This window comes from Spea bombifrons, chromosome 2, assembly GCF_027358695.1.
Source record: "Spea bombifrons isolate aSpeBom1 chromosome 2, aSpeBom1.2.pri, whole genome shotgun sequence".
NCBI lineage: Eukaryota > Metazoa > Chordata > Amphibia > Anura > Pelobatidae > Spea > Spea bombifrons.
Genome location: NC_071088.1, coordinates 128,932,487 through 129,076,665, shown reverse-complemented (window position 1 = coordinate 129,076,665; position 144,179 = coordinate 128,932,487). Strand labels below are relative to the sequence as shown.

The following is a 144,179-nucleotide window of genomic DNA, read 5'->3' as shown; positions in this document are numbered from 1 at the left end:
CATCTGTTTTTTTTTTCTTCAAATATAAGATATCAGATAATATAAACAAAAAACCTACACAACATATAAAAATATGTAATTTAAAAAGACTTTGCTTCTGTTGTTGTACAAAGCACTGTTCAGATTAAATTCCATGCACATAAACCATATAAAAACTCCTAGAAAACGGTAGGTTTCAAAGAAATTACTTTATAGACTTGATTGAACAGCAGCAAACACCAGCTCTTCATAAGTGACAGGTGACCCTTCTGTCATGTATAAAAAAAAAGATAAATAGCATTATTAAAACTGCCCTCATAAATAGTTGGAAAATGTCAAATCTTAAGATTGGGAGTGCCAAATTGCAACTGACGTATAATTTAGGTGACCCACATAGACAGTTAATCATCTCTGACTTGTTTTTTTTTCTTTTTTCAAGTACTTGTTGATCCATTGTTTTTCTGAAAATTGTTTCCAAAATTATTTTTACATCAAAAATGTGAGACTTGTTCCTGTTCCATCAGAGCGTTAAAAACTATACAGTACTTTTTAAGACTTTTGTAATATGATTTCAACATAACTGCTGTGGAGTTTATTATAGGTATAAAAATAAAGTATAAAAACAGCTAAGACACCAAACTTTCCGGAAACGTATGTAAAAAAAAAAACAAAACAAAAAAAAACAATAGAACAAAGAGAAGCCTGGAGCATTTTGTAAAATGTTAAATAAAAAAAATCACCTATACCCTAAAACCCAGTGCTATATAATACAGTAATATAGGTTGGCATTGACAAAAAACCTGCTTTTTATAACATTTTTCTCCAATAAAGTCCCCTTTATCTGCAGACCCGGAGGCTGACATTGTTGTCAGTCATGTGATATTTTGGGTGTCCTTCCATGCTCAAACCACACTGAGCTGATTCTTTATGCCAGTGGTATTGGATTCAGTTCCTCTATAGACTTTTACTTGGCTGAGTGATCAAGACTGAGCAGTTTGATAAGGAGTCAGGGTGTTGGTCTAGTAGAACACATACAAATGACTACATTATATGGTTGTATTTATTTTATTAACCCCTTAACGACCTTTGCCGGTTCAGGACCGCCATGGAAAAACGGTCACGTAATGACCTTTGACGGTGCTGAACCGTCAAAAAATTAAATAAGCTTAGAAAGTGATCAACGATCACTTTCTTCGCTTAAACGGCGTTACTGTAATGCCTCGATGTCGAGGCATTCAGCAAGGCCGAGATCAGTATCGGGGGACATGTCTGGCCCCTCCCCAGGGCGTCAACAGCCGCCATACATTGTATGGCGGCGGACGCCCGTTTTAAAAGCATTTAGGATGCGATCAACGATCGCCTCCTAAACTTAAATGGTGTCGCTGGAATGCCTCGATCAGGAGGCATCCGGCGACACCAAACACTTACCTTTGGATGGGCTGTGATCGCTCCGGAGAGCGGTCACAGCCGCAGCTGCCGGGGATCTTCGCCATCAGCAAGATGGCGGCGGCCCGGGAAAAAAACAATAAAGATGAAAGAGTTCGCTAGATTGTCTTCAGACCCTCTAGAGAACTCTGGCTCCACTTTCAGGTTGAATACAGGTACTGTAAGCAGGGCCGGCCGAAGACTTAACGCCGCCTGGGGCGAAGTTTAAAATGCCGCCCCCCCCGCCGACGCCGTGGGGGGGGGTGTCATTTTAAACTTCGCCGATGCCATAATCTCCCCCCCCCGGTACTTACCTTTAAACAGTCCTGCGGCGAGTCTCCCTGCTCTGCCACGGTGCCGGCTTGTAATGCTGAGCGCCGGAAATTGACGTCACTTCCGGCGCTCTGCATTACAAGCTGGCACCGAGACCGAACAGGGAGACTCGCCGCAGAGGAGAGAGAGAGAGGGGCGCCGAGCGGGTAAGCGAAAACCACTCGGCGCCCCTCTCTGTCTCTCTCTCTCCTCCGCTTCAAAAAACAAAAACAAAAAAAAAGCGCTTGGGGCGGCAAAATGCCGCCCCTTCTAAAGTGCCGCCTGGGGCAATTGCCCCAGTCGGCTCCATTGTAGGGCCGGCCCTGACTGTAAGTTTATTATTTTAAGCAAGTGCTAAATTTTCTCAAAAATCTCAACAAAGAGTTAAAATAAAAGCACTTCAAATACCCAAGGGGTGTCTAATATAAAAAAAATGGCTGATGGAGTAAATTGGAGTGGCCAAGCTCAAAGATAGGGCATAGGTACAGACTGACCAAAATGGAGAAAAAAGCGCATTTCCCAAATCTGGCATTTTAAATCTCAAACAACACGACAAACCCATGCATGTCGGGTATCACTGCACTCAGGAGATGTTCCTGAACACACATTGGGGTGTTGTTTGACAGTGACATATACCAGAACCTATATATCTATAACTAAAGTACAATTTGTGTGAAAAAAAATAAACAAAATTACTATTACAAAGTTTGACAAAGTGTGGTTGTATAACTGTTGCAAGGAAAGGGTTAAAATAACAGCATTTGAAATACCTTGGGGTGTCTAGTTTTCAAAAATATAAGGTTTGAATGGGTTAAATTGAGTTAACCGGCTTCAAAGATATTCCAAAAAGGAGATGGAGGCAGACTGACCAGATTTGTTAAAAAAGGTTTGGAAATCATAAAACGCTGCTTGTACTTATTGCCCTATAACTTACAAAAAACAGCAAAAAAAACATAAAAACATTGGGTATTTCTAAACTCAGGACAAGTAGTAGAATCTATTTAGCTAGTTTTTTTACTTGCTTTTTTAGGTGAGTAAAAGATTTTTCAAATAAAAGTCATAAAATGTTTTTTTTTCAATTTTTCACCATGTTTTTTTTATTTTTTTTATAGTACCGTATTTGCTCGATTATAAGACGACCCTGATTATAAGACGACCCCCCAAAATCTGAATATTAACTTAGGAAAAAAAGAAAAAGCCTGAATATAAGACGACCCTAAAGGAAAAAAGTTTTACCAGTAAATGTTAATTCATGTAAACTATTTTTTTAATAAAAGCTATGATTGAGAAAAATATTTTTTTTTTGTTTTTATTTCTTGTATTTTCCAACCAGTCCCCCAGTTACACACATCTGCCCCCAGGCTTGCCACACCAATATGGCACTGTGGCCCACGATATGCCTTTTAACCCTCTATATGCCACTGTGCCCCATGGTATGCCTTTTGACCTCCTATGTGCCACTCTGCCTCCAGAAATGCCTTATACCCCTATATCTGGCATTTAGGGGGTTAAAATGCATATTATGGGGCAGAGTGGCATATAGGGAGGTATAAGGCATTCCAGGAGGCAGAGTGGCATTAAGGGAGTTAAAAGGCATTATATAGAGCACTCTGCCTCCAGAAATGCCTTATACCCCTATATGCCACTCTGGCATTTAGGGGGTTAAAAGGCATATTATGGGGCAGAGTGGCATATAGGGAGGTATAAGGCATTTCAGGAGGCAGAGTGCACTATTAAATGCCCCCTTAACGCCACTCTGCCTCCTGAAATGCCTTATACCTCCCTATATGCCACTCTGCCCCATAATATGCCTTTTAACCCCCTAAGTGCCAGAGTGGCATATAGGGGTGTAAGGCATTCCAGAAATGCCCTACACACACACACACACACACACACACACACACTTACTTACCGGTGCTTCCAATTTCCTGCTGTATTGCCGGGGCAGCGGGTTGACGTCTCATTCCGCGGCAGCCGGAAGGAGGTGGAGTTGGCAGCGGGGGTTTGTATGCGTCCGTCGCAAATACCTTCCCCGGCTGTCAGAGATCAGGAACTCTGGAACTCTGATCTCTGACAGTCGGGGAAGGTATTTGCGACGGACGCATACAAACCCCCGCTGCCAACTTCACCTCCGGAAGCACCGGTAAGTGTGTGGGGAGGGGGGGGGCGACGACAGGAGGATCCAGGTCCCCTGCAGCGGTGCGGGGGATCTGGATCTTAGTCTCCTAATCAGACCTCTATTTGAGGTCTGATTAGAAGACGACCCCGATTATAAGACGAGGGGTATTTTTCAGAGCATTTGCTCTGAAAAAAACCTCGTCTTATAATCGAGCAAATACGGTAAATAAGATGATACAATCAAAATACTGGTATCTGAAGAAAGCCCATCTTGTCCTGAAAAAAACAATAGATAACATGTGTGGGTACACTAAATGGGTGAGGAGAAAATTACAGCTGAACACAAGCACCACAAAAGTATTAAAACAGCCTCGGTCCCACAGGGAACAAAAAGAAAAAACTAGCCCGGTCCTTAAGGGGTTAAACAGTTGGCATTTTTTGCATAATACATTTTTTCTTATTCCTGTTTTAATTGCCTTTTTATATCTTTATTGATGACCTTTTTGCACATGGTGAGCATCCTTAGAGCACTGTCTTCAGTGACTGGTAATGAATGGAGGCTCTTGGCTTAAACCGGATTCTTTAGACAGTTGTTTAGTATAACTTTTTAGATGTGCTATAAACATTGATTTTTTGTTAGATACATAAATAAAAAATGAAGATGAGACTTGCAACGTAATGCTTTTGTCAGGTACTTCTTAACCACCCCATGCCTCACATATACAACATTGCAGAATGTGCTTAATAGATAAATGAATTAGTAATAATAATTATTATGCAAATATTAAAAAAAATAATGAAACATTTAAAAAATACTAACACCAACTTTCTTATCAGATTTAAACACACGGTACATGAATCCAAAGGAAAGGATGCTTTTATGACAACCAAATATGGGAACCCCCTCCACTGTCCCATGGTTAATCAAGTTCCTATTTCATGACAATAAGGGCACAATTGGTCACTTTTATGTTTCTTCTTAGAGACAGGACTAGTTGATTTGATTATGTCTTTCCACTACCTGGAACATCATCGATCAACCACTCACAAATCAGTTATTTGTTCATTTAATGTCAATATTCATGGCCAACGGGTTAGTGTGCTAAAACAAAGCGCAAACAAGAACAGAAAGTGTATCACATTTTAGTTGGCAGTAATATTCCAATGCAGTCTTCATTGAGGGATTATGAGGAATGCAGTACGATTCGCATAGAATGCATTGGATATGCCTTTGATGGCACTGGATAGGATGCAAGCTGGGAAAATAAAAAAATAAAAAATACATAATAGAATTTTAAATGCTGGCTTCACTTATGGTTTTGTATTAGTTGTGACAGCTCCACTTTAATGTTCCGTGAAATATTTTATAATAGCTCCCACCGAAGAATATTAAGTATTCCCTTTTGACTGTAATAGTAGAGGTGCCATATACTCCTAAATAAAGACTTGAGCATGCATCCCATGTTTGCCCCATTGAGTAAATTATCTGCTTAGCTTGAAACTTGATGTTACATTTTAAATGGTCCAATGAAGCACATGATTGTGCCGATGTCACTTTGCACAGGAAACTGACATATATTTAATTCTTGCCTTTAGAAAATGTCCTAGGACACTGGAAACCTTTTAAAAATGAATAATATTTCTGAAACCATCTAAAGAATAATTGAAATCATGTAGGTTTACGTTATGCTCTGAGAAGTTCAAACCTTTTTCTTACTCCACCCTCGGTATGTCAATCCCTTTGTACATTGAGAAAAAGAACTTTGTCTTTTTGACTCCAAGTCAAATCTAAATAAAACTGATATGTGATAATAATATAAGCATTTTAGGGCATTATGATTCCCAAAAGGAACAGAATTTCCCATCATGTATGGAATTCAGGATTTGCATACCATTTTCCACCAAGAGTGTTTGTTTCATCAACGTTGAATAAACTTCCATTGAAACCCGCCACACTTTCTGCTACGTGAATTCTGTTGTGACTTGATAATTCTTGATGGTGGACTTGGTTCCCATGAAATGTATCGTCCTTGGATTGCTGAGTAAGACCCTAACTTTTGTTGCATGTGCCCTCTAACATGTCAGGTTCTCCATTGTATGGCTTTGATCTGGCTTCTTTTCTAAAACTACATTTCAGTTTGATCCATGTTACACTTAATGGGAGATATAGATTCAAAGCTTACTCACCATGCATACCTTGGGGCACTTCATCTGGCTTAGTGTTGGTGAAGTGCTTCAATTTGGCATAATTAGGGGTAGGTATTGAGCGTTGCTCATGAGTGCAGGAGGAAAAAGTAAAGTCGGTGGACAGTATATTTTTTAGTTTGCATTTATGTAAATATGTAAATATTAGGTTGAAGGAATAGGTTTGTAACAACAAAAGACAGTTAGTCACTTGTGCTCAGTTTGTCAATGCTTATTCATTTACTGTTTATTCCTCCAGTGGTTCCTGCTCCCGGTGCTTCACACTAAAATACATTGTACATAAAGGGAGGGAACCGCACTCTGCCTTCACATCATCATTAACATGTTTTAACAAAAATAATAATAATAATTAGCGTCCAAGAAAACACACCAAAGGTATAATATCTCCAGGCGTGTTTCAATCACCCACGTGTTTAATCTGTAATGCCATGCACCAATCCTGAATTTGGCACATCGTTTCGCAGGTTTGCACTCCAGTATTAAATAGGTCAAATGCAGGGCCGGCGCCTGCCCGGGACTTAAATTAAAACATCGGGTTTTTTTTTTGTTTTTTTTTTACTTTATTTAACATCGTCCATGTTAAATAAAGTTTTTTTTAACTTTATTTAACACGGAGGATGTTAAATAAAGTTAAAACAAAAAAAACGGTGTTTTAATTTAAGTCCCGGGCAGCTCGTGAAGTTTTCAGCAACCGCTGAATTATTCTGGTGCTCAGCTGTGAAGCGCGCACCACGGCAGAGCGGGAAGATGGACGCCTCCCGCTCCCACCGCAGGACTCCGGCAACAAGGTAGATAAGGATAGGGAGAGGGGGTAGATAGTGAGAAGGGGCAGGGGGGGTAGATAGTGAGAATGGGCAGGGGGGGGAGGCAGTGAGAAGGGGCAGAGGGGGGAGATTTTTTTCCTTTCTTTTTTGGGGGGATGGGGGGCGCCTGCGGAGTAGTCCGCACAGGGCACCAGAACACTTAAGGCCGGCTCTGGTAAAATGCATACACATATGTTTTGCATTTAAAAAGTTGACTACATACACAGTTAACCTAGTGAAGAGGGGAACATTACACATAAACCTTTTGCACTCCAGTGCTGAAGAGACTGAATACACACCTATGAACGCTGTACTTCAGAACTAAACAAGGCGAACGTCAAAAAAATGTAATTCTTCCAATCTAAATAAACTACATCAATTACACAAACAGGGAATGAAATACTCAGTCTAGTTTATCATTCCGGTTGGTTTAAAAAGCCCTGAGTATTTAGAAGCACAGAATGCTTGCTGCATTTCCAACTTAAGCAGTATTTGAACAACACCACCATCAATATAAGCACCAGTAAAGATGACATCTTAAGAGGACAGCACAAAGAGCTATTGAGCATATAGATAACATTAAATGCTGTTAAGTGAGTATGATAGGGGTTGAGGGATTATGTAATTGTACCCTGGTGAGATGTTATCCTTCTATTTTGTGGCACAGAATGCATAATTGGGTACTGCAACCACAAAGAATTCTAATTAGTACATTGTTTTCTCTATTAAATTGACCACTCTGGATAACCACACAGGTAATGTTGGCGTAAAAATGAATCCATGGATAAGTACGCTGTAATCAGTGCAATAGGTTTATATATTCTTATCCTACAATACTTGTAGTTCTTTGTTATTTCATTATTTCGTTATTTTATCGCGAAACCAGAACACAGTGGCGGAACTACCGGGGTCGCAGGGGTCGCAACTGCGACCGGGCCCTGGAGTTCTGCCAGTCAGGGGGGCCCAAGGGGTGCCGAGCGGTTGCTGAACTCTTGCTCGGCAACTCTTGGGCCCCCCTGACTGACAGAAATCCAGGACTCCTCTGCTCCTTGCCGCTGCCGCCGCCACCGCCACCTGCCTCAGCGCTGCCGAGAGTGCAGTGTTGGGAGCGTGAGGTGTTTGTCTCAGCAGTGAAGCGCCAGCACCCGAGACAAATGCCTCACGTTCCCAACACAGGAGTTGATGGTAAGTGACCTACAAAGGGGGGTAGGGAGGGAGTGGGTAGATCGTGAGAAGGGGGGGTAGGGAGGGAGTGGGTAGATCGTGAGAAGGGGGGGTAGGGAGGGAGTGGGTAGATCGTGAGAAGGGGGGGAGATCGTGAGAAAGGGGGGTAGGGAGGGATAGTGAGAAAGGGATAGATGGGTTGGGGGGGCCCTTAACAGATTCTCGCACCGGGCCCCTGAGATTTCTAGTTACGCCCCTACCAGAACATATAGTTAAAACATTATTATTGTTATCTTTTATTTATATTCCACCAACGGCACGTCTTACAGTACATGAACATTTATAGTTTTTTATCTGCAGCTATGGAAACAAAGTATATTGGCCTATGGAATTCTCTTTTGTCTTATGACAAGCCAGGATGAATCAGTTCCTGGGAAAATTTGACTGATGCACGATCAACTCATTATTTGTACATTTAAATCTAGAAATATATATGATATACAATAATGCAAATATAATATTTCTAAAGCTCTTTTACATTTACAAGGTGTTTGCTTGGCGTATTAAATTGAGCAGTAAAGTGTCAAAGCTCTGAAAGCAATAGATCTGTTTTAAACTGCGGGATCTAATTATATTATATTATTATATGCCAATAGTTGAGTCAGATTGGCAGGGCCAAAAGAAACCACTTGTTTGTTTTTACTAGTTTACTAAAGTTGACCGCCAACTCGATTACAGTTAAAGTCAACTTGCAGCATATTTGTATGGAAAGCATGGCTGCTCCTCTGGGTCAACTTGGCACCAAGTTTGACTGAAAAAAGGCTTTAACGTGACCAAATCAACTTAAGCCATGAATGTGAACCAGAAAAACTTTAATAAATGAGCTAGGGCCCCCCAACTTGACTACCAACCCTACAGTCGATATGACAGCTTCGTCTCACATAAACAAACCCATAGATCAACTTGACAGCTTTCCAGTTCAACACAGTAGAACTAAAAATTAACTTTCAATCATTCATTACTGTACATTAGGGTCTTCTTGCATATGCTGGTTATGTCATTCGCATGGGAAATGACATTTACCATCTGACATTTACCGGTGTATTTTTTTTTTAACTTGGTTGATGAAGTGTGGCTTTCACTTTAAGGCTTTTTACTGAGAAACAATATATTAGCACTTTTGTGCGTCTGTAGCATGTCAAACTTCCACTTCAACTTAAAAACAATCACAAACTCTTTGCAGTTGGCATCCATAAATAATATTGTCTACTCGTAGTTGTGGTGAGAACACTAGCAGGTGGCCTTCCTGTCACTTCTTGCTGAAGCCATTAAGATTCGAGCTCCTCTAGGGTGCCAGGTTTCTTCTGAAAGTAGGCAGTGGGTGTCCCCAATTATGCAGCAGCTGTTTTACATAGCTCAAAGATAACACTGTCAGAACTCGTCACATTTTTTTGTCGGCTAGTGGCCTTAAAGCTGATCTGTCACTTTTCTCAACGCCTGCATTTTACAATTCAGTGCACCGAATAAAACTATTTAATATTGTTGTCAGATTTCAATGACAAACATACGATGATAACTGAAAAAAAAGTAATTTGCCTAAATATGCTAGTTTTGGCACCTTTTGTCACAGATCCCAACAGGTAAGGGCTGGTACATTCTGGCCTGGGGGTATTTAAAGCCAAGTGGCCCTCTGCTCTAATTAACACACACAAACACTAGCACACATGCATACTTACCGGCGAACACTCATTCTAACGCACACTCATTCAAATGTTTTTACCATGAGGAGGAGTGGTCTTATTCATGGTGCATAAGCCATTGGGTAATATTCTGTTATGTTTAGCAATCTACCATGGAATGATGCGAGTGGACCCAATAGCTATTCGGTTCAACATCTGAAGAGGTCGCTCTATTCTCCACTTCCAGTTTCAGGATCTTCCATTCAGACTTTCTTCTGCTCCAACAGTCTTCACAAGAGTCATTGTGGTTTTGGCAGTTTTGCTTCACTCCCTATGCATTTATATTGTTCCATACGTAGATGATTGACTTGTGAAAGCTTCTTCCACAACAGTTTTCAATTTCCATAAATTCAGTCATTTCGACATTAACACTATTGAGAAGTACCCAATTTTTGGGTATGTGGATAGACTCCAAGAGAATTATATTTTTTCTTTTAAGGGCATACAGTGGGCATAAAAGTCAAAAGCCTCATTCATTGTTCCAGATGCTCCATCAGGAAAGCCATGAGGCTTATAGGTTTGGTGGTTGCTACTAATTGAGGGATCCCTTGGGCAAAACCACATATGAGAGCACTATAAAAGTGGATCCTAAAATCTTGGAACAAAAAGCTTCATTCACTGGAGAGACTTATTCAGATTTCCAGATTCAGATTTCACCTGAACTGGTGGATGGTATGGGATCATTTGAGAAAAGGTATACAGTTCTGCTTGACCTTAGGTGCCCTATTACAACAGATGCTTTAAAAACAGGTTGGGGTACCCACATTTCAGGTCACGGTACAAGAGGGATATTGGGTCTAGAAGGAAAATCAAATGCCTGCAGCTGACAGCATGGGTGCTGAACTGGACATACTAAGAACCAGATGGAAACATCCACCAAAATGATGGCGTTTGTGGTGACGTCCTCTCACAAATCCTCCAATCTGGAGTCACAGAAAGCGATGTCATTTTGCCCTCACTTTTGGCCTATTTGAACATGTCTAGTAATTAGTACAAGGTTCTTAACAAACTAAAATATGCCTATTTGTAGATGGGGCAGTTTTCAGTTAGAAACATTTAATTTGTTATGATATAACATAAATATGTATTATAATTTAAAGTACCATGCCTTACATTCAGATTTTGATTTCTTCATTCAGATTTCTGCCACAGGCATAGAAAGTAAAATATGCACTGTTTTATGGGTTATAATATTTTTGTAATTTTTGTATTTCACGGGTAGTTAAAATATAATCAATTGATCTTATGAAAAAATAAAAATAAAATATTAATGAAAAAATTCATCAAGTGAATATAAAATGGCATTTGGCAGTTGCAGAATCAGAATCAGAGGTTTATTAAGATCATTACAAGCAACATCCTGTGAAAAAACACTGCTTTGATTTCAACAATTTGCCATTCTATTTTGGGCATTTTTGTTTTCATGAATTTATTTATTATTTAATTGCCAGGATTCGGCCCCAGCCCTGCAAACTGCCAGGCGTGGCCGCCGCTTTAAGAGGTCTGCCTGGAGTTGAACTCCTCTCCGTAGCTTGCTGTTTTGTTTGTGTGTCTGTATTTTATGTACCTTTGCCGTCTTTCCCTTATACATCTGAGGATCTCGGTTCCTCTCTCCTCTCCCCATATCCCAGTTGAGATATCCTATCCTTGCTTAAAGGAGAAGCGTCTGGGGATCTCGGCTCCGCACTCCATCCCCTGTGTTCCTTGCATTGTTCTCTGTCCTTTGTGGCGTCCTGTACCACGTATGTCTGGTCTGGTTATGTTTGGAATCCATGTTCAGTGTATTTATGTTCAGCTGTGTTGGTTATGCTATATCCATGCCTTCCTCACCTGAAGCCTATGTCATTCCCACACCTGACCTTATCTACAGGCTTTATATCCCTGCCTCTCGGTAAGAGAGGTGAGTTCATTAAGATACTTTGTAGCTATAGTTCATGCCAGACTCTGGATTTGTTGTCTCTTGGATTTACCATGTTGCCTGTCTGTTACCATTTTGACCTGGACTGCCTGTTGGATTTACCCCTTTTGCTTGCTACCCATCCCAGACCCTTTTGGATTCTTACCTGGACTAGTCTAACTTTGTACTCCCCAGAAGTCTGTATACTTGATATGCCTCCTACTCTGCTACTTATGGTGAGATGTATCTGCTTTGTTTAATATACATATATTCAAACATTCAGCTTTTGTGTCATTTGTGAAGTGTGTGTCTATCACTGTGTGCTTCTTACACTCCTGCGCCCTGGACTCCAACATCCGGTAAGGGCTGAGATATGATGAGTCTGACATTAATTATCTATGGCATCCCTATTAATAAGGAAAACGGCATACAATATTTTGGGTAGCAACAGGTACTAGTCTTCAATTGTGTTGTTATATTCTACTTGTACATGCATTCTGACTTTTGTGAATAAGCGTTACTTACAAATGAGACACCTGTAATTTCTCCCTCGGATCTGAAACTCTCTGGAATTTTCACAGCACACTCAGTAATTATTGAAATTTGCTATGCATCTTCATATGAAATTAGTTGTCTCTGAACTAGAAATCTTAAGGTTCTCTTTGAATCTCATATCTGAATTTGCATAAATCAGATTATACATACAGCTGAACATGTTTTGAATTTGAATCATCTCTAGTCTATGTTAAACAGGATCTCAACCACAGTATTGTCTTGATGTGTGGGAAGAACTGACCTCTCTAGCAATACATAAAACAGATTGATGTTAAAGATGATATAATTACTGGAAAGTCCAAAATTTTAACTTTACTTTGTATATTATTGTGTATCTATAAAATAACTTCTTGCCTCAAATACATTAAACTAACCCAGGGAAGACATGTAATGATATGGTTTTGTTTTTCTTCTTGGAGTATGTGTAGGCTTTAAAAGAATTACTAAATATGCTGTTCCATTCAGTCAAAACAATAATCACACTCTGAAGTATGAAACTTTAACATTAGCCCAGCAGCACTAAGGCATCTTCTGGCGCTTTATCAATAAATGTAATATAGGTAGATATTTAGTTAATGCTAATAACTAGACTTGGGTGCCAGCCAACTCTTGTCTTAAAGAACGACTTTATTGGTCGCCGGCGGGGGCCTCTTCTAGCATCAACCAATTGGTTGATGCCAGAGGAGGCCCCTGCCGGCGACCAATAGAGTCGCTCGCACAGCCATTTAACCCCTGGCGGCGAACCTACGGATTTCCGCTCCAGTTTACCCCTGTGGTGCTGCGTAGATAAGGTAGGCTAGATGAGGAAGGGACCAGGGAGATTAGTAGATGAAGACTAACACAAAGATTCTTCGTGTTGTGTGTCTTCGTATACATTTTGCCACCGTCATGTTCGTATGTTCGGTATTCGGGCTGAACAACGTTTCGTTTTCATGTTCACCCGAATATGAGTGCACATGTCTACTAATAAACCATACCCATAAACCTGGCATATTTCATTTGGACAAACCAAAAATGGATGGGGCGCAGGTACATATAAGAGGGAAGAAAGAAACAACACAATATAGTGTAGATGGTATGTTCAATATGGTGATAAAGTGATATGTTGCACTCACAAATAAAGAAGGTGATTCAAACCCATCAGCATGGAATATGTTCTTTAAGTTCTTTAATAGTTCTTCATATAAAATCTAAAAAACAAACTAAAAATGGTGCAATATCTCAAGGTGAAATATAGACTTACGAATTATTGATTATTTCACCGATTGATCTCCTGAAGAAGCCCAAGGGGCAAAACGCGTCGAAGGATCCAATTGGACTTCACTATATCCTACCTTGAGGTGGACTTTTATACCAAACGCCTGCATATGCACTTCTGTGCATGAAAATTTGTGAGTGCATCCTTATTGTTACATCTATATTTTTTTTACACATTTGGGCAGCTGCGGTCGCTTTTTGGGAAGTATTATTTTGTATACTGATCCATTTATTACTTTTTCTATTTTTATTTATTACACTTCACCATAGAAGCACGTATTTTTGGTTTATTCACGGTGTTATTCATATTTCATTTGGAGTCTCAAGGTGAAGCTCTGCTTTCCCAGGGCTCAGGATTAGTATTGAAAGAGAAAATCAGGGGACCTGTGTTTCCACCCACTCCCTGCCTATTCTCCATCTTCTGCCCTCCATCTTTATGCCTAACTGAGGCTAGCCCTCAGTTGAACTTGGCCCAGGGGAGCACTGTGCCTCCACAGCTTATCGGAGATAACTGGCCCATTGAGCAGCAGAACACCAGGGTGCCTGATCATTCAAGAGGCCAGAATGCATTGTTGCCTATCACTATGTATGGCTTTCTGCTTTCTGATATCCGTCACATCTCCAGGAGGTGGGAGATCTAGGTATCTAACCTTGCGAAACCTCCTACGTATGCTAATAGCAAATACATGCTACCAGCATTAGCCAGGCGTCTCTATTAAGAATCCAAATACAGTGATACTGCAAGGGTTTTTGGAGATGAAACAGTAATGGTAATCATGCTTGGTTGTTCTTTTTCAGTTATTAGATAACAAATGCTTTGGATTTTCAGCTGAAGAGGCTGTCATATATAAATCCCTGTAAAAGTGGACAGCTTGCTTACGAAACCACATTATATATTATACATAGAATGTTTCATCTTTGCGTAGTCTCCTCGTTGACACCTTGACGGTATCTTGTCAAGCACTGTATGTTTTTTTTTCTTTCGGATTCCTTTATAGTTATTTTGTTATTCCCTGCGATGTCAGAGGTATATGACAATACTGAAAAAGCCATACAAAGAGAGGAGCACAAATGGAAAGTTCATAAAGATTCACAAAATACGTTTGCTCCAGAATGCTCAATGGTCACGGATTGAAGAGTATGGTCGCTCCCGCTGAACACAAAGCACGTAAAATGATAATCCTTCATCTAGATGAAAAGACAATTCAATTATGATGTTTTTCTTGTTGCTCATTAGCAAAGAAGCGTAGCTCAGCTAATTAAACAAGTCAAGCATCACCAGTAAGAAAATCGAAAAACTCTTAGATATCACCCAGTCAAGGAAAAGAAAGCCTCACATGATAAAAACCACATCGTGTAACCGACAATTTCACCTCTCAAGCACTGGATACGCATGATCAATGTATCTTTTAACGCTGAGCCCCGGGGTTCTAGAAACATCTTCCCCCTTGAGAGTCCTGGCTACATTTAACGGATTATCTATATATTTAGGTGACAACCTTATAAACCTGCTTATACTTTATCAGGGAAAGCTGTTTTCTTTCTTCAGGACACGTAAAGCTATTTATAGATACGTAGTTATGGCAAACCGCATCCTATTAAATCAATTAAACTTCATGCTTTCACAACTTCACAACTATGAAGTGACAAAAACGAAATATTTTCCTTAAAAGCCTCCACCCAAAGAGTTTTGAACAGGGCCGGCCCTATAACGGTGCAGACTGGGGCAATTGCCCCAGGCGGCACTTTAGAAGGGGCGGCACTTTGCCGCCCCAATCGCTTTTTTTTGTTGTTTTTTTTTGAAGCGGAGGAGAGAGAGAGGGGCACCGAGTTGTTTTCGCTTACCAGCTCGACGCCCCTCTCTCTCCTCTGCGGCGAGTCTCCCTGTTCGGTCTCGGTGCCGGCTTGTAATGCAGAGCGCCGGAAGTGACGTCAATTTCCGGCGCTCACCATTACAAGCCGGCACCGTGGCAGAGCAGGGAGACTCGCCGCAGGACTGTTTAAAGGTAAGTACCGGGGGGGATCGTAGATTATGGCGTCGGCGAAGTTTAAAATGCCGTTTTAAACTTCGCCCCAGGCGGCGTTAAGTCTTCGGCCGGCCCTGGTTTTGAATATATGTGGTTGTGCATAAATGTATAGTGCACAAAAAGGTGGGTGACCGTACACAATATATCTCAAGGTAGGCACAAATCATGCTCCATAAGTATCAGACCCTCATTTGAGGGCTATCACTCCATCATTCTGCCTGGGATTAATAGGAACTGTAGTCTAGAAATACACCTAATACAAGAGAGCTAAGGGAAGCTCACCTACTCTAAAGAAATGTTCTTTTAATGATCACGATAGAGAGCTCCCTCATTGTATGTTCATTGTATGTTCATTGTATGTATTTAGCATTCAAAGCCCATTTTAACAACTACATATGATATACAATTATGCATTGCTTGACCTCTTAGGGTTAATCCTGGTTGCAAGCCCAGATTAGTGGAGCAGTCATTAAAGTATGTACTACTCAATGGTACACAATGCTCACTTAACTCAGAGATTGTACAGAATTACCTATAACAAAAATGAAATGGTTATGTGATGGACGAAGGCTGGTGGGGTTTTGTAAATTTGTAAATGTGACATATAAAAAAAGACCTTTTCTTTATTTGTAGGAGAGAAACCATTAGTGAGGTGGTGTGAAATGGAAAAGGTAGTTGAGAAGAGCCTTAGACAATCAAGTAGTTGTAACAGCAAAACAACGACACAAGAAAATCTACAGATACAACAGTAGAGTGGGTGACAGCTCCAGAGATCACACAGATAGGTGGAACGTGATCCTTCAAATGACTGTATGCGCGCAGGAGAACAACAAGATCATCGTTAAATGATACATTGGTGTTTGTCCTGTTCCCGTTCTCGAGATTTGTTGTCTGTTACTTAATGGCACCAAGCACAATAAAGCGAATAAACGTTCCATTTGCCCTTATTCCGAGAATTTAGATTTATGTTCAGTGGACTGAAATGAATTATATTTGTGTTGTCGTTCAGTGGGGAATTGGAGAGATAATGTTTGTAAAAGCCAGTAAAAAAAATGCATGATTGTTTCTTCGGTACAGATGATATTCGCTGGGCTATTTTGAATTTTCCTATCTTGTCTGGGCAGTTTCTGTACAACTTGCGCATTATGAACTGTCAGCAGTGATACGTATTCTGATGAGTTATACTCAACACCTTAATGTTTTTGTGATCGTCACGATATAGTTTGTGAAACAGTCAATGTGACATACCGTATTGGCTCGATTATAGGCCGCACTGTTAAAGTTTGGTGCTATTTTAAAGAAAAAATATATTTTTTGAGAAAAATGCACATGAGTGGAATGGTAAAGCAGTATTTTATCTGATGAAAATGTATTTTTATCATTTTTGGTATCTATTATGCAGTTAGTCAGTATAGGTTATATACAAAGAGTCATTTGGGAAGCCAATAGCCATTTTAAGGTCATCCCCCTTAATTCATAATGCACCTTACTTATGCATCCCCAAACTCCCCAATGCATCCCCGGACTCCATGGTGTGAAGCGGGGGCAGCCGGTGGACGTCTGCGCGACGCAGTCACTTGATGGGAGCCAGGCATCCAGCGCAGGCAGTGCAGGCTGCAGCCGTGAGCTGTCGGCGGCGGCTCGCAGTCACTATGGGGAGAAGTGGGGTATAAGTGGGTGTGGTGAAAGGGGAGGGGTTTGTGGGGGTGGAGCCAGGGGCGGCAAAATTATGTTTTGCCTAGGGTGGCAAAAATCCTTGCACCAGCCCTGTATGGGCTGCAGTATTAATTATTCAACTCTTGTCATATGTGATCATTGTTATCGGATATTAGCACAGCCTTCAGGGGTGACACTGCCTCCAGCTTTCCTGGTGGTGGGGCAAAATACTTTGTCTCCTAATTGTTGTGACATGAACTGTCAGAAAAGCATAGGACACATGGTTATTATTGCTTGGAAGTTGAAACAATACTCATGATTTCTTCTTTAAGGGGGAAAGGGGGAAAGGCACATACTGGCAGGAGAGGGCAGGGGGAGAGATTGATGAGACGCTAGTAGCAGCTGAATGGGGGAATTTATCAACATTCATCAACATCTCCCTACTTAAAAAGTTAAGTGATAAAACAATGGATTTATTTGATAGCTCTGATACAATAAAAGACAACCAAATAACAATAGAGAATACACTTTATTGTTCACTGCAAAATTAGATACATGTGGTCTCTTTGCCTCGCTGATTTATTCATAAAAGACGTCACTGTTTCTATGGCAACATTAACTGTTATCTTTTGTCTTAGATTATAAATTACTTCAAACATGCCTAAAGGCTTAAGCTAATGTTGTGCAGGTAATGGATCCATGAATTGCTCAGATTAACCTCTGTGGGTATGTTTTGTAGTGTCCTGCATCAGATGGCGTGGTGGAATGTTCGATTTTTGTTTTTTTTTACACAAATATCAGTTTTGCTAATTTAATATTCGGCTGGAATCATTAACCTCATGTTTCTGAAAAGCCGCACATTCGCTGCTTGCTCTATATATAGCAGCAGAAAATTGTTACTTAATTGACCACCGTCTGAAAAGAGGTATGCACAAATACTCAATCAGCCCTTTCCAATTATCTGCTAATTATTGAACAGAATGTCATGGGCTGTCAGTAGGTTCTGCTGGGAAATCACTTTAACTCTATTAATGCCAGAGAGGTGCACAAAGTATTGGCATCTTACCATAAGAATCCCTTCTACGCTTTTGGGGTCCTTGCCCCCCCCCCAATAACGATTACATTGTAGGAGATATGTTTGGCTGAATTATGTGCACAGTAGTGCTGTAGCGTTGGCACACAAGACGAGAAGTGCCCTAAGAGCATTTAATGTCACTGCTGTCTTGACACTGATTGTCTCATGGAGAGGGGACATTATGAAACAAATCTAAAGCTGCAGCATTTTCATTCGGTCTTTTCTTTTGACCAGAAAATGAATCCGTCTTTGCGTAATTGCAAAGTACACCCAGCAAGATTTGTCAATCAAATGCTCAGCATTATTATCCCATCCACTGTATCCAGGATGCTACGGACTTTATTATCTAGCGGCAAATATATGGAACGTTACTAGACCACTGTAGTTGGTTTGTTCCATCCCAAGACAACGTTAGTAACATGGTAGTAAGAGGCACAAGCTCATCAATTCCTTGTGTCTACTATAAATGGCATACACAGACTTTTTAAAATGTGACCTTCTTCCTCTTATTGCTTATTGGTTTTGTAATGAAAGCAGGACCCTCGATAAAGTGATGACCAAGCGTGGTGACTTTTACTTACAATGATTAAGGCCCATTAATGGTAAGTCTTTTCAGCGATTTTACTGGTATGCAAGGTACCATAGAGTAGTGAAGTTTGTGGTCCGTAGTAGTAGACATCTGCACTCCTGAAGTCAGGAAACATCATGGTTATCAAAGAACATTGTTGTCATACAGTCTGAGCTGAAGCGCACAGTGTTGCAAACTTGCAGGACAAATCACAGCATGGTGTCAACATTGAATTCTGCTCGTATTAGAACTCTATAAAAAACTAAGTACACCCTACCTGCTTCCGTAGGTTTTAAGATGCTAAGTAACAGACAGGTGCTGCTAATCAAAAGCCCTTGATTAATTGAACATCAGCAAGTGTGACTACCTCTACACAAGTTTTAGCATTGGGTCATGCAACAGGACAATGATCCCAGCAAATTTACAACTGCAATGGCCCAATCAAATTCCAGACCTTAGGAGAGCTGTGCAAAAACAAATACCTGCATACCACAATGAACTGAAGCAACGTTTTAAAAAAGACCAGGCCAAAATTATACCACAACGATGTAAAACACTCAAAGTCATACAGAAAATGATTGCGTTAAGTTATTTCTGCAAAAGGTGGTCCCACAAGTTATTGAATCATAAGGTGTACTTAGTTTTTCCCACATGGCTTCTCCCTTTTGGCTTTATTTTTGTTGAATAAATCATGACATGGTACAAAATGTCATGTGTTGTTGTTCATCTGAGGTTACCTAATTTTTAGAGCTGCTAATGAACAGATGATTTGTGCCATATTTGCAAATATGTCTGTGCTATCTTAGACCCTAAACAGCTTGTCTGTTCCATCTTTACTCCCAAACAGCTTATCTGTGCCATCTTTGTCCCCAAGCAACTGGTCAGTGCCCCCAAACACCTTATATGTGCCATCTGTGCCCTCAGTTTGTCTAGGCCATCTTCACCCCCAAACAGCCTACATCTCCCTTCTTTGCCACATTTTCCACCAAACTGCCTGTCTGCTATCTTTGCCACCAAACAGCCCGCCTGTGCTATCTTTGGCCCCAAACATGCTGCCTGTGCGCCTGCCCACACAACTTACCTGGGTGAGTGGTGAGTCTCTCTTCCTCCGTGCAGTGTGCAGACTGATCCAGCATGGAAGAAGTGGATGTGATGCCACTTGCTGAGCACTGGATCACTTAGACACAGGGTGCAAGGAGCAAGTTTGAGATATCCCCCAACTATTGTCCACACCTCCAGTAAGCTCCAGTGCTGGCTTGACGAACACTGCAGGCAGCGGTCTATTCAGACTCTTGTGCACATATGCAGAAAATGCTCAAATTTATTTTGTAAGGAGTACTCTCCTGCCGCTAATTAGCTGCTTTAAGTAGGGCTGCAGCTACTACCTCAGATAAGTTGTTTTGTTTTGTTTACATTTTTTAAAAGTACTGCTCTCAGGAACAGTACACTGTCCTTAATCAATGGAAACCATTGGTTAAACAAAGCAAAAATAACAAATGGAAACAATTCTTTAGTACTGAGTTTCTTTATTATTTGTGGTGGTTGCCCTGGTTTCTGTGGGCTTTGTGATGGATCTTACACTAAATGCCTCAGTTTACTATGGCTATGACCTCTTAAGACTGAAATGTTTAATAATAACTGTTTCATTGAACCAAACACAAAACTCAAACAAATGTAAAATGAAGTAATGAACCAAAAATCTTAAATTTTATTTATATTCACAAATGTTTACATTCATTCTGTATACCCCACACCTATGTATTTTACATATTGTTTAGTGCATTTTAGGACGTGTGGTCTTTACATTATAGACCAGAATAATAGTAATAAGAACTGACAGCTGTTGAATGGAAACAAATTTATAAAGCTGCGTGTGCTATTGGGTTCATATATATATAAGGGTATACCCTTATATATTCACCAGATCATGGGGGTTATTTACTGAATTGTAACTTGCTTTCAGTTGGAACATTTTATCTTGTTGATTTTCTTATACAGTAATAAGGAACAAATGCTAGTGAAGGTCTATTACACTTTCAATTCACAGATTAAAATGATTCAACAAAGTACAGGAGGGAAGTTTATTTCAAAGAAGGAGAAATGTCAGGGCAAGAGGTCGTCATCTAAAACTAGAGGGTCAGAGGTTTAGCTGTAATGTAAATGAGTTTTACTTTACCGAGAGGTTAGTAGGTAAATGGAACAGTTTCCAAGTGGTAGATGCTAATACAGTCAGTGAATTTAATCATCCATGCGACAGATATATAACTACCCTGAACGTAACAAAAGACCAAGGACTGAATAAGGTTGTTGTGGTTATGTCAAAAAAAATTGAGGACTCGATGGGCCAAATGGTTCTTATCTGCTATCAAATTCTACGATTCATAAATGTAAATGTACATTATGCAAAAGGTCTTAAATGTAAGATGTGTCTTTTGGCAGTTACCATTGTGCAAAAAAAAAACGAAGCAATAACTTAACGCTTACCGAGCGAATACAATTAAAAGAAAAACCTGTCTAAGGTATACATTTTAGGGATTTTGTCACACTATATGGCCATATATTGCTTAGCCTGCCACTAATAGTAATAATAAATATTAAAAAGAAAAGTGTGTACTACTTCAAAATATATTTAATTCCCCAACAAAATGGCAACTTAAAACTGTCCATGTCCACCGTTGGATCCTCACTGTCCACATTGAGGATCCAATAGCGCATTATGGACTCCACCAGCGCTCATACTCAAACACTTATAACTACTGTGCAAACATTACTTTTTATGCATGTAAGGTTTGTTTACTTGTTTTTCTTAAATGTGAGAATGTAATGGCTAAAGAAGGAATAAAGGTGATTTTTGTTATACAAGTTGGTCGTTTTGATAACATTCGTACATGCAATTGTTGGCATTTTTTCCCATTTGCATAACTACATATATAGAATATTATTAAACTTTAAGACAATGAAATGACCAATATAGTGCACATACAAGTTAATCTAAAAAAAAAGAACCTCATTGTTTATTACAGAAATCATAGACCATTTTATACAGGGAAACAACTCGATACTCAAAATAAAAAATAAAATATTTATCAACATTTTAAAACAGCAAAGACATCCAGATTTACTTTAAAAGAAAAAAAAAGACTCCATTATAATAACATATAAGAGGTTGCTTGGCTTATATCATGATCCTGGTCACCTAGATAATAATGATAATAGTTAATGTGCAAAGTTTGTACTGATTTTGCAGTTTTGGTGAATCTTGTGACACAAAATGGCTGACCAGCTTCTGAAGAAAATTGGTTACGAGGAAGATGTTGGTATACTAAAAAAAATATCTGTTTGCAGTGTTTCAATATTATCTTATACATGTATATATATATATGCAAGCTTGAATATACAGTCAGGCGATGTAGAAATTCCTTGAACCACTCATAATTTAGGAGCACATGGTTACCAGTAGTCCTATGTAAAATTGAAAATGTCAACCATTTTTGCTGTGGAAATTCTTTGAGAATTTCCATAGACCTACAGCACTGAAATGTGTATATGTATATATTATTTTTTACGTGCTAACAGATGTACTATGTGGTGGTTTACAGTTTACATTATAACAAAAAGAAGTACAATATGTGCAGTCATATAATAAGTACAGTAGACTACAGACATTTTGATCAAGATACAATAGGTATGAATACATTATTATTATTTATTGTTTTATATAGCGCCATCAAATTCTGTAGCGCTGTACAATGGGTAGACAGGACATAACAAGTAGTATGTAACAGAACAATTTGACTTACAGAGACAACAGGTGAGGAGGGATTTAGGGTGTATTACATAATAGGTAAAAGTGCCATTGTTAGGACCAGCCACACTAAGAGACCAGGAAAGGTGAGCTAAAGGAATATGGGAGGGCGTTAGTGTGCTATGTTGTAAGCGTCCTTAAAGAAGTGGGTCTTGAGGGATTTTTTGAAGGAATAAAGTCAGGGGGAAAGGCGGATGGGCCGGGGGAGGGCATTCCAGAGGATAGGGGCAGCCTTGGAGAAATCTTGTAAGCGGGCATGAGAGCTAGAAATCAGAAGAGAGGATAGAAGGAGATCACTGGATGAGCGGAGAGACCGGTTAGGAGTGTATTTAGAGATGAGTGAGGAGATGTAGGGAGGGGAACCGCTGTGAAGGGCTTTGAAAGTAAGAGTAAGGATTTTGAAATGAATCCTGAAACACACAGGCAGCCAGTGAAGAGACTGACAGAGGGGAGAGGTGTTGGTGACAAGAGGGCATGGAGAAGAGCTTTAGTGGCATGCTGTATTAGGAAGGGACGGATGCGGGAAATGTTTTAAAGATGGAGACGGCAGATTTTAGAGACAGACTGAATGTGGGGCTGAACGAAAAGTCAAGGGTGACACCAAGGCAGTGGGCATGAGGAGACGGGGAGATAATAGCACCACTAACACTGAGGGAAACTGATGGAGGGAGGGAAGATGAGAAGTTCGGTTTTGAAGAGATTGAGTTTCAGGAAAAGTGCAGACATCCAGTAAGAGACAGAGGCGAGACAGTTAGTTACATAATCTATGACAGAGGGAGAGAGATCAGGGGAGGACAGATAGATCTGGGTGTCATCAGCATACAGGTGGTATTGAAAGCCTAAGGATGATACTAGTTTGCCAAGTATGGAAGTGAAAAGAGAACAGAAGGGGTGCTAGGACTGAGCCTTGGGGTACCCCAACTGAGAGGGGGAGTGGAAGTGTTACTGGAGACAGGGACGCTGAAGATACGATCAGAGAGGTAGGAAGTGAACCAGGAGAGAGCAGTGTCACAGGGACCAAAAGCATGAAGAGTTTGAAGGAGAAGAGGGTGGTCCACAGTGTCAAAAGCAGCAGAAAGGTCCGGTAGGATTGGCATGGAGTAGTGGCCCTTGGATTTAGCAGTGAGTAGGTCATTTGTAACCTTAGTAAGTAAATTAGGATTATAGGTCCCTCCCCTGTATAGTTTACAGTCTGGTGGTTAAAAGAAAAAGACCCTCAGAATATTCAAGGTCATAATATCAGGATTTTAAGGGGTACGAGGACTATGCCATCAATTATCAAATATTGAAACTAAAGGATACATTTTAGCAGTTTTGCACAGTTAATTTAATCAAGAACAATATTAATGTTTTTTATTATTAAACTATGTTTATTCTGTAGGATCTCATGGTTAAAATGGCTGAGAAGATTTAACTAAATTAAAATTTCTGGCATTCAACCACTAACTGGTAGACTACGTGAGACCTTGCACGTGTATGGCTGTGTCCTACAGTGTCTGTGTGCCACAAGAGATATTAAGAAAATATGCCTCTAAAATTTGGTGTGGATAATGTGAAATCAATTACCAATAATATTAAAATTCTGCCAATTTCATTGCAGTTTTACAACTCCTGTACAAATATCTGTTGTATTAAATGTTCATTATTAAACGGTTGTGTGTGTTGATGATTGTGCGGATGCCTTGCCATGGCTTTTATTTGCTATGATTCAGAGTAACATGAAACAATGTAATGCGATCGTTATCTTAGATAGCAGGGAATTTTATTAAATCACAAACAACTTCATCAGGTATCTAAAATGTTAATACTGCTCGTTATGTACACTGATGCGATCAACAAGTGGTTATATATATATATATATTTAAATATCAATATAAATGATTTAGAAATATGCCATTGTGAATATAACAATTATTAAATATTACATTCAAATGCTATGGTGGGAGTCAGGCAGTCATCTCTTTATCGTTTATGAGGTCACGTGAATAACTCATAAGCAGACATCATTAAAATATATATTTTCTGACACATGCTAACATAAATTCTGCTTTTAACGCTTAAAAATAAACATTAAAATAAATATTTTTTTTTACGTCCATATCGAAAACAAATCCAAAGCCCCACACAGATGGATAACACATTAGAATTGACACCAAACTATGATCATCTGATCATATTTATAATATGGATTGAAGCATTTTGTACGATAATTATTGGCAATGATGCCCCTGTAGGGCACATAATGTACATCTTCACTTCACTGTGGAATTGCTTACTCAATACTTATCAGGATCCTTGAGAAGGCTTTTGACGTTCACAGTTAGATGAGTAAACCAAGGGTACATAACAGACAATGATATATATATATTTTAAGATGATCTGTTCACTAACAAATGGTAACACCTGGAAATCAATTGGATTATTGTTCTGTGACGATGTGTTAACTATGAATTACATAATTCTATTTTATGTTCTTAACATTTATCACCCACCTTTGAAAAAAAAATATTATTATTATTGCCTGGCAATATGCAGAGCTCTTACCGTTGAATATTTTTTTTTTTTACCAACACGATGGAACAGATTCTCTGCACTCTTGTCGTGACCCAGTTATGGGCTTGTGCTTTTTTGAAGAGTCTTTGATCTGCAGAAGGTTCATACGCTTGTCTCCCTAAGGTACATCGTTCCAATGTTGTAGGAAACCTTTCTCATCCTAACAGATGTTAAGGGGTGCTTTGGCTGTTTTTGACTGTTCTTGGCCTCTAAGAAATAGCAAATCCCAGTGATTTCCTTTGGAAAGTTGTCTGGAAGATCCTCATGTGAGCGGGGAATAAAATGAAAATTTTCTTCCCCCTTTAAAAGCCTGTAAAATAAAAAAAATATATATATTTGTAACAGTAACATTGTAAATTTGATATTGTGAACTTAAGATACCAAATTTTGAAAAAGGCAGGATGCTACTATCAACAAAAAAGTGAATATTATTCAAAATTGTAATCTGCGTTGAGCAGGGCCCTCCTTACCTATTGTTTCTGTAAGCTGTAATAGCTTTTTATACTTAGTCTGCTTAATAAAATGTATTTTATACCCAGGCCTGCACGCTGCCATTTGAGGATATTTAGGAACATTAAATGTTCCCTTTTAAATACTGACATCACAGAACATATCATATAATGTTGTCACTCAGTGACTCAATAAAGAGCAGGCTATAAAATATGGCCTACGATTTAGATTGTGAAACTGTGGCAGCATGGAAAATTATCTTTGTCAGTTATGGGTCCAATAACGCTGTATTAAAACAGTCCTGTATCCATGACTAACACATTTATAACTTGGAAGAATAATATATTCACACATGTTCTTTTAGGTTTTTTTGCATCTCATAAGGGGTCGCAGGGGTTGCAGCACTCGGGCAGCCTACTCTTTGGGGCCCAGGCAACCCCTGTGACCACTTGTCCACCCCCTGTGGACACATTCTATGTTTCTATGTATGGATGTATGTATGTGGTAGTCTGTGTTAGCATGAGTGTGCATGTGTGAATGTGTTGGCATAAGTTTTATGTGTAAGTGTGCATGTTAGTGTGTGTGTTAACATGTGTGTAAAAGTGTGTTTGAGGGTGCTTTAGTTTACCCATGTTTGTAAATAGATATTTACAGGAAATTATAAATAACTATAATGATTTCTTTGAATATGAAACCAGCCATGCATGTCAACTGCATTGTCTCAATGAGTTGCAGAATGGTTGAAAGATAAAGTCCTAATGACAATTTTCTACCTTGTATAATTAACATTACACTGTACACAGCCCTACATTTTAGAAAACTATATATTGTATAGTGCAGGGGCGTCCAACATGCGGCCCGAGGGCCAAATGCGGCCTGCCAGACCTTGAGGTGCGGCCCGAGTGAGATCCGCAGGCAGGGCAACCGGAATCTCAAGGGCCCTGCTGCTTTCCTGCTTGCACAGCAGTGTCTTTTGTACCGCACAGGGGAAGCGGAACCCAGCGGAGTCACGTGAATTTATGTCACATCACATGACTCCGCTCCATTCCTGCTTCCACTGTCCGGCACTCGCGAACTACACACTGGGAAGCAGCAGCACCTGCATAAGTCTGCGAGTGAGAGATCTGCAGTGCAGGTAGGAGGGTGGGGGTGGGGTTGTATGTGTGTGTCAGGACCCACGGCGGGGTCCTCGCCGGCGGCACTTACCCGCTCCGGGTAAACGGTCCCGCGCCGTGGCTGTCCCGTCTCCCTGTCAGGACCCACGGCGGGGTCCTCGCCGGCGGCACCTACCCGCTCCGGGTAAACGGTCCCGCGGCTCGGCGGTGCCGTCCTCGTCAGCCGGCCGCATGGTGGTTGCTAAGCGCGCGCCCCCACATAACTTTATGTGTTCCCTGCCGCTGCCGGCAGGGAACACGCGCGAGTGACGTCACGTCTATGGGCGTGGCGATCACTGGCGGGAAGTTTAAAAACTGAGCACTGAAACTCATTCAGTGCTCAGTTATTGTGCCTTATACCGTGTTTTCCTGTTATATCCTGAATTACCTACTCGTGTACCAGACCCCGGCTATTCCTGACGTGCCTTCTCGTGTACCAGACCCCGGCTATTCCTGACGTGCCTTCTCGTGTACCAGACCCCGGCTATTCCTGACGTGCCTTCTCGTGTACCAGACCCCGGCTATTCCTGACGTGCCTCCTCGTGTTCCAGACCCCGGCTATTCCTGACGTTCCTATTTATTTTTCGTGTGTGCTCCTGGTTGTCATCTGCATACTGGGTTCCTACCTCTATTACTTCGTTCCGGGCAGCTCACGCCCCACATAATAACTGAGCCATCATTATGGAACCCGCAGGCTTATCTGAAGCCATCACGGCTCTGACTCAACAGCTGGCGGTGATGAACCAATCTATGCAAGAGATGCAGGTTAGCCAGAATCAACTAAGGCAACAAGTTCACCATCTTCAAATGCAACAGAACGCTCCTTCTGACCAAGTGGCTGCTGCCCCTGAACCTGCTATGGAAGGGGCCTCTGCTCTGGAACCTCAAGTTCCTCTCCCTGAAAGGTTCTCTGGAGAGCGTCAGAAGTACCGTACATTCATCACCGCTTGTCAGGTTCTGTTTTATCTTAAACCACGGACTTATTCCTCAGACTATGTCAAGGTCCATACTGTAATTTCGCTGCTATCTGATGAACCTCAGCTATGGGCACATCATTTGTTACATAGTCACAGCCCTCTCTTGGATTCCTGGTCCTCGTTTCGTCAGGCTCTCGACGCCCTCTATGAGGACCCATACCGTGTTTCTTCAGCTGCCTCTACCCTCCGCACCCTGAAACAAGGCCGTAGACCTGTAGAAGAATACATTACGGAGTTCCGTCGCGTTGCTCTAGAATCTACTTGGAATGACGCTGCACTTCATGACCAGTTTCGCTGGGGACTCTCTGACGCCATCAAGGATGAACTGGCTCGTACCAATATTCCCCCCGTCCTGGAGGATTTTTTCAGATTAGTCACTCAAATTGATCGTCGTCTGAGAGAGAGGAGGCAGGAACGTCTCGTTTCCCCTTCAGTCTGGCCTCGTACGCAAACCGCAGTTCCAGTGCAGCCAGTAGAGTCAACAGAAGAACCGATGCAAATAGGCATTGTTCGTGGACCCTTGTCACCTGCAGAAAAACAACGACGCAGAACACTGGGACTCTGCATGTACTGTGGCCGTGCAGGCCATCAATTTAAGGACTGTCGTACCCGTGCCCGGTATTCTAAGGGTAAGGAGACTGTTGGTCACTTATACACTCATATTGAGAAAGCACCTTGTTCTTCATCTCATCTCTCGCTTTCTGCATCATTACAGTGGAATAAGAACTCTATACCCTTACAAGCTATGGTGGACTCCGGAGCCAGCGGCAATTTTATGGATTCTGACCTCGTCAAATCACTATTCATCACTACCCGTCTCAAGGAACATCCGGTTGCTATTCAGCTGGTAGACGGCAGTCCCCTGAAATCTGGTCCTATCCGCACAGAGACTACTTCCCTCACAATCAAAATAGGAAACAGCCATGTTGAAAGCCTACGATTTGACATAGTCCCTTCTCCTATATCCCCTATCATTCTCGGACTCCCCTGGTTGAGGATCCACAATCCCGTTATCAACTGGGAGACCGGTGTTTTTAAATTTTCTTCCACGCATTGTACTCAGACCTGTCTAAAGACTGTTTTACTTGGTCTCGCTCAAGATGTTTCCATTTCTGAGAATATTCCGATACCTTACAGGAGGTTCAAAGACGTGTTTGAAAAAAAAAGCGCAGATAGACTTCCTCCTTCTCGACCATATGACTGCCCTATCGATTTACTTCCTGGTTCTGCTATTCCTTTCGGTAGGATATACCCCCTGGCTGAACCTGAACTTGTTACACTTAAAGAATACATTGATGAAAACCTCTCTAAAGGGTTTATCCGCCCTTCTACTTCTCCAGCGGGGGCCGGTATATTTTTTGTCAACAAGAAGGATGGGGGTCTTCGTCCTTGTATTGATTATCGTGAATTAAATAAAGTGACTATTAAGAACAGATACCCCCTACCACTCATATCGGAATTATTGGATCATGTACGTTCAGCCACCATATTCACAAAAATTGATTTACGTGGTGCTTACAACTTAGTAAGAATAAGAAAAGGGGATGAATGGAAGACAGCTTTTAGGTGCCGTTACGGTCACTTTGAGTATTTAGTAATGCCTTTCGGGTTATGTAATGCTCCCGCCACCTTTCAACATTTTATCAATGACATTTTTCGTGACTTCCTGGATCGTTTTGTAATTATCTACCTAGATGACATTTTAATTTTTTCTTCCTCTGTGGAGGCTCATCGAGACCATGTGTGCCAAGTTTTATCCAGACTACGTGCCAATGGATTATATGCTAAATTGGAAAAATGTGTCTTTGAAGTTCAAACTGTCGAGTTCCTGGGATACATACTTTCGCCCACCAGTATACAGATGGACCCCCGTAAGATCTCCACTATCCTCCTATGGCCTCCACCCACTGATAGAAAGGGGGTACAAAGATTCGTGGGATTCGCCAATTACTACAGAAAATTTATTCGTGATTTTTCTAGGCACATACGTCCTATCACTGCCCTTACTTCAACTAAAAATAAATTTTTTTGGTCCACAGCTGCACAGAAAGCATTTGAATTTTTAAAGAACAAATTTATTTCGGCACCCATTCTCAAATTACCTGTTCCCCACAAACCTTACATCCTCGAGGTCGATGCTTCTGACACAGCTGTGGGTGCTATTCTTTCCCAAAGGCAAGATTCTGATGGTCACCTACATCCAGTTGCTTATTTTTCACGGACTTTATCCTCCGCAGAAAGGAATTATTGTATCGGAGAACGCGAATTACTAGCGATAAAGTTGGCCTTGGAGGAGTGGCGGCATTTACTTGAGGGGGCCTTGTACCCCATTACAGTATATACTGATCACAAAAATTTAGAATATTTACGTACCGCCAAAAGACTTCAACCAAGATTAGCAAGATGGGCTCTATTTTTTACAAGATTTCAACTCCATATCACTTACCGTCCGGGATCGCGCAATACTAAAGCGGATACCTTGTCTCGGATTTACGAAAACTCCTCTACTCCTAGGGTGGATCACGACACTGTGTTATCATCCCAACACTTCATTGCAGGGACACAGACACTATGGGACTCTATCCGGAACACCACCGGTCGGATGAACCCTCCTAATGTTCCAGGATTACAAATTCGAGAAGGGTTTTATTATTACCAAGATCGTATATTTGTTCCTCCTGAGAATCGTATCCAGGTTATGCAAGCGTGTCATGACTCACCCCTTGCTGGACACGGCGGGGTTAAACAAACACTGGAATTGATCCAACGCTCTTTTTGGTGGCCTAATATGACAGAAGGGGTCAAAAACTTCATATCCTCCTGCTCTACATGTGCACGATCCAAGGAGTCGCATCATAAACCCGCAGGCCTGTTACAACCCTTACCGGTCCCAACTAGACCATGGTCCTGCATCTCTATGGACTTTATTACAGACCTCCCACCATCTAATCGCCTTACCACTCTATTAGTCATAATAGATCGATTTACTAAAATGGCTCATTTTCTTCCTTTTGATCATCTCCCCTCAGCTACTGAGACTGCACATTCCTTTGTTAAAGATATTTTTCGTCTCCATGGGTTACCAGAAGACATTGTTTCTGACCGTGGATCCCAGTTCACTTCACATTTCTGGAAAGCTTTCTGTAAGCAGTTACGCATCCAACGTTCTCTGTCAACAGCCTTCCATCCTCAAAGTAATGGTCAGACGGAACGAACTAATCAGACACTAGAACAATATCTTCGTTGTTATACCACATACCTACAAGACGACTGGAGTCATTACCTACCTTTGGCAGAGTTCGCCTATAATAATCATTTTCACCGTTCTATTAAGATGTCACCTTTCTATGCCACCTACGGATTTCACCCATCGATGTTGCCTGGATCTCCACTTCCGAGCTCTGTCCCGTCAGTCACCGACCATGTCAAGAATCTTACCAAAACCTACCTTCTCTTACGTAATACCTTACGTAGGGCCCAACTTCATTATAAATCATTTGCCGACCGTCATCGGCGTGTTGCCCCTTCCTATAGGCCTGGGGATAAAGTGTGGCTCTCTACTCGCCATCTCAAGCTCACATGCCCTACGAAAAAATTAGGGCCTAAATTTGTCGGGCCTTTTTCTGTCGTCCGTGTCGTTTCCTCATCTGCTCTGGAATTGAGATTACCTGCTTCCATGACCATTCATCCAGTATTTCATGTCTCTTTGGTCAAACCGTGGACAGCTAACCCCTACCCTGGTCGTTGTTCTACTCCTCCTCCTCCTATCCTGGTCAACAATGACACAGAGTACGAGGTCCAGGACATTTTGGATTCCCGTCTTTTTCGGAGACGTTTGCAATATCTCATCCGTTGGAAAGGTTATGGCCCTGAGGAGGACACTTGGGAGTTGGCCTGCGAGGTCCATGCTCCTCGTCTTGTGTCCTCTTTTCATCGTCACCATCCTAATCGGCCAGGTCCTCCGGGAGTCCAGAGGCCTCTCCTTGGGGGGGGGAACTGTCAGGACCCACGGCGGGGTCCTCGCCGGCGGCACTTACCCGCTCCGGGTAAACGGTCCCGCGCCGTGGCTGTCCCGTCTCCCTGTCAGGACCCACGGCGGGGTCCTCGCCGGCGGCACCTACCCGCTCCGGGTAAACGGTCCCGCGGCTCGGCGGTGCCGTCCTCGTCAGCCGGCCGCATGGTGGTTGCTAAGCGCGCGCGCGCGCGCCCCCACATAACTTTATGTGTTCCCTGCCGCTGCCGGCAGGGAACACGCGCGAGTGACGTCACGTCTATGGGCGTGGCGATCACTGGCGGGAAGTTTAAAAACTGAGCACTGAAACTCATTCAGTGCTCAGTTATTGTGCCTTATACCGTGTTTTCCTGTTATATCCTGAATTACCTACTCGTGTACCAGACCCCGGCTATTCCTGACGTGCCTTCTCGTGTACCAGACCCCGGCTATTCCTGACGTGCCTTCTCGTGTACCAGACCCCGGCTATTCCTGACGTGCCTTCTCGTGTACCAGACCCCGGCTATTCCTGACGTGCCTCCTCGTGTTCCAGACCCCGGCTATTCCTGACGTTCCTATTTATTTTTCGTGTGTGCTCCTGGTTGTCATCTGCATACTGGGTTCCTACCTCTATTACTTCGTTCCGGGCAGCTCACGCCTCACAGTGTGATTGAGGGAATGAATCTGTGAATGAATGAGTATATGAATGAGTGTATGTGTGATAGCATGGATGTGTAAGTGGAGGAGGGGCATGGCACAGGGAGTCTGTAATTGACCCCATACTGTTGGCAGCATCAATACACAAGGGGGCAGCTAGCCAGGTTTCAGCATGTATTGGCTGACTTGGAATGATAGGAGTGTGATTGCCAACAGCAATCACAGTCCTATCATGCCCAGGTTCCTGCATTTACTGGTTGCCTGGAGATGATAGGAGTGTGATTGCTGTTAACATTCACACTCCTATCATGCCAGATCAGCCAGTACATGCTGGAACCTTGGTATGCCTGGGCATGATAGGAGGGTGATTGCCGTTAGCAATTATATATATATATTAATATTGTCATTGTATTTTATTGTCCAATTTTGGTGTGAAAACACCACACTTTTATTAAAAGTAAGTAACACACTTTTATTATTTGTGGGGTATTTTTTTTGTTTGTTTGTTTTTTTAAAGATGGGGGGGTCATTTTCTGTTTCGGTTTCGATCCAGAATTTTCATTTTGGTGCATCCCTAGAATAAATAGAACTATTTAAGTTTTATGTATCCGGAGATAAAATGCCCTCCTGAATTTGTAGTCACGTCAGAGGACAAAACTTTCTAGGCCCAGAAATCAGTGAGAGGCATTGTAAAGGATTTTGTGTAAGTTACTTTATTTCAATCTGCATGTCTTATTAAAGGCCGTTTTTTCTCTCAGTGAAAAATGAGTGCGCCCCCCCAACATATACATTTCTGATGAAGTGGCCCGGTGCAGGAAAAACTTGGACACCCCTGGTATAGTGTATATATTATACTGACTCCAATTTATTTTTCTACATTAAAATCAATACATGCATTCTCTATGTCAGTCACATTTCCTCTCCTACTTATTTGTGCTAAAGCAGGAAGAGTACTCAAATATGCTTTCTGCCTGTGCGCTATAGCTCTTCTGTTAAAATCAGTGGCAGTTTAACTTTCATACCTCTCGTTAAGTGTGATCCAGTCTCCGCGTTTTCAGTTACCATTTTTGCAGTTAGCTGCGGCTCTATCCTATTGATTTCAATGGAAGCGCGTATGTGGGAAGCATACTTAAGTAGTTGGTATGAAACCTGCATAAAAATTTCCTGCCCTGAATTTACTTCTCTCTCTTCACTATGCCTTCTAATGTTTCCATCTAATTCTTAAATAAGGAAGATTGGTATAATCATGCAAATCCTGAGAACAGGACGTTCTGATGACAAGTTCAATTCTAAAATGATAATAATTGATGCATTATATATATATATATATATATATATATATATATATATATAAAATATATATTTTGTACAGCATTCTAATGATTTAGCAGGGATAGCGCTGTACATTTTCCTCGGCCCTACCCCCATTTAAAATTAAAACTTACAAAGGTGATGTCATTTTCATATTCTAAATTCTACTTCATATATTAACATTGTAAATTATTATTGCAAGTATAAGTAAATGACCACACATAGCAAAAAAAAACCAAACTGGTTCATTGCATAATCTTAAATAAAAAAAACATGTTAGAATCTCTGAATTTCCTATGAACAGGTTTATTTTTCCACAAATCAACAGAACACAATGATTATCAACTACACATAGCCTGTGGGGAAGCCATTTTTTTAGAGACATATGAAAAACTGAAGGTAATTAGAGTGGCTCCCTGTGTTGTTTTCTCACCAAGAGAAATAGATGCACAAAAAAGAGCAATTAGCTCTGCGGAAAAAAAACTCATCAGTATTCAAGTTTTTTTTAAAGAAGTGCTATAATTATCCATAATATGAGAGATTGTTGGAGTCTCGCAGCTGAAGGGCATGACGTTGAAAGCAAAGTCTTCTGGAAGCGTTATTCCTCTTTCAATAATAACAAAGAAAATAATTCACAAGCTTGTTTTTTTAGATAAAAAGATTATGTTTGTTGATTTTTACATTTTTTAGCAGTGTGAATTTCACAGAATAGTTGGCAAAATAGGTGTTTACAATATATATATAGTGATATTTGAAAAAATGTTTGGACTTTTAAAAAAAAACATAGCATTGGTCGGAAATCAAGAAAACAAAACATTCAACATTAATCACCAAAATTAGCGTGAATACATTCTCAATTTGATTAAAATATTCCAAATACTGTATATGTTGTTTATTGATATATATATTGTGTTATAAAGCAGTTTTTTTTTTAAATTCATTTTAAAAAATACATTTTAAATTTCCAATAGTAAATTAATTATATGCTTACTGGTATGTTGTTGGACTGACGTTGATTCGACGGGGATGGCTTCCTGATTCAAACTTGCTAGCCAGAGTAACATTGTTCCCAAATAGACAATATCGAGGCATCCTTACACCCACCACACCAGTCAGGACTGAGCCAGAGTGAATCCCTATCCTCATCTACAAAACAAAGCCAATGACAAAAAAAATGACAGAGCAGTTTTTACTGAAATAAGAATAAATTGGATACCGTCTTAGTGAATGGACTTTGTATGGCCACATAAGTAATGCTGGGCTTATTACGAATGTTTAACTATTAATCGCTGACTTTGTACATTTGTTTTCATTGTATCGCTAACCCAAATAGCTGGAATTCAAAGTCATTTATATTTTACAGCCTAGGGCCATGTTTAACATCACTTCACTGAATCGAGACCATTGTATTTACTGTTCAAGAGTTGCCTGAAGGGAAACCATGTGAAAATAAATTTGAAATGTTTCCACCAAATTTTAAAGCACAGCATCCCTGCTATAACAGAGCTGAGAGAATAAATGAAGAGGGTTGGGAAATCATTAAATGACAATACATGTGAAAAATACAAAACCAGTTTCAAAAACTGTCCTACATTTTTTTTAAGTGTTTTTTTTTCAAAAATACAATGCTAAAAACGTATTATATGATAGTAAACATAATTTATGCAACTACTATGTCCCAATGCAGCACGTATGATCTATAATACAATGATATAATTCTCTTTTAGATTATTAGTACGTTTTGTTTTTTTAAGCAATAGTATTTTTGGCAGTAAAAATGAAATTTATTCTAAAACAAGAAGAAGAAAACAAATTATTATCATATCTAAAGCTATTTGTTTCTATCCAAGAAAGAACAAAAAAAAAACAATTTTACATTTAGAACAGTACTTCATTCAGTTTTAATGAATTCACAAATTTATACGCTGGGGATTTGTACATTTTTTCTTCATTTTGTGTTTTTTGTGTGAACTTTTTTGTTGGTGGGTAAAATCTTATGGTTTATATATACGGACTTGTGTGAGCTTATATATTTGTGGCCGATCTCGACGGCGCTCCAAAGTGTGCGGCTCTGTCAGCCAGTGGCTTTTGCCCGGTGTGCAAGATGGCCAGTCTGGGCCTGACAGTGGCCATTTATTATATAGATATTCAGGGTGTTCTAATGACTATTAGGCCTGCTGAGAAAAGCAAAGAGGAAGAGAATACTGTAAAAGGAAACACTATGCAGAAACATTGTGGGCTTGAACAGTTTTACTGTGTTAAAAAGTTAATCTTGTTCATTTTACATCATACACGATAAACGTGTATTCAAGCTGTACTTTTCCTCTAATGTAACGTTTAAATTGTATTTGCCTAGCACCTTTTTCAATTAAAAAAAAATCTGCTTTCTAATTAAAACCAAATTAGAATCTGGTGAAAAGCTCTTTGCTAATTCCACCTTTGTTTAATGACTGCTCAAAGCGAAAGGTGTGAATAGCAGCTTCAACTGTTCACTATGTTCCTTGATCCCGGCTTAATTGTTTTCATTTAAAATGTTAAGCTTCAATTGAACTAAAGAATGTTGTATTTAATATTTTAACTACTGCAGAGCCATGTCAGCACTATGCCATGAAAAACATACCATTAGCATACCTGGGAACGCTCAAGGTTTTTGCCCCAATCTCAGGGTGAAGGGGCAGATTATATACATGATTCCCAGGTGGTGGGTTTTCCACCAGTATGCCCTGGTTGATATCCCTGCTTGAGCGCAGGTGACTCAGTGTATCTTTAAATAATAAGTTAAGGTTTCCATGGTAACTGGTTAGAGCATACCTTCATAGAATGTTAGAGTCACTTCATAGAATATTCACAATAGGCTAATAAAGGGTTAATATTTCAAGAGTCTCGGAGTCAGCTCATTTATAAAGTTCCAAGGAATGCTCATCAGCATAATGAATACTTTCCATATAATGTATCAGTCACCTAAGTATAGTATAACTGCTTATTATTTACCTAGCGCCATCATACTCTGCAGTGCTGTACAATGGGTAAACAGTACATTACCACACACAACAATCTGGACTGAAATAAAAGGTAAGGAGGGCATAACCAAATTCATTAATTAAAACCGCCTATAGCCTGTACTTTTTGTTTGGTCATGGGGGGGTATTTAAATGATAAACGCTCACCTCATGGAAGCTGAGATTGGTGGCAGTCATTGGCAAAGCCATCTCCTAAGTACAGTGATGAATGGGCTTGTCAGGTTATTTGGGGGCTAAAAGGCCACATTTGGAGCAATTCAGTTTTTCAAAGTGGAATTTTGACATCTGGTCCTTCTGCCCCAGTGTCCTATTTGGGACATCTTTGAAGCTAGTCAATTCAATGTACCACCATCAAATCATATATTTTTAAAAACTAGACACCTAGAGGAATTTCAAATGATGGTAAATTAACTGTTTCCATGCACTACTACTAGCCTTTGTCAAAGTTTGTGGTGGTCATTTTTTGTGTGTTGTTTAAGACACATTGTACTTTAGGTATGAATTAATAGCTCCTGGTATATGTCACAGTCAAGCAACACATGTTAACCAACATCCCCTGAGTACAGTGATACCACTCATGCATGGGTTTGTTGGGTTGTCTGGGGCTAAAAGGCGATATTTTGGCGATGTAAGTGCACATTTCTCAATTTAGAATTCACATGAGTTCAGTAATTCCACCCATGCACAGGTTGTTGGGGGGGCTAAAAGACCACATTTGGGTGGCGCACATTTTTTCTTCTTTATTTTGACATCTGCTCAGTCTGTGCCTATTTGGGACACCTTTGAACCCGGCCAATTCAGTGTCAAGATTCGTGGCCATCTTGTGTGTGTGGAATAATCTTCCATTATAAGTTGACCACTAGGAATCCTCCTGCGCGGTTGTTCCGGTGGAGGTAGCGAAGAGGTGGAGGGGGTATCCCCCTTCTCTGTGGAGGCTGCTGCTGTGGCATTCATGAAGTGAAGGAGGATCTCCCTTTTCTCCGTACTGGCTGCTGCTGAAGCAATTGTGAGGTGGAGAAGGAGGGTCGTCCCTCTTCTTCGAGCAGAAGGCAGGGAACAGGAGAACCGCGTATGCAGGTATGTAACATAATGGTCCCTTTGTCTCCAGGAAGAGGTGGAGTGGTGTTTCTGCCCTCCTTTAAGATTGTAATTTCTGGAGGTCTGAGACAAGCAAAACTTTGGGATATGGCATCGTATCTTGATGCGCCACTTTACTCACATCTAGACTTCTGCACGGCGGCCAAAATTGTTTGGGATGAAATGGTTGTTTCGTTTTTGCCGTGTTCATTTTTTTTGGGCAGCGAATTAAGTTTCCTGCCCTTTCGGCTCAGATGAAATAAGGGGTTTCTTTGGATGTGGAACGACATTCAAGGGGCATTCTGACGGACACCTTCTGGACTCACCTTTCATTATAGAAATTAAAAAAAGGTTCCCCCAAAAAAGTGCAGAACACGTAGCAGGGCACTGGGCCTGGGGTGGTAGACATTGGCAGATGATAGGCACATGCAGCCCTGTGAAGCTGGACTAAATTTCCCCAATATTATATATTTTACATCAATTGTAATACCTAGTTTTGTCACTAATATTTATTTGTCATTGAAAAATGATAATTATATGATAAAAAAAAATTAAAGATAATTAAAAAATAGCTAAAAGCAAAAGATAGAAGTACAAGGTGACTCTGATAGAGAAGTCTTATCAAGAGAGAATCATTCATAATAACATGTGATGATTGTGAGATTGTGATTATGAAAGCCAAATACATCAATACAATAAAATACATTTAATCACTGCAACATGGGAATATATCATATAAAAATAAAGAGTTTTAAGATTACACAGGTTTCTCATTCTCACACATGGTGGTACATTGAGACTTAAACTAAGGAACCCAGGGAGTTAGATGAAGGCATAAGTAGACAAATACCTTGAATTAATTTATTAACCATTTAGACACCAGATGTGGGATTAAACATGCACACAAATCACTGTTTATTAATTAACATTTTATACGAATGCCAGATTATCACATTAACATATAAAAAGCCTAATTATGGTAATGAAAATTTTGATAAAGTCATAATGAGATTATAATTCATAATTTATAAAGCTTCATACTACAGCAACCCCTTCATCTGTTTTAATTATTTCCCAAAACAGCTCCTCTAATTGCCAATTCTGGACAAGAAAGCCCGCAAACAGTTTTCTGAAGACAAGCAGAACCATGTCCTGTGGTCAGATGAGACCAAGATAAACTTATTTGGTTCAGATGGAGTCAAGCATGTGTGGTGGCAACCAGGTGAGGAGTACAAAGACAAGTGTGTCTTGCCTACAGTTAAGTAAGGTGGTGGGAGTCTCATGGTCTGGGCCTGCAAGAGCGCTGTCGTCATTGGGGAGCTACAGTTCATTGGGGGAACCATGAATGCCAACATGTACTGTGATATACTGAGGCAGAGCATGATACCCTCCATTCAGAGACATGATACCGACCCTAAACACACCTCCAAGACGACCACTGCCTAAAGAAGCTGAGGGTAAAGGCGATGGACTGGCCAAGTATGTCTCCAGACCTAAACCCTATTGAGCATTTGTGGGCATCCTCAAATGGAAGGTGGGGAGCGCATTTTCTCTAACATCCACCAGCTCCCTGATGTTGTCATGGAGGAGTGGAAGAGGACTCCAGTGGCAACCTATGAAGCACTGGTGAACTCCATGCCCAAGAGCGTTAAGGCAGTGCTGGAAAATAATGGTGGCCACACAAAATATTGACACTTTAGGTCCAATTTGGACATTTCCACTAAGGGGTGTACTCACTTTTGTTGCCCAGGTTTAGACATTAATGGCTGTGTGTTGAGTTATTTTGAGGGGACAGTAAATTTACACTGTTATACAGGCTGTCCACTCACTACTTTACATTGTAGCAGAGAGTTGTTTCTTCAGTGTTGTCACACTGCGGGGTTCAAGTTAAAGCTATCGGTTAAAGTTAAAGGTTAGTGGGCTCCAGTACCTGCTGTAGGAAAAGTGTAGTTGAGGGCCAGGCTGCTGAGGGCAGCACCATGTTTGAAAATATTGCAGATTGCAAACTTCAAACTTAAATCTTAGCTTTTCAATTAAACTCTCTACCTCCTCTACTGCTAGCCTCCATCCGTCTATTTTTTTATTTTATTTTCTCTGCAACTTCTCACAAGGGGATTTACAGCACATACAGTTCTTACCATTAAATCTTTCACAAAAATGAAATAATTTGCTTAAAAGTGCTGAATTTAAGGATACATTGGAGTGTCCCAGTTACATATTAAATGCAGAGACATATTCTGGTATAGACCAACTAGCCCTAGGAGACGCAACAGGCCCTCTACTGCAAAACTGGGACGTAGATTGCACTCTTAGGTGATTAGGCTTCCTGGTGTGTTGCTGTTCGATGGGACAGTCACCAGGAAGCCTCTGACCTCCCCAACCAGTCTATTAACACCATGGAGGACTGTGCTGAGAGGACACAGCCTCTCTAGCATACAGTAAAAGGTGCAGTTCACCTTTAATGAGAAAAATATGGGAGCCTCATCTCAGACCAAGAACGGACAGCACTGAAATAGCCTGCCCTGCAGGAAGATACCAGAGCCACCATGGACCACCAGAATATGATGAGGTATCACGTCCTCAGCAATGAGGATGGAGGCTACGGAGGAGGCTCCTGGGTCTCCTTGGGTCAGGTCTAGGGAATTGTCCAAGGTTTAAAGACCACTGCCTAAATGTTTTACTATATAAGCCTCTGCCACTTTAAGAAGTCATTTAACTACAGCCTTAAGACAGCACAAAGCTTCAGACGCTCTGGAACGTTCTTTACTTTTACTTAATTAAATTGGCACAACATGAATGTGTCTCCTAGAAATCCTCTTACGGTCTCCTGGCCTGGCACCTCGCTTATTGGAATATAGCAATCTACTCGTCTGTAATAATCATTAAAAGCACATCTGTCACAAATGATTCAATCACTCAAACCCCTCTTAATTTCTTTACAGCAATACCAATACACGCATTAATGATTTCTATCTCACGTGATACAATATTTTACATTAAAATGATCTCATAGCCTATCATAAAAAAAAAAATGTTTGCACTGTTTAAAAATAAAGGGTGTTTCAAGGAGAATCTTTAAGCAGGTTGTGTACGTTCATAATAAGTACTTGTCATTTTCCACTTGACAAATTGTATTGTGACGCCTAGGATATTGCAATACTCGAATAAATAGGTGTTGGCAGTTTAATTGTTTGGCGAATGCGTTTTCAGAATATCTAGAGCGGTTTTCCTGAAATAATACATGCAGACAATGATTGGCTTTAATCTATTGATAACATGTCTAATGTGTTCAATTATTCTTCCATATTTTGCTGCAATGCATGCCATTGTGTTGAAATTAACCTATCTGTTAAGTGTGTTTATAGCGAGATGGCCTGTATTATGAGCCATTCACTAATATGCCTATCATCTGAAAGTGTCTACAACAAGCTCAGAAGGCATCTTCTGACAGCATACCTTCAAATCTGTCCTGTTTTTTGCTGGACAGTCCCGATTTTCAGGGGCTGTCCAGCTAAGCCGCCACTCTATCCCTCTTTTGTGGGGACTGGTCATCATGGACCCGCTGGAGGGATCAGATGAGACCAGGCCACTGAGTTGTACAAATAAGCTTCCGGGAGTCCATGGTCTCTTCTTATGCAGGCAAGATTATTTATCTATTTTTATGGAATATGTTTGTTATAGCTAAATCATGTTCATGTTATTAAAGACACCCCAGTTCCCCATGCAACCAATCAATGAAGAAGTCATGCTAAAATACTAAGTGGTTTCGTAATACTCTTTGGAACTTTCCAAGGAGCCAGTGCTGGAGCTGACCGACGATAAGTGTTTGGCCGACTACATCTACTGCAAACCAAGTACCAGGAGATTGGGAAAGGCATAAGAGAGGAGAAAACATTACTGTAAAGGGCACACTCAACTATCATGTTTTAAAGAGCAAATGATGGCTGGAGTGTCCCTTTAAGTATATGCAGGATTTGCAAGACGCAGGGGAAGGAGAATCTGCAGCTGTCCTACATCGCCCTACATTGTCTATCCTGGTCTAAAAAGCAGAGGACTGGTAATGACATTATATCTCAGGGCTCTGCTTTACTTACTAAATGAAGTGCCTAGAGAAAGAGCCCCACTCATCTCTGCCTAAGGTCGGCCCTTGGTTTACACATGACAATACACAAAGCACTACTTTTCTGCTTTCCTTCAAAAATATCATTGCAGTTTGTGAGTTGACCATCCCTTTGTGTGAGTTTTTTGCAGATTGCAGATATTTATATTTAGCATGAAGAATAAATTAAATACTGAGTAACAGTTTAATAATATATTATAATATGTGCATTTATATTCTATGTGTTTGGTAGCAGCTTTGATGGAATGGATGTTCATTAATCTACGGACAAACGTCAGTTCTATTATAAATCAGAATTGAGGGATTTTGGATTTTATTTCTCTAATAATCAGATTTATGTAAATTAAGCTATGTGATACTGTGGGATTGAGGAAAAGATCTTTGTATAAAATGCTCAGTGACTTCAAACAGATTAACTAATCCTCTAACATCTTGCGTGAATCTTATTTTTAAAAACTGTCATGTGACACTGAAAAAACATCTTTATTAAAGGATTTTGTGTCTAATCCTGTTAAAGACATGCAATATATATATATATATATATATATATATATATATACACACATGTACATACTGTATATAATATTTTGTAGAGTGTTTAATGTGTTCAATCAAAAATATTCTTGCCTTATTGTTCTTTCTTTCAGCAAAACATTTTTTTATATGTATTGAATTTGAATTAGCATATCTATTGATGTTGCAATAAACTCCATGTTTGTACCATGTTGAATGCTGTTACAGTTTTTGCTTCAGTAATGGTATTATCAGTGCAAATGGACGCATTACCATAGACTCATCCATTAATTATATTAATATAGATTTTTTTTATTTTTTTTTAAAGCAAAAGACAAAATGTACCTGGATAGGTCTTCCATCTGGAGTGAGAACTTCTTCTGAAAGTTCCATCATCTTCAAAGCCATAAGAGCAATAGGTTTAGCATGGCTGCTGGTTTTCCTGAGAATTCCAGAGCACACACAGTACGCATCCCCGATCGTTTCCACCTGTGCCAAAAACAAACAAAAAACACATTGGCAAATTAGAGAAGACATCCACAACATTAAGGGACCAGTCATGTATTTTAATGCACCGGACAGTAGCTGCAAGGAAAGTTTTTTTTTCGACCTCATCTGATCCATTACAAAACAATAAGGGCATTACTGACTCTTTAGTCATAGAATATGACATAGACACAAAATTGGACGGGATATGAGACCCCATTCAGCCCATCTAGTCTGTCCATTTTTAATAGTGTAGAGAATCAAACCATAATCAATCATTGGTCTTGTTTAATCTCAAGGATACGTTTATACCTGTCCCATGTATGTTTAAAATCACTGTATCTACTACCCTCTAGGTAAAGTACATTACTTAGTCTTTTGGCATTAGTCCTAAACATTTATAAAGGTAAATAAAAAAAATAGCTTTTGACATCTGCACAATTTGCAATAATTTTACAATTTCAATTTGCATTTGGAATGCTACTGGAGCAATCCAGCAAGTTACGGGTTAAGGAAAACCCAAGATGTTTTTGTAACTTGACGCAAACGGCACGTTGCTCCTAAGCATTCGGTCAGTTCTTCTAATATCTCTAAGCTGTCGGCTTGTTTGCACGGCAGAAGATACAGTATATTAACCTGGGTATCCCTTTCTCCTAATTGGCGACAGCACGGTGCACTTCATTATTTATTTTGTGCACAGTGAGTGATTTTACATTGTATCCTCATTAGGGGCAATTTGGATGCTCTGCTTATATCTGATGTTCTTTTTAAATCGAGTGCTTTATAAATAAAGCATCTGCTTCTCTTGCGAAAAAGAACAGCTGTGCGGCACCACATAAAAAACGATGTCTTGTAAAAAGCATCTCCCATGTGGTCTCGGGAGTACTTTGTAAATGTTCTTACTCCAAACCAGTTGGTCAACGATGGAAACATTTTATGGATTTTGCAGCTTTTACTTTCCCAAATTCTCATATTCTTATAACTCGTTAAATCAATGGAATTATATCCCTGACCTGAATATAAATATATATATTTCCTCTGTAATGTAATAAAATGTATAACCCCCACCAACGCGCTGGATGGAGAAGACAGCGCTGGGTAGCTGTGTTGACTGGTGTTGCAGCAAATAATGTATCAATGACACATTGTATCACGAGACCTTGAGCATCCATATGTACCCGGTGGGCCTTCTGTATTGGTTTATATGACAGCTTCGAACACTGGAACCACTTAAAACTTATGACAAAGATGAAGGATTGTATGGATAATTCGCAAGCTTTTGAGACTATCCCTGTCTCTTCTTCTCTTATGCCTACGTCTTATATGTCTGAAAAAGAGACCTAGATAGTCTCAAGAGCTTGCAATTTATTATACTTCCGCTAGCCAAGAAAGGTATCATCTTTAGTACATTTGCTCTTTCTCTCTCTACAGCTAAAAACGCTACACCTATATGGATACTTTGTTATTAAATGCTTCCATAGTTAGGTTTCTTGTTGCTTTCTGTGTAAACGATGAACCCCCAAACTCCCTACAGACGCCGTCATCATCCTTTAACAAACATTAACCCTTTTAATGCTAAAATGATTCACTTGCCTCTGAAACCTGAGCTACTGGACATCACAATACTCTTTAATGTGACCTTTATTCTCTCTCCTGTATTTAGTAAAGCATCTCTACACAGGCGTTCTTTAATGTAAGCGAAACTGAGGCAAGAACATTAATTTCGACACATCCCAAAACCGATTTCATTCCTGTTTTTGAGAATGATTACGTCATTGCTTCATCAAGTGCGATGGAAACGCTTTAACATATGATATCTGTTCCCATGGCAAAATGCACTAAAATAACTCGAGCAACTATTATGAGTCATTTTTAGTTTTTAAAAGATTTTTTTTTTAAAATGTTAATGATTTGGTGATTAAAAAAAAAACTGATTAATGTGACTTCTGGTTTACCTAGTTTTAATCCCTTAATGACAAATTGCATTGTTTTCAATGGGTTTTGGGACCGCCCATTGTCCTTAAGGGGTTAAACAATTCCATTTATCTACATTATATCACAAGACTATGTGAATAGATTCTTAAAGTCAAAATATATTTGTATGTACAGTCTTAGCAGCAAAGTGTTAATGTTGTGTCATCTCCAGTGCATTCAATAAGCTGTGACATCTTTTAATTGGTCAATTTTTTCAAAGGGCAAACACTTGGGTAGGCCTCATAAGTCTCATAATCAGTTTCTTTGGAATTGAGCATTTTATATGAGCTCCTGGTTTTATCTGCAACAGTCTTGCATTCTGGTAGTTTACTGATACCATCAAACAGTAGTCAATAAGGAAAAAAACATAATTAGGTTTCAGTTTTTATATATATAAAAAAAATCCTGCATACTCCTTAGTGTCAGTGGAGTAAAGGATAAAATAAAGGAAAACAATATTAATCAATTGTTGATGAAATGGTTACTCCACCCATGGGTGACTATAGAAGAAGGGTATGATCAGTGATGGCTGACTCACCAAGGTCCCTCAAACTCTATGTGAGACAATATATATTTGGCATTAAGGGAGCTGTGATGGAAGCCATGTCTTAATAAGTAGCTACATCCCAGATCTGCTGTGAACGATAATACATTCTTAACAGCAGATGTGCTTTAACTTTCTCCTGCCAAGTAATTAACTTGATGTAGGATTAAAGCTATAGTTTAAATGAATGACCACTTTCCATGCTTCCTGGGTTTGGGCACGAGCAAAGACATCAAATATATGCATGTTTTAAATGTACTAACTTCAACAAATAAAAAAGCAATAAGAGTTGTAACATAACAAAGTCTATGAATACATTCAGTGTGAAGGCTCTTCATGCTTATAATCGGTTTTCATAAAGGTAGCTCTTGTCATTTTTTACAATTTTTATATTGACTAGTTCTTGCTCTGATTAGGAGGAATGGGGGCCAATTTTCTTTATTTAAAAGTCAGTGTATCGGGGGATATCACAAGAAGGTTTGTAACCCCTCCTTCAATACTGGGGACTTAACTCATTATCATGGTGAATGATACATTATCATGGTTGATCTGCATGGAGCGGACGCCTTGATACTAATCTATTAACTATTTCTGAGCATCTGAATATGCTATTTTCTCACTTCATAATTGTACACCTTCCAACTTCACCACCTGATAAAGTGGGATAAACAACCCCTCAACGGCACACACTCAACGGCCTCCCGCCTCGACCCAGAATTCTGAATGGGTCCTTCCATGACGGGACCCAAAGCCATAGCAAGGGACTAAAATCAGAAGTGCCTCTTGTAAATTGGGACAGTTGAGAGAAATACAAATGAAAGCCCTGAATGAATACAGATGACCTAATGCAGAATATCTCCTGACAAGTAATGGTTCTCAAATGGAGCTTTGTCACAATCAAATTGTTTACAGGTAGAAATATAAATCCTATAGACTATCAAAGGATTAATATTTGAATCGTTTCAAGCTCAGCTCACTTATTGATTCTCCAAGTATAAGACTGGGCAGAACCAGAAGCCACAAGAGGGGATCAAAGAATGCCATAGAGGCCCAAAAATCAGTTACCATTCAAAACCTAACATTACGAAAGCAACCAAAACATTCTTTATATTAAAAAAGCACAGACTTACTAATATCATTGGTCAGCTACTTCTATTTGGGATTATTTAATCAAACATGATGGTTGTACATGGCGCTTTTAATCTGCACATGGCAGACTGGCTCCTGGCAATGTAACGGACTAGGTTGCATTGGATGCTCTATATTTATCTGTTACTTTAGTTGCCCCATCGGAATCGGAGTGGATCATTCACAAATTGTATAAACCAAATATAAAGCACAATTTGGGTGTCAAGGAATGTGGCTGTTTAGCAATACAACAGTCCTGCCCTGGGGACTTATAAAATTATAAAATAATTATATCTGATTTACTTCCACTACGAGGTCTGCTTTGAAATATATTTTTATTAATCTCCCCTTAATATGTTTCCTTGAATCGTTTTTTCCATTCTGCGATTTGAAATAGTAATGAATAGGTACATTTTTTTTTTCTTTCTTCACATAGTGTTTCAATTTTTTTTACAGCTTCCAATTCCTCCGGAGACCTATTAATGTGTTATTGTAGCACGCCTAAATGAGTGTTAATCTGCCTACTAATCTTCAAATCATTCATCTCTCCATTGTATTTCTCAGTGGAATGTATTTTGCATTCTTGATAAATGATGATGATGAATGAGGATGAAAGTTGGTAACTATAACAATATCACATAGTAATGATGAACAAGCAAACACATGAGATCATCAGATTATTTGCTTTGTATGTTGTTTGTGTGTTTTGCTGTTTTTATTTCTCCAGTAGTTAAGAGTCGTTATTACGAGGACCTATGCCCGTGTTGGTACCCTTACGAAAATCTAAAATGGCCGTCTCATTTACAACAGGTCACATTCTTTTAACCCCTTGAATGTTTTGTATAGGTGCATTTATTTTTAGATTATTTTAGTGGGCAGAATTGAGAATCTTACAATATTCAGAATGGAGAAAAATTCTAAAAAAAATAAAAAAAATATTTATATATATATAAAAAACTTTTTTATATACTAAATGACAGGTTTATAAATATACGGGAATTGGGTGGGCAGTGGATATGGTCATAAACTGTTCTCCTACCTAGAGAAAAAAAAAACTGACTCGGAGTTCCCCAGGTATATGTTAAGATGCAATGGTATTAACTGAATTTATGCTAAAAACAACCAAAAAACAGGAAGAAAATATAAATGCGTGTAAACCTCTGTACATTCCTACTTGATATTAGCAACACTCTAATGGGTTTTAACTTTTAATGCATTTATATTTTTATTGTCAAAATGACTTATGATGAATTGGGTTAAACATATTAACTATTTAGCTGACTGCTATTATGATATTTTATTTATATAGAGACAACAATGTCTGCAGAGCTTCTTACAATACACACACACAAAGGGTCTGACAAAACCAGAACTGACAGAATAAGACAAAACGACACATTAGGTAAAAAGAATCTCTCTCACAAGCTTACAATTTAGAGGGCCAACTAAATAAATAATAATTTATAATTAATAATAAATAATAATGACTGTTTAGGGGGATAAAATGTTTCATGACAAATTTATGGGTTCTAAAAATAGGTTTCATAGGTAAATCTTGTATTTTCTGCCTATGGGCATACCTGGGAACTCTTGGGCTCTGGCAACAGTCGACGTTGGAGGGATTCCCGCTGTCAGTGGGGAACCCCCCCATTTAAAGGGGAATTGGGCAGTGAGTGGGGTGTTCAGGACCCCGTTCCCAATACCCAGAGGATTCTGCACTTTTCCCGGAGAGTTCCCAAGTACGCCTATGGGCCTGAAACTTTATATTGTTGTAAACTCAAAATAAATGTTACTTTCTGTGTATACCCTTTCTTTTTATTCTTTTAATACAGCAGACATATTTATATTTGTTGTGTATGTTTAAAAAATATAATTAAAACAATAAGTAGTAAAAAATATTTTTTCAATGCAGTTCTAGCTCGCAACAATAGAAATACCCATGTCAGCCAATGTCGCCACTTTGACAACTATTTTCATGGTGCAAGTGATTATAAATTGTCTTATATCCTTATTTTTTATGTCCTCTTACACAAGATGTGCTGGGCCTGCCTATCCTTTAGATACCAAATACAATCATGTTATCTGAATAGAGAATCATTTATATCATATTAACTTATCACCGCTGTCATGTATTCCAGTGTGTATGACACTTGTAAGGCAAGTCAGAGAGCATATATGATTTTACAGAGAATGCATTTTACATTTTTTCTAGCATAATGTATGAAACATCTTGGCTGGGGATTAAACGACTTGTCAGTGACACTTGAGATGAGTTACATAGTTATATAGGCTGAAAAAAGACATGCGTCCATCAAGTTCAGGATCTATCTATCAATATCTAGGATCTATCAATATCTAGGATCTATTATGGATACATATATAATGGCAAGAAAAATTAACCCTTTGGAATTACTAGCATTTATGTATCAATTTGTCACAAAATATGTTCTGCTCTTAATCTAATTTACAATAAGGAACAAACACAGTCTGTTAACACACAAACAATGGTAATATTTCAGGTCTTTATTGAACACACCCTGCTTAAGCTTTGGATGTCTTGAGATCATTCCACAGCATCTTGGTTTAAGGCCTGGGCTCTGACTGGGCCACTCCAAAAAGCAGATTCTTTTATTCATTCTGTAATAGATTTACTTCGATGTTTGGGGTCATTGTCCTGCTGCATCACCCAACTTCTACTAAGGTTCAGCTGGTGGATAGGCAACCTGACATCATCCTTTTTGATACCCTGATAAACTTGGGAATTCATTGTCCCCTCACAGACTGATCATGCCTGTTCAATCTTTTGCATATGGTAGACTCATGAACAGAGATGTTGACCAGTTCAAATGATTCAAGTGTTAAGCTGTTACTCTAGGGTTCTTTTTTACCTCTTTGAGCAGTCTGTGTTGCGCCCTTAGAATTATCTTGGCTAGATGGCCACTTCTAGGGCCATAGTAGCCACAGTCCTAAATTGTTTCCATTTATAACCAGTTTGTCTAACTGTTGACTGATGAATATGTAAAACCCTTCCAGCTTTATTCAAATCAACAATTTGATGTGTTTGTTCATTATTGAATTTAAATGAAGATCTATATTTTTTACGTAAATGCTGGTAATTCCAAAGGGTTCACTTACTTTCTCTTGCCACTGTAAATACAGACAGTCGGGTAGAAACAATGCATACAAAGGTGCCATGTGTCAAAATAAACTGATGGTCTATTAAAAAAAAACAAACAAAATGAAAATAAACCCTGCTCAACGTGAGCACTAACTAAACTATTAGTGTTCTATCTATTCTGCTTACTGACAAAAAAAGGCCAAAGAGATGGCCAGTTACATGTAAACCCTGGACTATAATCCAGTAACAGGAATTCCCTGATAGGTGAAATGGAGCCCAGGCACACCCTACTCTCCTGTACTCCTCCCCAGGGATCTGAAACATGGGGCTGTAGAGTAAATATATGGGAAATAAAGTGTTCAGAATCCTGTGTACCTCCCTTCTACCACAAAACACATGATACTGACCAGGCCGATCAGACTGGAGATGATGAGGTTGCCCTGGCACTTTAAGGTCAGTGGCTGCCTAATGTTGAAAGCAAAGCTGTATATAAACAGGCCAATCATTGCACAAACGGTTTTTATTCCCACAGACATACTATCAACCAGAAAAAAATATGTACACCTGTTGGAGAGCATTTCTGTCAACCTGGGCACAGCATACAGAATGTGCTCTGTGCCTGATGTTTGCCCTCACCCCATTCCCTCAACATTCTAAGATTGCATTGCTACAACCAACCTATTCCTGCCAACATTTGACACCTTCATGGGTCTGGCATGTGTCAAATGTTTTTTTGGCCTCTCTAACCAGGGAGTAAACTGATCTAAGATGTTCTCACTGAACTGTATCTATCTATTAGATCTCTGTTAGTCCGGCTAATTTACTGCTAAGGAGATTCTCCAATACCTCTGTGTTTATTTTACCTTTGTGTTAACCTGTGAACTGTGCTTTTGTATTTAGAAAATTCTGTTTTAGCTTCATTAATGCCTGAGGAAGGGACGTAACAACTTGGTCTTGAAACTCTTAGATATATGTTTTTTCCTTGAATTGGTCCACTGGTGGGATTAGGTGGGAATTAGGAAAACATCAGAGGATGGTAGCCACCCCTTTCTTGCAGAAGCTTCTTCCGCATTTATTAAAGTCAGGGCAATGAAATAATTCATCACACTGCAGCTGACCTGCACACGCATGGTTTAGTGGAGAAACCCCCGAGTATTCACACTTGTACTCAGCACATTTACAGCTGTTATTGACATTTTAATGAACTTTTGCATGATTACACAGCTAGTGTGGCTGAAGAATAACACGTTTCACTTTTCCCCAGGTAAATTCTTTTCTACAAAAGTGAAGTGAAAACTGAAAACATTAAAATTGACAATATAGAAAACGGACAATAACGTTAACACATGTTAAGACCTACTGGCACAGATAGAAAAGTAGGACCTGCCCTCACAATCTTACACGCTGCATCCGCCTGAATTTGCCCAGGGAGGAGTAAGTAGATGTCTGTTTACATCAAGCAGCTTTTATTTCATTTAGTTCAATCTTTATTAATTTTAAAGGAATTTAAGACCTCAATGTGTGTGTGTGTGGGGGGGTGATAACAGTTTTTTGCATTGACCACTACACAGTCCAAGTACTAGAGGGACTGCGGTAGGTTTTGCTCTGATTTTGACTGTGGAGCCATTAGAGAATAACCAGTGCATTCTTTGTGTTTTATGATCAATTTTTTTCACTAATCATAAAAATAAGCCATTGAATGCTCTTTCTTCCAAAAAATAAATCTCCCCCTCAACCAATCATTTTCCCCCCACAGGCAATAATTCATTAAAAAAATACAATTAATAAAATGTACATTTTGTACAAGAACAGCAGTGACTTAGGAGGTACAGAGTTGATAGAGGAATGGGTTGAGGATAGAGATGTTTGGGCATGGAATATCTTAAACATCGAGTGCATGTGATTCAGGTAAGTGTGGATAGGACAAGAGGCTTGTGAGCTGGGATCATGTGAGACTTTCCTGCCTTTGGGTCCATTAAATTAATCGTCCGCAAAGAATTTGCCCCTCATTTTTTTTTTTTTTGGATTACGATGATCAGCAAGCCCTGATATGATCAGCATTGGTGCGGGGTACCCGAGGGCTGGCATCAGTGGGGAACTGGGGTGGCACTAGCACAAGAAGAAGTGCAGCACTCACAGTAGGCAGGGTCAATCTGTCCGCCATGGGATTAAGATGATCAGCATGGATTAAGATGTTACGCCGGTAGCTGTGATTAAGTCCGTACTCTCCGGGACCCCGTCCAGTCATCAAGATCCCATCACTTAGCAAGTCCAAGCTTACAGGTTTGATATTACATTCGATTAACCATAAAATAAATTAGCACAATATCTAATGAGCGCTGTGGCCTTTTATCTTGTAAGAATTAATGCTACATGATACCAATCGGAAAATATCGCCCTGCATAGTTGTCCTTGATTTGACTGGTGTGTAAAATATGTACAATAAAGAAGACTATGAAATTTAACTGGCTATAGGCTGGAATTATTTTAAGCATCCAGGAAAGGAACTAGCCGAGTTAGTTCATCTGGTAGAGCTTTCCTTTAAAGACAGATGTGTTTCCGTTACACAGATCAGCTATTTCCCTAAGAGCCTAATTAAGTAGGAATTGCTCTCACAAGACTTAAGGGCATTTTTATACAATGTAATGATTTTGAATGCTATCAAGCTCTGGAGTATTCTGGGAAGTTTTAAGCCACAGGTCTCATTCACTCATTATAGTCATTCCAGTTAAAATATTTAAATTTAGATTTTTTTTTTTAGATACACAAAAATAAGGTTTTAAATATTTATGCACAGCAATCAGTAAATTAATATTGGTTAGTATTCATTCGTTTTGTAATGAAGCTGTTGTTGTCAAAAGCCCATGACAAGGGTGACATCCATAATGCCTGTCACGGTCTGCCCAGGCTGCGGAGCTGCATATCTGTCCTGCTGTAGTTTCTTTGCTTTGATCCATTCCTGGATTTCCTTTTGCTTTGTTCTATTTTCCATTCCTTGCTTCTGCTCCGGCTCTTTGCTTTAGCTCTGCTTCCTTTATTAGGTGTGCCCCACCTGTGTGTTCTGTTTGTCTCAGTCTGCAGTCTTCAGTCTAAGGTATGTCTCAGTGCTGTGTTTGGTTTACATGTGTGGTTTGTTTTGTATCTTTGTCAGCAGGGATTAGCGTTAGGACCCACCGTCATTGGAGTACTTTGGCGTAGTGGTGGGCTAAGCATACTATGGCCATATCATGTGACTGAATCTCCAATAGTTATCTTGTAGTCCTAGGCTAGTTTCTGTATTCATGTTTGTCTGTCTCTTATGTACCTTTGCCCTTCTTCCTTGAATCATCTGAGGATTCCGGTTCCTCTCTCCTCTCCCCATGTCCCTGTTAATATGTCCTATCCTTGCTTATAGGAGAAGCGTCCGAGGGTTCCGGCTCCTCACTCCTTCCCCTGTGTTCCTTGCCTTCTTCCCTGTCCTTTGTTGTGCCCTGTAACATGTATGTCTTGTCTGGTTATGTTTATTCCTTGTCTTGTGCCTGTTTATATTTTACGCTATTCATGTCATGTTTCTAGCCACTTCTCGTGTATATCTCATATCATGTTTCTTGCCTGGTCTCCCTTTCCCTTGCTTGTTGTGTGTCTGCTACATTAACCTTTGCTTAGCTTTCATTCTCCCAACCTGCAGCATCCTGCACGTGATTCAGTGATATGCTTCATGCCTGCTCCAGGGTGCCTGCAGGATTCGTTTTGTTCTGGATCTACATCTGCTGCCATATCAGGGCGCTGGTGTTTGGCTGCACTAACCTAGGTGCTCAACGCCTGGGCGAGTGTGGTCACCCTGCAACCAGGCCCTGCCCCAGACTCCACTGCTGCATCGTGACTCCTGCACACAATCATCGGGCGCGCTGGGTCCTTCCAGTCACCAGCTTGGACCCAGTCCGTGACACATGGCCGCAGGTAAAAGGCCAGGAGTTCGCGGAGTGGAGTTTGCAGCATTTCAGCCCTTCCAGTGGGCCTCCGTACCCGTCAGCCCTTCCAGTGGGCCTCCGTACCCGTCAGCCCTTCCAGTGGGCCTCCGTACCCGTCAGCCCTTCCAGTGGGCCTCCGTACCCGTCAGCCCTTCCAGTGGGCCTCCGTACCCGTCAGCCCTTCCAGTGGGCCTCCGTACCCGTCAGCCCTTCCAGTGGGCCTCCGTACCCGCTTGCCTGAGCCTGTGCCTGTTCCTGCCTGAGCCTATGCCTGTTCCTGCCTGAGCCTGTGTCCGTTCCCGTACCCGTGCCTGAGCCGGTACGCATGCATGATTCACTACCTGAGCTTATGCCGGTACCCTTGCATGAACCAGTACCTGTGCCTGGCCCGGTGGTACTCCGTTCTCGTCCGCCCTTCCAGTGGGCCTCCGTTCCTGTACCCGTGCCTGAGCCGGTACGCATGCATGATCCACTACCTGAGCTTATGCCGGTACCCTTGCATGAACCAGTACATGTGCCTGGCCCGGTGGTACTCTGTTCTCGTGTGCCCCGCAAGAGGGCTTCTAGCCATGCCGTGTGCCCTGGAAGAGGGCTTCTAGTCGTGTGCCCCGCAAGAGGGCTTCTAGCCATGCCGTGTGCCCTGGAAGAGGGCTTCTAGTCGTGTGCCCCGCAAGAGGGCTTCTCCTTGTTCCAGAAACCTGCCGTGTTCCAGAAACCTGCCGTGTTCCAGAAACCTGCCGTGTTCCTGAGTTGCGGCCAGCGCCCCACTGTGGACTCCCAGGATGAGTGCCTGCATCCAGGCTCCCTGGTAGAGTACCCTGCAAGTGGGCAACCTGTTGTCTGAACCTGAACCTGTGCCTGAACCTGTGCCTGAACCTGTGCCTGAACCTGTGCCTGAACCTGTGCCTGAACCTGTGCCCATGCCTGAACTCGTGCCTTTCATGTCTGCCCAGCAAGTGGGCTACCTGTCATGTCTGCCCAGCAAGTGGGTTACCTGCCGTGTCTGCCTTGTCAAGTGGCTTATCTACCTTGCCTTCGTCTGGGTCTAAATGTCAGCTAGAGACTACTTCCTCAATCCTGTACAGTCATTCTGATTCCTGTTTTTGGAGGAGATTTGTCTACTAGCGGCAGTGCTGGTCATCGAAGGACTCCTACGTTTTTCGGACTCTGTATGCTGGTTCCTGGGTTGACTTGTTTCCTCCGTTCTCCCGTCAGAGGGTGGGCCCTCCTTCTATTGATGTTTCTGTTCGCGTCCGGAGGCCGCTCTTTTCGGAGGGGGATACTGTCACGGTCTGCCCAGGCTGCGGAGCTGCATATCTGTCCTGCTGTAGTTTCTTTGCTTTGATCCATTCCTGGATTTCCTTTTGCTTTGTTCTATTTTCCATTCCTTGCTTCTGCTCCGGCTCTTTGCTTCAGCTCTGCTTCCTTTATTAGGTGTGCCCCACCTGTGTGTTCTGTTTGTCTCAGTCTGCAGTCTAAGGTATGTCTCTGTGCTGTGTTTGGTTTACATGTGTGGTTTGTTTTGTATCTTGTCAGCAGGGATTAGCGTTAGGACCCACCGTCATTGGAGTACTTTGGCGTAGTGGTGGGCTAAGCATACTATGGCCATATCATGTGACTGAATCTCCAATAGTTATCTTGTAGTCCTAGGCTAGTTTCTGTATTCATGTTTGTCTGTCTCTTATGTACCTTTGCCCTTCTTCCTTGAATCATCTGAGGATTCCGGTTCCTCTCTCCTCTCCCCATGTCCCTGTTAATATGTCCTATCCTTGCTTATAGGAGAAGCGTCCGAGGGTTCCGGCTCCTCACTCCTTCCCCTGTGTTCCTTGCCTTCTTCCCTGTCCTTTGTTGTGCCCTGTAACATGTATGTCTTGTCTGGTTATGTTTATTCCTTGTCTTGTGCCTGTTTATATTTTACGCTATTCATGTCATGTTTCTAGCCACTTCTTGTGTATATCTCATATCATGTTTCTTGCCTGGTCTCCCTTTCCCTTGCTTGTTATGTGTCTGCTACATTAACCTTTGCTTAGCTTTCATTCTCCCAACCTGCAGCATCCTGCACGTGATTCAGTGATATGCTTCATGCCTGCTCCAGGGTGCCTGCAAGATTCGTTTTGTTCTGGATCTACATCTGCTGCCATATCAGGGCGCTGGTGTTTGGCTGCACTTCCTAGGTGCTCAACGCCTGGGCGAGTGTGGTCACCCTGCAACCAGGCCCTGCCCCAGACTCCACTGCTGCATCGTGACTCCTGCACACAATCATCGGGCGCGCTGGGTCCTTCCAGTCACCAGCTTGGACCCAGTCCGTGACAATGCCTTGTTTATTATATTTATAATAATACCTGGCTTAGCTTGTGGGAGAGCCATATGTAAAATGTAAAAGGACCTCTTGGCATTAAAGTTCATGTGGTAGCTGAAGTATTCCTTTAATCTGATATCTAATGTCATTCGATTACATTACATTTCATTTATAAAGTGCCAGAGATAAAGATAAGAGCACCCACCTACTCTTAAGGACTTGAGGACAAATAAAACGGAAAGTGTGAGGGTCATGAACACAATGGCATGAAGACCTCTAAGGTGAAAAAAGCAGGTTTCTCACCACATTCAGGTTGAAGTAATTAGAAGGGAAGATTGTATAGCTTTAACTGTAGAATAAGTAGGGGGGAGTCTGACTTTGGGTGGAAGGTTGTTAAGGACTAAAAGTCAGAAGTTTGAATTGTATTCTGGAGGGTGTTGAGATCCAGTGGAGGTACTGCCACAGTGGAGCAGCAGAAGAAGGGCAAACGATGATTAGTCTGTCAGTGGTGTTCATAATTTTTGTATTTTAAGTATATTCTTAAAATATTCAAACAGCTAGTTTTGTATTGTCAGCAGAGTTCTAATAGAATACCCCTACCACTTTAATTTTTTTCTTAAATATCAACATGTGAAGGCATTCCTTACTTTGCAATTACTTCTTGGAGGCTGTTGGTAGCAAATGCAGTTCCCATAGAGGCAACAAAAAGTTATTTAATAAATTGGAGGGGCCACTGTAATTCTGTTACGCACATCTTCAGTCCTATTCATAATCTGCCATTGGCTACCATTGGCGTTATTAGAAATTGAGGAGTCCCATGACAAATATTTGACTGTGTCCTATCATTCCTTAGTGTGCACATGGGCCCCGATGGTGCACTGGACCTCTTCCTTGCATCCAGATGGTTAATCATGGTAAATCTACTTAATTACAGTGTGTAGGATCAAAATGAATCTCTCTCTAATCACAGCATGGTTGATTTGCTATTGATTCAACCTACCATATAGTGGTTTAAAGTCTTATAGATGCAAGATGTCATGAATACAAAATAAAGGTACTGAACTCCTCGCAGACAATGTAGAATGGAAGGTCTATAAGGACAGTAACAGAATTGCAAAAATATACAAAATATTTAAATCACGCAATCTACTGTGAACGGGACAATATTCCGCTGTTTGATATTTATATTTAGTATATGGGGAAAATATTAATATCCCTATCAATACACATACAGAATATACTAAGTACTACACTTATCAGATCATGCTGAGCAAAACAAGACTACACATTAAAAACTGTGAATAAAAATGACAAATAAATGATTTATGTAAGTTCTCCACAGTTTAACTTTTTTGTGTGGACTTTATGGAAACATTTTGTCTCATTTCATAATGTAGTGTAGCACATTGTTATAAACCACTTACAAAAAGATAAAAATGTCGGTGGTGAATCTTCTCCAAAGAATGTGGGTCTATTCAGTAAGAAGTTGAGTTGTTAGTTTAGTTAACCCTTCACTCGACTGACAAAACTCGACTCCTCCCGTCGTATTCCCTTGGGTGCTAACATTTGCAGACTCGCTAATCTGAGAGTGGGTTGCATCTGTGACTTTAAGTTTTGTGAGCTACAGGCGAGCACATGCAAGTACAATCTGAATTTGCATATCCTCACATGTAACTTGCAAAGTAATGGCACTACATTGATTGATCCCCTTTGCTTAATAGTTTCATAGTTTAAAAGTTTAATTGTTTTAAGTGTTCAATATTTGATGAATCTGCAAGGTATTTGATTTTTTTTCAATTCATATGCACTTACATACACTCCCACCTTTTGCATGCAAGTGTATGCAACTTTTTTTTGTTATTTGTGCAGGTGCTAATGTGTGTTAGCTTTTTGCACTTTAGCAAATGATCTTGCCCATTTAGGTAATTTAAAATCCTGGTATATGAATAGATTTTAGAACAATTTTATTCTGAATTGGAGCAATATCCAATTATCCTATTGTATATTCTCCTTTTAAACGGGTGCACACGTTATACTCCTGTTTTATCTTTTGGATAAACATTTTATACAATTTAAATCAAAATCCTTTGGAAATAACACTTCAAAATGACATTACTGTTTTGGAGTAGATCATTTATTTTATTCTCTTGTCATGGTTTATTTCACCAAAGGAAGATTGAACCAAATGGAAATAAAGGATCATTATAACAAACGAATTGATCAATCTCATAGCCACGTTGCATGGGAGAAATGTTTTAGCAATTTACTAATTATGTAAACGATGAAATGGATGTATTGAGAAAATAAAGAGACGAAATCATAACTGATTCCAACAATGAAAAACCAACAATCCCTTGCATCAACACGATTATTTTTATGACTGCTTTTTTGGTAATTTATTTTATAATACGCTGGACATAGAAGTACAGAATTAAGATTAGAAGTAAGAATTAAAATCGTTGACAACGATTTTCATTATCGATTATTATCGATTTTATCGACTAGTTGTTGCAACCCTACACACATTATATATTTTTTTTTCAGGGCAAGCAGGGCTTTCTTTAGATACCATTATTTTTATCATATCATAACATTTACTATAAAAATATATATATAAAATATGGTGATTTTTTTTTAAGAAAATTCGTTTTTTTCACTTTTATAGATTCTACTATTTGTCCTGAGTTTAGAAATACCCAATGGTTTTTTCCACGTGCATTTTATTTCCGGTATAAATTTACCGCTCCTAGTATATGTTCTATCAAAGAACACCTTATTATGTGTTCAGTAACATCTCCTGAGTACAGTGATACTCCCCATGCATGAGTTTGTTGGGTTATTTGGGAGGTAAAAGGCCACTTTTGTGAGGTGCTCATTTTCTTTGGCATTCGGACATCTGGTCAGTCTGTGCCCTTGTCCCATATTTGGGACATCTTTGAAGCCGGCCAATTCAATTTACCCCATCAAATCATACATTTTTTAAAACTAGGCACCCTATGGGCATTTAAAATGTCAATATTTTAACTCTTTCCATGTGGCAATTTTTGTGAAGATATAGCGCTAATTGTAGGACTTGCTCATAAAAAACATATATATATATATATATATATATTATTATTTTTAATTATTATTTTTTTTATTTTGCTAATCACATTGTGATTAGTGAGCGGGGCTCCATTGACTTGCATGGTTGAATGCTGTATCTGTGCAGTACTGAATGCAAGCTGAATATACTCTCCTACTAAATGTTATATTTGGGAAAATATTAAAAATGTTTAGTTAGAATGATATAAAATTTGATTCTCAGCAATTCTACAAGCCAAAGTCTAGTTCTTGCCTCCTTGCAGTTACTTTGAACATTTGTGAAAATGAATTTCCTGTATTCTTTTTCTGTCCAGCGGGGTTAACCTTTACTCCTGCGTGTTTCACAATGTATACTTTCTTCAGTGGAATATTTAAACAGAAATGTGACTTAATTCCTTGCTAAGGGAGATCTAGAGGGTAATCCTCAGCTCTGTGTGAACAAAAAACATACTTCTTCTCCAGGACATAACTGGAAGAGCACAGTCAGAAAGACTAGAGGGTCATTCATCTGTACTGGCAATGTATTTTACAACTTCTCCATTTCTCCACTACAATTTTCCAAATGAGAAATTGCAATAATCATAATTAGCAAATTCAACAAGTTAAATAAATATTCTAATCCCAAAACATGCATTAATTACATGCATGGACTCCTGTGCATCTTGGGACATGTATTTTTTTTAAAGCTGTATAATTATTTTGAGCACACTTTCATGAATTATTTTTTATTTAATTATTATTTTGGCTTAGGGCAAGATAGGGAATTTGCCCCACCCCCCCCAAATTTCCTGATAATGACACCTAATTGTAGCTATGTCCTGCCCCTAGAAAAGAGTTACCCCCCGCAATAAAAGTTTATATGTATTACCATGCAAATGCATGCATTATTTATTTGTATGTAAAATAGTAATAATGGTAAATGGTACCTTGTAGATGTCCAGTATTCCACACTGATAATCAAATCTAGTGTATAATTCATTCAACATACTAATCACTTGCATTGGTGTGCACTGGGCACAGACAGCTGTAAACCCAACAATGTCCGAAAAGAGCATGGTGACATCATCAAACTTTTTGGCTGGAACAGACTTCCCTTCCCACAACTGCTGAGCTACGTCTCCTGGAAAAATCGAACAAAGAAGGTCTACTGTCTTCTTCTTCTCTTCTTCCAAAGCCTGATGTGTTTTTTCTAAGGTTGCTTTCAATTTATCCATTCGTTTTTTTAGGCCATCTTGAGCCTTGGCTTGCTCACCAACTAGAATCACATCCCGAGTGGCATCATGAATAGGTATATCTGAAAGATGCAAACCTCGACCCATCAGTTCATCCAGCTTGTCAACACAAGGAGAACCCAAAAACAGAATAGAATTAGACTCAGGAACATGGATCATTTGTCCTTTAATATCCATTACCTGTGAATAAAAACATAATATAAGGTTATCAACATATTTTGTCAAGTACCACAACAATGAGTTATGGCTAAACACTGGGCTTAATAATTGACAAGGGTATATTTATAAAAATAAACAATATTAAGCATTCACTTTGGAAACCAAAGGAATGTTTATGACTCTCCCATATTTATCACTTTGTTAACTACTCAAAAAACTCAGGTTAAGGCAGCACATAAATCACAATCCTGCCACTTATCCATCTTCATCCTTCTATGTTCAGGTGACATCAACCCACCCTGGTTCCCCTATTCCTGCCTACTTCTGTATTCACAAGCCTCCAACCTTATACCTATTCATTTGGGATCCCACCACCCCCTTATCTTATGCAGTCTGGAATGCACACACATGTTTGTAAGAAACGTGAATGCTGTTCACAAGCTCTTTATTTCTAACCAGCTTAATCTTCTCACCAAAAAAACCTGAAGACTGGCTCTTGTCTTCTGACACTATCTTCCTTGCCTCTCCTTGTTATGGCTGCCAACAGCCATGGTCAAAACTGTGACCAGGCAAGTCATTCTAGGGGGCCTGGGCGACCCCTCTGAACACTTGTCTGCCTCTTAAATGTTGCTAGATGTGGGTAATACCTGTAGCTAGTGGGATGGAAATCTCTCCCTGCATGCTGTGTCTGATCAAGTAAAAGCTTGTTTGGGGGAACTGACAAGCTATTGTGAGGTGAAGATGGTACAGGCATGCTGTTTGGGATTAAAGATAACACAGGCATTGCGGTTTGGGTCAAAGATGGCACAGACATGCTGTTTGAGTGCAATGACAAGCTGTTTGGGACACAGATTGCACAGGCAGGTTGTTTGAGACACTCACAATCTGTATGGTGGCAAAATAAGCCACAAGCAATTTGTTTGGAGACAAAGATGGTACAGGTAAGCTGTTTGGGGCAGAGATGGCACAGACATGCTGTTTTGGGGGCACTGACAAGCTTTTTGGGGCAAAGATGGAACAGACAAGCTGATTTGGGGAATTTACAAGCTGTTTGGGCACAAATATGGGACAGACAAGCTGTTTGGGGGCAAAATATTGCACAGGTAAGCTGTTTAGGGGCACAGATGGCACAGACAGGCTGTTTGGGAGGCAAAAATGGGACAGACAAGCTGTTGGGGAACAAATATGGCACAAGCAAGCTAGGGGCACTGACAAACTATTTGGGGACAAAAAATGGCACAGGCAAGCTGTTTGGGGGTACAGATCGCACCAAAAAGCTGCTTGGGGTACAGACAAGGTTTGGAAAGCGAAGGTTGTACAGACAAGCTGTGTTGGACAAACATTACACAGACAGGCTATTTGGGGACAAAGATGGCGCTAATAAGCTGTTTGAAGGCAAAGGTGGCACTGTGGGACATGTTGTTTGGAGAAGTAGAGGGACCACGGGGCAATTTTAGTACCAGGACCCTGTGGTTCCTAGTTAAGCCTGTGACTTCAGCCATACCCACAGACCTAAGACAGATGAGGAAAGGGTGTTGGTATTCTCCTCCCTCGTCTTTTGACGTTTGCCACCAATTCCTTTATTTGCGGCATAGCTCCCTCACTTTCTCAACAATCCCTCTTGCCCTGCCTGTCTAAAGTGTTACCCCTCATATATTCCTTTAATGTAGGTGATGACCACCAAATTTACCTAGTCTTCTGCCACTTCTGAGGGATAAACGTAACATTTAAGTAGAAAGTAATGACGGCTAAATCTATGCGCAACTGGACATTTTAATTTTTTGTAGAGAATTTGTCATATTCTACATGTAACAATGAGCACATTACAGTGTATGGAGCAGTGGGAAAATGTAACAAATATATATGTTAAATTGAAAGGCATTGTGTAAGAAAAAAAAAAAGTACAAATGAAAGAAACCGTACGGTCTTTTTTTCTATTTGCTATATAATAGTTTCTATGGTAATGCAAATTTACAAGTACTGATTTAGATGCATAATTTCATTATATACCTAAAAACACATTGAAATCTTGGGAACATTGTATATGGACTATTTGTATGATGTAGATATAAAACATTTAAGTGGGTTTGTGGTGCTTAAGTCTCTAAAAGTCATAGAGATGACCAAACTCTCGTGCTCTGAGGATCTTCATACAGCATTATTCATTACTTTATTAGCTGCTAGGGATACAGATTAGCTTTGCCATAGGAATTATTAATAATCCGTCTTCACAGCTGTGTGATCATATCCGGAAAAATCATTAAAAATTAATATAAATCAATTAATAATGTGAGCAATATAAGCCTTTTTTAATCTGTTTGGCGATTTAAATTACCCATTGTAATTCTGGATTATAATATGGGTATTTGTGCACCCATAATAAAATGTGCCAAAGAAAAGGTAACATTATGGAACATGAGCAACCAAAAAGCAAAAGGATGTTGGCATGGTCTTGGGAAATATTATGTTTTCACTACATACAATGGCAAGAAAAGTGAACCCTTTGGAATTACCAGCATACATTTGTCTTAAAATATGATATGAGTTAGTTACAATAGGTTGAAAAAAGGATGTGAACCCCTAGGCTATTCACTTCAACAAAAGCTAATTGGAATCAAGCATTAGCAAACATGGAGTCCAATCAATGAAACGTTATTAGAGGTGTATGATGCCTCACAAAAAAGTTTACATATTCATCAGTTCACAGTTAGACAAATGGTTTATAAATTGATACAATTTAGTACTGTGGCTACTCTCCCTAGAAGTGGGCGCCCAGCCAAGATTCCTTCAAGGGCACAATGTAGAACGTTCAACGAAGTGAAAAAAAACCCCAGGGTAACAGCTAAAGGCTTGAAGGAATAATTGGAACTGGTTAAAATCACTATTTATGTGTTTACTATATGCAACACATTGAACAGGCATGGAACCCATGCCAGGACACCACAGAGGAAGCCGCTGCTCTGCAATTTAACATCGCTGCACCTTGACATTCTACAACACTAATGGGAACATTTTTTTGTGGACTGAAGAATCTAAGGTTCAGTTGTTTGAAAGAACATGCGGAACTACATATGGTCTAAAAAGGGAACATCATACCCACATGAAAACATCGCCCCAATGGTGAAATATGGTGGAGGGAGCATGATGATTTAGGGCTGTTTTGCTGCCTCAGGGCCTGGACAGCTTGCCATAAGCAAGGGAACAGTGAATACAGGATAATGTCAAGGTTGCTGTCTGCCAGCTGAGGCTCAGTAGAAGTTGTGTAATGCAGCAGGACCATAAACATCAAAGTAAATCAACTATAGAATGATTTAAAAAAAAAAAAAAAAGAAAGAAAATCCGCCTTTTGGATTTCAGCTCTATAAGGAAGAATGGTCCAAAATTCCTCCTGAACATTGTGCAGGTCTGATCCTCGATTACTGGAAGCACTTGTTTGTGTTTTTTACTGACAAAGGAGGTTCAAGCAGTTCTTAAATCCAAGGGCTCACTTACTTTTTTCATCAGCACTGTGAACATTTAACGAATGTGTTCAATAAAGACACAGAAGATTATCATTGTTTGTGTGTTATTAGCACATTGTGTTTGTCTATATTTGTGACTTAGATGTAGATCACATCATATTTTATGAACTATTAATTCACCTACTTTTTCTTGCCACTGTATACTGTGTTGTAATTAAACTTATCATACAGGACATGTATGGATTTAAATCTTCACTTGCATTTTTGGACCATTTTAACAACTCCCAAAAATGACTTTTGCCACACACAGATAATCTCAATATGCTCTTACTATCTCAGTGCATATTGATCAATACCACTCCTTGTGGCCATCTAAGGTACTGCATGTGAAAACCTAGGGTGTAGTACCATATTTTCAACATATTTTAAGCTGAAAGGTCTATAACTCCATCACCATTTGTGTAGACTATTTTATTTCCCAGCATTTACCAAGTCTCCACTACTAGCTGCTCATTTAGAATATTTTTTTAAATCTTTTTTAACTAAGTTTTTAGTGAAAAGGCAAAGAGAATCAAGCTCCATATGAGTCATGGCAAAAATTTAATACATTTTTCTAGAAATATATGAAGTTTTCTGTCTTTTACTAAAATTACCTCAATATTTTTTTGTTTTATAGTGCGTTACATTTTATACGTCGACTCTTAAAGCTTTTATTATACTTGCACTAGATTAGCATTACAACATCCATATTTTAGGTGCTGCCCAGAAAGTCTTCCAGTTATACCTCATACATTTATTCATAACACACCTGTCTGGCAGCAAAGATGCCAACGCAATTATAGCCTTTTTTAATGTGCTTATATTGCTTTTTGTGGCATAAGCCTGGATAATAGTCTATGTAAGCCTTCTAAGTTGGTCCATAGGCTTCAACAATAGGGTTTTAGGGTATCCTCACTCTACCATTTTAGAGCCTATTCTGGTCATGTTCCAACTATGAGTTATGTATAAGCACTATGGATTGTTTATAGCAAATTGTGACAATATACAGGTTAGTCTAGAAGGAGCCACATGTATTGTACATCTTTGCCATGTTTCCCATACAATCATTACATAGTGGCCCTTTCACTGCCATACAGGTCCCTCTAAATACAAAGTGCCTCCTAGAATTAATACAATGTTAGGAAAGATGTTAAGGTCCAGGTATTAAGATACTCATCTTAGATCAAACACTTCTTAATGTTATTTAATTTGGTGAGTTTCCAGATTAGAAAAGTATCATCAGATTTAACAACAAATAATTAAATCTCCATAATTCCATGAGTACCTAATTTTGTTTTGAGCACTGACGTTCTATTGAACGTCAATAATTTATCTTAAATCTCAAACAAATCAACATACAAATGACTGGTAAAATAAATGAATTCATACTGGATTGTATTTTCAATGGGGCAAAAGGGGCAACTATAGCTGTTGATGGATTGAGACCAGCACCTAATGAGCTTGTGCAGGCTAGAGCAGTCCGATCTCCACTTGACCCAAGTGTCGTGCCATGAGTTGGCTTGCCCATCTCTGGAGTGGGACCAACAACACTCCAGGTCCAAAATAAAAATTGTGCCGATTTGTGCGACACACACAGTTGTGCCTAATCTTTTTAGAAAGTGCTCTGCCCCTCATTTTTCTCTACAATCAATCCATAGCTTCCACATCCTATATCTCTCTACTGCTTTGATTTAAAATCCATTTTAAATTGGCACGCCGACCATACAGCAAAACCCAAATGGTGAGTTTGTAAACTCAGTAAACAATACAAAAATTTATAAATTAGGTGAAAATAATGAAATCTTAAAAGCCATGTTTTTTTTTCTGAAAATTACATTTGATACCCATGAGAAATAACCAATAAATGGCTTATTGTCTTAGAACCACATAAAAAAAATGCCTCCAAATAACGTGTTTGCGTGTATAAAATCTAATCATATCACCTTGAGAAGGGACATAAAAAAAACTTTTCAAACACAATGGAATACTCAGAGGGCTGCATATGTTCAAGATAAAACCGGGCAAAGGGCCAGTATGCTGAAATCTAATCAACTGCTACATTCTCTTCAATACATGGTGTATAACATACTTTGTACTTGCCACAACAATACATCTGACTTGTATAAAGTAAAAAAAAAAAAATTAAATATGTATAATGCCAGCGGTGCGATTAATATCTATGCGTGGCAGCCTATTATTAAAGCAAGATAAACAGAGGTAATAATTAAATAGGATGGCAATAGAGACAAATGAACAATATCGGCTTAATTATTTCCTCCTCTGACTGCCGGATATATTTCAGTCAGTATGAAGATAATGAAGACATTACCGTGGGTCAAGTGAACTCGTAACTATCATGAAAGATATACGAGCATTTAAGTGGAAGTCTTTATATGCTTTGAATGTTCAATAATGTTCATCTTTCAGAATGTGTGATATATATCGTAGGGGTATATCATCTAATTTCTGTAGTTAATGTTGGGGCCAGGCACTGTTTATAGTCTTTACCTTTCATTTATGATGAGCATATAATAGAAGCTTACTTATGAGAGGTGGATGAGCTGATTCGACTTGCTCTCAACATAAAGACACATCAAGAATATACTATTTTATATAAAATGGGACTGTCGCAGGAAGACTGAAAAGAGATGTATTTAGTAGTTTAACCTCTTAAGGGCAGAATTGTTTTTTTTTGTGTGGTGTTGCTGTTTAGCTGTAATTTTCAGAAAAAACAAGGGCTTTATTTAGATACTATTATTTTCAACATATCATCTAATTTACCATAACAAAAATAATAAAATATGGTGAAAAAACAGAAAAAACACACTTTTTCTGACTTTTACTCGTTTACAAAACCTAATGAAAAAAAACTGCTATAAAGATTTTAATATTTGTCCTGGGTTCAGCACTGGATCTCACAAGATTTGCATGAGATCTAACAAGGCCCACATGCACATTTGGTGTTCCCTTTGAGTTAAATGGGGGCTTCCTGCTGGTGGGAATCCCAGAGAGTGGAGGGGCGTTAAGCGGGTCTGGAGCTGCTGTGCTTTAAGAAAGTATTTGGTTTTAGGTGCACGGCGGATAATTTTAAAGAACTTACTAAGTCCTTTAGCCTGTTTATGGTAGTCGACTGTCCCTTTAATATTACATCTATTTTCTTGAAGACATATGAGTTGATTTTATACAGTTTCTGTATCTATAGAAATAGTCAGGCACCTTTATTTATTTATCTTTCTATAATGTTCCTGTCCAGTGGCTTATTGTGATCTCGGGAAATTCTCTGGATTAGTTCATACTGATTCAATTTAAGATACCATCAGCTGCAGCGTAATTACATTTTCCAAGTTCAGGATGAGTAGACTCTATCGTATTGAAAGTGCCACAACATGTTAAGCTAATGTAGTTCATAATATTTTTAGAGGCATTGACCCAAACCGAGGGACACTAATTGATCAACAGAGACAAGGTCACAGACGTAGAGAGGCTGAGGAGAACTGAAATGTTGAATAGAACATATGAAAGGGGAAAATAAGGAAAAACACAAACAAACAACAAAAAATAAAATGTGCATTTTCTGCACATCTTTTGAAATATCGCTTATGCTATGCTTATGTTTCTTTTTATTTTGACATGAAGGGGGTATAAGGAGTTTTTTTTGTACTGATCTATCAGTATAATGACATAATAGGGTTTCTTCAAATAGTTTTTTTTTTCTTTATTGTAAATTTTTCCACCTAGTGGTGGAAATATAAAAGTACCAATAGCCGTAAAATATTCATGGAAGAAGAAAAAGGACAGTTTAAATTAACAAAATGTCATTTGGGCTTTACATTGTTTTAAATGTTTGCATTAGATTGGAATGCTGGCCAGGATCCTAGGACATGGAATAGCACGTCATGTTACTCATTGGTATGCCCACAAAACATGCGCAATATTGTGAAGCCATGGCACAACCCCTCTATGTTAGAGGATGATAGATCTATGAATAAGCCCAGTGGGCAAAATGTGTAAGTTGAGGACTCAAGAGGAACAATAAAGCTTGTTTGAAATCTTATACCCGTGTAGATAGATATCTACCATTACCTTCTGGTGTGCACTGCAACTATGTGCTCATGCAGCGTTTTTTCTGCTTAATTTCTCATTATGTTTCTCTTTTTCTTTACCTCATCTCTTCACCTTATCTCTTCTCACCTCTCATTATCTCTCCACTTATCACTATGCCACCTCCTTCTCATTATCTCTCCACTCTCTCCATATCACTCTCCTTTCTTATCTCTCATTATCTCTTATTTCCTCTTTATCTCAATCTCTCTTCTTTATCCTTATGTCCCCCTCTCTCATCATTCTCCTCTTATTCATTATTATATATTTGGCAGCCCCCCCAGCTTTCCCTTGCCTCTCCCCCAGTAACTCACATATGCCCTGGCAAACATTTTTACACACACTCTGACATTTGCACAGACTTACACACTCACGCCAACACACATCCACGCATACTTACTAACAGGCACTTACACATACACATCCATGCTCACTTATACACCCTTGCTCACAAACAACATTCAATGTGCATGGCTTCAGGTCAAAACCTGCAAGCCTGAGTCACATGAACAAACAAGGAGTATTTTGAAAGAGACAGAGAATACCTTGGTCCCACATCAGACCTTCTGATACAGGGGTTATAGGGGATGATGATCAGTCATGTTTTCTGGAACACAAGAACTGGGTTACACCTGTACTCCAGATGCTGTAAATATGCCCATGATTTGTGACAAAACAAAAAGCGGGCCATATAATGTGGAAGTCAACAGGAGCTGTGGTGTTGCCTGTAGTTTACTGAGGGGTATTTGAGACAATGCAAGGCAAAACTCGAACAGATAAAGAATAAACATTTTTTCTCTAAACATTTAATATAAATGAAGCTTTCATTTTCCCCTAAAATAACCTGTATTTTCCTAAATGTTTGGCCCATATGTTTTGTTTATTAACACAGCAAGTGGCAAAGGCAGTGAGCGAGTAGTGTAATTCCAAATTATCATTACTGATGTTTATATACATGCATAGCTAATTATGTTATGATGTTATGATTTTCCAATCAAATGCACGATTAGGAGTTTTCGGTTTTACAGGACCAGTCTGTCACTGTAATTATTGGGATAATTACTTGTTAGATAAACAGTATAATTGGAAATAGCTTGGATTGGGCTACTATATTATGTATATATGAAAGAAGGGCATTGATGCCAGGGGAAGGAATATTAAAATATTGAATTTAATTTGATTCAAAATGATATATCTAATTTTGATTTAATTATTTATCTCCGTGAGCAGCTCCTCCACCCCAGCTTTTGCAAGAGATGCTAGGAGAAAATCTCCTGGGGAATAAAATAAAACTTTTCATGTCAATGAACAGCGTGTGTGAAAGTTGCTCCTTTAGATCTCATGGTTCTCAATTGCAGACGCTTTAGCGTTTACTCTATAAATGTCAAGTTGAATCAGGTTGGCAGATAAGGTTTGGAGGCCAACTCAACTTAACTTGGATGCAAAGAAAGGCACCTTTCAAATCAACTTAACTATGATCTTGCTTCACATTTAACAATAAGTAAAGCAATTCAACTATTCATTAACAGTTGACTTGAGGACATTTGGTGAAAAAAAAGGCTCCAACTTGACCACCTTAGTGAATGTAATATCAACAGAGGCTGGTAGGGTTGACAGCCAAACTGTTCATCTAAACAGTGCTTGTCAGCAACCCAACAGCTTTTGAGTCCAACTCAACAAAACATGACAGAAGATTTAAAATCTGAAGATTCACTTGGACAGCAAATTGCCTTTTAGCGAACAGACGAGTTGCTGATCGAGTTGGGTTTTACTGAATGCTGATGAGAATAGTCGAGAGTGCGATTACTTCTATAACTAAACTGACAACTCGTATTTGAGTTTATGGGCCGGTGGATATGTGACACAGGTACTGCTTTACATCAAAATATATATTATTGCCATTGGGGTCTGAGAAAAGTTTGTAATAAACATGAACAATAGTGGAATCAGGCGGTTCTTTGTCCAGATGTATAATGACCTCTAAGAAAGATAGTATCGAATGTAGTTACGGAAATGCTAATGTTTGTAGGGTAGTTAGGAATACCAGTGTTCCAAAGTAACGCAATTGGTTGGGAACACCTTGTATTTCTATCTCTACGTTTCTCTACAAAATCATAATGTATTTAAAAAAAAAATATATAGAAATGTACATTTTGCTTCTCATTCCAATGGTCCACCCCATAATATTTTATTTCTTCCTGGCTGCAACAGAAGTCATTAGTGACAGAGGTGTCAATGTGCCTAGAATTTTTAGGTTTCTGAAAGCAACATTTTTGCTGTAAAACACTCTATTAGGGAATGTGCTATTCTTAGCACCGTGGCTTCCTTTGGTAACGGTCTCCTTGGTTACTGTATCCAGTGGTGTAATGGGACATTGCCAATGAACATGTCTATAAGAAGGATAGACACATGGTCAGGCATAAGCCATGGAGAGCTGGGATCAGAGGCTCTCGCGTATTTTAAACAGATTCAAAGCTCTCTTTTATTTAGTGTGGCAAATGTGTCACCAGCGTCTTTACTTCTCAGCGTGCAATAAATTGTTGGGGAAGAAAGGCAAATGCTGGCCCTGCGGATAATTCATGCAAAGTCATTTAAAATGCCTTTGTGTGCTAAATGTGATATCTCTTACTAATACAATGCGCCCTGCAAATTTTTATAGTGTTTTGATTTAGTATTTAGGAGCTAGAACCTTGTACAGTGGTCATGCATATATATATAGTTTTTTTACTTTAGGGAAAAACCCTACAATATTACAAACCTTAAAAACAAGCCAACTAGGTATATTTCTCACCCAGTGGAAATTCCCATAATATTATAACACCTGGGAACTGGGTTTGACCCTAGATAAAGTGTGCCTTCCCTGGATCTCCGGGTCACTTTTCTGTCTCTCATGTCCACTTGCCTGCTTTATCTTCAGACAAGAAAGGGATAGAAATTAGGGTGCAGAATGAAGGGTGCAAACCTAAATCCCACTGTCCCTATTTCCTATATTCTATGGGCTCAGGTTTTTGCTGGGTAGGTTCTATAGCAGTCACAATAATGCATCTAGAAACAGCAGAAAATGGATTTATGTATTGTATTGGGTTAATAAAATACCTTATTCGGGTTCTAAATGCATTACCGCCATGTGTAAATAGTTATCAATAGTCACAAAGGTTCCCTTAAAAAGCCCTGCCCCATACTCACACCTCTTGAAACAAAAGTATCCCACTTACGCAGTTTGGAGTGTATGATTTGGTGTTACATTATGGACCAGAAATTAAACCGATGCTAGATGTTCTTGTCCATTTCTCCTCTAAATCATAACCCCCAACACTTCTGGTGCCCAAATCGGACACCGGTGCTGGGAATGAGGCTAGAGGTGGGGGGAAGGGGTGTGATGGGTCCCAGGATGGGGCATGGCCAATGAAGGACAGCCACTGACTAAACCCAAAGAGCCACCTCGCAAACAGCCTCAGAACTTTGCAAGCTGGCCATGTAGGAGGATCTCCTCATCCAGCCCATGGACCCCACTGCCAGCCAAAGTGGAACAGTAAGGCTGCTACATGCCATAATGCCCAACATGTGTGATTATCCTGCAATAAAAAACATAATTCCTATTACTGTTGAACGCCCAAACCCTGGAAACCCTCAATCTATTATTATAGGATTTTTTGCATACCACACAGTTGGGTGCAATTAAATGTCTTGTCTAAATGGAACAGCACCTTTATATAACACAAAACAAATTTTGGCTGAAGTGAGTGTTAAAAATTCTTGGGAGCCACATGCAGGGTGAGGATAAAGCTCAATAAAGAGGGGATGTGAACATTTAAATACGTAAAGGGACTCAACAACACAGAAGTATATTTTAAAGGAGGACAAATGGAAGGGTGGGAGATCACGATCATGAACTACAGGGTCAGAGGCTTAGATGTAACATATATATGCTTTATTTTACTTCGAAGGCAGGGGTATTGGAAAAGCCTCTCATTTGAAGTGTTAGAGATAAATTCAGAGACAGGATTTAAACATGCAAGATGGGTATAAAGCTATCCTAGACCTAAGACAAGACCAAGGACTGAATAAGGTTTGAGGTTTCTACAGTAGGAAAAAATGGTCAGACTCGCTGAATGCTTGGTTGAATCTGCTGTCAAATCCTGTGTTTATCTGTTAATCTCTGAATACAGAGGGGGCTGCCAAATTTGCAACCATTAAAACATCCTTTTAACCCACGGAGCATGCATTTGGTTTGAGCAAAGACATTTTCTAAAGGTTAAACTGTTCTGTACTGGAACAATTTTCTCTCTAATTTGATACTATATTGAAGTCCATCTTCTCATTATATTCAGCTAGTGGCTTAAGTCATTAATGCACCCAAAGCTTCTATTCAGTCAAGGGAAGACTGATCTTTGTAATATAACAAAGGACCATTGAATGATAGGAAATTGTAAACCTTCCAAAGAACGATCAGTCGATAACAAGCTAACATCATTTTGGACATGATTTTTCTTCTAGTTTCAAATATACAAAATACAATAAATAAGAAACTGGCTTCTTAAAAATTACAGGAACATTAAAATATCATCATCACAACCGCAGGTGAAGGTTATTTCTGAATGTATCTTTTATCTCAAGATGTCTACCATCATACCAGAGGAAAATGAGCAATTAAGCAATCCATTAATAAGCAATTATATTTCCTCTTCTGAAATATCAATGTTGTAGATGTATTAAAAAAAAAATACTTCTTAACTCAAAAATTGAGGATCATTAGCCTTTAAAAGGAACAAAAGATGATGAAGGTACATTAAGCGAGGAAATCTAATTATACATTTTTTGTTTGAAATGTAAAATTATTAATGTTAAGAAACAGAGAAATTGTTCTTCTGCTACTATGGCAATAGAGTATATATTGGTGCTTTTAAAGAAGTGGAATGGCCAGAGCGGGCCATGGCCCCCTTACATAATCTGCCCCCCACGTTCCCCCCCAACTAAAACATCCACAACTGCCTGCCTGTGCTGATCTCCCTCTAAGCAGCCCAAAATAAAAGGAGCACGAGACCCTCTGTCCCCCTGCTCCCCCATGAAGCACGCCAGCTATTGATACTGATTTCCTGGAAATGACATCATATCCTGGCACTCAGCACTGAAGCCAGAGCACTGAGACAGAGCAGTGATACAGAGGTCTGTATGAACGGACCTCGCACCACACAACTTAAGAAAAGTAATTGAAGGGGAGAGATAGATAGTGAGAAAGAGGATAATGAGAAAGATGAGAGATTGGAAAAAGCTGGAGCTATAACAAGGAAGAGTAGAGATAGGGAGAAAAAAGAAACGCAATGAGAAGAAGCAGAGATGGGGGGCAAAGAAAAAAAGAGATATAAAAAAGAGGAGGAGGAGGAATATAGAGAAAGATGAGGAGAAAATGGGAGCGATAATTTGAAAAGGGGGAGATAATGAAAAAGGGGAGGATTTTAAAAGAAGGAGAGATAAAGAGAAATGGAAGAGAAGAGGTAAAAAGAGGAGGGAGATATAATGAGAAAGGGGTTTCAAAGACAAGGGAGATAAAAAAAAGAAAAAGAAAGGGGGAGATAAAGAGAGAGAGCATGAGAGAAAGAGGAGAAACACAAGAGACATATAGAGAAGGGTGAGAGAGATGAAGAGAAAGGGTGGAGGATTAAAAAAACAAAGAGAGGTAAAAAGAAAGAGGACACATAAAGAGAAAAGGGTGAGATTCAGAGACATAGGATAGAGAGAAAAGAAAAGGGAGGCATAAATAGAAAAGAGAGCTAGTGAGGGGAATGAGAAAGGGAAAAGGAGTTTTCCAGTATCCCTTAAAACATATTTTTTATAATTGTTGGCCCAACAAAAGGTATTAACTTAGACTTAAACTCCATTCTCTATTAGACTAGTTTCTCTCTATTTTCCTTGCTACTACTACTAACACATTTAAACCTTTATTTGGAAAAGGAATCAAAATGATCATAATATCATATTTGTATAAGCAACTCAGGTGTAAATTTATGCATGTCTATAGTAGTTACCCCAAAATCTGGGTAGACCAGGGGGCACTTTTAACACTTACTAGCCACTCTTCTCCAGGCCATGCCGAATACTCAGACAAAAATGCAAGCAAATCATTATTTTCACTTTATAATATGCATTCCATATGAAGCATTGTCATATACTTGTTAGCGTTCTCAATTAAAACCCTGCTTAGGAAAATAAGCGGGAAAAGATTTAATACATACAGACTGCCAGCGTAAAGCTCCTTTCCCAATTGCGAATTGTTCAAATAAAATGACACGTTACTGTGCTTCAAAAACGCTTACCTTGTCTTTATTTTCAAGACTGGATGTATCAATTTTATTCCGAATGACAAAAGGAGTCGACAGTCTCAAGAGAACATGTTCAAAGGTACAGCTGATTTTCGGAGACACTATTTCAAAACTGTCATGGAACTTCATAGCTTTGTGAACTTCACACTTTATCAGCTTCCTAAGTCCTTCCCCGAGCTGGAGGATTAACATACTTGGGTCAAACATCAGATGAAAAGGGAATGCTCTACAGAACGTGCTGATGCTTATCCTCAAGTCTGATGGTATCTGGGATGATCTATGCTGAGGTACTTTTGTGATGTTTGTATTATCACTTTCTTTAATTAGAAATGTTAGGGAGTTGCAGTTACCTGTGCTTACTATTTCAGAACACAGCTTTTCGTTTGCGTTGTTTATTTGCTCTACTTCGACTTTTAGCTGGTAGATCCTCTTTCCTGCTGCTTTTATCATCCCAAGCATAGCAAATCCTACTACAGGATGAAGGTGGAAGCAACTGAGCAGAAGACTCCCATCGGCAAGCTCTTTGCATAGGAAAGAGGGGGATTCGAGGGTCACCTGTCTTCCAATGGAAGTCCTAATGTGTTCCAGCAATGCATCAAAGCCATTGAAGAAGTCATGCAGGGTTCCACCCACGGCGCGAAGAACTCTTTCGTTCTCCTCGAAACAAATGCTGAAAAATTCCTCTCCAAATCGCTCTTGTAATTCTTCAAATTTCAGCCCTGAAATGATTAAACGGTCCTCAATTTATCACTATAATGTATAAACTATAAAAAAAATTATCAAATTAAATCATATTTAGCACCATGTCAATGAAAACAATAAACATAAATATTTATATGTAAAATAACGTGTAAATAAATGTAGTATTTAGTATAAGGTTATGAATTATTTCACACTGGTCACATAGGACTATTCTTCTGTGGTTTATATCAGTGTTGTCACCATAACCCTTTAGTAGATGGTAGTCAAGAAGATACAACATATTTCCACATATTGTGACAACTTTTAGCTGAGGGTCATAAATGTCACGTTAAGGGATCTTAAGCCCAGTCTTCTAGGGAAAGGCGGCTCATAAACAGCCAAACCATTCATCGTGTCACATTGTCTGATGGTACAAAAGCATAAAAGCTTAAAAAAACATATTTTTCACCATCATTTTAATACTAAACAAATAAAAACTAACCCCACTACATACAAACAACGCACTGTATATTGGAGAGGATGGTATCCAGGATTGTTCTAATCAGATACAACTAATTATTGTATTGATTCAAAAGCTCCCCCCCCCCAATTGTTATTCCTTTACCGTATACTAAAATATATCTTAGGTTATAGCAAAAGGTTTAAATGAAAAATGCATGCTACGTTAAAATAAATTAAAAGAATCAAAAAAACTATTTTGAAAAGCAAAATTATCCTTAATATAAACGCAAATACGGAATCCGTACAGAAAGGAATGAAAGGTGTCATGCTGATTTCCACCCTATGCATATTCAATAGGCCATATGATGTAATCAAAAGTCTCACTGGACCTTTTGCTTTTGAAGTGCCTTAAATTGCTATTTTAGATTCCAGCAGCTGAACAGGCAACCTGTTTCAAAGAGATTAACACTTTGTCGCTAAATTGGACAAAAACAGGCAAATCAGCCACGCTCCATCATCTGCACCGCATTCTATAGAGATAGTGCTTACATGTAGTATATGGAGCTAGTCTAAATATTATTATTATTATTATTTTTTTTTCCATTTAGTTTTTATTATTATTATTATTTTATGTTTTTTCACTCTTGGGGAAAAAAATTAAAGGTTGCAGAGAGCCGAGTTCATTCAGTATCCATGCAAGAGCTCATAACAGCTGAACAAACCGATTGTAAACCTATACGTACATGGCATATTTAGACCATTACTGAAGATACAGGTGATATAGATGTATACTAATGTATTTATAGTTATCAGACACAAACTGACCAATGTTTGTTGTAGATGAGAAAATGACCAAAACCCTCTTAGAATCATATACGGATTGCTATTATGTTGGAGTGTTTTATCATTTATTTATAGTTTTTTTTTGTGCTGTGCATTGTGTTATTTACTATAACTATGAACTGTTATGTATGTGACTTTGTTAAGGATCCAATATCATATCTATAGGCTTAGTGAACCCAGTCCACAGTCAGTTCTCCGGTGTTGAGCAACTGAGTTGGGTCATCACTGAGGTCAATCATGGAATAAACCAAAGCAACTTTATGAATAGTTAACTTACTGTTAAAAGTGATTTAATGCCATTGCTTTATTGCCATATTTCTTACTGAATTAATGCTGAAGGTGTAACACTGTACTAAATGTAACACTTTTATAATTAAACGCCCCATTAGAAACATAATGTCCACAATAATAATTTAATCGCATAAAAGACCTGCCATTTTATTATTTCCTCTGAAGAATCACATAAAATCAAAACAGAAACTTTTAAGAAGTTTTTTCAGTATATATGGCATCATCCTATCAGTGACTGCTGCCTTTGTGTCGCATGGCAATTAAATGTTTCCAGTAATAAATACGGACGAAGCAAATATTACACGATTAAAGAATGGTAAGAATAGTTAAGAATTCTAAGTAAGATTGGGGAATTGTTTTTCTAACTCTGCATTTAGTAGCAAGAAGTGTTAGATTAAGAAAAGTATATATCATGCTATGTTTTGTGTAAAACAACGTGGTTCCATTGACAGAACTATTACAACAATGGTAATGGCGACCATAAACTTAAATGAGTATGTAGAAAATTGGAGGTCCGTTTCTACTGTATTAGTTTATTTTAATATAGAAATAACATAGAAAGACAATTCTATAATAGCCACTTAGAAAGATATAAAAATACAAACCAAGGATATTAGCTGTACACTGCAAAATCCCTGAAACATCTTCGCCGTCTTCAGTATTATCACCGTACGAACATCTGAGTGACGCATTGTGCAGATTCCTTTCTGCATCCCTGCACCTTAAAGAAAGAACATATTACATGTAGGAAGGCATTAACATCCTACTATTTACAATAACATAGTGTTCACCCTAACGTCCAATAAATCTGTGAGCAAATTTGATATATTTGTGAAGTGCATCAGAGATTAAGGATCCACCACTCAAGGTTCTGCCGAATATTTTTGTAATACTTACCTTAATTTGTAGGAACCTGTAGTCACCTAGAATGCCTTTCTAGTTTTGTGAATAAGCAGAACTCCTGTATTTTGCCTCTGCTATCCTTTTTTTCCTACTAAGCATTTGTCATTTATCACGAGGACAAGGGCTGAGCTTACAATGCACAAATGGAGAGGGAGAATACAAGAGTAGACTTTAAATGTACCTCTTGGAGCAGGGAGACCAATGGTCTTCCCAGCCCAAGTTCCGCCGTCAGAAGTTAAACGTTTGTACGAGCTCGTACGTTTTGGCATCTTAAAAGTCCATACGAGTTACTCTATTGGTCGCCAGCACAGGGCTCGTCTGACATCAACCAATGAAGAGCAGCTGCACTTCATTGGTTGATGGCAGAGGAGTCACCTGCCAGCGACCAATAGCGTTGCTCGTACGGACCTTTAAAATCCTGGCGCCAAAGCTGCCGTGTACTGCGTTAACCCCATATTAACCCCTTAAAAAAAATGAACACAAAGAATGTACATGAATATTCACGCAAACCAAACACAGGAACAGGCGAATATTCGTGGAAGATTTTTTTGCCCCAGGAAGACGAACACGAAGAGTTGGCCGGTGCCCAAGTCTAATATATATAAGCACTGTGCTAGCACTTAGCCCTTATACACTTATGTAAAGCACAGGATTACATGCACAATACATTTACCTTAGGAATATGTTGCCTTATTTAGGTGCTTTTGTCTTTTTTCATGTTTTTTTTTCCCTTAAGTTTGAGTTTCATGGTTAATTGCAGTGCACACTTTCCACGTGGTTTTGGCTTTCCGTAGTTTGTTAGGGGGCGATGACCTGGTAAGAGTATTTAAAGAAACTATTTTCTAAGAGGAAGGTTATCTTGATACAAGTTCTAATCCAGGACCGAAACATTGATTTTCCGTATCTGCATCTCTTATTAAAGTAAGTCTTTTGGATTTAGCAGACCCGTGCCTGCCTACCGTGCAAAAGTTTGGGGTCAACTGTTCTTGTTTTTGAAAGAAAAGGAAATTGTGTCCATTTAAAAGAACAAACAAACAGCAAATGGATCAGAAATACAGCGCAGATGTTGCTAATGTTGTAAATGATTATTGTAGCTGGAAACAGTTGATTTTAATGGAATATATTCATAGGCGTACAGAGGCCCTTTATCATTCCTATCACTCCTGTGTGGCATGTTGTGTTAGCCAAGTTTAAGGTTAAAAGGTTATCTGGTCAATAGAAAAGCCCTTTGCAATTATATTAATTCTAGGAAAAACAGCTAATTGACACCATCATTTTGAATGGTAGTATACATTTATATTTGAACAGAGTAGCCTACAATTGTAGAATATTATTATTTATTATTATTATTATATTAATTTATTCTGTATTTTCCTTATTTTAGTATCAAGAAAAAATGGTATGGTGCGGTTGATAGAGGTACCTTAAAATGAAATGTTGTTTCCAAGAACTGTAAAATTAATTGTATACCGCATCAGTTTAACAAACACATACAACTGTATAATGATTCACAATTCAATACGCTGTTTCTAACGTAATGGCCCAATAATGATTATTTTCCATTGTCCATTCGGAAGGTATATACACGTTTCAAGTAACAATATGATGTTATTACCCAATGTCATAGTCACAGAAGAAAACTTAGTCAAGCAGTTGACAGTCTGATTAAGATCTTTGCTATCCTAGAGATTGGAAAGACATTGTCCACCGATCTTTTTCTACTCAAGTTGATTGAATGTGAAAATTAATGTTTTCACTCGTCTGTGATCTTTTATTTTCACACTCAAGTCTCTAAAATGATTTTTTTTTTCGTCTGATATGGTTTGTCAATTTACTTCTAGTAGGCTTTAACTCTCCGTGTCTCTCCCTATGTAAAAAGATTATAGCTCAATGCAGTAAGTCGACTGTACAGATATAACTCAATTTTGTAGGTCATCGAATGTACAAATCGTTATAATCTTTCCATTTGTGATGATTTAATTAAATTTGTAATAAAACACAGATGAGCCGTTCTTACCCTCCTGCTAGTGCATATTTGTGTGTAGAATTATATTATTTAACATAATATGTTTAGAGCAAGGAAACTTTTACCTACATTCTGATTCATTTTGTTAACCGCGAGGATTCATGTACAATTCCTGGCATACACAATGTGCATGAATCTCATAGGGTGAATAAAGATTATCGATTATCGAGTTTTTTTTTAAATGAAAAAATGTGGATTATACTGTACATAGACAATGTATGTTTATAGTTAAATTATATTTGCAAATATATATGCTTGACTCTGAGTCTCAGGGTTTTTCTTCCAATCTCAGGGTCTCAGGGTGAAGGGACAAAATCTCAGGTTCACACAGTCTGACTCCTTCATACTATACATTGAGCTAATAATATCCAAGACTGTTAATATCCCTGCCTGAATGCAGGTGACTCAATTAAGTTTATTTTTAAATAATGACAAGTCACATTTTCCATATGAACAGGTATCAGAGCCATTTGGATAACACATGTGACACTTCGCTACAAAGAATATGCATGATGGGTCATTAAAGGATTTATATTTAAAGTCTCGGGCCAGCTCATTTAAATATATATGAACTGAAGGGACAGCTGGGAGAGAAACTTGTTGATTATCAATGACCATTACACCTGGTATGCTTAGGCTTACCCAACCAAAGGTCCGAAAGCTGCTACCGTAGCTAAAGTGCTGCGGCAGAAGTCCACTATGGCCTTCCTAATGTACTGATGGAGTGAGTCCAGTTTTACGCTCTCCGCATGTGAAGAAATTGAGAGAAAGTATGAAGAGGGCCTATGAACTTGCGGAACTAGCCACAGCTAAACTCAACAAAAACAACAAAAGAAGATAAGAGAGCAAAGTGAGATTCAAAGAAAATTCGACAGAAAGTAATTCTCAGGAATTTAGGAGAACCTGGAAAATTCAAGTTAGCTGAACAGATGGAAAGATGTTGGAAGTGGCTTCCAAAATTCCTGGAATACCAGGCCTGAGGGTCAGAGCAAAGCTTGGCACAGAAATCATACTTGTGGGCTACAGTGATGATAACGTTCTACAAGATTCTACAAAAGATGATAGGATTCTGAATTATAGTGGAAAGGTTCCTTCAACCAATGTTCTGTATTCTGACTCTGGGGAAGGAACCCGTTTACTCCTCTTAGAGAAGATACTCTAGAGGAAGCTCCTCTTTGGGGTCAATTGGCTGTTTTCATGGAAAACAAGGACATTTGCAGCTGTAATAAAGTTATTGCAAAATGGTTTTCTAATGATCATTTGGACTTTTAAACTTGTGCCAAAGGAACACAGGGGTGATGGTTGCCAATAAAGAGCCTTTGTAGGCCTTGCACATATTCCATTAAAAGTCATCAGTTTCCGCTTACATTAGTCAATTACAACATTAACAATGTCTAAACTGTATTTCTGATCTATTTGATGTTATTTTAATGGACAACATTTTTTTTGCTTTGAATAAGCTATCTATCAGATACTTCCACTGGATTGAAAAAAGAAGTACTCCACAAATTTATGGATACAGTTTCAGCCACCCTTGTATGAGTTACCAAAGCATAGCCAAAGAAGTTCCTTTTCTGATGAAAGCTGAAAAACAGTGGCTAATACATTACACGAGTTTTTTTAACCATCTAATTTAATTATTTTATATATATATATAATTTCTTCTATCATTATTCTATTTGGTTTGATTTCTGCTTCAGTATCTGAAATGTCTGAGTCTGGTAAGCATATATTAATATACATTATTTAGATGGTGAGTGCTTTATTTTTTCTTTCAATAAAGAAATCCATATAATGAGCTTCTCAGCCTCTCATCTTAATACCGAATTGGTAGCCTTCAGTTGATTAATCTTAAGGTACTTGGTCAGCTGGGTGTTCATTTTCTGTGTTACCTGTGGAGATTGAAGCAGTGCTTCATTAGTTTCCCACCTGGAAGGAAGATAAAAAATGATCAAACATCATAATTTATGTCTGACCATGGCATAATCCAGACAGGAACATAATTGTATCCTGGCTGAATCTGCAGGATATTGAAGGCTCATAGTTACTGAAGCTGATACTTAATTTGTTTCTTCAAATGGCCAGTAATACATACAATTGAATGTTTATATGCAATATCCTTGTTTTTTTTCTCCAAGAACAGAAATAATGTATAATTAGAATGAGGAAAATGTTCGGGTCTCTATAAAGCATATGTTAAAAGTAAAAAGCAAGTGTCATATACAGTACCTGTTCTATAACAAAAATGTATACCTTCTCTGTTGATTCCTACACCCTACTCAACAGCTCTCTAGCTGATGACATTACTAAGAAACTAGAATATCAGATGTTGGAGTGCAAGCCATTACTAAATATGTCTGGTGTCATACATATATATATATATATATATATATATATATATATATATATATATAGTCTTTTCACGGAACACTGATGTGAGGAGTAAAAATGTCTTCAGAAAAATTTCAGATTATTCGCAATTATATGTTAAGGTTTTATGCTTTCACATGACATCATCATTTTTCTTTTTGTGTATACATTATCAGTATTGCCTTGTTTGTGAGAATTATGGCTCTGATACCTACCTATAAAATTTAGAAAAAAGTTGTGGTCAGTAATCTGTAATACGTAGTTCAAAGTTGCCTTTTATGACAGACGCTGTGTAAGTAGTCAACTCTTGCATATACCGATAGGCCAAAATTGTCTAAGTGGACATCCAGGTCTCATCATGAGGCTTCATGCCTGTTTTTGCAATAAACCTGACTTGAATATACAGGCTTTTACATAAAGAATGACTACAGTTGATTTTAATTGCCCTGAAGTTTGTTCTTGACTGGATTTACAGCAAACCAGCTAGGTGGTAACCCTAAGACTGGCTAAAAATGTGGTAAACTTTGTGGTCTATTGACTAAAGATTGAGTTAAATAAAATTTGTATCTGAGGCCAACTAAATTGGCTTGAAAGGAGCAACTCGAGGATTAACTAAAATCAACCTTACCAACAACTTGAGAACATTTCTATTCGGTTTATGAATATGACCGGTACCTTCACAGCTTCTAGGTGCAGGTATACATCCTTCAAATTTACAATTTCAATCCTAGCCTTTTGGTGTATAAATGAATTCCTCTACAAGCTGTAGAGTATTGTCATGTTAGGTAAAACCTTTTAGCCCTGAAACTTGACTGACAACCAAAAATATGTCATATACATCATAAAAAGTAACAGTAAGTAGACCTGCCCCATAATGGATTAGAAAAATAATATCATACTTAGTTCTGTTGGGACATTGTGTGTTGGCTCAGAAAAAAAAGTTTCTTTCAAAAATCAGGAGTTCTTTAGTTAACATTAAAATACCAGCTATTCCTTCAGCGTGGATTCTCAAAGAATGTCACTACCAGTAGTGACATAATATTCTATGCGAAATCCTGGTGTCCGTACTAGTGGTTTTTACTGTCATTCACCGGCTCAAGAACTGGAAGGTCACCAAAAGCCTTCAGGCCAAAGATTAGGCCTGAAGGACTAATACTAAAAATAGATTAGTAGAGGAAATAAATTCTACTAAATGAGACATTCACATGCTGCAAGGTAGAGCACGACCCATGTTTTGTAAATTTCCAGATAAAATAGTAAATTTAGTACATAAGCTTGGATTGTGGGTAGGACCACGGCCACCAAACATCTCAGTCTGACACCTTTTGGCTTCTGTTTATTTGAAATATACAGTATAAACATATATATAGGTCTGCGTTAAGGTAGTGTTCCTGTACAAACACATTTTGTCCATACAAAGTTGTCATTATTATTTTGTAAATGATTAATAAATGGTATTTCCATTCAGCTGCTAAGCGGTGAAGAGGAATTATGAAGAACTTTATTCTCTTCCCTCTGCCTTGATGAACAAAATTATATTTTGCAGAGAATGCATAAAATTGTTAAGTAACCTGGTGTTTACGCGATTTGTTCTTATCTCACTGTATCAGTGGGGAAGCCTTCTGCTGCATAGTGGTAGAACATCTGTTTAATATTAAACGTGTTTTGTATGTTTTGTAGCCAAAATAAAAAAGGGAAAAAAATGACTCCTCTGTAATTGCAGTGGTTATAAGGCAATGGTTCAATTAAGAACTCTTGAATGCTATAACAGAACATGTGGTAAATGCTGCAGCAGACACCCAACGCTAAAACAGATAAAATTTATTTTAGATAATATTCGTCCACATCTCCGCAGACATAACTTGGCGGCAACTTCATGTGAAAGCAAAATGGCAGCGCTTGTGGTGACGTCCTCTCCCCCAATTGGAGGATTGGGGAGATGACGTCACTGGAACTGTACTATTGAATAAAGATGTCTAGATTTTATACCCTGAGAGTTGAGTGTGTGAATGAAACTGGTGTTTGAATGTAGCGGGGTCAGACTGCTCACTTCTTACATGCAGTACAAGATGTTAACAGTTAGTTACTGACAACCACTGCTTCAAATGGAATGGCTTCCCTTTGGATTGGGTAAGGCAGGGGCGTACCTAGAGTATTTGGCACCCGGGTCAGATCCTTTATGCCACATAACCCCTGCCTGTGCTACCTCTGCCCCCCTAATCAGCCTGCCTGTCCCATCTCTGCCCCCTAAACACTAACTTACTACTAACTTAGTAACTTTCTTCATTCACCCGCTAAGTAACATTCATTCACACACTCAACCATTCACCTCGATTGCTGATTTCCCGGCCGTGCAGACATCTATGCAGCCCGACGCCCGCCTAACGCGGGCCCTCAGCTTACTGCTGTGGCGCCCAGTCCTGTATGAGGAAACTCTTTTCCCGCACAGGTTTTTCATCAGAAAAATGTTACAGTTTTGTGAATTATTTTTTAAATTGAAAGTACCGGGGAACTCTGTTTCTGTTCTTTAATAAAGTTGGTCTTTGTCCAGCTATGCTTATTTACACAAACAGCTCATGCCACGGATAGCAAGCCTTTCAACTAATAAGTCCACCGAGCAGCAGGTGGAGGTGTCCTTGTCTGATCCGGGGGGTATTTGCTATGTCTCTCCTGTGATAAGCTGTTATTTGAAGGTCTCACACTGGGTGGGTAAAACTACAAATGTATTAATTCAATACCAGCTGGGCGCCTCATTATGTATTCTGTTTAAAATTGTGGAGTTATTTTTTGTGGATACAAAGCGCTTAACAAGCGGCAACAGAAAAAAAAAACGAAATATTGCATATAAGAATTTGACATTGACAGCACAATAATCATACCAGACACGCTTGTGGGTTTCGGTTGTAATACTTCAAAGCTGCGAGATAGGATGACATTGCCACAAGGGGATTTCTCACCTTTTTCCATTTAAAACATAAAACATGATACCTTAAAAACCCGGTCCTGTTGTAAAGAGCTCGGCGTTTAGCTTTTTAAAAGCACTCTTCTTTGACGTTTAACTGTAAAGTTATTTTATTTGTAATTTTTATAGCTTGCACTTTTAACTGTTAAGAAAACAACAGTTTATTTCCATGTTTACACAGGCAAAGCTCCGGCTGATTATTTTTTAATGTAATTAATATGTTTTGGCTGATAATGTTAGTCCCCATACATCAATATCCAGTATTGAATAATGAACAGCTAATGCCTGTCTACTGCAATGATATATGAGGGTAATTACATTCAAGAGTGCGCTGCTATGTGTGTACGTTGCATATCAATTTTAGCTGACCTTCATATTTATCTCACCGTCATGCACTCTCTGTTAAAGGGGCAGTCACACCAATATTCCTCTACAGATCAGTGAAGCAAATGAAGTTTGCTTTCTGTCTATTCATCTAGCTGAAATTCTAGTGGCCTTTCGGTGATAACTGCTAACCGGGCAACTGCCGGCACTGAAAACGAAACGATGCTGAGAAAGTAGCCTGCTATTTAGTTGTAACATGCTGCTTTCTCTGGACTTCACAGTCGTCTTGCCCTTTAAATGAATGGCATTATTTTCATCTATATCAGGGCCGTCTTTTTCTTGATCTCCTTCATCATCATGAAGCCAAAACAATTGCTACTCTCTTCTTGCGCGCGGAGAAAAAGTTGATCTCTCCCCATCTTTTCTCAGTTCTCATGCTGGCAGCTGCACCATTTGCATTTTTTGTGAATATCTCACAGGTATCCTTGAAGTTAAGGACCTAGCTTGGCTTCATCGACCATACGCTTGTTTTGGCCAATGTTTGCAATTATACTAGCACATAAAAACATTGCTGTTAATCTGAAATACAGCAGAGTCTTGGCAACGGACAAACAATTACCATCATTCCAATGTCACTTTTGGACAACAGATTGTGTAAAGCCTTGTTCTTCTCTGCCTATAATATGTGGTTGATGCTATGATGTCATGCCCTGCCCAAAATAGAGTTATAACATCATATAATATCATAAACCAAATGTCGCATTGTCTGCTTTTTTTCCAGCATACACAGTACCTGAAATGGCAATAAACAGGGCATTTACCAGGACAATTGACAGCCAGGATATAAGCCAAGTTGTAAGGACTTTAATAGTAAAATTCAGGGCTATTAGCAACCAAGATGGCCAAGATGTCCCACAATGCAACAAACGAGTCTGATTGAATACACAAAGCTATTTTTTCTTTTATTCGCCTGAATCTTCCATGACATTCATGGTTTATTAACACCTTAAAAAAGCATCTGCTTTGAACATCCTGATGCCTTAAAAGAATCTGAAAAGCATAACAATAGATATAATTTATACCTTTAAAAAGGTTTAGACAGAATATAAAATATCTTCCATTGCTGTAATGTCTCACCAAAAAACTTCAGAATTATTGAAAGTATATTATTAAATCTTTCAATCATTGAATATATTTTTGCCTTGTTATTTTATTCTTTCATCGTATGAATTAAGAAAATGTAGGTCTATAAATTATAGGTCCAGCCATTTTTTGCTAGTGAAAGCTTTAAACCCGAACATTGCACAATATAACAAAATACAATTCCCTTTTAGAATGATATTAAGTGTGGGCTTACCCAATAACTTGAGGCTCATAGCGCTGCAGTGTTCTCTGTAAGGTCTGCTTTATTGTCTGAGGCTGTGAAATAGAAAAAAAAGAAATTGTCTAATACTAAAGATTTTTTTGCATAGGTGTTTCCAAATAACAAATAACTCTATCATGACAACAAAATAAAAACAGGAGATGTCTTTTATTATAAAACTTAAAGCTGCACCATAGAACCAACCATTCCACTTTAAAATAACTCGTTTTGAACAATTAGCATAGCCGTACATTTTTGGTGCCCTGGACTATGCTACCAGAACTTCCCCGGTTTCCTTCATGCTCTGAGTTGGCAGTAGTGTAGCCTCCAAGGCCACCAGCACCACCACCAGTGAGTGGAACTTCTCTTGTGAAGCGTGGCACCAGACATCCCAAGCACTTGAATGATGGGGATGCAGGGCAGTGTTGTATTCCCCCTCTGGTCTGAAGTGATGGGCAGATCTATTGGGGCCGAAATCACAATGCCATACTTTCCTTTCCTGATGTCCCTCCTAAGTGATTAGATTATTTTTAATGTAAAGACGTAATGCTATCTGAAAAAGAAGCAAATTGGGCTGGGGGTCAGCAAAGTACTTTTGCCTGGGTGCCATTCTGTATACATGCAGCTCTCTTGCTAACGGTCAGGGGCCCACCAGGTGGTCTATCCCAGCAGCTCAGCCTCGTTGCTTGTTTTCATGGTGGAGCTGGCCCTTTTATTATTTGTGCATGGTTTTTTTTTATATATATATATAGACACAAACATTTGCTATTTAATGAAAAATGTTACTAAAAATAAGCATTCTATTAATACAACATACATTCACGCAAGAGTGAAGATATAACAATATTGAAAAATTGGCCACAATCCTTTTAGAAGAATGTACTCATCTCCCCCTCTCAATTAAATGTTCTATACTGATACATGTCTCGAATGTGTATGCTTTATCTCCGTGTTATATTGTTACTAATATACTTCCAAAGCTTTCTTGTTCATGAGAGACAACCCTCTTTAGTGCCCTAATTCCTCGGGGGGGGGGGGGTCTCCCTCGATGTCCCTTTTTTTAGGAGCTCAAAATAGTTGCTTGTTATAAGTCCTTCTAAGTAATAATAAATACAAAACTGGTACTAATTTGTTTTAAGATGAATTATACATTAGAAAACATCAAAATTTGAGACAATGGCCCTGGCACCTACCTCAAGGCTGGTGTATTTAATTAAAAACGAAAGTGATTTTATAGTTCTTCTTCTATGCTAACTAGTACTATTAAATCTGTTAACTGGAAATCCAATCTGTAAATGTAGTTAATTAGCTTTCTCCAAAATGTACCACTTTGTTAATTATTATGATATTATCGTGTTTAAAAAAACTTATATATATATATATATATATTTATATATATATATATATATATATATATATATGCCTAGTATTTGAAGCCAAACAGTACATTGATAGTGTCATCACATAATCTACCGTTCTATAGGGCAGAACCAGTTGCCCTCATCTTCTTCTAAATTGCCAATTCTCTTTGTTTTTATGTGCAGTTGAGGTTTGTATATGTCTTCTCATTCATCACTTCTGGTAGTACAATTCACACAGAATCTTCCCTGACCTTTAGAGTCAGCAGCTGTGGACCTACACATTCTGTACATGGAGTTTCTAGCTAATTGCAAATGGAACAAACATAATAAGTACCATTGAAAGTGTTATTTATTTCTTTTGTTTTATTGATGGTACATAATGTAAATAATATTTGATAACTTTTTTATGGCTCGTTGACTAGCCATGCTGGTAAAAAATAATAAAGATGGCTCAGAGGGTAAACAGCAGATGGATGTTCTTCCTGTTAATAAAATATAATGTAACTGAAAGTTCAGCAGCTAGCTACTTTAAGAAAAAGGGAAACGTTTTGCAACATAGTGTATTAAAAAGCCTATCAAGAATCGTAGTCTCAAGAACTTTTTGCTGAAGAGGACTCCTTATAGTAGCGGAAAAACAAGGGTTTAGCTGAAAAACAAGGGTTGGGGTTCACACAGCTCTCTGGCTCTCTGTCCGTACTTTCAGCGTCTACATCGGTGGAACTTGCTCCTTCCTACTGCTGTTGGTGTTCCTGAAGGCTTTGGACGTTACTCTTCTCCATCTATACCTCTTCCCTCGGACAACTGGTATCTTCCTTTGGCTTATGATACCACCCATATGCGGATAACACCCTAATTTAAGTTTCCTCTCTTGACCTTTCACCTTCTCTTCTAACGCGCCCCACAGTTTGTCTTTCTGGAATTGCATCATGGATGGTGTCCCACTACTTTAAGCTTAACATCTTAAAGACTGACCTCATGGTCATCCCGCCATCCTCACTGTCCACAATTCCAGACATCTATTACTGTTGACAACTTCACTATCCAACCGACAAAGTTCCCTGCCCTTTCCTTTATCCCTCACATCCAATCCCTCACAAAATCATGCCACCTTCACCTGAAAAACATCTCCCAAATTCGACCATTCCTCACACAAGAAACAACCAAAATATGAATCCACTGTCTTGTATTATAGCAGCTCTTTACCAACTGGTTACTCCCTTTCATGCCTTTCAATGCTCCAATCATCCTCAACAATGCAGCTAGTGTATATATAGCATGAGTATCTATGTATAATTGCATATGTGTTATATGTGTGTGTGTTACCATGAATGTTTGTGTTAGTATGAATGTGTATGTGTTTGTTAGATGGAGTGTGCCTGTGTGTGTGTTAGGGCGAGTGTGCAAGTTTGTGTAATGGTTTATAAATATGTGTGCTAGTGCATATGTTAGTTACTGGGGAGGGTGGCATAAAGAGCTGATGGTGCAACTTGGCTTTATCTGTCCTCATGCCCAGAATGTTCCAGATTGCCCCTGTGGTTCATCCATTGTTAGTTTGGAACACAGGAGCAGAAGATTCAAAAACAATGGAATCCAAAGCCAAGGTATGAAAGGGACAGGCAAAAAGTTATAGTCAAAACAGCAATCCAGTGATCAGGGTTCGGGAATGGAGAGAAAAAGCAGACGGACAATATTCCGGGAGAAAAGTTAGCAAGAACAAAGGCACCGGGCAGCTATGAAGCAAGCAGAACCCCTGAGCCTTGGCTAGCAGGCTTGGACTTGTAAGTCATAGCAAATCATGCACTTTCAGCCACTGTTGGCATCGGTCACTGGATCAAGCCCATTGGTTTGCATTTTCAACCCGACAGCTTCTACTGAATATTCGAAATATCTCAAGCCACACTTTATCTGCTTCTGTCCATAGACCGAAACCGGAGATCAAAAAGCATTCTCATAATTAATTTCCAATCCCAAAAGCCATCCGCATACTTAATACGCTTCAGAATTACAACCACATTGGGCTTTCGAGAAAAATGTGTCTCAGATAAATGTTCTAAGAATACCAAATTGCTTTGCATGACATCGATAAATTATTTAAATCGGACATTAATGAGTGAGTCATGATTTTTTTTAAGGTGAGTTCAGTTTAATTTATTTTTAATGAAAACACTAAAAACATTCACTAGATTAGAATATTATATAGTGAAAACAATCACTAAATACAGGACAATAGACTTGTGGGGGCCCATTTTCCCTGTCAGCAACACGACTCTATTTGCTAGCAGCTAGTCAGTTGTAATTGTCATTTTACCAATTTAAAAGATAATTAATTTAATATTGGAGCTCGCTGCGTATAAACAGTGTGAACGGATAATAGGTGCCAGTCTTTACCGAACGAGCAAAGTGGAAGTGTTTTCAATTACAGGTTCAAAGCCATGGTGTAAACTTCAGAAATTGAGTGGGACATTGTTTAATTTTGAAAATGACACCAGTACCCCCACCTTCTGTTTTGGAGCAGGGGCATCTATGAGCCCTGGGGGCAAACTCAACGAAACATTACCCAAAAAATGAATGCAGAGCATAAATGTCCCAACCTGTTTAATGTGTTCAAATTGTTCAGGCCCTGACACATACACTATTTCATTATAGTAGTGCGTAAATGGTTCTGTATTGTAAGATTGGCTTCTTTTTGAGGAAATTTTAATATGCATGAAGGAGACATAAGCATACCTGGGAACTTCTGAGATTCGGCTACCTGAAGCCTTCCCTTGCGGGACGCGGCCTGGACTGCCAACTGACATCAGCTGGCGGTCCTGCTGACGTCGGCAGGCAGTCCCATTGATGGGCGTTCCTGCTGACATCGGGGGCGTCCCCCCCATTTAAAGAGGAAATGGGCGGGGAGCGGGGCGTGTCCGGACCCTGCAGCCCGGCGAATCGGTTCCTAGGTAAGATAACATTAAGGCTGAATGGCTCTTGTCTGTTGTGTATGCTTGACTGACTCTTTTTATAAAAGCTGCCTGTGGCAATATGTACATGGGAAATAAACCAAATTCTGGAAGCCCTTCTGTGGTCATATGTAAAAAAAAAGAGGAACTCTGCTGTAAGTGACGTATTTCTATTCATATTGCTAGTACTGTACCTAGAAATGTGTGATAAGTAGGCTTTTGTTACTTGAAGCAGAAGAGCAGGAATATTTACATTACATTTTGCATCGGCATTCCCTTAATGTCCCCAGTGTGGTTTACAAGCAATACTTTCAATGTTCCCAAGAACTGTGTTTGCCTTTTGTAGCCAGACACTACTTATATTAAGGGAAGGATTAGCCTTAGCCGGTGTCAGACCCACAATACATGGATCCAGAATATTCATCACAAGTACATACAAGTATTTTGCTAATTTTTGTGAAAACACGTGGCTGCCGCTTACTCCATAAATACTTGAATATTTAGCATGTTGTGACACATCAGATGCAATAGGTGCCATGTTCTGATCTCCAAGAGGCTTCTAGGTCTTCAGAACCTTTTTAACTTATCAATGTTCGTTACTTGTATCACATGACTATATGCTTGAACAAATCTTGGTTGAGAAAATTACGAATTGGCAAAACTGGTCTTTATTAAAAATTTCTTTGGGTATTTGCAGGTAAATTGAACGATGATAGGTGGGATAGCTCCTTATTAATGTAAACATCTTCACTTGGTTTACTACGTAAACAGCATATGATAGGCTAAATGAATACAGAATAAAGTTAACATAACAAAATATGTTAACATGGCAACTAAGAACTTCATGGCAGATAAGATGGCCCACCTAGTCTGCTCATTTTTCCTGATGTAATAATTACTCAGCCCTTAATCAGTCCTCGGTCTTGTCTTAGAGTCTCAGATAGCTTTATGCCTATGCCACTCATGCTTAAGTTTCCTCACTGGTTGTTCCATTTATCTATCACCCTCTTAGTAAAGTCAAACTTCCTAACATCACTTCTAAGCCTCTGACCCTCCAGTTTTAGAGTATGGCCTATTATTTTAGCTTGTCTTCTCCTTTGAAATACATGTTTCCCTTTTACTTTGTTACATTTATTTTTAAAGTATTAAAATGATTCTACTGGATCCCCTCTCTCTTCCAAGCCATGCCTATTGAGATCCCTTAGTCTAAGCTGATTTTTGATCCTGTCGGGGCATTTACCATATTCGTAGTCCTCCATTAAACTCTCTCCAGAATGTATATCCAACTACAGAAGACTCACTGGAACAAAAAGGAGATATCAAGCAAAGAAGAAAAGGCAAACCATGAATTCTATGGGAGGAATAGAGTTGAATGTGTTCAATAGAACTGCATTGAACACTTGTGAATGTAGTATTAGAATGTACAAGCTCTTGACAGGGAGGGATGAGTCTACAAAAGGGTAAAGAGGTATCATTTAAACAATGAACAGAACAACTGGTTTTACATGAAAACACAAGTAGTCAAACTGAGGGTAAAGTAATAAGAAATCCCTGTCAGAGATGATCGGCTTGGCAGCAGGATCCTTGAGTGACATTCATTTCTAGAATAGTATATAACTGCATTACCTAAGAATGATCAAAAGCTGTATCCATACAAAATGTTCGGTTACTCCCAAAGGTACAAATACAATCTCAGAATAGTCATGTCCTTGATGAATCTCTAGTAATATCAATAGGCATCATGTATTAGGATTAATGTGTACCTTACAAGATCGATACTTAAAAGAACCTACCGGCAACAGGTCAAGGAGAATACCACTTTTTAGAAGCCCCATTGGAAGAAATAGGATATGACTTAAGGGTCACTTTGACCACCCCTAGCCATACCCTTTTTTAACCAGATTTACCGCCCAGGACTCCTAGGCGCAAAGCCAACTAGCATTCTCTAACCCACCGCATGTGTGCAGAACCTCCTCGTAAATGGGTAACGTATGGTTAACAGTGAGTAGGGTACTGGTGTGAGGAGGGGGATACAATTAAGGTTCTCTTCTTTAGTGCCTTGGAACGCCCTTTAAAAAGCGATCTCCTGGACTCATTTACTTTGCTCGTTAATCTATGTCCAGGACTCGCTGTAACATAGAGATGACTTCTGCTGCCTTGACCATCAAGCTGGTTAATGGCACAATCGTTAGGGCCTCCTACATTAAGAAGGAAGTCCATTTAGGAAGGAGGCTCTGCTGTTGGAAAACATTCAGAAGTTTTGAGATGTGAAATAAGATATGATAAAACCATAAAACTTAATCATTAAGGCATATTTTATTAAGTACAAAATTCAGAGCATTTTTTTCCTGTATTTAATTTTCCATTGCCATCCTAAATCAGCAGGATAGCAGTCAAAAACTAATCAGGTAGGTAATATATCATTCCCAATTTTCTAATAGATTGCACAATTAATTAGATCTCAAATTAGTTTTACAATTGCATAAATAAACATAAAACTGCATTTACCAGCAGCAAAAATATGGCAGAACTCTATTACAGTACAGAATTCTGAATATAAATTGCAAATTAATTCAGTATTAATGTTTAAAAATGAAAATACAGGTTTTATGGAGTTTTTTTTATTCGAATAGACATTTTTTCTGTGAGTTTGATAATCCTGGCCACAAAGGAAGAAAACCAGTAGCATGAACATATGTTCACAAAGTCTGCGCATGTGTAAAAGATATGTACGTAGGCAGTCAGTATGCCTCGTGATGACGGTGATAACAAGGTGGTACAAGAAAAATAAAGCTAACTTATGTCTATGGGAGGCAGTTAGAATAAATTTAGTGGGGAAATAATTAAAGGATTTAGTGTTAGGTATTGGGGTAAAAACAAAACAATTTCTTGTTATATATATTTTTTATATTTTCAATTTATGGTTTACAGGTTTAATATTAGGAAATGATCTTTTTCTGTAGAGTTGAACGTTTAGTGTCAACAATTTGGGGGATAGTTTTTTTAGTGAATTTAGTCTTTGCTAGAAAAATGTAGAAAGAATCTAGTTATCCTTTTTTTCTTTTTTAACCTGGAATGTGTGCCCTTCATGTGCGAGTGCTCAATTAAAAATGGAACAATTGTGATTGAACGACCACCTACATCTTTTGGGTTCATAGGTGCAAATTATCTTGTTCATGAAGGGGTTAAACGTGTGGCCCTCTGTTGCTTAGCTACCACCCTGCAAACTCGATTACATGCTGGCCCGTCATTCTATTAAACTGGAATACGCAGTGAAGTTATAGCATGAAATCTGGTGCTAAACTGTTAGTACGTTACTGAGAAATAATAGTGCACATGACAACATAATTAACAACATATATATCAAATCTATATATATGATCAGTGATAAGTACATACTTTCATCAGAAGTAATAATAATTTCATCATTTAGCAAAATTAACAAATATTGTGCCCAATCTTGAGATGCAGCTGAACACGTTTGGCTGCATTTCTGTACCATAACACATAACCTGTGCAAAAAATCAAGTGGCCAAATGGCTTCGTAAAAAGTACCCAAATTTATTTTTGGCTTCTTTTTTTCAAAATTAGATTTGCAAACCCAGCAAACCAAATGTAAAAAATCAACAGCTGGGGAAGTATGGAAATTCTATATAACTAACGTATTTCCAAAATCAAGACGCCTTAATTGTTACAGTTTAAGGGTATTTTCTGTCAATTTAACTCATTTTGTAAGGATTCAGAGAAGAAAATATATGAAAAAAAGTTTATTTTTCAATGGTTTTCTAGTTTCTACTAAGTTACTCATATTAAATGGTTACATTATTCACAGGAAACGTAAATAATGGCTGAACCGACATAAGGCAAAAATGACAAAATAGCCTCGGTACTTCAGGTAGGAAAAACACCTGCTACTGAAGGGGTTAAGTATCTACAAAATATCAAAGCACATATATTAAATAATTTCAAGGTGCACTCCAGATTTCATCTGCTCTTTAATTCATAGGATAGATTCCATGAAATGTTCATGGTGTGTCACTTGCAAATGCATTGAAGGATTCTATAGAATCCCCCAAATTGCATTTGTCATCCAGTAGATGTGTTCAGCAAAACACATGTTATGTGATATACTTAGTGCCAGCTCCCACGCTGACTCTGTGGGCACCCCCTCCCTGTGCATGTGCACAAAACATAGGAGCACTTCCCTGCCATTGATTGACTCCATCAAGCAGCCAATCAATAGCGCAAAACAAATCTCCTTAAAAGTAACTTCTTTTTTTTGCTTGTTTAAAGAACTTAGTAATTACAAAGTACATTGATATGCATTCTTTTTTCCTGGCAGAAGGGTAAGTCAATCATCTCAGAATGACCAAGGTAACATTTAGTTGTCTAGCTACACCACAATTTCTTCAAAACACCCATGATGAGCTGAAGACATCTGAAGACATTCGATTTTGTCTGTTTTCACATGCCTCAAATCTTGTACTGTAGGGCCGATCAGCCATAACATTGTGACCACTGACAGGTCAAGTGAATAACACTGATAATTTCGTTATCATGGCACCTGTGGCCAGTGGGTAGGATATATTATGTAGCAAGTGAACATTTCGTCCTCAAAGTAAATGTGTTAGAAGCAGGAAAAATGGGCAAATGTAAGGATCTGAGCGACTTTGACAAGGGCCAAATTGTGATGGCGAGACGACTGGGTCAGAGCATCTCGAAAACTGCAGCTCTTGTGGAGTGTTCCCTGCCTGCAGTGGTCAGTACCTATCAAAAGGGGTCCAAGGAAAGAAAAGCAGTGAACCGGCAACTGGGTCATGGGGGCCAAGGTTCATTGATGCATGTGGGGGGCGAAGGCTGACCCGTGTGGTCAAATCCAATTTAAACGATCTAAAGGATCTGCTGCTAACGTCTTGGTTCCAGTTACCACAGCACACCTTCAGAGGTCCAGTGGAGTCTGTTTTGGTGGCAAACATGTCATTAAACACAATATTGGGCAGGTGGTCATAATGTTGCGGCTGATCGGTGTGGTGTCTAAGCAGTAGTACATGTGATAGACATAAGACTATCGTAAACTTAAGACAAGATTGAAGTTTTTACAGCCAGAAAAAATAGGCTGACTAGATGGGCTGAATGGTTCTTATCTGCTGTTCTATGTATGTTTTCCTTTGTAAGTAATGTTCAGATACTTCGGAATCATGTTTTTGCTTTTTTATAAAATATTCTGCCAATCGCATAGACCCCTCTCCTACCTTTGTTGGCTTAGGAGGGAGTAGTCCACTGGCCGGCGGGAGCTTTTCTGCTCCCTTGTGGTCCTCACATACTTCCTAGGTCCGAACGCGAGAAACAACGTCATACCTGGGGGGTCAGACTCAACGTGTTGGGAATGAGGGAGTGCAGCCTGCTCAGGGTGGTGAGGGGTTGGACGGTTCTGGACAGGGCCACCCCAGCGATGTAAATGCTGTGAGGTCCTTACACCAGTGCAAGTCCTACCACAAGTACTAAAACTCAATTTTCTAATCCTCTAATCTAAGGATTAACCCATTAAAAATGAATATTGTATAGCTGGTATAATTATATACACGTTTTTTTAGTTTGGGTGTTATTCTAAGTATATTTTATTTTGCTTGCCGTGTACTGGAAGGCCATTGTCACTCTTCACTCACCATAACAACACTTAAAACAGTAGTAGCTATATGAAAAAAAATATTATTCAGCCCCCCTTTGTTTCAGGTCATCCATTTTCAGATGTACTTTTGAGAAAATGATGAAGTGTACCACCCATTCTAGAAACACACATTTTAAGGTTACAGGTTGGACAATTCAGTTGTTTGTTATTCAGTTTTCAGCTATATTATTATTATAGATATATTATTATTACTGTTGTCTCAAGCCCATTTTTATTGACCTTATAATAACATGGCACCGCTAAGACATTTTTGACTATGACTTTATTTGTTGACCCCAGTTACATAAGTGAATATTTCCACCTCAACATATAATTGTAACTTTAACACAGGTGTCTGGGGACTACCGTTAGCAGTAGAATCTTAGTTTTAGAAAACAGAATGCACATAACAGACTGACATTTAATATCAATACTGATACTCCATACCATAATATACTTACACATTTATTACCCCTTCTGAGTGTCTCGTTTTGCATGGGGCAGCCTCCATTTTTGGACAATATCTCACAATTTTATCAGTCCAGGCCTGGCTTTTTTTGCTCCTACTTGGTCAGTTTGCAACATTTAGAAGACGAGTGCCGCAATATAACATCATATCCTCATGTTCATTGTCTGGTGGCTGGACAGGTATAGTAACTGGATGGCCTTCCCCAACTACACACCTGCCCTGTCTCTTACAACATCCCCAACAAAGGTGTCTAGCCGTGGACACCTAAAATGTTGGGGATATTCTAATCATAATTATCTTTCCTTAAGCTTTAATTGAAAAATAACCTCAAGGACAGATGGTCAAAATAATGAAAATAATGCCTATGGGAGTTACGAGGTAGAGCTGTTTTTTTCCTCCTTTCAAAATAATTCCTGCCAAAGCCAAACAGCATTGATAGTGGAGAAGCCACCAGCCACTGATGGTACGCGGCAGATCCTGAAACATTCCAACTATGGTGAAGTCAGGAGCTGGTTCTGGTGCTAGAGGCTTCCGCTTAGTCTTCTAAGCAATGTAGGTATAGTCCTGGAAGTGTGTTCCGACTTTTTACTTGGACTGGTAGATGCATTCCAATTCAATTGGGGAGTATAGGAAGTGAGCAATACATAAAATGCCTTAGCTACATAAGCCTTCCGCGGAGGCAGATGCGATGAAGGAACTAAAAAACTAAATTTAAATAACTATGTGGAACAAGGATGAGCATAATAATGGCCCAAGCTATATATATGTTTTTCAGCAATAGATATATAGGAACATCGTACTGTCCCTACCCCTCAAATATGACTACTTTAATATGCATTCTTCTGAAAATAAAAAATAATAATAAAAACACTTACCTAAAGTAGAATATGCAGCCCTGAAGCTGACCACCATGGTCCAATGAATCTTAGCACTGATTGGCTGCTTTAAGCAGCCAATCAGCAGCAGGAAAGTGCTGCCATTTAAATTGATGAATAGACATGTGCATGGAAAAGTGTGAGGCCAAACACATGAAAAAGGGGCAACAAAAATGTAAAGGGGTCATGCAGCTATCATATGTATTAGATTGTTGGAGTCTCCCTTTAATTATATATATATATATATATATATATATATATATATATATATATATATATATATATATATATATATATAGCACATGTAACATTTTTGGTTTAATACATCTATTTCAGAGCCATTTCATACAGGACACAGAATGCAAATTCGTTATTTAATGAATTAATAGATAATACAAAGGGGGTAGGATTCAGGTATGTAGATGCGTTTACTGTTGATGTCACAGTAATACTCAGTTTAGAAGTTAGTCTTCATTATGCAAGAGCTAAAACATTGCTTAGCAACAGTATTCCAGGACATCAGTTTATTTAATGCTCGCTGCACAGTTGCTGCTTCGTGACTATTTATATCTTGAGCTAATAATCTTCTAATATTATTTTGGTGACATTAAAATTTTTTCCCCGGCAGCTAATGTGCATTACTAATATGATTTCAACTGTCTCTGTTAGAAATAACATTAAAAAAAAAAAGGAAAACAAATACAATGTGCTTGTCCTAAAGTTATTTTTACTTTAACTCTTTAAGGGTCATAGGTATCGTGGCAAAATAGGAGAACATTTCAAGGCAAAGTGATCAATTTGATACAAACAGCAGTAAACAGTCCACTGGTTTCTATGGCAATATCTCCAAATGAGCAAAATATTGTTTGCCTCTAAAGGGTTAAACCCAGGAAAGTAGATGAACATAAACGAAACTGGCAGTAGAATGGGGTTAACAGACTATATGATGATTATTTTTGTTTGCGCAATTAAATCTGAACCAAATAGTAACTGAAGAGGCAGCTGAAACCTTTTGAGTCTTAGCTATGAGTATTAACCCTATAATGGTCCATCACACAGATTCTATTTTAGTGATTTACTCATGGTGTAATAATGGTCTTTAGGAAAATCACGATTCGTCGGGAGGTAAAGATATTCTAAATTCTCGTAATTCATACAGTGAGGGAAGGGGCAAATTTATATGGGGGGATTCAAGACTTGCAAAATGGGGCATTACAAACATTTAAAGGGGCCAGCATATGATGTCTGATTTGTTCCTTGAAATCAGAGACGAATATGAAAGCGGTCAGCTCCTCAATCAGACGCTGAGATGTAATCCCATTGAAACCCTCAAAGTTCCCAAGAGAAATCTTAGACATTATGGCTGTTAAACCATAGGCTTCAGATATGGACTGTTTAAAATACGTATATCACCACACCCCTATTGCCTCATCCAATAGAAGAGGCATCGTAGAGCAGGGGGCGTGGCTTGTATACCATAAAAACAGTGGGAGTTTTTGGCAGGGTTTTGGTCAAAACTTTTGACAACCCTGGCATGTCTTTGCACTTATTGTATTGACATTGAACCTTTTAGGACATATAAGTTATTAGAATAGCATGAAACGATTACAATATTTCAGTAGAAAAATGCTAATGTTGATGAACACAACACAATTAGATATTAAATATTGTATTATTCATGTTTCTGTGTAAACACATGTTTCAATAGTTTAGTTTCATTCTAGTTCCAAAATATGTTACATTTATGCTCTTCATATGGCATTTAAACAACCGCCTAAAAACACCCAAAATTTAGTGTTACTTTACAGTATTTATTTTACATCAACTTACAACCATTTACACTCAGGTCTGATCTCAAGTTGCATCATGGCAGACCTGAACTCACATAATATTGTCTTCTTATGATTGTGGATTTGGGCCCCAAAAAACAGCCTCCCTGCACTGGACGTGCATAGTAATACATCCAATTCTGACACTATATGGATATATATTTCCTAAAAAAAAGTGAATATCAATCCATAGGTCTAGAATATTCCCCGTTAAATAATAGTAAGACTCGGCCTACATCACTGCAGCTTCCATCATCTTTCCTGGAATCTACCCCGTGTGAGAACCTACTGTACTGTAAAATATAGGCTAACTTTAATGGTGATATATAGCATTTATAACTCTAAGTGTGCTCATATGTATTAATGAGCAAATACTAATCGGTTTTACTGCTATGTTGTCATTGGAAATTGACTCAAGTGTCTGAGTCAAAGCAATCAGATCTATACCAAGCAATAAGACTGAATTAAACCTCTTTATGCGTGGGAGAGAGTTCAGAGGAGGGTTACTCAAATAGTAAATGGTTTGAAGGATAAAAATCGTCGGGAAAGACTAAGGGATCTCCATATGTATAACTAGGAGGAAAGACGAGAAAAGATGAGATGCGATAAAGATATTTAAATACTTAAAGGTATTTACCAAAGTACAGAAGAGAATATTTCAAAGGAAGAGAGATGTAAGAGCAAGGGGTCATAGTCTTAAACTAGAGAGCCAGAGGCTTAGATGTAATGTAAGGAGGTTTTACTTTAGAGAGAGGGCAGGGGATAAATGGAACAGCCTCCCTGCAGAAGTAGTAGATGTTAATACAGTAAGGAACTTTGCATGGCATGGAATAAGCATAAAGCCATCCTGAATCTAAGACGAGACCAAGGATAAAGGTCTGGGTGTTTACATCAGGAAAAACGGCCCGATGGGACAAATGGAATCTGCCGTCAAATTCTATGTTTTTTAAGTAAATTAATTAAATTAATTAATAAATGAATGTAAGGACGTTTTACTTTACTGAGAGGGTGCTAGAGGTGCTAGAGGCTAATACAGCGAGAGAATTTAAACATAGGCATAAAGCTATCCTGTAAACAAGTGTGACGGCACTACAAAACAAAAACAAAAGTCTAAATCCCCTTTTCTGCACCTATAATGAAGCGCCCAAAGTGATACATTACATAAAATGAATCGGAGTGAAATAATAAAGCAATATACTTAAATAAATATTTTTCTTTATCTTTATTAGATATCCAAGATGATGGGTTCCTCTTATGACATAATTCATAAAATTCCTATATAATTCATAATTTTTCTCTTTCCCTATTTGAATTATGCTGTAACAGGAACCCATCACTCTGGGTCTGATAAATATAATTTGTATTTAGGTTTATTCCTTTATTATTTAGTTATATTTTATTAAATATATTACTTTGGGCAATCCAATATTCCTTTTATCGATAAAGCTATTCTTCCGGCAGACTACATGGGATTAATGGTTCTTCTCTGCCGTCAAATTCCATGTTTCTATTTTTAATATGAGAGGCCAAAAATCATTTATAAAGTAGTCTCAATACCCGCATAACATATATATCAATACAATTTCGATTGGAAACAAGCAAATCTAATTCTAGACAATATCTGTCGTAAAAAAAAATCCAATGTTGCAGTATGGATTCTTTCAGAATGAGTTTGTGATGCTTTACCCCACTATACATATCCATAGCATCAACTGTACAAAACCAAGCTCTAAATAAAACACATCGCCAGCTTTAAAATAATAAATCATTATCAATAAGTTTAAATGTTTCCGAAACACTGATCATCATTCTACAGCTAAAAGTGATATAATTCCAAACACTGAACATCATATACAGCTAAAAGTGATATCATTCCGAAAAAAGTCTTCTTTTAGCATATTCTTCCAAATCTCTTCTTCAAAGGAATTCAAGGCGGCTGCAGTTTCGCACGAGTTAAAGTACAGAAATGCAGAAAAGAACCATATGGCTCATCCCCTCTGGTCAGTATCTTCCTAACAAGTGCAGTCATAAATCTGAGATCTTGAGAGCTCCTCAATGCAACCTGATGCACATAACTCAACATCCCTAAATTCCTATATTCTTGTATTTTTTGGGGAAGATCACCCTTAAACCTCCTAACAATTATCTGAAAAAATGTTGTGTTTAAAAGGGAATTTAAAAGTGATGTAAGATATAAGTCACACCAGGGTCCCCAAGAGCCAGGTGAAGAACATTGGGTCTTCATTGAGTCCTAACCTTCATTGGTAAAGTATGTTGTGTTCCATAATATCTTTTGTAGAGTCATTTTCAGGCAGGATTACAGATCTCAAGGCTGCATTTAACGCATTTGGTCTACCTTTTTAGTCTCCTATCATTATCATCTACTAGAAGGTTGTTCCAGCATCCATCACCACAGTTGCTGGTACAGTTGCTGCCTCCACATATCTGTTATGTCATAGATGGAATGATTAAATTAGGTCATCATTAATTATACAAAGCAGTCTCTAAAATGGAACAGGTATTTGGAGTTGAACCTCACCAGTTGCTCCAGGGGTCTGCGTAAAATATTCTCGTAAGTGTGTAAAAACATGTATTAAAAAAAATTGAAATCCAGTATTTAACCTTATGGGAACAGTCTCAATTTTTTTTTTATCAGTGACTTCATTTTCCAGTGAATTGAGCACATTTATGAGAAGAAACGAACTAATTACAACATAGGTACGAATCCAGAAATCTTCAGAATTATGTAAAATCACATTAACCTTAAGAAAGCTTTGGACTCCATGGAAACGAAGCCTACGGGGGGAAACGAGAAGTGATGACTGTCAAAGTGACATTATTAATGGACTGTTTTTCTTGATGGAGGGATCAGGAAGGCATATCAAAATAATATTATAATGTCATTCTAACCACTGAACACAGCAAATATTCAACACATACGGAATGCCTCTTTTAGTGTCAGAGTATGCATTGCATTACACATCGCTCTGGGATTTAAAGAGTTAAGTGCTCGGCTTCTACAGGGAAAATACATGAAAAATGATGCTGTGGCTTAAGCTGTCTGGAGGCAATGAATACATGGTTTCGCTGGACTGAGTGACTTTGCCTGTTGGGTGATGACCCAGGCTTTGTAATAGACATTTCATTGAGTAGCCCGCATGCACCATAGACTTGGTCAAGCCATGTCACGTACAATGATGTCCAAGCAAAGCCATTTCTGGCCAACAAGGACGGCTCATCCATTGCCCCAGGACTGGAAAAGACAGACGGCAAAAGTGGTAGCAAATTAAAAAATATATATATATATTAATCATATGCACCAAAGTGAGCAAGAATAATATTTTTAATTGGTATTAGATATATGAGCATTTTTGCTAGAAATGGGCTGTGGGAATCACGAGCGGCAACCATTATTGCATTTGGTATTAACACATTCTATATTAGCTTTTCTGTGTTAATGCATTGTTAATTAAGGCTACGTCCACCGGTATATTTTATCCCCACTAGTGGGTGCAAAAGATTTCATAGATTCCCTCTGCGTTTTAAAGTTACAAATTCAGCTTTTTTTACATTACATAATATCATATGCACTGGAAAATAATGTTTACCTTCTGTGTTGTCTTAACAAGTAACCCGCCTCAAGGTTAAATTCAGAGGTTTTATATATTCTATAGTATGTCATTAAAGTGTTCTAAATGGTATTTGCAAAAACACCCTATATAAAGGGAAGTAGTTTAATCCTAATTATTTGTGGTCACTGATCAGGTACACTGGTAAAACCAAATACATATATGTGTGTATGTACCTATATTTATATATATATCCTATGTTCAGTGAGTTTCCAAGCAATAAATGTTGAATCGGCTTAATAATAATTCTTTGTGGTTTGGATGTTCTTTCAATCCGAGATATATATAAATATATATATATATATATATATATATATATATATATACATATAAAAAAAATATATATATATATCTATATATATATATACTCACAAATCTAATATACCTTATATATAAATATACCGTATATATATATATATATATATATATATATATATATATATATATATATAAATGTTTCCTTCTGTATAGAAGAAAATAAAAGATATATTTTTTTTATTTCTTCAATACAGTCATGCAACATTTTGCACTAGAAGTTATGATTTAAAGCAAGCTGCTTTTGAACTACAATTCCCATCACCCCTGACCTTGTTCTGATTTGTCGATCTACACCATATCATTTATTCTAAGGGTCTCCATGGACTGACTCAGGGTCATGGGGGTTGTGGTTCTTAAACAGCATGAGAGCCCGTACCGTAACAGCACAGCTCAGGTAAATCACTCCAGTATTCAGCTTACAAGAAGCCAAGGTACTTATCCTTTCTGTTCATCTCTATTCATTTCCTTGTGCTGTCAAGACAAGGGGGATGCCGGTGACTGGCCTTCTCTGTTCAGCCTCCCTTGATTGCAATCTGTAGACCCACATTTGCTAGGCTTTTGTGTTAGTAATAGCAGCTCAGCGCTGGGACTCTTTTATTCTGCCGTCACGGTGTCATTTTGTTTCATTACATGGTGTTAGGAGAGAATACAGAATCTCTTGGCATTTTTGGGTTGTATTCAATGTGAACGTGACCGGTTTCAGAAAAATTTCAGATAAATCTGTTTAAATGTTGCTTTGCAATGTAATGATGTGTCTGATAGCCTGACTCCAGCGAGAGATGCTAACACACATCTTCAATACAGCAAACACTGCGCCTGCACACGCATCTTATAACATACAACATACATGTGTCCATTCACTGCGTTTAACCTTTATTATAGGTACATAGAATGTGACGGCAGATAAAAAACGCTCGGCCCATCTAGTCTGCCCATTTTTCCTGATGTAACGAGTTTAATTAGACCTTGGGTCTCTTCTTTAGACTCAAGATAGCTTTATGCCTGTCCCATGCATGTTTAAATTCCCTCACTGTATTAGCCTCTACCACTTCTGCTGGAAGGCTGGTAATGGCAAAGAATTCTGTGGCTAGAATGGAGCTCAAGAATGCAATACTCACAAGCCACTTAGTAAACCCCAAGCGCCATTTAACCCCTTGAGAGATGAACAGGCATGCAAAATACTAAATGCATTGATTAATATTTTGACTTAGTTTCATTATTACGCAGGGTCTCAAATACATAGCTTGTGCGAATGGTTTGTCCCTCTAATGTTTCCTTATCTATACTGGATGTCTCCTTATGTTCATATACATCCTTACTCCTACACATTGCATGTATGGCAGTGGACATGCCTCCTACGCTGCAGAACACTGCATACAGTTAAAATTCAATAGAGAACCAGGCACCCACAAGCATGATCATTAATTTATATACCATGACACTAATTCCCATACATCCTGCTGTGCATATAGGAATGGATGCCCCAAGGTTTAATTATAGGACCTTTAAGTAAACTTATGGTGGAAGACCAAGGCTCCTGCAAGGCTAAGGGTCCTAAGGCACTTAATTAATGGAGGATCAGGCAACCTTGTACCCAATTGCTGTTTCATCCCACATACAATAAGCAGAAGGTTCAACTTAAATTCTGCCCTAGATTTTGCCCCCCCCACACACACACCTGTAAAGGTATGGGGTTTGCATGCAGCCCACCCGAGTATTTACCGTAGGAGAAGTCAGTTTCCTGATGCTCTCCCCCAAGGAGTCCAAATTCACCCTTCTCCTCCTAGTTGCTCTCCTGGGACCAATGACCGGTTCTGGGTGATGCTCTGGTGGCCCTGGGGGGCTCCTGCTCCCATTCCAGCACAGCCTAGCTAATGGGCATTCTGCTTCCTCCTCCGGGCTGGTTTCAAGGTAGTCAGATCCCAGGGAGCTGAAGGACTCTGATGAGATTTTCCTCCTGGACATAATGAGGATCTTGCAAACAGCATTAGATGTAATTATGTGTCAGGCTGGGGACATCGCACCTCACTGTGATCAGGATGAGGAGCTAAGCTTTAGTGTCCTGCCAGGGTCCACCTTCTCATTTATATACAAGCACCTTCCTGTGGCTGTCCTCTGATGAGCCTCTTAGAGCCCTCTGTGCATTCCTTTGTTCTTCTCCTTTCCTCCTTTTGTTCCCTTTATTTTCTGTGCAGCAATGACAATGCAGCCACTCTATGTGAGCGCAAGGCTGCTTCTCTTTCCCTCTGTGCTTTTAAAGCAGATCCACTTCCCTCTCTCATCCTCTCTTCCTCTGTCTGCCTTCTCTCAGGCTGCTGCTGCTGCATTTCTCTACTGCTCTCACCATCACGTGCTTTGTTTGGAGGCTTTCATCCCTATCTCTGTCACTAAATTGGTTGGGGAGGAATGACACACTTTCCCAAGACATGGAAAGGGAAAAAAATCCAATGATCTGCCAAGGAGACATGGAGGGGGGGGGGGAAAGCTTAAAGCTTAAAAATAACATCACTGTGGCTTATGGGAAAATGCTCTTTATAACTCATGTACACAGCCATCTCTAGCCAATGCATGATTCACACACATGACTTAATGGCCTTTGGGTTGTGCAACTTATGCAGTTTCATAAGGCAGCAAGACTGGGGCCATGCTGCCTCTTCTTAGATGTATATTAAAGCTGAAAAAACACATGTTTATCCAGCTCCCTCTTTCCAGGAGGTCATCAAGATCTTCTTATCCCAAAACAGAGCAAATTTCTTATGTCAAGCATGCAAGAGTTGAAGAACACCAAGAACATCATAAAACACCACTTTGATGCTAACAGTGTTCATGCATATATCACTTGTATGAATGGATGGAGGTCATTACTCCACAGGACACCAGTAAAAATACTGAAATCCTCAGAGACCCACACTGCACACACACAAGATGATGAGATGCCTCACTTGTGATGGTCCTCTGGTAAAGTGATGGTCCTCTGGGATGCCAGCCCCTGTTACTATTTGTGCCCAACAGTGTCTGATGATCCTTCCGTAAAGCATGATGATTGTTTTACCTTCAATTAAACTATTTGCATGATGTTTCAGTGATACTGAATGTGTAGCTATGAAAATAATAGAGCGTCCCTCGACTTCATTTACAGATCTGGTCTACTCAGAAAATAGGGACACATGTAACTATTGTCTCGCCGCAGTTATGCTTGCAAAGATATACAGTTACATTTAGAACATGAAACCTCATCAGTGCAGATAAACACAAAAAGAAACATTACACAAAACATAACACAGACATCCCCATACACAATAGAACACAGACACCACCCATTCACATAATAGACAACAAGAGGCGTCATTGTGTGCGCCTGCAGCAGTGGACTACAACTCCCAACATACTCAGACATAGGAAAAGCCTTTAATGACACGTGTCCAACACAAAATACAATCCTTGTCAAATAAGCTCATATGTAATGGAAACCTTGTTGGAGAATTGGAAAGCTTACAATTTGGCGGCAAAAGAACCGTCCAGCCCATCCAGTCGGCTTGATTTTCCGGATGTAAGGATTCGGACCGTAATCAGTCTTTGGTCTTTTCTTAGATTCAGGACAGCTATATGTCTGTCCCATGTATGTTTAAATTCCCTCACTGTATTAACCTCTACCACCTCTGCTGAGAGGCGGTTGAACTTAACTACCAACCTTTCAGTAAAATGAAATATCCTTATAATACATCTAAGCCCCTGACCCTCTAGTTTAAGAATCTCTTGTCCTAATATTTCTCCTGCTGTTCTCACTAAATCACATTAAGTATTTAAATTTTGCTATCACATCTCACCTCTCATTTATTTCGTCCAAGCTATATGCTGGTAAACAATGTAACATTGTATCGAGCCAGAAACAAGATGTGAAAACTTGTTACAGCAGCAAATAAATCAATGTTGTTTTGTGTATAATCTTGCGTTAGGCAGAACGCCCAGATCCAGCGCTGTCAGTGGCATCCGATGAGTGACACATTGTGTAAATGAGTGACACTTGGCTGGTTTGTCATTAGACACACTGTACGCTGGTTATTAGTTGGCATGTGACAGCACTAGCCATTCAAGCTGTTGGACCATGTAGTGTTCTACGCTAGTGTCGGCGAGGGGATTGGTGCACCCTAGTGGCCAAAACTAACATCTGCAAGGGAATTCCAGACCTGTTTAGTCAAAATCCTGCACACCCATCAGCAATATTTCACACAACACAGGGTTCTCTAAGGACGTTTCTAACACACAGACTGTATTCTGCCACAATGACAACCGGCAACCATAGCTGAGCTTGGGAAAATATAAATAGGTCAATCCAACCAGATTATTTTTGATGCAGGTGGAGGTTTACAAATCAGATCCTTATAGTACTTAATAAAAATATTGTAATATTTAGCATATACCGTCCATATTTTTTTTTCAGGGAGTCAAAGCCGGAAATCATAGGTTTTCCTTTCTTCCAATTTCAGAAAAACTGAGGTTTGTGTTTCTGTACTGAGGTATAAAAAGCTATGAGTATAAAAATTTATATTGCTATATTCCTCTCAGAGAAGACGGAGCCGTTAAAATGATGTGATATATTTTAGCGTTCAATATGCCTGGCCACATGCTACATGAGCATAAAAACCTTCACCTGTTTTTACCTTGTCATTGGACACACTATGTTAACCCAAAAGTCTTGGGGGTCACCAAGGTGGGGGTTTTTTTTGGAAAATGTGAGACTAGCATTTGTGTTCTTTTTGATCAGCAGTAGTTTTGGCCTTGTAAATCTCTCATGGATGCCATTTTTGCACAATTTCTGTGGAAACAGGAACACTGACCTTAACGGAGGCAAGTGAGGCCTGCAGTTCTTTACATGTTAGTCTGGGTTCTTTGTGGCCTCCTGGATGAGTAGTCGATGCGCTCTTGGAGGAACTCCACTCCAGGGAAGGTTCACCACTGTTCCAAGTTATCTCCATTTCTAAGTAAAGGCTCTCACTGTGGATGACGAAGCCTTAGAAATGGCTTTGTAACCCTTTCCAGGCCGATAGATGTCAATGACCTTGTTTCTAATCCGTTCTTACATTTTTTTTAGAACGCGGCATCATGTGCTGCTTTTAGCCTAATTTGTTTAGCAAGCTGATTCTATTTCATTGATGTTTAGATTCAACAGGTGCGGCAGTAATCATGCCTGGGGGTGTCAAGTGAAACTGAACCCAGTTATCAATTAAATTGGTTGATGGGCGCAATCACTTTTTTACACCAGGCCAGGTAGGGTTAGATATCTTTTTTTCCTTCTATACCTGAAATCATCATTTTAAAACGTCATTTTGTGTTTGCTTGGGTTATTTTTGTCTTTTAGGTGTGACAAATATTCAAAAATAAAAAAAAATCAGGAATGGGACAAATACTTTTCCACAGTCTGACAGAAGTCTCTTTTTCTATGTCCTATAATAAGGAAATTCATGCACCGATTTGAATGCAGTCAAATATACTTGAATCAATACAACAATAACCAAGACTCAATAAAGAGAAAAGCTGGAGTATTATTTTATGAGAAGCAAATGGGCGACTAAGTTAGCACTTAATATGGAATTCATTTTCAAACATGGATTCTCTAGCACTAATCTCCATAAACTAGCAGACCTTTGCTCTTTGACACATTGTAATTCTCACAGGTCCAGCCTTGTTGGATAATAAGTATTATTTCTGCAGGTGATACGTGTGGAGTGGTCGGATAAAGGCAATCCTCGTTACAGATAAGCGTCTGCTGTCTAACCTATCGCAGGCCAGAAATATAAGCTTACACTGAGACTCTCGCTTCTTCCTTAACCATTTATGGGTCTTCACCTTTTTTTATGGACAATGCTTCTGAGCTTAAGCCTCAATCGCTTCAAATATAATTCAGTGCCCAGGGCAAAGGGAGATAAAGTCCTTGGACAAGGACACAAAAGGACTTGGAGATGAAAATGGTTCTTCTTAGAATTATAAATAAAAAGGTTTGTAATGATATAGAAACCACAGATTAGATTTGTGAGTTAAGATGAATTGTAAGTGAACAATGTCAATAAAGTTTTATTAGAACATAATTATTTAAAAAAGATACATATGTTGAATAAGGGTATAAGAAATACTATGAATTATGATAACCCCTTTTTATGGGACCATCATCAGGGAGGGCACATCCAATACTGGTTTTACTGGTCCCTGCTGGGCTCCCCTGAGTGGATCTCTTCTGGGCATGGATGGGCTGATGGGAGGTGCCTGAGGGCACAGGCTTTTTGTCTGTACTGGGCCCCAAGATTTCTGATGGCAGCCCTGGAGTTGGATATATACATTTAAGAAGAGAAGGGTCAAGTAAAATGAAAGCTTCATGGCCAAAGGTCCACATCAACTTATCGGCATTAACTATTTTACTGGTTGCTTCACTGCCTTCTCTGTCCGTTTTCTGAGCATCACAGAAATACTTAATCTGTTCCGTCATATTATTTTGTATTTACTATTGGGAAATAAATAATCCATTTGTAATTTTCCGTACCAATAGGTGTTTGGAAAAGATAAAACATGTTGGCCTGTTCTTGTACCACCATGACACAGGATTAGACCAACGACTACATTTTCAAGCCGTAGTCATTGTGCACCGAGGCGTCCATCCATAAATTGTATTTCTTGAATCCATTTGAATTAAACAAAAATCTTGAACAGTTTCTTGCAACAGGGAAATGTTCAAAACAACATTAGAAAGGGAAATAAGGCAGTTCGAAACTTTAAATCACTGAAGGTTGGAAATGCATTCTCGTACTGGAATATTTCGTATTGGAAATGCCTTTAATATATGTAAAAAGCTCTATATGGGCCACTAAGTTAGCACAGTCAATGAAACATTTATGACAATCGGAAAGACATAAGCCATAGTTTTCCAAAAGGACAGGTCTATTGATTTTCTTGAAATACTGGATTTTTTGTGGAATTTTGGGTAATTCAAGCACAAAAGTAAACTAAACCACTGGTTAGAGGACCCAGCGGTCAAGAGAAGATTTGTCATGAAGTTACTTTTCTAAAATATAAAAGGAAGACAAAACAGAAATCTAGGTATTTTGTTAAATTGTTTCTGTGCCATTATATACAATTTGTTTACGTTTGTATGTAGCATTGTCCAAAATGTTTTGGAATGTCCCCTTCAGCATACCATGACATTTTGGACACCATTTTGGATATTGTGGCACCAGTTTGGGGAAAACCCTTTTCTATTCCAGCATGACTGTGCCCCAGAGCACAAAGCAAGCTCCATAAAGACATGGCTGGATGAGTTTAGTGTGGAAGAACTTGACCGGCCACACAGAGTCCTGACCTCAACCGCATCAAACACCTTTGGGATGAACTGGAATAGAGATTGCGAGCCAGGCGTCTCGTCCAACATTAGTGCCTGACCTCACAAATGCCCTACTGGATGAATGGGCAAAAATCCCACAGAAACAACCCAAAATCTTGTGGAAATCCTTCGCAGAAGAGTTGAAGCTGTTTAAGCCGCAAGGGGGGGGATCAACTTTGTATTAGAATGCAATGCCATAAGTCTCTGTTGGTGTAATGGTCAGGTGTCCCAATACTTTTGTTCATATAGTGTAAGTCAAACGGGGAACGGCTATATATTAAGAAAGTATCTTAGTAAAGGTTTGTTGGCTAGGAGGAGCTGAAATCTCATTGGGAAAAATATAGTGCTGTCCCACTGATTCACTCCCTAGTTAAGCAAAATAGCAATGTAAAATTAGATAGGACTTGCCAAAATTGGGGTACTTTGACATGGTGGTGGGCCAAGCACTATATAGCCAGATAGTGTTTTGTATACAAGCTTTTGCTCCAGTATGTTTCTTCAATCACTTTATAGTGTTTGTACTGTTCTCACTCTGAAGTATGATTGTATTTCTATTTTATAAAAAATACACAAAAAAAATCAATCGTCAAATTAGGTTCTGTCCCATTTTAAACAAACAAGCCACCACCTCCTTTGATGCACGTTAGATTGCTTTTCCATCCGCGAATCTTGTTCGGTACAATGTGTTTTAAGGCTAATAGCCCAGACTTGGTGAATTTTGTATTCCCCCTATTATTCTAGTGCTAAAACCCTCATATCTACAATAAAGGTATATTCATATATCTCGATACATTCATCCAATCCCAGCTTAATCTGGGAAAGCAAAAAATACAATGCCCTCAATTTCTTAGCTGTAGAAATGAAATGAAAAGGGGGAGGGGGTATCTGATAAGAGAACATACAACTTTCTTTTTCTGGCAAAATAAATCCATTTGTGTGCATTCTGGTCGTCTTTGATATTGTAATAAACATAGCCGTGATTTGCAAATGAAAAAAAAAAATCCATTTATTTTAGATGGTCTCTTCTACCTAAAGGCATGGTAAACAGAGAAGCAAAATCTGCAACAAAAAAAAGCAATTAAAAGTAAACTTGCAATTTCTCATTCTAGATTTCCAGCGTGGATGGATTTATTTGATTACGCAGACTCAATTTTAAATATATAAATATATGATGTCATAATTAGCACACCACGACAAATTAATGGCGTAAATTAATGGCACTATATAAATAAAAGATAATAATAATAATATAATATATATTATAATAAGTACGTTCCCTGATGCCCCAACTTTAAGGAGAAAAAAAAACAATACAGTCCATCGTGACATTCACAGCTTGTTAAGTTGTAGCCTAATGGGGGTTTTTTTCAAGTCCTTTCAGCTCCTGAAAGCAAAATTTCCATTTCAACAATCTCCATTTAGTTTAAATTGAAGTATTGTGTGTGAATTTTAACACATTGCGCTATGCTGGATCGCTTGCAAAAGTGCTAGTAAAAGGTACGTGGCAGATGCGAATGTACCTGAGGACCAGTCCAGACCTGTTAATTGCACTCTAGTAAATTAAGTAAATATTCTTTGAACAACCTCCCAGCAGAAGTGGTAGAGGCCAATACAGTGAAGGAATTTAAACATGCATGGAATAGGGATAAATCTATCCTGAATCCAAGACTGAGGACTGATTAAGGCAGGCATGTCCAAAGTCCGGCCCGCGGGCCAATTGCGGCCCGCGTTCCGGACTGATACGGCCCCCCAAGTGAGCACCGGGACTTGGCGTCATCAGCCGGCGCAGGGAGAAGGAAAGCGCGAGATTTGGGCATCCACCGGGTACTTACCAAGCCGGAGGTTCCCACGAAGCCACCAATCTCTAGGGGAGGGGCGAGTGAAGAAGCCGCCTCCCCTGGGCCGGTCTTCAGGGCTGCGCCGAGGTAGGTGCAAGATCGTGATCTCCCCCAACTAGCCCTGATCAGCAGGGCTGGTTGGGGAGATCACGACCTCCCTCTAACTAGCCCGACATTAGGGAACTCGAGGTCTGGCACTTCAGACCTCGGCTTCCCTGCTCTCTAATCACTACGCGCCGGCTATTGATGCCGAGCGCAGGGATGACGTCATCAATTGCCGGCGCGTAGTGATGAGGGAGCAGGGAAGCTGAGGTCTGAAGTGCCAGACCTCGCGCTCCCACAGCTGGATGGAAGAAAGAAGACAGAAGATAAGGTAAGAGATGGGGAGAAAGGGGTGTGAGTGCAGTGTATGTATATTGGTGTGATATGGTCAGTGTATTTGTAAGCTGGTGTGTGTATGTATGTGTATATATATATATATATATATATATATATATATATATATATATATATGTGTGTGTGTGTATATATATATATATATATATATATATATGTGAGTTTGTGTGTATATGTGTGTATATATATATATATATATATATATACATATACATGTGTGTAAAGGCAGGGGTGTGTGGTGAGGGCAGTGTATAAATGTGTATGTATGGACAGGCATATGTGCAGGGCCGGACTGGGACTGAAAAGCAGCCCTGGAAAAATTTGGAGACCAGCCCCATATAGTTTATCTCACGGTCGCGCTCTTTAACCACACGCACCCCTTATACATACCCGACTCACACTATTCGCCATTCTTTTTATCTCATTATTTGTATTAAAATGCCAGAAAGCAAAAGTTTTAAAAGGCCCTAATAAATGAAATACATTACACATAAAGGGATCAAAACATTTGCTACAGCGAACATTTTAGATGAAAAAGTTCAGTGGAACAAAACAGTGATCACATTATTCTTCACGATATTCTGGTAAGAAACTTTTGTTTCTTTATTAATTCATGAAGACTATTTTTTTCATATTTAATATAAGCTATGATTGAGACATGTTTGGTTTTTTTTCCTTTTATTTGCCAACCTACCCCCGAGTTATGCACATCTGCCCCCAGGCTTGCCACTCTGCCCCCCTGATATGCCTTCTAACCCCCTATATGCCACTCTGCCTCCAGAAATGCCTTATACCCCCTATATGCCACTCTGTCCCATGATATGCCTTTTAACCCCCTGTATGCCACTCTGCCATATAGGGGTCAAAAGGCATATCATGGGACAGAGCGGCATATAGGGGGTATAAGGCATTCCTGGAGGCAGAGTGGCAAAAAGGGGGTTAAAAGGCATATCATGGGGCACTCTGCCTCCAGAAAAGCCTTATGCCCTCCTATATGCCACTCTGCCTCCCCGATATGCTTTATACCCTCCTATATGCCACTCTGCCCCATGATATGCCTTTTAATCCCTTATATGCCACTCTGCCTCCCTGATATGCTTCAATCCTCCTATATGCCCATCTGCCCCGTGATATGCCTTTTAACCCCCCCTTTTGCCACTATACCTCCAGATATGCCTTTTGACCTCCTCTATGTCACTCTGCATCCAGAAATGCCTTATACCCCTATATGCCACTCTGTCTCATGATATGCCTTCTAACCTCCTATATGCCACTCTGCCATATAGGGGGTTAAAAGGCATATCATGGGACAGAGTGGCATATAGGGGGGTATAAGGCATTTCTGGAGGCAGAGTGGCATAAAGGGGGTTAAAAGGCATATCATGGGGCACTCTGCCTCCAGAAAAGCCTTATGCCCCCCTATATGCCACTCTGTCCCATGATATGCCTTTTAACCCCCATATGCCACTCTGCCTCCCTGATATGCCTCAACCCTCTTATATGCCCCTCTGCCCCGTGATATACCTTTAACCCCCTTTTTGCCACTATACCTCCAGATATGCCTTTTGACCTCCTATGTGTCACTCTGCAACCAGAAATGCCTTATACCCCTATATGCCACTCTGTCCCATGATATGCCTTTTAACCCCCTATATGGCAGAGTGGCATATAGGGGGTTAGAAGGCATATCATGGGACAGAGTGGCATATATGGGTATAAGGCATTTCTGGAGGCAGAGTGGCATAAAGGGGGTTAAAAGGCATATCATGGGGCACTCTACCTCCAAAAAAGCCTTATGCCCCCTATATGCCACTCTGTCCCATCATATGCCTTTTAATCCCCTATATGTCACTCTGCATCCAGAAATGCCTTATACCCATATATATGCCACTCTGGCATATAGGGGGTTAAAAGGCATGTCATGGGACAGAGTGGCATATATAGGGGTAAAAGGCATTTCTGGAGGCAGAGTGGCATATAGGGGGATACACTTACATACACACACATGCTGAAAACACATTCAAAAAAATATTATACATTTTGTACAAAAAAATACATTACTTTACTCACCTTCTACTTTTCTTCACTGACCTGACATCCGGTGCTGCAGCAGTCCGGTGCTGCAGAGTGCGAGGGGGCGGAGCTTCCACCTCACGCTGCTCCCATCACTATGCAGCCATCGGACTGCTGGGAATGTAATCTGAACGGCCGGTGCGTGCTGATGCCCCCGGCCGGAGCTACTTTAACACTTTTTTTTTTATTTATATGGTAAGCAGGATCGGCTCGCCATATAAAGTAAAAAAAAAAGTATTAAAGCAGAGCCGGCCGGCGGCATCAGCACGCACCGGCCGTTCAGATTACATTCCCAGCAATCTGACAGCCGCATAGTGATGGGAGCAGCGTGAGGGGTGAAAGGTCAGTGCGAGGGGGCGGAGCTTTCACCCCTCACGCTGCTCCCATCACTAGGCGGCCATCGCACACGGCTGCTGGGTGCCGATGCGGTCGGCCGGCGATACTGTAATACATTTTTAAAATTTAATATGGCAAGCCGGACCAGCTTGCCATATTAAATTAAGAAAAAAGTATTATAGTAGCGCCGGCCGCATCAGCACCCAGCGGCCGCTCAGATTAGATTTCGGGCAGCCTGGGGGGCAATTGCCCCTGGTCCCAGCCCACGGACCTTCCGGCCCACCGGGAAATTTCCCGGTATCCCGGTGGGCCAGTCCGGCCCTGCATATGTGTAGATATATACATATATATATATATACATACATATATATATATATACACACACATATATATATACACACACATATATATATACACACACATATATATATATACACATATATATATACACATATATATATATATATATATACACATATATATATACACATATATATATATATATATACACATATATATATATATATATATACACATATATATATATATATATACACACACATATATATATATATATATATATATATATATATATATATTATATATATATGTGTGTGTGTGTGTGTAAGGGCAGTGCATGTATGTATATGTCAGCAAATCACCGGTAAGGTACATTGCTTGCCGTGATTGGCTGGTTGTTGTATGCTGGGTAGAGGGGTAGTCTTATACCGCGAGTATAGTCCAAACTCTATATTTGAACTGTAAAAGTTGGGGGTCGTCTTATACGCCCAGTCGTCTTATACGCCGGAATATACGGTAACTTTAAACAGGGTTCGTGTTTGACTGTAGACGAGGGTTGAAATCTAACCCTCCCCTACACAATTTCTTCATCAGATGCCCTTGTGGCTGTGTGTGCCGGCGCAGGGAGAAGGAAAGCCCAAATCTTGCGATCTCGGACGTCGCTAGATTTGGGCTTTCCTTCTCCCTGCGCCGGCACACACAGCCACAAGGGCATCTGATGAAGAAATTTTAGGCAGTGGCGGAACTACCGGGGTCGCGACTGCGACCGGGCCCTGGAGTTCTGCCAGTCAGGGGGGCCCAAGGGGTGCTGAGCGGTTGCTGTAAACCACCGCTCGGCACCTCTTGGGCCCCCCTGACTGACAGAAATCCAGGACTCCTCTGCTCGCTGCTGCCGCCGCCGCCTGCCTCTGCGCTGCCCAGAGTGCAGTGTTGGAAGCGTGAGGCGTTTGTCTCACAAACGTCTCACGCTCCCAACACAGGAGTTGACGGTAAGTGACCTACAAAGGGGAGTAGGGAGGGAGTGGGTAGATCGTGAGAAGGGGGGTAGGGAGGGAGAGGGTAGATCGTTAGAAGGGGGGTAGGGAGGGAGAGGGTAGATTGTGAGAAGGATGGGTAGGGAGGAAGAGGGGAGATTGTGAGAAGGGGGGTAGGGAGGGAGAGGGGAGATTGTGAGAAGGGGGGGTAGGGAGGGAGAGGGGAGATTGTGAGAAGGGGGTAGGGAGGGAGAGGGGAGATTGTGAGAAGGGGGTAGGGAGGGAGAGGGGAGATTGTGAGAAGGGGGGTAGCGAGGGAGAGGGGAGATTGTGAGAAGGGGGGGTAGGGAGGGGAGATAGTGAGGAAGGGATAGATGTGGTATGTCGTTTTCAATAAACTTTGCATAAAATAGTTAATTTGCATTTAATTTTAATGGTTCAGAAAATGTCAGGCAAAATGGTCGGCCCTCGCACATGTTCACTTCATCAAATCTGGCACTCTTTGAAAAAAGTTTGGACATGCCTGGATTAAGGTCTTTACATCAGGAAAAATGGGCTAATTAGATGGGCCGAATGGTTTATTTGTGCTAAGTAAGCACATGGTAAATATAGAAATCCATAGGTACTCAGATATGTGCATTCCTATGCCTTTCTATAATCAGATACACAGATAAACTGAAATATTTAGCCTCACAATGTCTTTCATGATGCAGCACAGTTTTAAACAATATTAATAAATTTGCCCTTATATATATAAGAAGCGATACTGGCGCACAGTTTTAGAAACGGTCTGATTGTCAGGTCAACCCCTCAAATGTTCATGCTGATGTCATCACTTTTTTCCGTTTCTCTTCTGATACAACTTATTTTAAAGCATTGTACCAATAATCCCAAATCATTAATCACAATGTGGAGGATTAACTGTCTTGTCTCAACTGCACTGCAAATTCACATACGGTTAATCATAAATGTGGGCAACCAGGAGGAGTGTAGATAAATGAAGCAGCCTCCCAACAGATGTGGTAGAGGCTAATACACATACCTGGTAGGTCCCCTGACGTCAGTGGGAGGTCCCCTGACATCAGTGGGAGGTCCCGTTGATGTCAGTGGGAGGTCCCGCTGACATCGGGGGCGTTTCCGCTGATGGTAGCAGGAAACACCCCCATTTAATGGGAAAATGGGCGGGGGTCAAGACCCCGCTCCCACGACCCGGAGGATTTGGGTCTTGACCCGGAGAACCGGAGAAGAGGTGCTTCACCCGGCAATCTCCGGGTCAAACCCGGAGAGTTCCCAGGTATGCTAGTACAGTGAAAGAATGTAAACTTGTTTGGAATAGGCATAAAGCTATAGTGAATCTAAGCGAAGGATTGATAAGGGTCCCTATGTCATGAAAAATGGGCAGACTAGACTGAATTGTTCTTATCTGCCGTCAATGTTTCCATATAGAAAATGCCCCATTTTGCCATAGGGGGTAGACTTCTGTGACTTCTATGATTTCAGCCATGCAACACAGAAGAGTCTTGTTTCTTCTCTCTTTATTGTTGGTTTTTTGTTTACCGCTAAACAATGCAAGTTAATAGTTTGGTTTTCGTAATATAGAAAGTATTTCAGCCATATGATCTAATCTTTACCATTTCACTAAGCTCCCATTTGTCAGATGCGCATCGAGCTGTTAAAGAGGTAAGAAGACCAACAAGAGGGGGAATAAATAATTGCCTATATGCTGAGATTGCTGAGATGCGAATATCGAATTATAGTAAATCAAAATGATACATATGTTCAATATATAGAAAGTCATTTGAAAAGGTGACCTTATTGTTCTAAAAATAATTTGATAATTCTGTTCTTAAATAATAATAATAATAAAATTAAACAATGCAAAGAAAGACCAAAAACCATATATATTGTTCTATTTATTATTTTCCAGAAAACCTAATATTTCCTTATTAAAAGAAAATATGTAAAATTTTATTGTAACATTGCTTTTACTTTAGTTTTTTTTTAAATGTCTCTGTTCTCTGTGTTTAACGCTAAGATGGATGACACAGAATCTTAATTGCGGGATTCATCAATTCAACCGGACTGGGTTAGGGTGAATCCCAAGAGGAGGATGGAAAATGGTAAGGGGCAAACTGGGATCATAGGAGGAAAAGGGTGAAATAAACGAATAAGAGAAAAAAACACATTGAGAAAAAAGTGTACATTCCTTCCTACTCTCCAAGTGAATATACAAGAATGAAGAATATACAAGAATGAAGAATATACAAGAATGAAGAATATACAAAGATGACAATAAAGGGGCTTTGCTTATAGTAGAAACATGACCTGGTGGGTCCTCCACGATGCACAGTATGGTCGGTAACTGGAAATGCTGCTTAGCTTACTCTACTCCATAAGCAAAGTTATGATTTAGTAGATTACTTTTTAAGTAACTCTCTGTATGTGATAGATTCATATGAAAGTCATGTTCAGAGACCTTGAGTTGTGATTATGTTGACATTCTGGAGGACATAAAGCGAAACTTAGTGAAACAGTAGAAACTTAGAGTAACTGTAATAGTAAGTAGTAGTTTGTAATAAATGAACAGTCAAGCATTTATCCTGACAAATCCTGATTTAGCCAAAGGACTTTTGGATAGTTAGTCTGGATCATAATTAAGATGGTTCTCCACCGGCTCAGTGTAACTCATCCACAAAGTACAAGTTAACTTTTACCACTTTTGCTGGGATGCTGTTCCACTTATCTGCCACCCTCTTTTAACTGTAATAGCACACCGGCAGGCAATATGCTGCTTATAACGTTATCTTCAGGTATATATTTGGAACGTTGCTCGGAGATGGACAATACGTTTTTGATTAGATGTTACATTTTGGCAGTTCCTAAAACACAACCAGAATCCCCACAACAATACATCTAAATACTTGTACTATAAGAATTTTATTGTAAACAGTGCAGTCGCAATCACAAAACAATAGGCAATCATGAAAAAAATAACTCTTATACGTGACAAGTGAGAAAATTAGGGAAATCATGCTTTTCAACTATTACATTCTCTGTATATTTAGCCAAGGTTTAGTTTTTGTTTGGTTTTTAGTTTTTTTGTGTGTTTTTTTCCTGTTTTACAGTGTTGACCAACCATTTTTTTTCCTAATATTAATATTATCTAAAAAAATATTTTTTTTAGAAAACAATAACATCTTATAGACAAAAGACAAAGCTATATAAAAATGAAAAAAATAGGTGGAAATATACTCTGAGATGTATATTATAGAGTGGTATTTGAGTTGCCCACACAACATACCACTGAGCTCCAACTGAAGTCAACCTGTGCTGCTAACATTTGTTCTTTGGTTTGACTGTTCATTTTTGTACAATTTCATCATGTGATAAAAAGGCACATGTACATAAGTTAACTTCTGGATGGGGTCCCATCTGACCTTGATCTTCCCTTGTAAGAGATGGAAAACATAAGTACAAATGCGTTACTAGAACCACTTTAAAACAGCTGAACATTTTTAGAAAGCATTGAAACCCAACATGCAGAAGATATTGCTGTATTTACTGATGTAAAGACTCGGCTATTAATTTGTCCTTGGACACTGTATTAGCCTCTGCCACTTGTGATGGGAGGCTGTTCCATTTATCTGCCACCCTCTTGTTTTAAGGGTTAATTTAAAGTTTCCCCATCTCTATTTTTTTTTTTAGAGCCACCCAGATCTTTATTTCTGTCATTGCTTCATATGCTCTAAGCATAAATAGACAAAAGATGCCATAGTCACGTCCAAAATATCATTACTATAAATTCTGATGTTTTCAATGGACTAAATGTTGCAGTCAGCGCGAGGCTTTGAAGATCAAATGATGCAATCAGAAATATATTTGGCGTAAAGCAATTACCGGTTGTTGCAAAAGAAAAAGTAAATTAAATGGAAATGATCTGAGTGAACTTGGACAATGGTTTACAATGCGGATAACGCAAAGTCGTCGGGGTTTGGACTATTTCCATTAACCAGCATGGGGTAAAAAAAAAAATCACCAGACTACTGAATGCAGAAACAGCAGTCTTAGTGTCAGTTTAATTGGGTTTGGGCAACTATACTAATTTGCAGCAACTGAACGGGGAAAAATAGTGATTGCATTAATCTTGCCATGCATTTTTTTATGTCTTTATTTTTCATGAGTCTATTGAAAAAAGTTATATATTTTTTTTTGTTGTTTTACACATTTTTGTCAAAAAATGTCCAGGGCTGGCCTTACATAGCCTATGGGAACTTTGGGACATTTCTTCTGTATGCACTTGTTTACCAACACTGGATGGAATGTGGTGACCCCCCCCCCAAACCTATATTATAAGACTTGGTTGGCTTGCAGCAGGGCTCATGGAGAGCTATCGTACCCCACATGCTAAATATAGTTTGATAAATTCCATGTAGGCAAGGTTTTAAGTGTCTATCAGATAGGACTTTGATAGTCTTGACGTCCTACAAAATGCCACCTTAACTAAATCCATGTAAGAACCTTCCTGGGCTAATGGGCATACCTGGGAACTTGTGGGTTATGGCTACCCGGAGCCTACTCTTGCAGGACACAGAAAGGACTGCCTACTGATGTCAGTGGGCCCTCCTGCTGACATCAGGGGGTGACATTATGGGAAACACCTCCCTTTAAAAGGGGAAATGGCCGGGACTGGAGTGTGTCAGGACCCCGCTCCCGTGACCCGGTTGTAGACCTGGAGAACCGGCTCTTCTCCTGGAGTTCTCTGGCCCAAACCCAGAGAGTTCCCAAGTGTGCTAATGGAGTATCCAGACCTCAATATTCTTTTACTATTTATAAAAATGGACTTGTAAACTTCAACACTGCAACATCCCAAAAGTGGTGTTGATGAATCTTCCCATGACTGGTATGTGTGGTTATTATGAATTTTACCACACATTAAAGTGATTTGTGGAAATGTGGACTGACAAAGTTGTCCATCACCGAGCAAGTAACAAGAGTTATAATCATCATTAGTCATTTGCTATGATGGAGTTTTATGTTATTGCTGCTGAAAAATAGCACTTATTTATTGTTTAACATCTCCAAGGTGTAGCTGCCTCTTGTGAGTTAAGTGCTTTTGCAATAGTTTTTTCTTTTGCTATTAACAATGTGATATTAAATGTTACTAACTCACGTTGTTGCCTGTGAAGTATACTCCTATGTTGAATATTATAAGTAATATATTGTATAAAATAAAAATAAAATATGTATTGTCCATTGAGTATAAAGAAATAAACATTTGTTGTTTTCTTCCCCAAAGTCCTTTGACATTTTGCTCTTTTTCTCAGACAGTACATATATTCTCCTTGGTGGGAAAAAAAACCTGATTATATTGAAACCATCAATCTTATTGCATGAAATTCTTAACCAGGTGATGCCTTGACTCAACATCTAATGTGACTGGAAGAAAAATACACCAAACTGTAAGGAATTTTATTAGGTTGTTTATGTGTTTTGTTTTTTGTTACTGTATTCATGGTTGGAGTTTCTCCTAGGATGCCTTTTAACCAAGAGAATCATATCAATTAAAATAAATAATTTTTCAGAGATGTTTTATTCCACTTAGACAAAATATTAATTGAATTCTGTACTATTTTAACCAAATAAACACTAGCAGATCCAGGTCTGGACGGGCCAAGCAAATGCCCAGTGGGTCACTAGCCAACAGAGCCCCATACTCCCATGCTCCAGCCGACGACTGTGTGTCTATGTCATCAGGCGACTGCCAGCCTTAAAGTGCCAGAGCTGCTTTGTCATCCCCAGTCTGGCCCTGAGCAGATCTGTCATTTTGTTCGTTCCGCTGAAGGTTTAAAGGAGAACTCCAGTCCTATTTTCATGTTAAATGCACACTGGAATTCACTAGAGTTTTCCTGAAAGCAAACTGAAGGCGCAGGCATTCTATAGTCATATGAACAGGAAAATAAGCAGGTGCTATTCATGAGTAGGTGTCTTACACAAGCTCGGGTGCATTCCCATTATAGTCAATCACATTATGTTACATGAGTTACATGCAAATTCCATAGTGCTATGACACTATGACAATGACATTTGACACCGCTAAAATTGACAATACAAAATTTGACAGTAAGATTAACACATACCGCTACAGAAGAAGAGGAGGACCCTGTTCTTGCAAGCTTAGAACCTGTAAGGCAATCTAGAGGAAATGAGACAGAAGGCGAGGCACTGCTTTGATAATAATTGTAGCAGGTGCTATCTTGTGGAAAGCCTTCGCAGAATATTGGAGGCTGTTATAGCCACAAAGACGGGACCAACTCCGTATGAATGCCCATGGTTTTGGAATGGGATGTCCAACAAGTTCATATAGGTATGATGGTCAGGTGTCCATATACATTTGAGTCAATCTACAAATATAAACCTTTTTTGTTTTACACATTTTCAGGAGTGGCCCTAGTTTTTCTAGCAGTCTATGGGAACTTTGAGACGCTTCTCCAACACTAGAGAGAATGTGGTGACCCCTCCAAACTTATATTATAAGACTGGTGCAGCAAGGCTCAGATACGTCTCTACTAACCCATGATAGGTGTACAAAGCAGGAAGACCAGTGAGCAAGGAGTTACTGTAGTCTAAAGAAAAAGGGAATAAATAAATGAGGAAAGAGAAAAAAGAGGGGGCTAAAAGGAATGAAGCGAGAGAGAGAAGAAAGAGAGACATAGAGAGGAATTAAGAGAAGGATGGAAAAGTGTTAGAGAGAGAGAGAGAGAGAGAGAGAGAGAGAGAGAGAGAGAGAGGGAGGGGAGATCAGAAAGAGAGGAGTAGAGAGAAATGGGGCAACAGAAAAAGGAGAAAGGGGAGAGAGAAGAAAAAGAGATAGGAAAAAAGTGTATGGTAATTTTACTATGGACATATACGCTAGGGTGTCAATATTTGCCATATTTAAGCACCAAGAAATTACATCCACTGTGGCAGTATGATTTCCAAACAGAAGCATGTATTTAAGCTGGCAATTTTTTATACATATCATTATGTTGCAAGCACCCACCATACATTTTAAACCCCCCCCCCAAATGGTTAAGAAACCCAGCATAGACACCTTTGAAAATGTGTGTGTAAAAATATTGTTATGAACACTGTGCATGCAAAAAATGGAATGATAAGCCAATTCATTTGACACAGCCATGTCTACATAATCCATTTTCTCTGGCAGTTCAGATGAAGCAAGCTTTCTGGCCAATTTTACAAGTCTCTGAGATTTGTTTACTTAGTTCTGCTTTCACACTTTTTTTTTCTCAGAGCATTGAAGGATTTGCATTAGAATTTGTTGTCATAAAAATAGAATGTGACAAAGCCATTCGTGTGGCCGGTTGCTGAGTCCAGTTACAAATTGCATCTCCTTTAAAGCTTGTTTCTTGATTATTTCTTTTCTATATATCTCTCTTCTGTCTTGAATACCCTAGAGAATGTGTTGCCTTTTCAGTGTTCTACTGTAATATTTTGGAAGATTTTTAGTTTGCATCAGACACTTATAAATATTAAAGCTTTATGTGTTGAACATAGTATTTTGCGTATGTCTATCATTACCTTATGCCACACTCCCACTGACACTTGCAGATAGACAACGGAAATGTAGAGGGTTAATTCCATGTTTCGAAATATGTTGTAGAAATGAGAACTTTGGGTTTTTAGAGTAATTGGTTAACCAAGGATTCGGTGCAATCCTTATGCTAGGGATGGATAGCAGGTGACTAGAAACCAATCTTATGTGCCGAGGATGGTTAAGAGACCAGAGGAGACTTTTAAACTAGAAAAAGGGTGAGGACAAGGCGGAAGATTATTTATTTTATTTATTTATTATTTTATATAGCGCCATTAAATTTCGTAGCACTGTTCAATGGGTGGACAGGACATAACAAGTAGAATGTAATATAACAAATTGGCTTACAGAGACAACAGGAAGATGATGGTAAATAGGGTAAAATGGGGATCAGGGTTAGCTTAGAAAACAGGGGAATCTTAGGTTATGCCAGTGTAGAAGCAAAACAATATAAACATTGAATGGATGTTGACTAACGCAATGCATTAGATTTACAATTAGATACAAGGAGTGGAGCTGGGGCCTGACCACTGCAGCAAGCTGGTACTGGAACTCGTTTCTTCTCTGCTCCTGCTCCATGGAGAGGTCTACATATGACTTGACTATTAAAAAGTTGTTAATCAGGACTTAAAAAGCAAACTTACGCGGATTCTACTAGTCTCTAATAAGTGTTAATTTTCTAAAACAAAAAGTTCCAAGTTTTTACATTTTGATCCGTCATTAAACCTATACATAGGCTTGGGTTCCTCAGCAGTACATCAATGTCCCATCTGCATGAAAGCCTGATGAGGAAACACAAAAAAAAAACAGGTTTTCACAAATCTCTGCCTTTGTATAGGATATATAGGATAGTCAATTCTAACATATGTGCTAATACTTGGTTTGTTAAAAAATAACAGATGTAAGTAGTACATTTTCATATTACACTTCATTAGCAATTCAGTGTAACGTATAAAATACACACGTGACTCCATGCATAATTGCACAAAGGCAATATATTTCTAATAGCGTTGGGCGGTTGCCTGCAAGACACTCAGTGTGTTGTCTTTGATAGTTATGCCTCCTTATTTCAGTTTCTTGGCATAATCAAGTGCAATCTGCAATTAAATACCAGAGTTAATGAACTCGTTAATGAGATGTCTCAGAATTATGTGAACTTTCTAAAATAGATCCAAGAATATGTTTGTTTTCCCAGTGCGTCACACGTTGACTGCTGAGCTGGCTTTCTGCTAATGCTATCACATTACGTACCTGCTCGGCTCCCTCCAGCAATGAAATGGACTGAGATATCGCTGTAATGTGATTTTGGAAATAAATAGACTATCTGGGGTAGAAGTTGCCCCAGGCTTTAGCGGAGATCAGAAGAAGGGAATTACCAAAGAGTTGTTTAAGTGGCCAAAAATCCAGCTTTTTTTTTTTTGCTACATAGATTCGCTTGTTAGCAGAATCATGTGATGAAACACTGGTTATTTGGTAAACAAATATATTATTCATTTTATTATTTATTGACTTATATATAGCGCCATCATATTCCGCATCTCTGTACAATCAGTAAATAGGGCATAACAAGTAGTACTAAAAGGGCTGTGCTCAAACGAACTTACATTCAGTAAAGTATATGTAAGGAAATATTTTCAGAACATGGAGAGGTTGAACTAGAGTAGCTTAAAATGTTCTTTTTCTCGCTGCCTGTCATCCCATGTATATTTAATTATCTGATCCTAAGTATTACATATAGCCAAATCAGGCATTCTTGGTGAAATGCCCTACGGCCAGCCTTTTGTAACATCTAATGACTTTTTACGCCTGGAAGGGAATCTGGTTGAAACAACTCTGCTGATAAAATGTGTCTATAAAATACCAAAACTGGTCCATCAGCAATGGGTAACCTTAGGCTTCTTTGCTTCAACATTCATGTTCCATGCATGTTGTCGGCAGCAATGTATTTGCCTCTACCACTGCCTAGGGCTGACCTAGGGCAGCACCCCAATATACCCCCTCCTTAATGCAGTACACTGATCACTCAAGAGGGCATTTTTCCCCCTATGGTTGGGCAGCACTACTGCCCACTTGGACCTGCCACCGTAGTGCCCAGAAAGGCGTTGATGTCCTTTACCAGCATCTGTTACTAAGTTGGCCCTGATGTGACCCTGCTTAGTTTTTTTTTCTGCTAGCATTATATCAAGCTCTATGACTGAATTCAGATTTCAAAATCACAATAAATATTTCAGATCAAATTGTATTTTTATGTTCTGCAGATACAGAGGTCGGTGTTCAAAGACAGCCACCAATGCTTAGCCGCATCAGTAGATTGGTAGCTATTGGCTTCACGTCGGGCATTTATTCATTCTAAAGCTCTTAAGATCAGTTTTCAAAACATATGTATATGTAGATGTCATGTTTCTCAATATATTTTTGGAAACTATGGTTTTGCTTAACGGTTGAAACTACTGGGGTGCGCTGGACCCTTTATCAGGACTACCTATGGAACAGTGACTAAAATATGAAATGAATGCATTTAAATTCACAAAGTGGTTAAATTGCCAACATTATCCTTATGATCTCCTCTTTTTACAGTACCCAAACTAGCCAACCGCCAAAGCAGTCATATGTCCTTTGTGGAGGAGGGAGGGAAATTGGGGAGACTTATAAGCCTCCATTGGTTAGCAGTGTCATATGCTGGCCTAGGCCCCCTAGGCCTTGGATGTGGTAATTCACAAGTGTGAAAGACAGCCCCACAAATCCTGAATGAAAGAAGGGGCCACATGACAGGGCTTCTCTGAGGAGGTCAGCTTGCCAGTTCAGGGGCTGGGAGTGAGAACAGTGAGGAAGGCATCAGGAAGGGTGGACCACCCTTGTGGATGACCCTGCAGGGCCAGCGCTACGGCGACCATCCACAAGTATATCCTGAATGGGGTTCTATGGGCCGCTCCTCTAGTTGCGAATGGATAACGCCTCCCACTAGCGCTGGTGACAGTGGGATAGCTGAGGTGGGAAATATCACACCAGAGCTCATTTCCAGGGCAAACTCTAAATCTGAAAGCCTAAGAGATAGGAATCTGCAGAGCACAGCTGCCCTATATGGGGAAGGGCAGCCAGGTGTTCTGGGGATATTGATCCCACAAGGGCAGCCTAGGGCAGCATTTTCTCATTTACACAAAAAGTTTTTGGGGAGAGTCATACACAATTAAGTTCTTTGCTGGCTATTTTTAGGAATACTTTACAAAAGTGTGAAGCTTCCTTTGCTGGGCATAGTGGCTCGCAGCTAGTGACAACCCCTGGTGACAGTTTCAGATACCTGTAGGCCAGCTGCCTCCCAAAGTGCTGTTGGGGTTCAGCTAAAACTGGTGCCAGGGGGGACGACTGATTTTTGCCTTTTAGAATACCCATGGGGCGTATTTTTGATAGTAGAATGGCGATGGTGATCATGGGTATTAGGGCCTCCCAACACTTTATTAGATTGACTAAAGGATTACCTAGTGGTATGGGATATTTTCTTCGTGAGTTTAATGGGAGATCAATATGATTGGAGCACGAGGTGCCCAACAATCAGATCGCGTTACTTACGGATGCAGCAGGAACCTTTCTAATAAGCGTAATATTTATTTCAGCTTTCTCTGATTATCATAGTTCTTGTTGAGTAAACAGGCTATACCCTATGATATGCACCAATGCCGTTTTTGTATTTTTTTTCACATATTTAAAAAAAAAAAAATATTTTTCTTTCACATATTTTATCTAGTTTATCTAGTATTTTTTTTTTTGGTGCCCCTCAGAAATTAACATAGCACTAAATAATGCAGAACTTGAGATTTCTCCGACTGCTTCTGTTACGTTGTAAGAGGCAATTGTTAACAAGTGTGAAATAGGAGTTGGTGTTGGAAATCATGATATGAACACTTAGCACTTGAAAAGACATTAGCACTTTATTAGAGCTGTTAAATAAATAATGAAGGGGAGAAAAACAAGGGCACGACTGGATGATTTCGAGGAGAAAGTGCCATAGACACAGAAGGAACTGCTAACAGATGTTTCTAGTGAATTTTTAAATTGTATACGTTTAATGCCAAGGAGCCCCATGCGCATGAGTGTATCCTAGTAGAAAATGTCTGCGACAAAGATGCACAGCCATTGGTAATGCACTGTTAAAATGACAATCCATCATATATATATATATATATATATATATATATATATATACTCCCTTTACCTAATGAATCGGTCTGTCTCAGTCTGTCAATTCTAGCCTTAAGCAAAAGGTGCTTCCATTTATTTCAATTGGAGCACTTTTTTGCCAGTGACTGCTTTAAACAGCTAAAACTAGCACAAAAATCACACAATGGAGGAAGTAATATATAAACAACATACACAGAATAACGGCAAATGTGTACATATTATATTTTTAAGAAGTAATACAATTATGTAGGAGCGATTCATTTCTTGCATAAATTAGACGCTTGCCAGGAAAACGTCTGGTTATTAGTTATAGTAAAAACAGGGATTTTGGTGCAGAATTAATATTGCAGACCATGGTCAGAAACTCAAAAAATAAATCCTTATTTATGACTGAAATATAAAAGAAATGTCTGCCTATATCTGTATACGTTTTGGTTTCAGGAATTGAAATCCTAGGCAGTTTTGGTTCTCTGGTTCTACAGACTATGATTAGCTTGGCAGGATTTATATATCAACTATCGCGAAGAACAAATAATTTAGCTCCTTAAAGTGTCCAAAAACCTAGGGGCATTTTGAGGAGCTCATTGAAACAAAATAAATAGTGCGGCGAACAACATAGGGCAAAAGGGCAATTAGACCATAATCCAGGCAGTGCCGATATATTATAAACTGTGAAAAATGCCATAAGGGAAGTCTAGCCCCCAAATAGCTCGTACAAATAACTTTAAGAAAGATTTTATCTGGTATTTCACCAGCGTCACAAGTGGGGAATAAAACGTTTCATGAAGAACTCTGCTTAAACTCCATTAGAATCAGCAGTAAGCAACTACCTTGGCGCTCGTGGTTTATGAGTTATTGAGTACAGCAGATAAAATACTGACTATAATACACCGATTTGGTGCTCAGAAGTAATTTCCTTTACTTTAAAAAAAATATCCTTTAGTTTGCATATGGTAATCTTTAAACTAAATTACAGAAAAACACTGTGAACAGGATAGCCTTGTCTCTGAGGGCTTTATGAGTTACAGGTCTCCTCTACCACCACCCTTATCCACAACCCAAATCTACTTAAGGTCTGCAAAGAACTACTTGTAAAAAGGATTTCTATTGTTGGGTCAGAAATGGCCATCTGGCAAACCTGGGAAATGCCTGATGGGACAGTACCAGATGGAGCTGGCCACTCAACTTTGTTCTGACACCAGAACCAGGGGCCATAGAGTGGATAACCAGGACTGTACTCTACTTGAGTGTATCGTGTGGCTGTGTATATCCGGCCAGTTGCTGCATAAGTCATTTAATGGCTACTGGCCTTAAGATGTTAGGGGCACTTTAGTTCCCCAGTCTGACCCTGCCTTTTGCGGTCAATAGACTGACCTCAATTACATGAGAAAATAATAACGGAATCCAATCTCCCCTTAGCCCCGAACTAATAACTGTGAGATCAAAACGTAATCTACTTGATCTCAGGCAAATACAATGGTGAATCCATAGTGTATGTATGCCGCTAGCATACAAAATAGGTTATACAGCTGCTTAGGGACCCTGTTGAACTAAGGCTGCCAGCAGGGGATGAAGAGGAGATATTTTATCCCGTGTATTGAAAGGGGAACCCAGGTATTTTTAATCCATAGAGCGCCTAAAATACTAAAGCTGCTTGTTTCCATAGCACATTTTTCATCATAGTGAGAAAAAAATCCTCAGTGCTTTTACCATTCTGTTGGAGTACTTAAATGAGAAGTCCCAGTTTTCCTACAATTTTTATCTAAAGATATTAAATTAAGGCCAGTAGGTCGATTGGTGTTCCATTACTGAGATATGTCTATTTTAGGAAATTAATCCAGCCCTTATGTGGTCTGCTACGCAAGAACCATTGCTGGACAAAATATTACCACAAGTAACCAGCATCCTTACTTAGGTCACATGATGTCATCACATGATTAAAAAAATATTGGTGATAACAAAGTGTGTTGAGTCCCCCCTCATTTATATTTAGGTATAATAGTTATTTGTCTTATTCCATATAAAAGTGGGCTTGAGTAAACAAAGAAACCCATGTAACCTTAGCTAAGGAATCAGAAAGTAAAATACCCTGCATTTACTTCTTATTCCTAATCATGTCCATATTGAGATAAGTACCGTATTTTATTTCGATAATTAAGGTATATCATTTATTTTTTCGAATGTTGTGCTAGTCAGGTCTGCGCTCACCATTTGTGAGACCCAATGCAAGGATAATTTTTTTGAGGCCCCTTTGTCCTAAGGTAAGGGCAAACTGGACTCCATTCGTCCTCACAGTCTTGGTCTCTGCAGGTTAGGGATATGACATCATATGTCTGTGGCCTGCTTCATTGAAACATGGAGGGTCCAGGTCAGGACCCCCAATAGCTTTGTATGTTCACGCTGCAGCACCTGGGTGAGTGTGTGGCGCTGTTGCCTGTGGTCCTTGGCCTGATACTAACCCTGAACACCAGGAAAGCAGCACTTCACCCCAAAAGTCTGGGGGAAAGCCTTCAAGTTCCTCCAGTATGGTGATACATCATCGTTTTTTAAAGACAGGCTTTAAAAACACCTCCTCATTTTTTTGTGTGTTTTTGCCTTTTAAAGGACACCAACCATCTCCTTTTTATCTGTGAGTTATACTTTATAATTGAATCTGTTGTAAATTATAAATACAACGATGAATCTTATTCGGTTCCATTATGCTTTGTTTAGTGTCATTTGTAGCCCAAAAACAAATAGATTCCGTGTAATCACATTTCTCTGTGAACGGTATTTTTGCATTGCAATAATGTATTATCCAGACCTTGAAACACCGATATGGCATGTATTTTCTTCAAAGGAACTGTGAGTCACATCTTCTTAGATTAGATTACATCATCATTATGTCGTGGGGAAAATATATGCAAAATGAACGCGACAAATAATGTACCTATTTACGGCTCTTCATCTCCGCATGTCCAAACCCTCAAGAGTAGGATACAGTCGAAGTATCATTTGTCATTTCAAGGGCACACAATCAAACCAGGATAAGCTATTTCACTCTCAGCTAGCGAGATGCAAAAATAAATTAAGTGTAGTGCTAGTTCAGACGTGTTCAGGTTTAATATTTGAAGTGCAAATGCAAATATTGAACAGAATCTGACACCGGAGAAAGGTTATGATGAGTTATTTTATATTAAATTATTAAGAGCGCATCGAGTTTCATGACTAGGACAAGTAGTTTCTTGAATATTATTGTATTATTATTATCTAATTACACCAGTTCTCCAAACCTTCATTCGTTAAAATTAACAGGAATAGACAAAATGTACGCGCGTTGAATTTAAAGCGTGAAAATGGATTTATCAGTTTTGATTCTGGGCAGGTGATTAACTCATTAAAAACTACTCTAGTACTTTGCTTGTGCCCCTGGGGCTAAAGAGAACAGACACATCATTTTTATACTACTGTTGCTTTGTCTTAAACATTCAGGTCTCCCTAGGCCTCCCCAGGCTCTGCCCCTTTTGGGGTTTATTTACTAAGAAGTTGAGTGGTCCGTCGAGTTAAGGGCTAACGCAATTGACCAGACTCAACTCCAGTCGCTTGATCTCAGATACCAACACTCACAAAACAACTCTCAGACTTAGTGGCCTGTGACTGGGGTCACATCTGGTTATTATCCTGCAAGCTGTTTCGAAAGCCTTCAATTTAAACCTGAGCAGGGGATAGTAGGCAATAAATAATATTAATACGGTAAATCCCCTCTGAGAGACAAGTACCCTAATGCAGGCACCCCCTCACCCCATTATTACTGGGATGGGGGTGTTAAATTAAAAATAAAATTAACCTTTTTAAGATATTTTTGCACCATCGACCCATAACCATGCCCATTGGGTGAGGGAGTTCAGAGTAAATAAAATACTCTTAGAAGAGGCATGGACCCATCTTGCCCTGTAGCGCTCCATTGAAGCCAATGGACAATGCAATACTGGTCTGCAACCCAAGGGACCACTGGTTCACAAGACTATGTAAATAACTCTTATTCAATGTCCCAGGCAACTCACAAAATAATGCAAGTTGCAAGTTGTATACCCTCGCATCTCCTGCGTCTGAGCTGTTAATGCAAGTTGCCTTTATTGAGTTTGCAGGTTGGACTCTTGTAAGTATGGAGCTGCAAATTTGTATTTTCAGCCAAACTGGCAAGGGATCAGATTTTAGTGAGTAGAGCTATTTAAATGGGTACATTACAGTAGCTAATCCTAGCAGTGTCTGTGAACTAAAGCTATTGCAACGTAAGTGGTTATTTCAAACAAAAAGAAATACTTTTTTATTTCCAGGTAATGAATTCCAACTAGCATTATAATGCACCACTGTTCAAACAGTGCTTTGCTTCCTACTCAGAAACAATGAATTTTAGGCATTCTGCCTGTATATTTTATGAGAATGTTCCCTGGGTTTTGCAACGATCCAAGCACAAATAAGTGAAATAGAAATACAAACCCAGAGCGTATAGTTCCTGCCGCAAGGGCCTCAAAACATTTTACCTATCATTTATAGTACTCTCTTCCCATTCTACAGAGATACTAACACGTACATGCGTGTCCTTATAGGTTTGAAGGACACATGCATCTGTTTATTTGTGAATGAATTTGGATGAAATGTGAGCTCTAAAAAAAGGTAGGCTTCATCTAATGCTCTACTGAGAACACTTTAAAACATGTGTTCTTGGTTGCAATTGTAAGGGCGGTGGAGTAAAAGTAATAGTTACTTTCAGAGAACACTGGCGATGGTTGTGCGACCCTGGAATTTGAGACAGGCGACCGATTTTTCTCAGGTTATGTTGATCCAGGGGCAGATCGGGTTCTGGAGCGTGTGGCCAGCACCCAGTCTATGCGGTGATGTTGGTCAGTGGACCACTTCGCATTTGCCAAGTGTGCCGGATGGGCAGTCCGGATCTGGTGACTTTATAATATAAGTGACTGTATTAGGATTGTTTAATAATAATTATACAATAATTATGTCAATGCCATCTTCTGTAATACAGAGGACATTTTGCAACAGCGCATGCATTAGAAAAAAAAAAGCTGTCTTACAATGACCTCAATTATGTCATAACGTCATTTACATTAAAGGACGACTGTCATCTTCACAGCTTTTTGCATGGTTAAATTATTTTATTAGAACTACATATGACTTGTTTTTTGCACTCAGTGAAATTGTTTTGGGGACATTTGGTATTATAGTAAGAGACTCGTACTTCACAAAATGAGATTTGTGGCAAAACGTGAAAAAACATAGAGGAGTGGGGGGCAACCCTGGATTTAAACTTGCCCTTCTCCATCCTTTTGCCAAATCACGCTTGCTGGCTGCACTTGTTACTGTCTTCTCTTGCAGGTTCGAAATTTGAACTGGCACGTTGAGGCAAATTCAGCAGGGTTTCTCACTTTATGTGATAATGACTATGCCCCTCCCCTACATGATTGAAAAGGAGAGAAGCATGATGGCATTAAAATGATGCACCCCCCCTTAAAAAATTTCTGCGGACACCCATGTTCACATACCAATGAGTTCTCTCTCTTTAAGTCATATCTTTAACCAGCTTGTACCAAAGAGGTTGAATATCGTAAGCGTGAGCAACAATCATAAAAATCATACATTAACATACTCCCATGTAATATATGTAGGGTAGGTATATGTATATATATATATATATATATATATATATATATACACACACACACCGATTGTTTTAATCAGTAAATATTTTTGATAAACGTATTAAGTGTCTTGATCTGTGAAATTGGAGCTGATCCAGTTTTAATCTCTTTGATTTGCAATATTTTGCCGTCTCCAGTCCTGTGTCCAGTAATAATGTTCTTGTAGAAAAATGTGCACTGGTACATATTTATATACGGTGTTAATAATTTAACGGAATAAAACTCATTTGGTTCATACATCAGTTAACAACTTTAACTATTATTTCTGTAAAGCTTTGACACGTAAAACCTATTTGTCTTCATTTATTTCTTACAGTGGCGTTGTGTTACTACATCACACCCTTGAGAGTTAATTGTGTTAAATTAATTAAAACCAAAGCACCTTTTCCTAAGTGAGAAAAATGCAAAATGAATGGAGAGAGACATAAGGCAATCAAGTTCAACCTATCCAAGATATACAGTATCTAACTCTATTGATTCAGCTAAAGGCAAATAAATAATAATTAAAAAAAACTTTCAAGCCCATACCATGTTAACCCAGAAGGTGCAAGTGTTTTCTGACTCCAAAGACAGTCAGTACAATCCCTGGATCAGCAAATTGTAAATTACAATGTGTGCCCCTGTTCTCACCAGAAAGCAATCCATCTTATTGTTAAAGGTCTTCCCAGTACTTCTGCGGTGAAGGTGAAGGCAAGTGGTCTGGAGATGGAATCGGCATGGGGAGTCTGATAGAAGGAGGTGGAGAATTCCAGAAAACAGACACCGAACAGGTAAAATGCTGGAGACAGGAGTGGAAAAAAGGATAACAGTTGAAGAGAGAAGCAAGTCATGGGTAGAGTAAAAAGCAGTTAGGAGAGAACTGGGATAAAAAGCAGATATAGGGGTGCTGTATTTTAATGGGTCTATAGGTAAGGGTCAATAGTTTACATTTTATTTTACAAGGTATGGGCAGGCAGTGGGCAGATTAGCCAAATAGGGCAATAGACATAGAAGATTGGAGAATAAATCTAGTCTGGCATAGGGCTTCAGAATGTATTGGAGTGGTTAAGGTGGGAATGGGGGAGGCCAGTTAATAGGATGTTGAAATAATTCAGATGTGAAATCACAATGGAATCAAATACTGTTTTAGGCGTATCTTGTGTGAGGAAATGACAAATTACAAAGATATTTTGCAAGTCAAGACTAGGTGATTTGATGAGTGACAGAGTGTCAGGGATGAATGAGTAAGCAGAACCTAGAGTAAAAACAAGTCAGTGAACTTGGGCTGCTGGGTAGACTATGGAATTATCAACTGTGATGGAGATATCAGCAATTGGGGATAGAGGAGATGATGGAATGACCAGTAGCTCAGTCTTTCTAAGACCTTGATGCTATCCAAGATGCAAGTTCAGAGAGACAGTTTATGAGGTGCTTTAGACACGATGACAAGTGTAAGGGCCCAGGTGCAGGGTCACGTGGGAGTCCATGTGCATTGGCAGGATCGGTCTTGGGATTGTGCTCAAGTCAGACAGGTGTTGCTGTGTCAGACTTAGGTACAAGCAGACTGCAGGTGTAGCCTGTAGGTGGGGGTCTGTAGCAGGTTCAGACTGTAGGTGAGGGATCTGTAGCACGGTACCAGGGGATGATCCAGAACTGAAATCACAAAGTCCACTCCAAATAAGTCAAAATTCAGGTGATCGAAATCAAATGCAGTAAAAAGCTAGTTCAGAGTCAAAGTCCACACCAAGGGTCAAATTCAAATCACAGAGCAGCAGAAACACAATGCACAAGCATGGAGCTAGGAGCATGCTCACATAGATATAGGCCCATGATCGCATTACAAGCCACGAGTGAGGCAGAGGCAGGCATGCAGCCAATGAGCCACATATGAGGCAGCCATGCATGCAATATGGAGAGAGAAAGCCCAGCAACCCTAAAAGCTGCTTGCTGGAGTAATGGTTAGGCACAGCACCTACCACAGGCAGGGCCTCTGGCTTAATCCCCAATTGGTCCTGACAGCAAGATGTCAGCAGAGGAAAGGTATGTTAGCCGGTCATTAGAATAGAGGGGTATTGGAATCCAAAAGAAGCTATTAGTTCATAGTCCAAAAAGGCAATGCCCATGGAAGAAACCACTTCGGACAGGACAAGGCTTGAAAAACGCCACGTTGCTTTTTTTGTTTTGCTTTCTCTAAATAAAGTAACCTAAGGATTGGAAGCTGTTTGGAGTGCTGGGAATCTTTTCAGTGTTCGTATAGGATAAGGTAGAGTCTGTTCACCTCGAGTTTTACCTAATGTTCCTAATCACACCCTGACTGACAGCCGGGTCCCTGAAAGACTATCAGTGGTGTAAGGGCCACTGATGCATTGTCTATTGAGAAAAAAAAAACACATCAGCCCTAATGAAGTTCAACAAAGTATTTTGCAATATCTAAAAATATTTATGCGTCCCAAAAACTATGAGACACATCATATCAGTTCATGGGAGTCCTTGCTGCTAGCGACAGTGGGGTATGAATATTGGTAACTAATAGTTAAAATTAGGTATGTAAAAATGTATTCATCGTATGCAACAATGTAGGTCAACATTCTTCTGACTTGCGTTATAATTCTCAGGGATATTAAAATACGCACTAGAGAAAGTTGGACCATTTTTGATTTATGACACTTAACATTGATTTATGAAGCAGTTTATTCTCGGTGGCTTGTCCTTGAGCTGGTAAGGACCAGGATAAAACATCTTGCATCAAAAAAAACATTCAATAGGACTATAGATGATTTCATAGCCGGCTTAGATAATTCTAGAAATATTTATATCAATGCAGGGGCGTACCTAGAGTATTTGGCACCCGGGGCGGATCCTGTAAGTGGCACCCCCCCCCCAAAAGTAAAGACATCTACAAAATTATGTTGGCAAGAATATTTATTGCACCAATTTGTAAACTGTATGTCAACTGTAAACAACAAGAAATCTGAAAAAATAAATTAATAACTTATAAGTAAAATAAATATGTTTAAATAACATTTACTGAACATATAATAGTGCTTTCTTTAATAACCCCCCCAAAAAAACAACAAACACAACACGTTTCTAAGAAGACCTAACAAATGAGTGACAAACATTACAAATTAAGTACTGGCTAAGCAGCTAAAGACACTATAAACTAAAAAAAATTCTGATATTATAATCAGGAGTCACCATAACATTGTTCTCTTTTTATTTAAGCATTTGCATATATAGTGGTGTTGCCATGTCGACTCATGATTATAAATACCATATGAACCAGACACTGACTGTGGTATAGCATGACACCTATCACTATATACTGAGCCAGGCAGTGACGGTGGTACAGCATAATGCCTATCACTCTATACTGAGACAGACATTGACGGTGGTGCAGCTTAAGTAATTTCATTACATATTGAGGCAAACATTACAGTGAAACAGCATAACTCCTATCACTATACACTGAGCCAGATACTACAGTGGAACAGCATAACACCTATCACTATAACTGAGCCAGATATTGATGGTGGTACAGTATAACCGCTATCTTTATATACTGAGCTAGACACTTATAGTAGTACAACATAACTATCATTATACACTGAGGCAGACATTGACAGTTGTGCAGCACAACTGCTATCATTATATACTGAGACACGCGCTGACAGTAGTACAACATAACTGTTTCCATTATATACTGAGGTACGCGCTGACGGTGGTACAACATAACTGTTAATATATACTGAGGCCCACATTGCCGGTGATACAGGATAACACCTATCACTTTATAGTGAGCACACATTGACGGTGGGGCAGCGTAATCCATATCACTATACATTGAGCCTGACATTTACAATAATGCAGCATAACCCATATCACTATATACAAAGCCATTGATGTGGTGTAGGCCTACCACTTCAGTGTCTGGCTTAGTATATAGTGGTAGGGGTTATGCTGCATTATTGTAAATGTCTAGATCGATGTATAGTGATAGGGATTATGTTGTACTGCCCTCAACTGCAGATCAGGGGAAGACTGTGAGAGTCAGTACAGCCTTCCCTTCTTCTGACTGCACCGTGACATTGGGAGGTCCTCTCCCCGTAATCATCCCCAAAGTCCATTTGTCCCCTACGTCACTAAACCACAACTCTCTTTTAATTACTCCCTGTAGTTCAGGTATAGATCAAATAAACAACACATGGAACCAGCACGTGCAACTGAATAAGACATAAATATCCTGTATTTACAGGTATACATAAATAATGTATGGACACATAGCATTGCAGGTATAAATCAACAGAACACACAAACCCAGCATTGCAGGTATAGATCAACTGGAAATCACTCAGCACTGAAGGTATAGATCAAATAAACAACACATGGAAACAGCACCCCAGGTATTGATCAACTGAATAAGACATACAAATCCTGTATTTGCTGGTAAACATAAATAATGTATAGAAACATAGCATAGCAGATATAGACCAACACATTAACACACAAACCCAGCTTTTCAGGTATTGATCAATTGGAATTGACATAAAAACTCAGCATTAAAGTTATAGATAAAACACCCTAAATTACAGGCATAGATCACAGATTGCACACCCCAAGCCAGCGTCCACATTGCCCACATAGAACCTGACCAGCACCCTGCGGTGGGGGTGCAAGGCCTCTGTCTCCCAGCTCTGCCACTGTACGGAACAGTATAGAGTGATGGGAGTTATGATGTACTTTAGAGCATAATTATAATGAAAAAGACATTGGAAATGGTACAGCATAACACCCATCACTCTCACACATTTACCAATCAACACTTACCAATCCACAGATTCCACACATACCAATCCACAGATTCCACACATACCAATCCACAGATTCCACACATACCAATCCACAGATTCCACACATACCAATCCACACATACCAATCCACAGATTCCACACATACCAATCCACAGATTCCACACATACTAATCCACATATACCAATCCACAGATTCCACACATACCAATCCACACATATACTAATCCACAGATTCCACACATATACTAATCCACAGATTCCACACATACCAATCCACAGATTCCACACATACTAATCCACATATACCAATCCACAGATTCCACACATACCAATCCACACATATACTAATCCACAGATTCCACACATATACTAATCCACAGATTCCACACATACCAATCCACAGATTCCACACATACCAATCCACTCTCACTGTCACTCAGTCTTAATGAATGATTTGCTACCTTCTTTTCTACTTCTTTTCTTCTTACACCAGTCTTTTCTTTTTACAGCAGTCTTCCTCTTCGCTCCTCTTCTTCTGTCTTCTTCCGGGTCAGAGGGCACTGTGGGCGCGGCTTCAGTGCCGCCGGGGTTTGTTGTCAGATCCCGGCGGCACTGAAGCCGCGCCCACGGTGCCCTCTGCACAGCAGCAGTTGCCGCGCGGATCGCAAGGGAGCAGAATCGGAGGTCTTTAACAGACCTCCGGCTCCCTTGAGTGATTTTAAGCCGGTTCAAGGGAACCGGCTTAAAATCACTCAAGGGAGCCGGAGGTCTGTTAAAGACCTCCGATACCGCTCTCTTGCGAGCCTGCTCCTCCAGCGGCGGACATTACTGTCCGTCTCTACTGTCCGGTGCGGACCGCCCCCCCCGCCCCCCGCTAGGTACGCTACTGTATCAATGATCTAATTGAAGAATTGCTTTGTTTATGTAATATTTACTTTCATGTAGTCATTATGTATTTATGCACTTTTTTCCCTTCAAACAAATTTCAAATGGGTATAAAACTTAAGGACGTCAACGCAAACATGTATTATACAGTATTTAAAGGTGCAAAAAGGTATGGGGATCTATGCTTTTATTTAAGCCACAATTCAGATTTACGAATGTGAAAGATCTATCCACGATGGATAAGTTATACGAATATACCGTATTGGCTCGGATATAGGCCGCCTCCGTATATAGGCCGCACCCTAAAAGTTTGGTGCTTTTTGAAAGAGAAAGTTTTTTTCTTTAAAAAAGCACCAAAAAAACATGCTGCCACTCTGTCTCCCCCCCCCGAGATATGCTGCCACTGACCTCCCCCCCCGAGATATGCTGCCACTGTCCTCCTCCCCCCCGAGATATGCTGCCACTGTCCTCCCCCCCCGAGATATGCTGCCACTGTCCCCCCCCCCGAGATATGCTGCCACTCTGTCCCCCTGACTTACCAGAGCAGACTCCCGGGTGTTGTATACGCGTATTGCGTAGATGTCCCCCGCCGGCCCCGCAAGACACCCGGGAGTCTGCTCTGGTAAGTCGTGGGGGCAGAGGTAAAACGCATCGTGCGGACGGTCACCGGCTGCGGCGATGCAGGTAAACAACCTCCGCTGCCGGGACACCTGCACGATGTGCTTTAACAATCTCCCTTGCCGGGACTCCCCCCGTGGGAATTCCCGGCAAGGGAGATTGTTAAAGCACATCGTGCAGACGTGCCGGCAGCGGAGGCTGTTTACCCGCATCGCCGCAGCCGGTGACCATCCGCACGAAGCACTTAGACAACCTCCTGTGCCGGCATGCCCCCCCTCCCCCGTGGAAAGTGCTGGCAGGGGAGGCTGTCTGAGCGTATCAGAGAGTAGGATGCAGGTCCCTGCACCCCTGCGGGGGATCTGTATCCTAACCCCGCTTCCTGCCCGGGCGCTAGACCCCGAATATAGGCCGCACTTTTTTCCCCCACTTTAAGTCTTTAAAGTGGGAGGAAAAAGTGCGGCCTATATTCGAGCCAATACGGTATTACTCATTACATTTATGTAGTGCATTCAAACATTAAACAAAGAAGTCAGTTGGATATTTTCACACAAAATCCAGAAGTATCAGCAAACTTAGACTCCAGTCTAGAGCCCTGCGCGGGACGGCTTTTTTAATCCCGCTCCCGTCCGCTCCTGCCCGCTGTTCTTAATCCCGCCCGCTCCCGCAATGTGGGTGTTCCGCTCCCGCCACATTTGTGGCCAATCCCGCCCGCTCCCGCCACATTTGTGGCCAATCACGCTTCCTGCGACTCCGCCTTGTTCCTGGGGGGAGCAAGAGAAGAGACGCTGTGCGGAACAACTCGAGGGCAGCCTTGCAGGACTGCGCAGGAAATCAGGTAAGGCTCCTTACCTGATTTCCTGCGCAGTCCCTCAAGGCTGCCCTCGAGTTGTTCCGCACAGCGTCTCTTCTCTTGCTCCGCCCAGGAACAAGGCGGAGTCGCAGGAAGCGTCACATCACGTGAATCCGTTTTGTTCATGGCGGAGCAAGATAGGAGACACTGTAAGGGAGCAAGGAGAAGGCAGTCTTGAGGGACTGCGCGGGATTACCGGGACCCGCAGGTACAGTGCCTGACCGCCCGCAGCCCCAGCAAGACCGTCCGCGTCTGCAAGTTTTTTGGCGGGACAATGCAGTCCTCTACTCCAGTCCTTTCAGCCCAGCTAAATACTTTGCATATTAACAAATCGCTTCATTTCGTAACTAAAAGCAGCATTGGAAACATCTTTGTTACTAATGTTGAATGTCCAAACACCTCTCCCAAACAGTTATTTAATTTAAGCTCATTTATGTTTTCCCGAGGACATTTAAATGTTGTATGACATTACAACGGCATAGAAGTTATTTAAAAAATTTTTTTTAAAAAAGTGTCTGTTTTTAATGTGATTTAGCCTTCAGAGGAAAGTAAAAAATGACAGATCTGGGAAACTATTTGCTTAACAAGAGCCTCCAAGGGATGTTCTGTTTAAATGGAACAGCAGCTTTAAATTGATATTATTAAAATAAATAAATCAAACAACGTATTTTAAAGAATCTTCGAATTATACCGGTAATTTATATTTCATTAAGATTTTGTATGCAATTAATTTCTATTAAAGGATCAAACTATTTTTTCTTAAAGGATAAGGCCAATATAAGAGGGAGTCCCCTAAACAAGCAGAGCATAGTACTTTGTGCTAACATTAGGATAGGCTAGAGAAAAAAAGGTGATGTAAGGAGAAAATATGTGGTCTGGTCCAGGTAATTTACACAATATTTTCTTGTTTACATAAAATAAGTATTGGCTGGGTATGTGCTGAATTATTGCTTGATGTATTTATTGATCATTATTATTCTAGTAGCAGCCTGCGAATCTGGATGTGTATGCCTTTTATGTTGTGCGCTCCTCTTTCTGTATTTTTTTTATATATATACGAAGCAAGTGGCCCAGGGGCAGCCAACACTTTAGACTTATCTCTCTAGAAAGAACACTCAAGATTCAGGCACCCAGGTCTGATCTTCACCCGAAACCAAAAGCTTAAAGCAGGTATTGATGCAAGTGAATTCTGCAAAGGACAAAGATTGAATAGGTACCCATTTCATAAAACAACATAACCAAGTTCTTTTAATAATAATGAAGTCAAGCATTTTCAAACAAATTTAACTTGGTCAATCTATCAAAAAAAAAAGCAGTGAAGAGAGTTAAGCGGAAGGCAAAAAAACCAGAGGAAAATTCCCCAAACATTATTATTTCAATCATTTATTCATGAAGCACTGACATATTTAACAGTAAAGTGCAGTGTGGTTCGGGATTAATATTTAAATGCTATAAAGTCATTGTGAAGTAAAGCGCTTAGTATTGTAAAGGAATGGAAGGTGTTTTGGCAGTGACCCCATTACTTATTCTTTCTCCAGATATTCTCATTCTTCACAGTAGAAAGTGGTAAACCACATATATATGTATGTAACTTTTAACATATACATGAATACAACAAATTAACAACACGGTGCATGTAAAATAGATGGGTAGATAGGTGTGTGTGTGTGTGTGTGTGTATCTTGCAGTACACTAACTGACCTTCACGAAGGATGGATGGATGGAAAGATAGCTCTGGTAACCCTTATTTGTGGGATAGAAAAGCAAGTGACATGGCGACTGTGGTACCAAATTAATGCCATATTAGCATCAAACAACTGTTCTGTAAAAAGATAAAAATATATAATAATGGTACTCAGACCACTGCTTTGTATTTGAACGCCCTCTAACAATGTATAACACAGCATCTTGCACATGTATAAATACATACTGTACTTCTCAACTGGTTAGCATGGGACAGTCTTGATTTTCTGGGGCAATTTTCCTTTTTTGGTAACTGCCCCTCTCTTCTGCTTTTGTCGGTGGTGGGGAGCATGGGCCAGTTGGGGAATCTTCCCTGACTGATCCAAGGAGGAGAAAAATCAATGAACGCTACAATAGCAGAGACCTCCATCTCCTTGCGACACGAGCATTGTGAGGTGAATATTAGGGTAAAGCTAGTGACCATGTCTCCCACCTTGCACATGTCCGGGGCCAACCGCATCCCTCCTCACATCTTGCCATACCGTATATAAATATGAAATGGGGGGAAAAAGGGAGAGAGATAGAAATGGACTCATTACTTATTTGATAATCACTCCAAAATAATTGGGTAACTTGGGCATTTTTTCGGCACACTATTTCTTGTCAATGGTGTCCCTTCAGGCGCATTTCCTTGTTCCGGCAGACCAGAAGGACAGCTTGTCTTTCTACAATGATAGAGTATCTTCCTTTATAGTACAAATATAACATTCAGAATCTTTTATGTATACATGTGACATACCAAGTAACTATACGTGAAGATCTGGTATGTACAGGAATGTACATACCAGAGGTGTTGGGCTAGATGGCCGTGTAGAAGGGGCTAGTTACCCATAGGCGTGGGTAGTGAGCAGGGAATGGGGATGTATACTTTAGCCCCAGAGTCCATATTCTGGACTCCCCACTGACCAACAGTCACAGATTCAGC

At 39.4% G+C, this 144,179-nt stretch overlaps 1 protein-coding gene across 1 annotated transcript; it reads right to left on the bottom strand.

Moving 5' to 3' along the window:
* Positions 1-24,325: 24,325 nt before the first annotated feature.
* On the bottom strand, positions 24,326-106,013 carry GUCY1A2 (guanylate cyclase 1 soluble subunit alpha 2). The gene is made up of 8 exons (XM_053456471.1): positions 105,342-106,013; positions 86,523-86,584; positions 77,186-77,301; positions 74,298-75,022; positions 59,918-60,403; positions 42,754-42,897; positions 34,670-34,824; positions 24,326-25,448 (listed from the first exon to the last, which is right to left on the bottom strand). Exons 1-8 carry the CDS (start codon positions 105,582-105,584, stop codon positions 25,241-25,243), a joined length of 2,139 nt encoding a protein of 712 aa, XP_053312446.1. The 5' UTR covers positions 105,585-106,013; the 3' UTR covers positions 24,326-25,240.
* Positions 106,014-144,179: the final 38,166 nt, after the last annotated feature.

Excerpts from the sequence above, each read along its gene's own strand:
- GUCY1A2 (XM_053456471.1), bottom strand. The coding sequence starts at position 105,584 with ATGTCCAGGAGGAAAATCTCATCAGAGTCCTTCAGCTCCCTGGGATCT. Across the intron at positions 60,404-74,297 it reads GTCTTGAAAATAAAGACAAG|GTAATGGATATTAAAGGACA; the intron begins GTAAGCGTTTTT and ends TTTTATTCACAG. Across the intron at positions 34,825-42,753 it reads CAGATGGAAGACCTATCCAG|ATGAGGATAGGGATTCACTC; the intron begins GTACATTTTGTC and ends TTTGTTTTGTAG.